This window comes from Somniosus microcephalus, chromosome 19 (assembly GCF_052327205.1).
Source record: "Somniosus microcephalus isolate GS21.2 chromosome 19, FLI_Smic_1.0, whole genome shotgun sequence".
NCBI classification, from domain to species: domain Eukaryota; kingdom Metazoa; phylum Chordata; class Chondrichthyes; order Squaliformes; family Somniosidae; genus Somniosus; species Somniosus microcephalus.
Window position 1 is genome coordinate 65402507 of NC_141005.1, and position 144179 is coordinate 65546685.

General features: G+C 45.8%; 4 protein-coding genes and 2 pseudogenes across 4 annotated transcripts in view; 4 read left to right on the forward strand and 2 right to left on the reverse strand.

Annotated features, from left to right (window-relative positions):
• LOC147104548 (immunoglobulin lambda-1 light chain-like) overlaps positions 1-2964 on the reverse strand; it is a 4171-nt gene extending 1207 nt beyond the window's left edge. The window contains exons 1-2 of the mRNA XM_085961946.1: positions 2848-2964; positions 2349-2699 (exon numbers count right to left, since the gene is read on the reverse strand). Coding sequence (XP_085818072.1) covers positions 2349-2699; positions 2848-2896 — 400 coding nt within the window. The 5' untranslated portion in view covers positions 2897-2964. The remainder of the gene's footprint in view (positions 1-2348; positions 2700-2847) is intronic.
• Positions 2965-27824: 24860 nt separating this feature from the next.
• LOC147104549 (immunoglobulin lambda-1 light chain-like) lies at positions 27825-79723 on the forward strand (annotated as a pseudogene).
• Positions 31145-46132, forward strand: LOC147104550 (uncharacterized; annotated as a pseudogene).
• Positions 58909-63400, reverse strand: LOC147104551 (immunoglobulin lambda-1 light chain-like). The gene is made up of 3 exons (XM_085961947.1): positions 63287-63400; positions 62788-63138; positions 58909-59461 (listed from the first exon to the last, which is right to left on the reverse strand). The coding sequence occupies exons 1-3, from the start codon at positions 63333-63335 to the stop codon at positions 59139-59141; spliced, it is 723 nt and encodes a 240-aa protein (XP_085818073.1). The 5' UTR covers positions 63336-63400; the 3' UTR covers positions 58909-59138.
• An 18756-nt stretch (positions 79724-98479) lies between the features above and the next one.
• Positions 98480-102716, forward strand: LOC147104552 (immunoglobulin lambda-1 light chain-like). The gene is made up of 3 exons (XM_085961948.1): positions 98480-98590; positions 98731-99072; positions 102159-102716. The coding sequence occupies exons 1-3, from the start codon at positions 98542-98544 to the stop codon at positions 102479-102481; spliced, it is 714 nt and encodes a 237-aa protein (XP_085818074.1). The 5' UTR covers positions 98480-98541; the 3' UTR covers positions 102482-102716.
• A 22859-nt stretch (positions 102717-125575) lies between these two features.
• LOC147104553 (immunoglobulin lambda-1 light chain-like) lies at positions 125576-128578 on the forward strand. Its single transcript, XM_085962149.1, has 3 exons — positions 125576-125663; positions 125805-126143; positions 128027-128578. The coding sequence occupies exons 1-3, from the start codon at positions 125615-125617 to the stop codon at positions 128347-128349; spliced, it is 711 nt and encodes a 236-aa protein (XP_085818275.1). The 5' UTR covers positions 125576-125614; the 3' UTR covers positions 128350-128578.
• Positions 128579-144179: the final 15601 nt, after the last annotated feature.

The following is a 144179-nucleotide window of genomic DNA, read 5'->3' on the forward strand; positions in this document are numbered from 1 at the left end:
AGTGACAATCTAATATTGATGACCCCTGGTTTTGGACTACCCCTCAAGTGGACACGTTTTTCCTACGTCTCCACAATCAAAACCTTTCATAAATTTAAAGATCTCTATTAGCATGCTCAATGATTCAGAGCTCCAGTCTGTTCAGTCTTTTCAGCCGGTTATAATTTGAATGCTGGGGCTACAATTGCACCTGGCAGAGTCACGCTTGAGACGCTGTTTGATGTAATCGCTACCCAGTATTTCGGCTTTTAGCTGCCTAGTCAGACGAGGAACCATCTGCTGCAGAAAGCTCAGCTGCTTCTAATTGTTTATGTTAATTTAAAAAGAATAACGAATAGCATTATATGGCACCAGATCAGTTTTCACTTATATTACTTTGACGCGCAGTGATAGTAAACTTAAACAAAGCAAGAAGCTACAGACACAAATCCCTTTCTTTTAAGGCAATGATTGCGGCGGGGATGGGTGGATGGGCTGAGATTTTCTGCTGCACCTTGAATAATGCAACGGGATCGTGAACGTCCACTTGAACAGGAATGTGGAACGCCTCTTAATGGCGTTATCCAAAGGAAGGCATTTTCTTCAATGCCGCACTCCCTTCATTTCACTAATTCCTCTGGTGGGGGAATCCAGAACAATAAGGCAAGCTCTTAAAATTAGAGCCAAGACATTAAGGAGTGAAACCAGGAAGCACTCTTTCACACAAAAGGTGGTGGAAATCTGAAACCTCCTACCCCAAAATGGTTGAGGCTTTTGGGTGAAATGAGATCTTTAGGACTGAGATCGATAGATTTTTGTAGGCTAAGGTTATCAAGGGATCGGGAACAAAGGCTGATAAATGGAGTGGAGGTACATATCAGCCATGATCAAATGCAATGGCGGAACAGGCTCAAGGGCCTCCATAGCGTTCTCCTGTTCCTATGTTCCGATGTAACGCCTGGAAAAGGGGCTTAAATTTAAAACGTTCTGATCCAGACGTGAGAATGTTACCAACTGAGACAAATCATCCACCAGACGTGTAAATAGTTTGGAACTTTAATCTCCTACTCTGCCAAAACTGTTTTTGAAATGTAACTTTCACCAGACGTAAGTTCAATGGAACAATTTATAATACAACGCAGCGCCTTTTCCACAGCCTGTAGCTAAATATACGAATAAAAATGCCGTTTAAGTCTCTCGGATTACCTGTAGGGTTACACTTTTTTTTACTGACCGCTAAGTAAATTCAAAATAAAAATTCAAATGCTGATCCCGCGGTTATATTCATACAAAATTACTCGGATTCGAAGGTAATTAATCTGTCAGTGATTATAATATCGGCGCGGGATCAAACACTGGTGCTTATTACAATGCTTCAAATATACGAATAGAAAGATGGGAAAGGAGTTTCAGACCCTTAGTTGCTGATTATATCCACTGATGCACCCTCCCGTACTGTCATCTTCTGGGAGCCAAAACAGCGAAAAACATGGGGCCAATTCCGTGAATGCTCTATGAAATTTCTCTGAAACTGTTGAAGGGGATCAAGCAAGCTCCAGGAGATCATAGTTCCCAGGACGCATCATTTGACCTAATTATGCGAATTTCTCTTCAGTCAATAGTTCCCAGCTCCCTTAAAAATTAAGAACTATACAAGGCAGCATATGACCGGCTCCAACCATAATGTCTTTCCAAAGGCAACAAACTTCTAATCACATTTTACCTCTGATAACCTCAATATCCCTGTCTGCAGAAAAGAACATACACTTCTTAAAATCTGTAATTTATGTTAAAACTTCTAACCCAATCGCTATGATTTATAATTATCCGTTACTTACTAGTCAAATTATGACTAATATGAAATACAAAACTCAGAGTGTCGCACGAATGACACACGCTCCCAATCTCTGATTGGAAATTTTGAATGGCACCGTGTCGTGGAATTATAAAATATTTCACGTTATAGTTTTTTTTTTAGCTCCACGCGAGTCATGAAGCACAGCGCGAGGACAATGTATGCCAGTCACAAGTATCCAGAGAGTTTTTAATGCCGTCTCATGCAGATTGACCAATACCTTATGAATATTTTGCAAATCACCAAGAAATTATAATTACACTGGTGCAGGCTGAATTTCACCCACCTAAAAATAATTATTTGGAACTTCATCCAAAACATTGCAATTGTTGTGCGACAGTTTCCCGAGCAGTTAACAATCAGAATAGAAACACACCTCCCTCTAAACTCCAAGAGGGAATCGGAGAATTATAAATGTATGTTCGAAAGCATTTTCACTACAACCGGATTAAACCAACAATTGAAAACTCAAACTTTAAGAATCCCCGACCTACACAGCGAAACATGTACTTACTGCCCAGATTCAGTTCAGTTCCTTTCCCGAAAGTGAATACAGCAGGACTGCCACCCCAGGCACCACAGTAATAATCGGCGGCATCCCCGGATTGTAAATTGCTGATGGTTAAATGCATGACGTTGCTCGGCGTGTCCCTGGATCCAGTGAATCGATCAGGAATCCCCGAACCTCTGCTCGAATCATAGTCATTCCAAACAAGGGCAGGGGCACTGCCGGGTTTCTGCCAGTACCAGCTCGTGTAATAGCTGCTCATGCTGCCTCCGGACAGGGTGCAAGTGATTTTGACGGTTTTTCCCGTTGAAGTTGAGATGGACGGTGGCTGAGTCAGCACAATACCCGCGTTGGTACCTGGGGAAATAAAAAGTTATTGATAAATGACCCTCAGTAATACTGTGAAAATTAATTGCAATTCAGACCGGCGAAGCTGAAGTATTGTACCCGATCAGCGTAATACAAAGAACAGGAATATTGAAGACTTTTACAGCCCTCTACTTACATTGCAAACAGAACATCAGGGCGGCGAGAACACGAAGCCACTCACTCATTTTGCAGATGTTTTTGAACAAGATCAGAGCAAAATGTTTCCCTGCACGAACCTAATGATGCGGCACCTTCCAAACCTCTCCTTAAAAGCAATTACACTGTGGGCTATCACGTCGCATTTAATATTTATGCAAATTTCTACATGTCGCGGCCGTTTATTGGATCATTGGGATTGGTCTGATTGACTTTTGCATAAAGTGAATTTTAGCCAATACATTTTTTAAATACTCGACTCGGTCACGACATACAAAATTAGTTGAGGTGAAATCACGTTGTCTCTCTTAGCACGGGGACGCTGAATGAATTCACATGAAATGCCATTGGCTGCTATTAACAGGGACATTACACAATTAAACATCTGTTTAAATGAAGGCCAATTGAATTTTATGCAAACCTGAAAGGTAGATAAAGCAAAACTGCACAGTGCAGTTTGACGCAATGCGTCTTTCAAGAATTGATCATTGTTCAATCGATCGAGATGTCAAGCTGCAGCGATTCAACCATTGCAATAAGGCAACTGGAGGTTGCGAGCAGAACATGTGGCATATCGCATATCTCCTTATTCTTCCATGAACACAAACCTTATTGATTTCGAATTTCTTCCATTTTTAACATTCATCGCCACGAAGAACTCATTTTTAAATCCAACAACGTCAATAAATAATACTTGATGATGATATTCTGCAAACTAATTAATTAATTCCATGTTTTAAAAGGGAGTGCTTTTTTTAGAGAGAGAATGGCATCAATATTATTGCTCATTATAGAGACTTTGGAATCGCCCAGAGGGTAGATTGTACTACCCGCGCTCCCAACAGGCGATGGTCTGGGAGCGCTAACCGGTATATACTATAGAGGCGCATTGAGAATTAACTTGCTTCACTGCACAGAAGAGCGTGAACTATGTGAGCCAACAGGTTTCGTTTACAATGGGCATAAAGAATGATATTGAAGTAAGTCGTTGCTATTTAGAGCAGTTAACCAGAGATGGGCATTTAATTGCGCCCTTTACGCTGCTGCTCTTTCTGCGATGTAGGAAACAGAACGGGAAGATCTCCAACAGGGAGCGACTCTTTTATTATCCAAACATTAAGTTATTTTATCAGTGAACTCCACAAACAGTTCACGACAACATTTCTCAATCATGTTGCAAGTGTTGAATGTTTTATTTCCTCACCCTTTCGCTGTACAGGAAAGAGGTTCCGCTGTTTTGATACCCAGGACAGATGGGTTAAGTTGATATCCCGTCATCCACACGCTGACATGCCCCCCCCCTACGCACATACCCCACACACTCTCCCCCACACCCCCACACACATTTCCCACCCCTACACACGCACTCCACCTCACAGATTGCCCCTACCCACACACACACGCACACATATTCAGTGTCTTGGCGCTACATTCTATTATTATATCTTGTACAAATTAGTATTGAGAGGAAGGAGGTTCTAGCGGTTTTAGCGGGCTTAATAAAATGGCGGCGCGCATGGACGCAGCGGCTTTGTCTCTCCCGAGACTGAGCGTTTTTACCCTCTTTCTGAGTCTCTTCTGGACTCTGCTAATACGGGAATTAAGTGCGGACCTACTGTACAGCCGGCAGACGCTCCTCGATATCGGGGCCTATTGCGTGCGGCTCACACTCGGCGCCGTCGATCTGCCTCCCGACATTGCCCGATCCCCGGGACCAGCGTGGCATCCTTCGCCAGCCGGAAGTCGGCGCAGACCGCGCAGAGAGCGCAAACAGAAACGGGGCAAGAGGGCCGGAATCCAAAATAGGCTGAAGAGGGCCCCACACAAACCCTCCCTCCCAAGTATTTTCCTGGCCAACTTTAGGTCACTGGAAAATAAAATGGATGAGATCAAACTTGATCTCTCCTCACAGAAAAGGAGAAAGGAATGCTGTGCCATGATCTTCACAGAGACCTGGTTCAACAACGGCATCCCTGACACCACCATTCAGCTAGAAGGACGCACGGTCTTCCGCGCTGACAGAACTGCAGACTCCAGTAAGAGCAAGGGAGGTGGTTTGTGCATTTACACTAACAATGCCTGGTGCACTAACACGGACATAATCGATAGATCCTGTTCGGCTAATTTGGAATTCCTCATGGTAAGGTGCAGACCCTTAGACCTGCCTCGGGAATTCACGGCTGTTATCATCACTGCGGTCTACATCCCACCACACACTAATGCCAAACTAGCACTGAAGGACCTCTACAGGGCCATCAGCGAACAACAAACTGCACACCCAGACAGAGCTTTTATCATCACGGGGGACTTCAATCACATAAACCTAAAATCTGTACTCCCGAAATTCCACCAGAATGTTTCCTGCCCCACAAGAGGGGAGAACACACTGGATCAAGTCTACACAAGCATTGTAGATGCTTATAAGGCCATTCCCTGCCCCCACCTTGGGAAGTCTGACCACCTCTCCCTGTTTCTAGCCCCGGCATACAAACCGCTCATCAAAAGAGTGAAAACATCAGTAAGATCAGTGAAAGTATGGCCAGAGGGGGCAGTCTCGGAGCTTCAGGGTTGCTTCAAACGCACTGATTGGAGCATGTTTGCCCATAATGACATCGAGGAATATGCATCCACAGTGCTATTCTACATCAACAGTTGCGTCGAGGTCGTCACGACCCATAAAATGATCAGGACATACCCCAACCAGAAACCCTGGAAGAACGGGGAGGTCCGCTGACTGTTGAAAGCACACGATGTAGCATTTAAATCTGGCGACGCGGCAGCTTACAGTGCAGCTAGGACCAACCTAAAAAAGGGTATCAGGACTGCCAAAAGGAAACAGACACTGCGGATTGAGGATCATTTCCACAACAACTCGGACCCCTGGCGCATGTGGCAAGGCACCCAGTCCATCACCGACTACAAGAGTAAAAACACCAGCCCCCCGGTTAGCGATGCCTCCCTTCCGGAGGAGCTTAACAACTTCTACGCTCGCTTTGACAGGGACAACAGGGAGCCGGCTACCAAAGCCTTGCCACCCCCGGAAGACCAGGTGCTCACTCTGTTGACCTCCGATGTAAGGCGTGTTCTACGCGGAGTGAACACACGTAAGGCTGCTGGACCTGATAGCATCCCTGGACGGGTACTCAAAGAATGTGCTGATCAGCTGGCTGATGTCTTCACCGCCATCTTCAATCTGTCATTGGCCCAGGCAGTAGTCCCTATGTGCTTCAAGACCGCTACCATTATTCCTGTGCCAAAGCAAACGGCTGTGACGTGTCTGAATGACTATCGACCTGTCGCACTCACACCCATCATAATGAAGTGTTTCAAGAGACTGGTCCTGGCTCACATCAAAGCCAGTGTTCCCGCCTCTCTTGACCAACACCAGTTTGCCTATCGTGCAAACAGATCAACGGAGGATGCAATCACAACTGCTCTACATTCTGCATTGAATCACTTAGACGGTAAAGAGACCTACATCAGATTGCTGTTCATAGACTACAGCTCAGCATTCAACACTATCATCCCTAACAAGCTGGCCACCAAACTCCACACTCTTGGCCTGAACACTTCCCTTTGCAACTGGACCCTGGACTTCCTAACTAACAGACCCCAGTCTGTCAAATTAGGTAACCACACCTCCCCCCCGCCTGACCCTGAACACGGGGACCCCACAAGGTTGTGTGCTGAGCCCCCTCCTCTACTCCCTCTTCACCCACGACTGTGTGGCTGTTCATGGTTCCAACACCATCATCAAGTTTGCGGATGATACCACGGTGGTAGGCCAGATCACCAACAACGATGAGTTAGCCTACAGGGAGGAGGTCCAGCATCTCGTGAAGTGGTGCACTGATAACAACCTGGCCCTTAACATCAGGAAAACCAAGGAAATCATTGTGGACTTCAGGAAGTCTAAAGGCGGAAGTCACACCCCCATCCACATCCATGGGGCTGTGGTGGAAAGGGTGGACAGCTTTAAGTTCCTCGGAGTCCACATCACGGAAGACCTCTCCTGGTCCCTCAATACCTCCTCTTTGGTGAAGAAGGCCCAGCAGCACCTATATTTCCTAAGGAGGCTGAAGGGATGTAACCTGTCACCCCTGATCCTCTCTAACTTTTACCGCTGCACAATAGAGAGCATCCTGACAAACTGTATCACAGTGTGGTATGGCAGCTGTAGCTCCTATGACTGGAAAGCCCTGCAGCGGGTAGTCAAAACTGCCCAACGCATTACCAGCACCCGGCTACCGACCATAGAGAGCATCTACCAGAAACGCTGTTTACGGAGGTCACTGACCAACATCAAAGACCCTACCCACCCCAGCCACAGTTTGTTCACCCCCCTGCCATCTGGGAGATGCTACAGATGCATTCGCACCTGAACAACCAGATTTAGGAACAGCTTCTTTCCCAGGGCTGTCATCCTACTGAACTCTACAAATAAACTCTAAAGCCTGCACATCTGTCAATGCACTTTATTATGTTTATGTTTATGTATTACAAGCCAAATGAATGTTGAATGTTAAATGTCTTAATCAAAATGTACACTCTCGGGAGCCGCAAGCCTACATTTCGTTGTACTGCACTTGTGCACTAACAATGACAATAAAGTTGATTATGATTATGATTATGATAAAAGTGGATAAACCTCCAGGCCCAGATGAGATGTATCCCAGGCTGCTGTGTGAGGCAAGGGAGGAGATTTCAGGGGCTCTGACATAAATTTTCAGAACCTCTCTGGCCACAGGGGAGGTGCCAGAGTACTGGAGGGCAGCTAACGTAGTACCATTATTCAAGAACGGTAGTAGGGATGAACCAGGGAATTACAGGCCAGTGAGCTTAACTTCAGTGGTAGGGAAATTATTGGAAATAATTCTGAGGGACAGGATTAGTCTCCACTTGGAGAGGCAAGGATTAATCAAGGATAGTCAGCATGGCTTTGTCAGGGGGAGATCAAGTCTAACCAATTTGATTGAATTTTGTGAGGGGCTGACTAGGTGTGTGGATGAGGGTAGTGCAGCTGATGTAGTCTACATGGACTTCAGTAAGGCTTTTGACAAAGTCCCGCATGGAAGACTGGTCAAGAAGGTAAGAACTCATGGAATCCAGGGAAATTTGGCACATTGGATCCAAAATTGGCTTAGTGGCAGGAGGCAGAGGGTGATGGTCGAAGGTTGTTTTTGTGACTGGAAGCCTGTGTCCAGTGGTGTGCCGCAGGGATCGGTGCTGGGTCCTTTACTGTTTGTAGTGTACATTAATGATTTAGATATGAATATAGGAGGTATGATCAGTAAGTTTGGAGATGACACGAAAATTGGTGGAGTAGTAAATAGCGAGGAGGGAAGCCTGAGGCTACAAGACGATATGGACGGGTTGGTCACATGGTCAGAATAGTGGCAAATGGAATTTAACCCGGGAAAGTGTGAGGTTATGCATTTTGGGAGGGCTAACAAGGCAAGAGAATACACAATGAATGGCAGGACCCTAGGAAGGACAGAGGGGCCTTGGTGTGCATATACATAGAACCCTGAAGGCAGCAGCACAGGTAGATAAGGTGGTTAAAAGGCATATGGGACACTTGCCTTCATTAGCTGAGGCATATAATATAAGAGCAGGGAGTTTATGATGGAGCTGTACAAAACGCTAATTAGGCCACAGCTGGGATACTGTGTGCAATTCTGGTCGTCACACTATAGGAAGGATGTGGTTGCATTGGAGAGGGTGCAGAGGAGATTCACCAGGATGTTACCTGGGCTGGAGCATTTCAGCTATGAAGAGAGACTGGATAGGCTGGGGTTCTTAGAGCAGAGAAGGCTGATGGGGGACCTGAATGAGGTGTACAAAATTATGAGGGGCGTAGATAAGGTAGATAGAAAGGAACATTTCCCTTAGTAGAAGGGTCAATAACCAGGGGGCATAGATTCAAGGTATGGGACAGGAGATTTAAAGGGGATTTGAGGGAAAACCTTTTCACCCAGTGGGTGGTTGGAATTTGGAACTCACTGCCTGAAAGGGTGGTAGAGGCAGGAAACCTCACAACATTCAAGAAGCATTTAGATGAGCACTTGAAACGCCATAGCATACAAGGCTACAGACCAAGTGCTGGAAAATGGGATTAGAATAGACAGGGCTTGAAGGCCGGTGCAGACACGATGGGCCGAAAGGCCTCTTTCTATGCTGTATAACTCTCTGACTCTAACTCATTAAAATACTTTTTGAACGAATACATTTTAACAGTAGCCCGAACGTGTAGATACTCTAAATTATTGATAAGAGTCGTGGAGCTGTCATGTTATACAGTGTAATTATGATAACTTTCATCCTCTAATAAGGCATGGAATACAGTGTACTGGCACCTGCGGCCATCCAATAGGACCTAGTCCAGTACAGAGGCCAAGAGAATCATTGCTGAGTATGTTCAAGGATGTTGCAAGTGAAGTTCATTATTCCCTAAAGAGGCCACAAGGGAACTTTGCAACACCCTGAAGCCAAACGTAGAAACTGATCCTCTGCCATGCGTTCTCATACTCCTGGGTCCTTTCAAGCAGCAACAAGAGATATATGAAAAATCGCCCAACTTGCAGCTCACAACAGCAACATGCAAGATACAAATGATTTGTTTATCTGGTGCAATTAATTTATCAATCCCCCACAGGGAAACGAGGCAGTTGTATGAAAAGCCTCGTGGGGTGAGAAATTCAGTAGGTTATTCCCTCCCATTAATGCCTGGCAGAGATGCTAACAGCGTGCTAATCCATTAGTGCTGGGGCACGGCGAATGCAGCGCAGCACACTAAATTCAGTCCCCCTTTAGCGCCTGGGCATTTAGCCCCAGACAGATCGAGACATCAGTGAGTGTGCAACGCTCTGTTAGCGCCCCCTGCCTTAGCGCCTCGCCCCAACGACGACAGGAAGTGTAGGCTGGATGCAGGTGGAAGGAACCTCCAGGGGAGATATTTAAAGGGATCAGTCGCAGCTTTCAGGTTGGTGCTGTTTCATTGCTTCCTTGTCAGTTTGAGATTGCGAAACAGCTGTATTCAGTAATTTAAAGTATTGTTACTTTCACGAATGTTCTGGCTGCTAAAAATTAGTGATATTTATTATGAAAACATATTAAAGTGATATACTTGGTATCATTATGGGGGCTGTACTGGTAGTCGACCTCGCCCTCCAGGATCTATGGTGGAGGGAGCTGAGGCAGCGGCCAAGATTTGAACATATGTCCAGAGAGAGGAGGAGGGCCATCAGGGCCCTCAACAGGAGTCCTTACCCTCCGAGGGTTTTCCAATTTAGAGAGGAGCAGTGTATCAAAAGGCTCCACTTCAGCAAGGAGCTGGTAACAGAACTCTGCCACCTCCTGCAACATGACCTCGAGCCTTAGATCAGGGCGACAACGGCTCTCTCAGTCACAGTCAAGATTACTGTCGCCCTCAATTTCTTCAACAGCGGTCCCTTCCGGTCTGCAACAGGAAATATAGCTAACATCTCGCAGTTCGCCATTCTTTGCTGCATCCGGCAGGTCACAGAGGCTCGCTACAGTAGGAGAAGGAATTACATTTCCTTCCCCATCACCAGAGAGAAGCAGGTCGAGTGTTCATGTGGTTTTGCCAGGATAGTGGGCTTCCCCATGGTGCAGGGCACCATTGACTGCACCTCTTGGCTTTGCGAGCACTACATAACAGTCCTGAAGTCTTCCATAACCGCAAAGGCTATCTCTCACTTAATGCGCAGTTGGTGTGTGACCAGAGACTGCTAAACCTCAATGTGAATGCTCACTATCCTGGCAGCAGCCATGATGCCTTCATCCTGCACCAGACCGGTGTGCCAGCACTATTCCAGCCATCATATGAAGTTCGTGGCTGGCTGGTCGGAAACAAGAGCTATCCGCTCTCCAACTGGCTCATTACTCCCCTCTACAACCCCAACAGTTCTGCTCAGAACTCATAATCAGAGCCATACGGCCAACAGGAACACCATTGAGCAGACCATTGGGGTGCTCAAGCAATGGTACCGCTGTCTTGACCGCTCATGAGGAGCCCTCCAGTACTTGGCTGAGTGGGTGTCCCATTTCGTGGTGGTCTGCTGCATGCTGCACAACTTGGCCATCATGACAGCCGAGCCCTTGCCACCAAGGATTGCGGGACCAACACAGGAGGAGGAAGAGGGCAAGGGCGAGGACGAGGACGAAGACGAGGAGGAGGGTGAGGAGGAGGAGGAGGAACAGGAGTGAGGGAGGAGGCAGCAACACAATCGGCCTCCTGGAAGGGTGGACCGTGACCACCTCATCAGACTGTGGTTCCAATGAATTGAACCCCACATCCCCGTTGCTCAACACATCCCTATCATTCCATCCCTGTCGCAGGCCATATAACAGCGCAAAGCCAAAATGAGACACTTCAGTAAGGAATCCAAACTGAATTAATAAATGTATCAATAATCATTGAATACATATTTAAAACAAAAATATTAACTATCCACCCCTGTGCAATTCCTTAATGCCTCTCATTACTGGGCCTTTGCCTACTCTATTGCTCCTACGAAGTGTTGGCTCAGTGGCTGCAGCGCGGATGGTGGAAGGCTGCTGAGTGCCCGTGTGGGAAACTCCAGATGCCCTTTCGGGATGCCCTCGACCAGCTCTATGCCTGCCAGGCCCGGCTGCAGACTACACCACTCAGTATGGGCGGCAGCATAAGAACATAAGAACATATGAAATAGGAGCAGGAGTCGGCCTTTTGGCGCTTTGCAACTGCTCCACCATTCAATAAGATCATGGCTGATCTTCAACCTCACCTCCACTTTCATGCACTATCCCCATATACTTTGATTCCCGTAATATTCAAAAATCTACCGATCTCTGCCTTGAATATAATCAACGACTGAGCCTGCAGAGCACTCTGTGGTAAAAAATTCCAAAGATTCACCACCCTCTATATGAAGAAATTTCTCCTCATCTCAGTCCTAATTGGCCGATCCCTGCTCTGAGACTGTGTGCCCTGGTTCCAGACTCCCCAGCCAGGGGAAATATCTTCCCTGCATCTACCCTGTCAAGCCCTGTAAGAATTTTGTATGTTTCAATGAGATCACCTCTCATTTTTCTAAACTCTAGATAATATAGGCGTGGTCTACTCAATCTCTCCTCATAGGACAATCCCCCACATCCCAGGAACCAGGTTGGTGAACCTTTGTTGCACTCACGCTATGGCAAGTATATCCTTCCTTAGTTAAGGAGAACAAAACTGTACACAGTACTCCAGGTGTGGTCTCACCACGGCCCTATATGATTGTCGTAAGAAGTCTTTGCTCTTACACTCAAATCCCCTTGTAATAACGGCCACCATACCATTTGCTTTCCTAATTGCTTGCTGTACCTGCATGTTAACATTTAGTGATTCGTGTACAAGGACACCCATGTCCCTCTGAACACCAACATTTCCGAATCTCTCACTATTTAGAAAATACTCTGCTTTTCTATTTTCGTACCAAAGTAGATAACTTCACGTTTCTCCACCTTATATTCCATTTGCCATGTTCTTGCCCACTCGCTTAGCCCATTGAAGCCTCCTTGCATCCTCCTCACAACTTACATTGTGTGGAGATGCCGGAGTTGGACTGGGGTGGACAAATGTAAGAAGTCACACAACACCAGGTTATAGTCCAACAGCTTTATTTGAAATCACAAGCTTTCGGAGCGCTGCTCCTTCTTCAGGTGAAGTGGAGAAATGCATAAAGACACAGCTTATATAGTCAGAGAATCATGTCAGATGTTTACAGGTAACCTTTCCAACTGCCATTTATCACACCTCGGCAGAGAGATAATCACAGCAGTCAAAGGTGTGAATGGTGTCCAAACAGGTCAGCCAGGGAAACATTACATCAAAGAACAATGAGATGGGGTCACAAGGGGTCAAATATTGCAGATGCTGGGGTCTGTATGAAAAACAAAAAAACAGACAAAAAACATGAAAGCTGTTGGACTATAACCTGGTGTTGTGTGACTTCTTACAACTTACATTCCCACCGAGCTTTGTATCATCAGCAAACTTGTATCATTTGGTCCCCTCATCCAAATCATTGACGTAGATTGTGAATAGCTGAGGCCCAAGCACTGATCATTGCAGTACACCACTAGCTACAGCCTGTCAACCCGAAAATGACCCGTTTCCTCCCACTCTCTGTTTTCTGCCTGTTAACCAATCCTCAATGCATGCTGTTATTTGTTTAATTTCTCTGCTACAGGAGAGCCATCTGAGATTGGATGCCACCGAGTATAGACTGCATTACAGCACTAAGACGTTGTGTAGCTTCTGCCTGTGCTGCAATGGAAGCTGCCAGGTCGCCCATCACATGCAGCATGAGGTCCGGGTCGCCACGGTCTCTCTGGGATTATAGCATCCTTTGCAGACTGGAAATGATTGGCTCCTTGGTGTGCGCAGAGCCTTGTGCAATATTGGAGGTGGACTCCTCCACGCTCCTTACCAATGCTAGGACGCTATAGGGCACCCTTGCCATTGCACTTATCATCACCTTCTGCATGCCCATCACCCTTCTTCTAAAGGCCTCCCCATCGATGTCCTCATCTGAGTCCTGTGCAGCTGAACTCGTGCATGAACTCACGCTCTGGGGAGCTGGCTCCAGAGCTATCTGTTCCCCCTGGCCTTGCCTTAGCCCGCTCTTCCCCGGTCCATTACCAACTGCAGACACCATTACTATACTACCCTCTTGCCCACTCGCTTAGCCTGTCTCTGTCCCCTTGAGGCCTCCTTGCATCCTCCTCAGAACTTACATTCCCACCCAGCTTTGTATCATTAGCAAATTAGGATATATTACATTTGGTCCCCTCATCCAAATCAATGGTGTAAATTGTGAATAACCGAGGCCCAAGAACTGATCATTGCGGTTCCCCACTAGCTACAGCCTGCCAACCCGGAAATTACCCATTTCTTCCCACTCTCTGTCTTCTGTCCGTTAACTAATCCTCAGTGCATGCTATTATATTATCCCCTACCACATGAGCCCTAATTTTGTTTAATAACCTCTCGTCTGGCACCTTATCGAATGCTTTCTGAAAATCTAAATACACCACATCCACTGGTTCCCCCTTATCTATTCTGCTAGGTACAACGTCAAAAATCTCTAACAGATTTGTCGAACATGATTTCCCTTTCATCAATCCCTGTTGACTCTCCCCAATCCTATTATTATTTTCTAAGTGCCCTGTTACCACATCCTTTATAATACATTCTAGCATTTCCCTACTACTGATGTCAGGCTAACTGGTCTGTAGTTCCCTGTTTTCTCTCTCCCTCCTTTCTTAAATAGTGGTGTTGCATTTGCTACCTTCCAATCCGTGGTAACCATTCTAGAATCTATGGAATTTTGGAAAATGACAAACAATGCATCCACTATCTCTATGGCCACCTTTTTCAACACCCTAAGATGTAAGCCATCATGTCGAGGGGATTATTGGCTTTCAGTCCCATCAATTTCTCTAGTACTATTTTTCTTATTAATACTTGTTTCTTTCAGTTCCTCATTCTCGTTAGAGCCTTGGTTCTCCACTATTTCCAGGAAGTTTTCTGTGTCTTCTTCTGTGAAGACAAACACAAAGTATTTGTTTAGTTTTTTGGCCGTTTCCTTATTCCCCATTAAATTTCTGCTGTCTCGGCCTGTAAGAGACCCACATTTACTTTCGCCAAACATTTCCTTTTTACATACTTACAGAAGCTCTTACAGACTCTTTTTATGCCTCTCACTACTTTACTCTTAGTCTGGGCTAGCTCGACGACAGGCAGCGACAAGAGCAATGGCAGAGTGGCAGTGGTGGGAGCAGGAATGCTGTCATTCTGAAAGAGGACAGCAGGTTTCTGCTCCACTGATACTCTGCCAATCCGCCCGGGGCAGTATCGCAGCATCCCTAGCAATCTGTTGTAGCAAAGATTTCTGGCCTGCTGAGATTCTGTGAAAGCCGCGGTCGACTGTAGTAGACCCAGCCATGATGGCAGCAGTCAGAGCTTGCGTGGCATCAAGCTGAGACTGCAGGAGAGCAGTTTCAGATTGGATGCCTCCAAGCATAGATATCATTACAGCATGAAGACGTTGTGTAGCTTCTTCATGTGCTGCAACCAAAGCTGCCAGATCGCCCATCACATGCGGCATGAGGTCTGGATCGCCATGGTCTCTCTGGGAGTATAACATCCTTTCCAGACTGGAAATGATGGGCTCCATGGTATGCGCAGAGCCTTGTGCAATGTTGGAGGCAGACTCCTCTACACTCCTTACCATTGCCGAGAGGCTCTCGGGCACCCTTGCCATTGCACCTATCATCTCATTGTGCATGCCCATCACCCTTCTTTTAAAGGCCTCCCCATCGATGTCCTCACCTGAGCCCTGTGCAGCAGAACTCGTGCACAAACTCGCCCTCTGGGGAGCTGGCTCCCGAGCTATGCTTTAAGAACATAAGAACATAAGAAATAGGAGCAGGAGTAGGCCAATCGGCCCCTCAAGCCTGCTCCGCCATTCAATAAGATCATGGCTGATCTGATCCTAACCGCCAATCCACTATCACAGAACCATCTCCTGAATCTAACAGAATTAGACACACGAAATAAGAGCAGGATCAGGCTACATGGCCCCTGGGCCCGCTCCGCTACCCACAGGGCCATGACCGATCCGAACCTAGACTCATGTCCAAATTCCTGCCCGCTCCCCGTAACCCTTAATTCCCTTTACTTCTAGGAAACTGTCTATTTCTGTTTTAAATTTATGTAATGATGTAGCTTCTACAGCTTTTTGGGGCAGCATATTCCATGGACCTACCACCCTCTGAGTGAAGTAGTTCCTCCTCATCTCAGTTTTGAAAGAGCAGCCCCTTATTCTAAGACTATGCCCCCTAGTTCTAGTTTCACCCATCATCGGGAACATCTTCCCCACATTCACCCGATCCAACCCCTTCACAATCTTATATGTTTCAATAAGATTGCCTCTCATTCTTCTGAACTCCAATGAGTAGAGTCCCAATCTACTCAACCTCTCCTCATATGCCCATCCCCTCATCCCCGGGATTAACCGAGTGAACCTTCTTTGTACTGACTCGAGAGCAAGTATGTCCTTTCTTAAGTATGGACACCAAAACTGTACGCAGTATTCCAGGTGCGGTCTCACCAATACCTTGTACAACTGAAGCAATACCTCCCTATTTTTATGTTCTATCCCCCTAGCAATGAAAGCCAACATTCCATTGGCCTTCTTAATCACTTGCTGCACCTGCATACTAACCTTTTGAGTTTCGTGCACCAGGACCCCCAGATCCCTTTGTACTTCAGTACTTTCCAGTTTCTTGCCATTAAGATAATAACTTGCTCTACGATTTTTCCTGCCAAAGTGCATAACCTCACACTTTCCAGTATTGTATTCCATCTGCCCACTTACTTAGCCTGTCGATGTCCCCTTGCAGGTTTTTTATGTCCTCCTCACTCACTACTTTCCCTCCCATCTTAGTATCATCTGCAAACTTTGATATGTTACACTCGGTCCCCTCCTCCAAATCGTTAATATAGATTGTAAAGAGTTGGGGACCCAGCACTGACCCCTGCCGAACACTACTAGTTACTGATTGCCAGTCTGAGAATGAACCATTTATCCCAACTCTCTGCCTTCTGTTAGATAGCCAATCCTCTATCCATGCCAGAATATTAAGGGGAAAGTTTTGGCGTGGATAGGGAACTGGCTGTCAGATAGAAAACAGAGAGTTGGAATAAACGGCTCATTTTCTGAATGGCAGGCAGTAACAAGTGGGGTACCACAGGGATCTGTCCTGGGCCCCCAGCTGTTCACAATTTACATTAATGACCTGGATCAGGGAGTCGGATGCAGCATTTCCAAATTTGCAGACGACACTAAACTAGGAGGGGGGGTGGGCTCAGAGGAAGAGACCAGGAAGCTCCAGAGCGATTTGGACAGACTGGGCGATTGGGCGGATAAATGGCAGATGCACTATAATGTGGACAAGTGCGAAGTTATCCACCTTGGGTGCAGGAACGGGAGGGCAAATTATTATTTAAATGGCAGTAGATTGGGAGAGGGGGAAGTACAGAGAGACCTGGGTGTTCTTGTACACCAGTCACTGAAGGCGAGCATGCAGGTGCAACAGGCGGTCAAGAAGGCAAACGGTATGCTGGCCTTCATAGCAAAAGGGTTAGAATACAGGAACAGGGATACCTTGCTGCAGCTGTACAGGGCACTGGTGAGACCACACCTCGAGTACTGTGTACAGTTTTGGTCGCCTCATCTGAGGAAGGATGTTCTTGCCATGGAGGGGGTGCAGCGGCGATTCACCAGGCTGATACCAGGAATGGCGGGAATGACCTATGAGGAGAGACTATGTAGTTTAGGGATGTACACACTGGAGTTTAGAAGATTGAGAGGGGACCTCATAGAAGTGTATAAAATTCTGACAGGTCTAGACAGACTGGATGCAGAAGGAATGTTTCCCTTGGCGGGTGAGAACAGAACTAGAGGACATAATTTAAGGATAAGGGCTAAACCATTTAGGACAGAGATGAGGGGGAATTTCTTCACTCAGAGAGTGGTGAACCTGTGGAACTCATTGCCACAGAGGGCAGTGTACGCCAGCTCATTAAATATATTTAAGAGGGAATTAGATATATTTCTACGGGCAAAAGGGGTTAAGGGTTACGGAGAGAAGGCGGGGACGGGATACTGAATTAAAGGATCAGCCATGATCTCATCGAATGGCGGAGCAGGCACGAAGGGCCGAATGGCCTACTCCTGCTCCTATCTTCTATGTATCTATGTATTACCCCCAATCCCGTGATTTTTTATCTAAAGCAATAATCTTTTGTGTGGCACCTTGTCAAATGCCTTTTGGAAGTCTAAATACACTACGTCCACTGGTTGCCCTTTATCCACCCTATATGTTACTTCCTCAAAGAACTCCAGCAAATTTGTCAAACATGACTTCCCCTTCATAAAACCATGCTGACTTTGTCCTATTAAATTATGATTATCCAAATGTCCTGTTACTGTCTCCTTAATAATGGACTCCAAACTTTTACCTACCACAGATGTTAGGCTAACCGGTCTATAGTTTCCAGCCTTCTGTCTACTGCCCTTTTTAAATAAGTGTGTTACATTAGCAGTTTTCCAGTCTGCCGGGACCTTTGCCGAGTCCAGGGAGTTTTTTAAAATTATTACCAATGCATCCACAATCCCTACTGCCACTTCCCTCAAGACCCTAGGATGTAACCCATCAGGTCCAGGTGATTTATCCACCTTGAGTCCCATTACTTTACCGAGTACCACTTCCTTAGTGATTTTGATCGTGTTTAGCTCCTCCCCCCCTTTAGCCCCCTGTTTCTCCAGTGTTGGGATATTCTTAGTGTCTTCTACTGTAAAGACTGATGCAACATATTCATTCAGTGTTTTTGCCATCTCCATATTTCCCACCATTAATTTCCCGGTCTCATCCTCTAAGGGACCAACATTTACTTTAGCCACCCTTTTTCTTTTTATATAACTATAAAAACTCTTACTATCTGTTTTTATATTTTTTGCTAATTTACTTTCATAATCTATCTTCCCTTTCTTAATCAATCTTTTTGTTATTTTTTGCTGTCTTTTAAAGTTTTCCCAATCCTCTATCCTCCCACTAGATTTGGCTACCTTATATGCCCTTGTTTTTAGTCGAATACTATCCTTAATTTCTTTACTTAGCCACGGCTGGCTGTCTTTTCTTTTACACCCTTTTCTTCTCAGTGGAATATATATTTTTTGGAAGTTGTATAATAACTCCTTAAATGTACACCACTGATCATGTATCGTCTTACCCTTTAATCTATTTTCCCAATCCACTCTACTCAATTCCGCTCTCATACCTTCATAGTCTCCTTTATTCAAGCTTAGCACGCTTGTTTGAGATCCAACCTTCTCACCCTCTAATTGAATATGGAATTCAACCATGTTATGGTCACTCATTCCAAGGGGATCCTTTACTAGGACATTTTTAATTAATCCTGTCTCGTTACACAGGACCAGATCTAAGGTTGCTTGCCCCCTGGTCGGTTCAGTTACATACTGCTCAAGAAACCCATCCCTAATACATTCGATGAAGTCATCCTCAAGGCAGCCCTGCCCAATTTGATTTGTCCAATTAATATGACTTGCTGTAGCCTACTCTTCCCCGGTGCATCTCCCACTGCAGACCCCACTACTATACTACCTCTAAAGAATGCGTAGTACCAGTATCTGAGCTGGTGCCTGGGGTGAGACATGCAGTGACACGGTGTGTTCTTCATCCTCCTCGTCTATCACCTTGATCTGAGCGGTACCTTCAGCGACAGGCTGCTCAGCTGTTGGTCACTATCTGAAAGCATAAAGGCACAAGATTCCAGTTAAGGTGAGGGGAGGGTGGCAGGAAGGAAGAAAGGCATGCGTGCAGCATGATTAACTGGGAAGTGGAAAAGGCTTGTGTGGTGAGAGTAGAAGTGGGATGTGAGAAGGAGTAAGGATGAATATACCATTGTTGTCCCCAAGGGGGTCAACGAAACTGGCCGCCACGGCACCCACCACCTGACACCCAAATGATGCAAAGCACTTGCTCCTCCAGGTCAGACAGTGGTTTTGTATCAGTTTGTCCCCTCCTGTGCGCTTCTGCTCCATCCTGTTCCGAGTGACCTTGGCCTGCAAGAGAAAAGAAAGGGTGTGAATGAGTGTGGAGCAATGTGTTTGGAAGATTTGCCTGCCATTGTTGAATGGCAGTCATTGTATGCAAGGTGTGAGATATGGGTGTGAGTGTTGGTAGGTCCAGATTGTTGGTGGGTATGGTGCTTTGGGCAGTGTGTGCAGACTGAGGTTGAGATGGTGGTATGTAGGATTTGTTGAAGCATTTACTCACCCTGACCACCCGGGTGAGGTCGGTAAATTTCTTCTTGCACTGTGTTAGGTTCCTGGGGATCAGGGTGCTGCCCGAGACCTGCTGGCCCACCTCCCTCCACATGCTGTGGAAGACTTGTGGCGAGGGCCTCCTGCCACTTGTCGGGCACAGCACCACCCTCCATCTCTCAACCAAGGGCTCCAATGCCTGGTCAATGAATTGCCGAGCTCTCCCTCTTGGGCCGTGGAACTGCCATAATGCAAGCATGTTCAGCGGTCGGTTCGTTCTCCTTCACTTTCAGAGTCAGCAATGGTGAGAATGAGGTTCTGCAGCATTATTGAACATCCCTTTTAGAATTGAAAAGAGCCTGTGTCGTTCTTGACTAACGATTAGACTGCACCTGAAATTGCTTAGTGCTTTGAGAGTAGCGCCACTGAGCTGGGTCATTAGCCGTTGAACTGATGCTTCAGTGTTCCTTTGTGTGCTATCACTTAATTTAGCGTGCAGCCTGGCACTAAATCGTCAATTTTTAAAAGTTAGAGCCCAATCCTGGCTATTATGAATTTCTCTCGCGAACTCTTCCTAACTGTCTGGATTCTGCAGTGTGCAGAACATTATTGATGCCAAGCATATGCTGATGCACGTCCCTCACCCCATTACCTACAACCTGAGGAAAGGAAATGGTGAACATAGGTACAGCATGTAGCACGTTCTTACCCAAAACCGGTGTCGAAAGCACAATCTCTACTGTTTTTCACAGCTTTATATGAGGACCCACGAATAATATAGACGCATTTAAAGGGAAGCTAGATAAGCATATGCGGGAGTAGGGAATAGAGGGTTATGCTGATAAAGTTAGATGAGGAAGGGTGGGAGGAGGCTCGCGGGGAGCAAAATCACCGACATGGACTGAATGGTGCGAATGGCCTGTTTCTGTGCTGTATATTCTATGTAATTTCTCAACAGATATATTCATGGCAATTGCTAATTTCTGGATATTAAAAATGAGGACGCAGTCGTTATCTATTAGCAGATGTTTATTATGTGCTAGCGTGCTAATAACGTAATTCCACATAATTGCTTTAGGCATTTTGAGATCTCAGTCTGTTTAGGGCAGCTGTAGTGTTATATTATTATACTAAGAATGCAGTTGTTAAATTCCATTTCCTGCTACCTCGCGCAATTGCACCGGTTGTACTTTTCAGAACACAGTCGAACGCTTTCTTCAATCTTCGATTCCAATCACCTGGGATGCAAGTGTGTAAACTGTAATGTTGGGCATTGTCCTGTTGTATCGATATTCTATTTAACCAACGAGAGGCTGAGGTATTGTAATGCAAAAAAGTAGGTTAGATGCTATCCTCCATGACGATTTAGGCTTTGTACATTGATGTGAAATGTCCCGGATTTTGAGGTGGGTATGACGGCGTACTCTTAGAGTACACTGTCATACTGCCTTTGAAATCCACCGCAAGTTCGCGATTTCCACACGCGCTGGCATGCGTTGAGAGGCCATCCGTTCTGCCAGAAAAAACCTAATTGCAGGTGCAGGGTTGCGCTATTTGCTCACCAATTGCCTAGCTATTGCGTACGGAAATTTTACAGCTGGCGCAGGGCGCACAGCGTAAAGAATACCCGAAATGAAAATAAAATGCTTTCCTTTTAAATAAATGACACCCAGCAACAATGCGAAGCAACCCTAGTGTATGTTAAAGCTGCAGATTTTTTCTTAGATAACGTTTCATTTTCATAACTTTCTGCACTGTACACAGTATTTGTTTAGAATTTAAAGGCTGTAGTAATGAAGTAATGTAGTAATTTAAATGAATGAAAGGCAATCTGTTTTCTGATTGGAGGACCAAGCCCACGTGACTCGCAGCGTCCGAGCGGAAGTTTCCGCAGGAGGGCCGCCTGTGGTGGATGTGTGTTCTTTTCGCAGGTCGGCAGCGTACTCCGGAGGTACGCCGCCGACCGCAATTTTCGGCCCAATGGTTAATTTATGGAAGTACACAAAGCGTGGAAATGTAATAAACAATGCGGAGGCTAGTAGGGGACTTCAGGAGGAAATTGACGGACTGGTGAAATGGGCTCGCACATGACAGATTAAATTTAATGCAGATAAGTGTGAAGTGATGTATGTTGGAAATAAAATGACGAGAGAATGCATAAACTAAATGGTACAATTTCAAAGGGGGTGCAGGAACAATGAGACCTGGGGCTTCACGTACACAAATCTTTGAAGGTGGCAGGGCAAGTTGTCAAAGCTCTTAAAAAAGCATATAAACAAAGACATAGAATACAATAGCAAGGAAATTATATTTACACCTCAGCTGGAGTATTATATCCAATTCTGGACACCACACTTTAGAAAGGATATCAAGGCCTTGGAAAGAATGCAAAGGAAATTTACGACGGCCTTGCACTATCATCCCTTTTGTCGTTTAATTACCTCGGCCTTCCACCCTATCACCGACGTTCCTTTTAGTTCTTTCCTCCCCTCCTCCTTGCCCTGCTGCTGTACTTGCTTAAAACATGTAACATCTCTAACTTTTACCAGTTCTGATGATAGGTCCTCGAACTGAAATGTTAACCCTGTTTCTCTATCCACAAATGCTGCTGAGTATTTCCAACATTTTCTACTTTAGTTTCAGATTTTCAGCATCAACAGTGTTTGGCTTTTGTTTTGGTTATACCACACTTGGAGTACTGTGTACATTTCTGGTCTCCATATTCTAAAAATGATATAGAGGCATTGGTGAAGGCGCAAAAAATATTCACAGGGATGATGCCAGAACCGAGAGGAAATACTTATCAGGAGAGGCTGAACAGGCTAAGATTCTTTTTTCTAGAAAAGATAAGGCTAAGGGGTGACCTGAGATAATGAAAGAGTTTGAGAGGGTAGACATAAAGAATTTTTTTCCACTTGTGGGGGAGTCCAAAACTAGAGGTCGGAAATATAAGATAGGCACTAATAAATCCAATAGGGAATTCAGGACAAACGCCATTACTCAAAGAGTGGTAAGAATATGGAACACGCTACCATGAAGACAAATTGACACAAATAGAATAGATGATGAGATGAGTTTGAGCGGAAGAAAGGAATAGAAGGATATGGTGATAAGGCTAAATGACGGATGGTGGGAGGAGCCTCATATGGAGCATAAATGGCAGCATAGTTCAGTTGGGCCGAATGGCCTGTTTCTTCGCGGTACATTCAATGCAAATCATTTTTACTGTAATCCCACGCTGAACTTTATGATGGTGCAAATTGTATTTCGGTGGTTATTGTAAAATACAGTCGTTGTTCGTGATTCAATTCCGCTCATTGCTCAATCCGTAATACCTCTGATGAGCTTCTGGAGCTCCAATCGTGAAACAAGGCAGTGCTGCTGGCGCAGAACGGTGTCCTAATCATTGTTACTTCAATTGGCAAGTATAAAGTGATTCAAAACGGAGAATATTATATTATAGGGGTTGAGTTTCGGCCTCGGGCGCAATCGGCAATCTGCACTGGAAATTGCGTTGGATTTTCCGAAGTGAAGTTACGTTTCACGTTTCCGCTGAAACTCATTTGCATAATCACAATCGTAAACTCTTCTAAGAACCATTGCAATCGAAAAGCATTTGAGAACATAATTGTTTATTTATCCTCCATTTCCCCTTGCATTAAACACATTCCATGATATATTTAAGAGGGGTAAACTGGTGCAGTTTTATTAAAACAGCTCAAAATGGGTTTGTCAAAAAATAAGCATTTTTCTTAAGAGTGTCGTCTCCACCACCCGTGAATAACCTGATTTGAAATATCTGAAAATGACATTTGTAAAAAAAATACAGAACTATTTATCAATTTAATTGATATACAGTAGTCAGTTTCTTTGTAATTGGAGCAATTTGTAATATTTAAAAACTTTTAAAAGGTGCCTATTATGGGGCTTGCGCCTAAAAATGCTTAATTTTAAGAGCCTCGTCGAACGGCCGCCATCAGGTGGAGTTAGCGGTAACTCGCCATGCTGCTTATACAATGCTTCCGACTGGTGTAAACGACCAATACACGAGATTCCTGGATCATTGGATCTGTGATGCAGTATTTCTTTGAATGTTGTGTTTTATGTGACTCCGGTTTAACCACACACGAGTAAAGATATTGTGAGTTCCACTCAGGTTGCAAGAGTCACAAATTGCTCACACTTGAATTGCTACCTACAGTCCGCTCAACAGTCACGGCACCTGGGTGAAAATCATTCACAAAATATCAAATTCGCCATGATTCTGGCTGCGATTTCATCCGATGAAGTCGGACAAACGAACACCGATTAACCATCTGGATCTGGAAAGAGAATTATGAAAAACAAATAGAATTGAAGAAGGCGCATGTCAAGATTGTGATAGAATACTCTCCACTTTACTGGATGAGCGCAGCTCCAACAACACTCATGAAGCTCGACACCAACCAGGAAAAAGCTGCCCGCTTGATTGGCACCCCATCCACCACCTTAAGCATTCACTCCCTCTACCACCGGCGTACTGTGGCTGCAGTGTGTACCATCTTCAAGATGCACTGAAGCAACTCTCCAAGGTTTCTTCGGCAGCACCTCTCAAACCTACGACCTCTACAACCTAGAAGGACAAGGGCAGCAGACGCATGGGAACACCATCTCCTCCAAGTTCCCTTCCAATTTACACACCATCTTGACTTGGAAATATATCGCTGTTCCTTCATAGGTGCTGGGTCCAAATCCTGGAACTCCCTTCCGAGCTGCACTAAGGGAGTACCTTCATCATGCGGACTGCAGCGGTTCAAGAAAGTGGCTCACCATCACCTTCTCAAGGGCAACTGGGATGGGCAATAAATGCTGGCCTTGCCAGCGACGCCCATATCCCATGAATGATTAAAAAACACATTGCTGTGGGTCTGGTGTCACATATAGGCCAGACCGGGTAAGGACGGCAGATTTCCTTCCCTAAAGGATGTTAGTGAACCAGTTAAGCAGTTAAGCTTCATGGTCACCATTACTGATACTAGCTTTTTATTCCAGCTATTTTTAATTAACTGAATTCAAAATCCCAAGTTGCATAATATTAAATTGCGTTGCCTTCAATAGAACTGAATATCAAATGAAGCGTATAATAGGTGGCCTATGCCATTAATTCTAATCCACTGTTATTTGATTTTTGTGTGCCATATACTACTATGCCAGTAGCTGACAATGTTGCACCACATATACCTCATACTCACTAGACTGTGAAAAATATTTCAAATCAGTACAAACAAAGCAATTTTGCCGTTGTAATAGTCACACCGTGACCAGAATAATAACAACTTTAACAAAGCAACTTGTCTTGAAACAAGCCATAATTCTTTACATAAACAGTTTGATGCTTCCTCAATTGCCTTTAACTGACACCTGCGTCTGATTAGCTTAGTCTAAAGAATCCTAACAAACGAATCTAAACTATGTGTTGGCTCCATCTCAGAGGATCAATTTATAACAGACAGATATTAGTACTGACTTCTGAAGAATTTTTCATAATTTCATGACGGATGTTTTAAGCCTGCTGCCGAATCACGCCCAATGTAACCCTGCGGTTTCTACATATCATCCTTTCCTGTAGCCCTCTATGCTAACCATTCCAGATTACCCATTAACATACTAATCAGTCTAAATTATGAGACTGCTTGTCCGACATCCAGTTCTGGATGAGCAAAACTTTTCTCCAATTAAATATTGGGAAGACCGAAGCCATTGTTTTCGGTCTGTTCCCTAGCCACTGACTCCATTCCTTGCCCTAACATCTGTCTGAGGCTGAACCACACTTTTTGCAACATTGTTGTCTTATTTGACCCTGAAATGAACTTCCGACCACATATCCGCAGCTTAAAAAAGACCGCCTACTTCCACCCCCATAACATCGCCCAGCTCTGCCCTTGCCTCAGCTCATCTGCTGCTGAAACCGTCATCCATGCCTTTGTTACCTCTAGACGTGACTATTCCAATGCAGTCCTGGCTGGCCTCCCACTTTTGCTATGTAAACTTGAGGTAATCCAAAACTCGGCTGGCCGTGTCCTAACTCACACCAAGTCCCGTTCGCCCATCACCCCTGTGCTCGCTGACCTACATTGACTCCCTGTTAAGCAGCGCCTCAATTTCAAAATTCTCATCCTTGGTTTCAAATCCCTCCATGGCCTCGCCAGTTCCTATCTCTGTAACCTCCTCCAGTCCCACAACCCCCTGAGATATCTGCGCTCCTCTAATTCTGCCTTCTTGAGCATCCCTGATTATAATCGTTCAACCTTTGGTGGCCCTTCCTTCTGTTGCCTAGGCCTTAAGCTCTGGAATTCCCTGCCAGTCTACCTCTCTTTCCTCCTTTAAGACGCTCCTTAAAACCTACCTCTTTGACCAAGCTTTTGATCACCTGCCCTAATTTCTCCTTATGTGGCTCGGTGTCAATTCTTTTATCTTAAAATACTCCTCTGCAGCGCCTTGGGACGTTTTACTACAAGAACAACTTGTATTTATATAGCGCATTAACGTAGTAAAACGTCCCAAGGCGTTGCACAGTATTTTAAGACAAAATGTGTGCTTAATACAGGAGATATAGAAAACTATTTGCTAGAGTATTTTTACAGAATAATCTCATAAATTATTGTCAATTGACTTGTGAAATTTCAATTATTCCACCCTCTTCAGTGGTGCGTGTACAGAATAGACGAAAATCGGGATGATTTAGGCCTATGTATACAAAGAGTAGCAGACGTATACTTATGAGGCGTTATCTGAATTCGTCACCGTCAGTGCTCTCTCACTGGGATGATTAAATGTTTACATCTTGCTGTCTTCTGCACACTTCAACTCGACAATGAAAATGTTACTTCATTCAAAGCTTCAAAAAAAGACTTGCATTTATATAGCGCCTTTCGCGACCTCATGACGTCCCAAAGCGCTTTAAAGCTAATGAAGTACTTTTGAAGTGTAGTCACTTTTGTATTGTAGGAAATGCGGCAGCAAATTTGCACCCAGCCAGCTCCCACAAACAGCAATATGATAGTGAACGGATAATCTCTTTTTGTGATGTTGTCTTAGAGCTAAATATTGGCCAGGACACGGGAGATAACTTCCCTGCTCTTCTTCAAAATAGTTTACGTCCACATGAGAGGACAGATGAGGCTCGGTTTAACGCGTCGTCCAAAAGATCACACCTCCGTCAGTGCAGCACTCCCTCAGTACTGCACTGAAGTGACAGCCTAGACTTTTGTGCTCAAGTCTCCAGTGAAATCTGCTGTGTAATATTAGCTAATGACATTTAAAGTATTTGTAAGCAATATATTTCGGATTGCTATTTTTAAATGATTAACTGTCCCATTAAAATAGGAAGCTCTGGAATTTCGTACTAAGGTTCATACAATACACACGCCCGGACACACAACGCAATTTTATGTATCTATCAGAAGTCGAAACAAACAACTGTTCCATTTGATTCATTCACTCTTACTCCTTCCATACATCAACATTCTGAACCTCACTTTCTCATGAGAGCTCAAATAGATCTCTTAGATCCATTAATAAAAATCCGTTCAAAAAGGGCCGTTAATTCTTCCATGTTTTTCCCACAATGCTTAACTCTCTTTACAATCTATCAGTCTGTCTGTCTATCTATCTTTCTATCTCTATTTCTAAGATATTGAACCCATCACTGCCCTCAGCCTTTCCTCTCTATTACAATCTTTAGGCTTCTAAACCCCAAGCCTATCGTAACTTTATCGCTGCCCCTCCTTTCACCGCACCCTTTAGTTTGCAGTATTCTATCACTCTCGTGTTCTATTCTTTGGCTTTGACTCTTTATTTCTGATTTTTTTTCTCCAAATGGCTATAATTGTGCAAATGTCAGTCAGCACGGGACCTATGATCCAGTAGCCTGATGTCACGTGGTCGGCGATTTACATGAAAAATTAATACTCGTGACGTTGCGACGTTTGAACCTTCTTAAGGAGAGGTTTAGTAAGGGACCCGAAACAAATTCGTGTCAGAAAACATTTTGCTTCCGACCGTCACCAAAACCTTCATTATGACTGAATGGGTTCGGGTTGTCGCCGCGTTGGTGCTCTTTCTCCACCGAAAGTACAGGACTTAACCATTAGTATCACTGTTGTTTTACATTGTCCTGATTTTTTTCGTTGTGATTGTGTTGAACGGAGCTGAATATTCAGAATTCCACAGATTTGCGACTCATCAATCACTTGTTATTTCAACAGGTACAATCGCGGATCTTGGCCTGACTGAGCCCGCGTACGTCTCAACCTCCCGAGGAGAACCGTCAAGATCAGCTGTACCCTGTCTGGAGGCAACATCGACAGTTACTACACGAGCTGGTACTGGCAGAAACCCGACAGTGCCCCTGTGTTTGTTTAGTATGAGAGCACCACCAGAGGTTCGGGCATTCCAGATCGATTTACCGGGTCTGTGGACTCATCGAGTACCAAGATGCATTTAACCATCGCCAACTTGCAGTCCGAGGACGCCGCCGATTATTACTGTGGTGTGGAGAGAAGCGGAATATTCACCTTCGGGAGAGGGACCAACCTGAATCTGAGCAGTAAGTAAATTATTCGCAGTTTGCAACTTGGGACTTGCCCACTAACAGTTTTCGACTTTATTTTAGTTTTTTGGTCGTAGTTCCTTGGAACAAAAATATACGCGTGTCAGTCTCTTAAGGTGATTACAGCAAACACTTTTAAATTCATTTTCCAAAGCGCCCATCAAACCGTCCCCTAACATTTGCAACATGATGGACGAATAACAAAAAATCTTTTAACTCATTTGCTTGGCAGATTGAGTTAGTTAAAGTCAAGATCTTGTCCTTAGAATATATTTATACAGAGCTTGTGAATCAGCGGCCAGTGATATTTAAGTGATAGCAGGCACAAAGGGCGCCCGATTTGGGGGGAGGGGGGCTGTGTCAAGACATTGCAGAGGGTACAAAAGCCACTTATAAAGATGTTACCACTACTGTGAGAGGAGTTTTAGCTACGAGAGGAGACGGGAGGAGGTCCCTTTACCAAAAGCTTGCGACCTGATCTGCCGGAAGTGTTCAGAATTTTGATCCATTTTGTTACAGCGAATTAAAAAAAACTATTTTCACTGATCAGTCGGTAACCAAAGTACATAAATTTAACGTCATTGCCAGAAGGACGAAGGGAGAGGTCAGGATATTTTTCTTTCCACAAGGGACGGTTAGGACATGCAATATCCTACCTGCAAGAGTGGAGCGAGCAGAATCCATGGTAGCGTTCAAAAAGGGAAGTAGATAAACATTTGAAAAGGGACATAATATATCCGGGAAATGTCTTATATCGAATGTTCTTTCAAAGAGGTGGGGCGGACGCGATCGGCCTTCATCTGAGCTGGACAATTATATGATGCGTCGCGACTCTCGTAGTCTTTCAGACTGGTTTACTCGCGGCACTATAACCACCCCGGAATTAATTGTTGGCTAAAAATACAAATTCAAAAGTTTCACACGATACCGTTTTAATCCCCATCAAAGCACTTTCGTGATTTAATAACCATTCTCGGACTGAGACTGCCGGAGGATAGTGCGGCGACTTGCTATAATTCCCTTCCACTGGTCTCCAAACTCATAGAACCCCGTTCAGTACAAGATCCTCAGTCCTACATTTCACATTAATCCCCGATGACTATAGCAATCATACTGTTGCGCTCAGTTCAGCTATGAATAGTCATTAACTTTGATCGATTTTCTGCATAGAGTAACAAATATCAATGATTGGCAGGATGTTTACTTTTTAACAAGTCACGGGCACACTATCTTCCTATCTGATCAGTGTTGTTTGAAAGTTTCGGAATAGGTTTCAGATTGTTGTACCTGTTCATGTACTCACTCCATTGCGCTTTGCTGCTGGTTCTGTCATTCGTGTCAGCGAGAGTATTAATATTGCGGAAAATGCGGATACTCGTTCGCTATTTTAACTTGGTATTTCAGCTACATCACGATGGAATCTGCTAACATGAGGTATAAAACAGCACAAATCTTCCATTACATTATAAATTTATATCTGGAAAAACGACATTCCAGACCAGTGTTAAAATAATTCACTCTCAAACGCTTGCTGGTTAGATAATCATCTGATCTGACAGTAAAACCTGCTCAATAATTTCACCGGACTCCAGCTATTTCAGTACCAGAAAATGCGGCGATACTCCGGGTGTTGCAGGGCGATTCTACCAACTGAGATAATAGGGTTTGGTGGCTTTTGTCAGAACGACTCCCAGTTCAGCCTTCAAATTGAAGCGTAAAGAAAGCAAGGCGAAGTTGTCGGTTCCAGGGGGATCGTCTCAGAACGGCAATAGATTGATAAATCGACCCGTGCAAACCTGGTAGATGCGCCGCTGTAGCGGACACAGCACCTCAATATCCTAACCATTTGTAGCAGTCGCGCCTCTGATACCTAATTCTACGATTGAATTTTTTTTCCATTCTTTTCTTCGGTGCTTTTCATTAAATAAACCATTTTACCGAAAGGTTGTCATTGGCACCTGATGCTTGTAACACATGCCATTTAAAGAGGCAAAAGATTGTGACAGACTGGCTTCAACATTCTTACTGTGGGTTATATTTCATTGTCAGGGCAATTTTCTATTTTTATTAAGAAAAGAAAGGACGAACTTGCATTGATATAGCACCTTTCATGACCTCACGCTATCCCATCCTACTTTACAGCTAATGAAGTACTCTTGAAGTGTCGTCACTGCTGTAATGCATGAAACACTGCAGCCAATTTGCACACAGCAAGCTCCCACAAGCAGCAACGTGATAATGACGGGACAATCTATTTTAGTGAGGTTGGATGATGGATAAATATTGTCCGGGACTGTTTTGACATTTTTCTTTTCATATTGAGGTTATTGTTGGGTGTTATTATATAATACAGTTACAATTGTTCTTAATAACAGAGATTCTTTGTTGGAAACTGTTTGTCTTTAATGGAAAGGTATATTTTGTGAAATTCTGACCCGGGATCTGTCTCCAAACAGCGTAGTTCGAATGTGATGGAATTACTGGGACAGTCTTTGGAAGGTTTACACAATGTAGTCATCATCTGACAGGGGCGGCAACTTTGTAGAAAGGAGCAGCCGAGTAGAGCTGGTGGCAGTGATTGTCCAGAAGCCCAAATATTAATTCAATACAATATTTACCACTTCCGTCAATATTAGTGAAAAACTGGAGACAGAAGCAAAGACCCGAGATTAGCAGTAAATTGATTAGAATCGAATGTTTGAGCAAAATATTACTGTAGTCAGCAATGGTTGCTATATTTACCCCAAATTCGGGTCTTTTGCTTTCTACTTTCTCTTCTCTGGGACGCAATGTCTGTGACAGGTTGAGTCCGATCGGTACATATTTCAACGTAATATTGGGTCACAGTTTCATTTTTATGTTTTATTTTACTGACCCCCCATTCTGTCGCAAATGTGGACATATTCCAAATGACGTAGTAAACTTTAATGGAGAGAGGACATGACAGAAAATTGAAACAAATATGATGTTTTTAAGGGTTATATTCAATTAGCTTGGATTGTATTTCCTTAAAATAATTTTTATCAGTCCCTTTTCATGTAGCTAAAATATGAAACTATTCTCAGGTTGTATAATTTCTAGAACTGCGGGCCTCTGTCATTGTGGAATTGACATTACTGAGGCTCCGTTGTGGTAAATTCCTCATATATTTGTAAAGTGACGCCGACTTTTAAAATAAATGAAGAAAGTAATACATTGAATCAGACTTTTTAATGTCAATGAATAATGGATCTTCTTTCTTTTCTTTTTACTTCGCAGGTCTGCGGGCTCCCTCGGTGTCCGTCCTTCCGCCGTCATCGGTTCAAATCACACCAAAGGACACGGCGACCCTGGTGTGTTTGGTGAGCGGCTTTAACCCGAGCGCTGTGGAGGTTGAGTGGACTGTCGATGGCAGTGTCAGAGGGAATGGTGTTGAGGCCAGTCGGATCCAGCTGGAGACGAACAACACGTTCAGTGTGAGCAGTTATCTGACTCTACCAGCCTCAGAGTGGAACTCACACGAGCTTTTCTCCTGTGTGGTTAAACAAGAGACTCAGGCAAACACACTTCACACAAGTATCGCCAGATCCAGCTGCATCTGATTCAAGAATCTTATGTATTGATTTGTTATGCCATTAGTAAAGTTTCTTTCAAAATAAATCCCTTATTTGCACATTACATGTTTGATTTTAAGTGATACATTTCCTGTCACAACAACAGTTTGTCCGCTGGAACCCGCTGTCTGTATCTTACAGTGTGTTCACACTGACCTGATTAAAGCTTCAGTGTAATCTTATGAATACCGCAGTGAAATAAAATTACTCTTCTATTATCTCCGGTGCTGTTATTTTTTTCTCTCCGATAACTCGGTGTCAATTCACAGAAACTTTCTAAATGTGCGTAAACAGTGAGATTTCATGCTTTGTGGCATTCTGCTGATTGTATGTAAATTCAGTGATATCAGTCGGAATAATGAGATTACAGACGCGGTGGTTGACTGTAATTTGACATTTCGTGAAATAAATCTTACAACACATTTTTAAAATGTACCTGTCTGAATTTTGTCAGTGTGCGGAAGGAGCTGAACCACGTGTCCGTGTGTATATGACAAGAACTACAAATAAGTTCTTCTAAATTATCTGATTACTCAAACTCAGGGACAACTCTGTGACCCTCCCTTTTGGATACCGCGGTACAGTTCTGGCAATGCATGATTTCCCCCCCAAAACTATCCCATTCCTTTAAGCATTGGTCAATAATCGTTATTTTGAAGCAGGTGCTTGTAGCCTGTAGCTCAAACCGTGTATCTACCGATTCACCTATGTATTTGACTGAGAGTAGCCCAGATAACAGTCGGACTTTTTAAATTCTCCTTCACACTAATCACAAACTCGGTATCAATTTAGTGCATAGTCATCTTTGGTCAGACTGATTTGGGATTAGATACATACATCGCTTAGTGTAGCAACATAAGTATTTAAGGTCATAAAAACGGCATACAAAGTGCTAGGGTTCATTTCTAGAAGAATAGACTAGAAAAGCAGAAAGGTAATATTAAGTTTATATCGAGCCTAGCTTTGACCACACTTGGAACACTGTGCGCATTAATATAATTTATTTGGAGATATGGGTTGGCATTTATTTGTGAGGTAGGAGAGTAAGGTTAAAGAGATTTTTCTCTGATTGGTGGCCTATGGCAAATGGCGTTTTCCTGGGAGCTGTAAATGGGTCTTAGCTGTTCATCATGTAAATTAATGACTTGCATGTAGCAATATAGAGCTCTGCATCCAAGTTTGCAGAAAACGCTAAGCTAGGAGGCACAGTAAGTTTTGCGGCGAGGAGAAGGAAATTACGTGGATAGATAAAGTGAATTGACAAAACTATGAGAGATGAAGTTCAATGTCGGAAAGTGTTACGGCATCTATTTTGGATCTGAGAAAGACAATCAGGATTTTTTTTAATGCTGAGAGACTAGGAGCTGTCGAGGAGCCGACGGATTTAGATATCCTTGTGCACAAATCATAAAAGCTAATGCACAGGTACAAAAAATAACCAAAATGGCTAATGGAATGTTGACTGTTTTGCCAAGGTGATTGGAATTCAAAACTGAGGAAGAAATGCATCAGTTATGCAAAGCTTTAGGCAGAACCATACTGGATTACTGTGCACCGAACCTCAGGAAAGATATATTGCCCTTGGAAGGGGTACCGTGCAGATTCACTAGAATGATACCAGGCGTTAATGTGTTAACTTTATGAGTACAGGTTGCATAAGCTTGGCTTGTATTCTCTTGACTTGAGAAGGTTGAAGGCTAATCTATTGAAAATGATTAAGGGATTCGATAGGATAGATACAGAAGGAATACAAAACAAGAGGGCATAATCTTAAGCTAGGCCATTTAGGAATGAAGTCAGGAAGTCACACGAAGTGGATTGGAAAAATGGAACTCACTCCCCGAAAAGGCTGTGGATTCTGGGTCAATTGAAACTTTCAAGACTGGGCTGGATAGGCTATTGTTAGGTAAGGGTATCAATGGATATCAAACGAAGTAGGGTAAATGGAGTTGAGGAACAGATCAGCCTTGATCTAATTGAATACTGGAACAGACAGGAGCGGCTAAATGGCATACTCATGTTGCCATCTTTCTATTGAGAGGAATTTCTTTAAATAGAGAGTGGTCGTAATGTGGCATTCGCTTCCACGTGGAGTGATTGAAGAACATCTCACTAATACATTTAATGGGGGATTTGTTGCATACATGAGGAAGAAGTGAATATGGAGATATGGAGGCAGGGTGGGAAGAGGTAAGTAGAGTGTGAGTACCCTCGTGTGGAGTATGAACACGACACAGACATGTTGGGCTGAATGGCTTGTTTCTGCACCGTAGATTCTTCTATGTTGTGATAAGTTACTTAAATAAACGAATTAGCTGAAAACATGAAGCTTGAGAGTTTGTCTCAAACATAATTCCTGGTATTCCCTCCCACCTAAGATAAATGGATAATTCCCATTTTAGATTTCATTATCATTGATTTAGCTGCATTCCCCACCTGCAGTCGGACAGCGGACAATTTGGTTTCGAATCGATGCCGTTGGAGTCACATTGAAGGAGTTATACCTCCTCTGACCAGCAGTGTCGCTGTGGAGCAAATTTAGCTGAACTACACATTACTGAGACAAGGAGCATGGTTGCACGTTTAAAAAGGAAGTCAACCAGAGTACATGAGTTTTCTGTTCAATCCGGGGGACATTTTTTCATTTCAATATTGGGCAGATAAAGACGCACTCTGTTTCACAGAGCTGGATGGTTCACTGATGCGAGTGCTCTCAGCCCAGGGGGTAGCTAACGTATGTAATACAAAAACGTAACAAACTACAGGCGGAACATCTAAGAGTGTAATGTCCGTAGCTACAAGAACAGGGTAGAGGCTAGGTTTTCTGTGACGAGTGGCAAACATCATGACACCAAAAAGCCTGTCGACCTTTTATGAAGTCAAGTGAACAGTGTGATAGAATCTTCACCACTCGTCTGAATGGCTGAAGCCCCAACAACACTCAAGTACATCAACACCAATAAAAAGAGAACAGTTCGCTTGATCTGGGCTCCTGCTATGGAACACAATATCTGCATCATCATTGGTGCACTGTAGCAGAAATATGTAGGCGCTGCAGAATGAACTGCAGTATATTACCACAGCTAATACAACAGCAAAATACTGCGGATGCTGGAAATCTGAAATTAAAACAGAAAATGCTAGAAATACTAAGCAGGTCAGGTAGCATCTGTGGAGAGAGAAACAGAGTTAACGTTTCAGGTCGATGACGCTTCGTCAGAACTGGAAAAAGTTGGAGAAGGAACAGGTTTTTAAGCAAGTGTAGGGGCAGGGAAGGGGGAAGGGGAGGAAGGAACAAAAGGGAAGTTCTGTGATAGGGTGGAAGGCAGGGGAGATTAACAGACAAAAGAGATGATGGTGGAAGGCAAAAGGAGATGGTAATGGGACAAGTTAAGAAACAAAAGATGACTCCAGATGAAGTGCAATTGGCAATGGCAGAATGATCAGCAGCTGCCATGTGAGAGAGAGAGAGAAAAAATGAAAAAAAGTTGGGGGCAGAGGTCATGGTCCAAAATTGTTGAACTCGATGTTGAGTCCAGAAGGCTGTAAAGTGCATAATAGAAAGATAAGGCCGAGGACGGAGAGGACAAAGTGGGAGTGGAGCGGATAAAAAAAGTGACAGGCGACCGGAAGCTCAGGGTCACCCTTATGGACTGAACGGAGGTGTTCCACAAAGCGATCACCCAATCTGCATTTGGTCTCCTCAATGTAGAGGAGACCGCATCGTAAGCAACGAATACAGTATATTAAATTGCAAAAGGTAGAAGTAAATCGCTGTTTCACCCGGAAGGAGTGTTTGGGGCCTTGGACAGTGGGAAGGGAGGAGGTAAAAGGGCAGGTGTTGCGTCCCCGGTGCTTGCACATGAAGGTGCCAGGCAAAGGCAAAGGGGTGATGGGGTGTTAGAGGAGTGGAGCAGGTTGTTGTAGTGTGAGCAGTCCCTTTGGAGTCTTGAAAGGGGAGGTGAGGGGAAGATGTGTTTGGTGGTGGGATCATGGTGGAGGTGCTGGAAATGGTGGAGGATAATCCGTTGAATGTGGAGGCTGGTGGGGTGAAAGATGAGGACAAGGGGAATCTTATTGTGGTTCCAGGAGGGAGGGAAAGGGGTGAGAACAGAAGTGCGGGAAATAGAATGGAAAAAGGAAGACATGTCGGAAGCACTAGTATGGAAGGTGGTATCATCAGAGTATAAGTGGCGGAGATGGAGAAATTGGGAGAATGGAATAAAGTCCTTACAGGAAGCGGGGTGGGAGGAAGTGTAGTGCAGGTAGCTGTGGGAGTCAGTAGGCTTATAGTGAATGCTTGTCAATAGTCTATCCCCAGAGATGGAGACAGAGAAGTCGAGGAAGGGAAGGGAATCTTCCAATGAGAAAGAACATTTCCAAGGTTTGGACCCACTATTCGAGGTTAACTAAAAAAGTTAAAGATAATATCAAACTTAAAGAAAAAGCCTATAATTGCACAAAAATGGGTGGCAGAATATAAAAAACAGCAAAGAATGACTAAAATATTAATAAGGAGAGAAAAATAATAGTGCGAGAGAAAGCTAGCTAGAAATATAAAAACAGATACTAAGAGTTTCTATCAATATTTAGAAAAGAAAAGATTTAACAAAGTGAGCGTTGGTCCGATAAAAAGTGTGCCTGGGGAATTAATAATGGAAAATAAGGAAATGGCAGTTGAATTAAACAGGTATTTTGCATCGGTCTTCACTATAGAGGATACAAGTAATATCCCAGAACTAGCTGTAAATCAGGAAATGGAAGGGAGGGAGGAACTCAAGAATATTACAATCACCAGGGAAGTGGGACTGAACAAATTGTTGGAGCTACGGGCTGAGAAGTCCCCGGGTCCTAATGGATATCATTCTAGGATCTTAAAAGAAGTGGCTAGTGAGATACTTGATGAGTTGTGTTTAATTTTCCAAAATTCCCTAGATTCGCGGAAGGTTCCACTAGATTTGAAAATAGCAAATGTTAATCCTTTATTCAAAAAGGGAGGGAGACAGAAAGCAGGAAACTACAGGCCAGTTAGCTTAACATCTGTCATCGGGACGATGTTAGAAGCTATTGGCCCAGAAATTCGGGTCGGGGGCTTCCCGCGGGTGCAAGCCCCCGACCTGCACTTACATTGTGTGCCGGCAGTTGAGCTGTAGGGCCCCCTGGAATTCCGATCCGGGACCCGGCCCAGCTGCCGGCACGTGCTTGCATGTCCCAGGGGCGTAGTTAGTTCGATGCGTCCCCTGGGATCACGTGGGCCATGGGCAGCCAATCGGAGGAGGGAAAAGCCCATTCCTAAGCCTTGACAGGAAGACCTGTCAAGACTTATAAATACTACAGCCCCAAAATAGCAGTAAAACTTCAAATAATTTTTTTTTAAATCACACTTTTTAAATAAACTATAAATTACATTAAATAACTATTTTGAACAATAATTTAAATTTTTGAAAAAAATAATTTTATATTCTAACGGGGCTAAAAATAAACTTACCTTGCGTTAAAGTATTTAAAAATAATAAAACTGGAAAAAATGTTTTTATTTTAATAATTGACCACTTACCTTTAAGGCCTGCTTTTTAAATTTTTAAATTCTAAAGACTAACCCTCCCGGAGAAACCTGTAAAAAAAAAGGAAGATCAAAGCACACGCGCAGACTCCCGTGCGCACGCATTCAAACTCTGAACCCCTGCTTTCAGAGGAACGGAAGTGCCAGTTTCCCGTGCATGCGCAGTGCATGCAGAAAACTGGCACATCCATCGGGCCCATGCGTGAGTACCCCATGCGTACTCACCCGTGGAGACCTGAATTTCTGGGCCATTATTAAAGATGTTATAGCGGAGAACTTAGAAAAGTTCAAGGTAATCAGGCAGAGTCAACATAGTTTTGTTAAAGGGAAATCAAGTTTAGTCAATTTATTGGAGTTCTTTGAGGAAGTAACATGTGCTGTGGCTAAAGGTGAACCAGTGGATGTACTGTCCTTAGATTTCCAGAAGGCAATCGATAAGGTGCCACATCAAAGAGTATTGCGGAAAATAAAAGCTGATGGTGTGGGTGATAACATATTGGCATGGATAGAATATTGGCTAGTTCACGGGAAACAGAGAGTAGGCATAAATGGGTCATTTTCTGATTGACCAGATGTAACGAGTGGTGTGCCACAGGGATCAGTGCTGGGGCCTCAACTTTTTACAATGTATATAAATGACTTCGATGAAGGGACCGAAGGAATGTTTGCTAAATTTGCTGATGACACAAAGATAGGTAGGAAAGTAAATTGTGGAAGAGGACATTAGGAGGCTACAAAGGGATATAGATAGGTTAAGTGAGTGGGCAAAGATCTGGCATATGGAGCATAATGTGGGAAAATGTGAAATTGTCCATTTTGGCAGGAAAAGTAAAAAAGAGACATATTATCTAAATGGTGAGAGATTGCAGAGCTCTGCGGTGCAGAGGGGCCTGGGTGTACTAGTGCACGAATCGCAAAAGGGTAATCCACAGGTACAGCAAGTAATTAGGAAAGCTAATAGAATGTTATTGTTTATTGCGAGGGGATTTGAATACAGAAGTAGGGAAGTTATGCTTCAGTTATACAGTGCATTGGTGAGACCACATCTGGAGTGCTGTATACACTATTGGTCTCCTTATTTAAGGAAGGATGTAAATGCGTTGGAAGCAGTTCAGATAAGGTTTAATAGACTAATACCTGGAATGGGCGGGTTGCCTTATGAGGAAAGGTTGGACAGGCTAGGCTTGTATCCACTGGAGTTTAGAAGAATAAGTGGTGACTTGATTGAAACATATATGATCCTGAGGGGTCTTGATAGGGTGGATGTGGAGAGGATGTTTCCTCTTTTGGGAGAATCTAGAACTAGGGGTTACTGTTTAAAAATAAGGGGTCGCCCATTTAGGATAGAGATGAGGAGAAATTTTTTCTCACAGAGGGTCGTGAGTCTTTGGAACTCTCTTCCTCAGAGAGCGGTAGAAGCAGCGTCTTTGAATATTTGTAGGGCAGAGGTAGATAGATTCTTGATAAACAAAGGGGTGAAAGGTTATCAGGGGTAGGTGGGAATGTGGAGTAATCAGATCAGCCATGATCTTATTGAATGGCGGGATATGCTCGCGGGGCCGAGTGGCCTACTCCTGCTCCTAATTCGTATGTTCATATGCATGTAAGCTAATTTGATAGCACTTTTCCTCCCTGCCACCTGTACTCCAAGAGGAACAAAGCAACAATGTTATGCAAACGTCATCAGCTCCATATGCCCCTCGAAACCATACACCATCCTAACTTCGAATATATCGCAGCTCTTTCGCTGTTGTTGGGTCAATTGACTGAGGTGCCCCACCCAATATCATCATTATAAGGACTGCAGAGTTTCAAGGAGAAGGCCCTCCACCAATTTCTCTGGCCATGTTCTGATGAACAACACTTTTGATCTTATCATTGTTGCCCATATCCCAGGAACAAATGACAATGCAAATCAAACAGTACAAGTAACATTTTCGATTCTTGGATACTCTGTTTTTTAAAAATTCAATTTTATGGGATGTGGACGTCGCTGGCAAGGTCAGCATTTATTGCCCATCCCTAATTGCCCTTGAGAAGGTGGTGGTGAGCCACCTTCTTGAACCGCTGCAGTCCGTGTGGTGAAGGTAACCCCACAGTGCTGTTAGATAGGGAGTTTCAGGATTTTGACCCAGCAAAGATGAAGGATCGGCGATATTATTCTAAGTCAGGATTATGTGTGACTTGGAGGGGAACTTGGAGGTGGTGGTGTTCCCATGCGCCTGCTGCCCTTGTCCTTCTAGGTTGAAGAGGTCGCGGGTTTGGGAGGTGCTGCCGAAGAAGCTTTGCTGAGTTGCTGCAGTGCATCTTGTAGAAGGTACACACTGCAGCCACGGTATGCCGGTGGTGGAGCGAGTGAATATTTAAGGTTCTAGAGGGGACGCCAATCAAGCGGGCTGCGTTGTCCTGGATGGTGTCGAGCTTCTTGAGAGTTTTTGGAGCTGCACTCATCCAGGCAAGGGGAGAGTATTCCATCACACTCCTTACTTGTGCCTTGTAGATGGTAGAAAGGCTTTGGGGAGTCAGGAGGTGAGACACTCGCCGCAGAATACGTAGCCTCTGACGTGCTCTTGTTGTCATAGTATTTATGGTAATATTACTGGTCCCTGATTTTAGCATAAATAAATTAGATTTGCTTCATGTTCTTTGATGCAATATGTCTGTGTTCTATAGAGTAAAAAACGCAAAATCGTTGAATCGTAGAATCATAGAATCATGCAGCACTGAAGGAGGCTATTCGTCCCATCGTGTCTGTTCTTTGAAAGGACCATCCAGTTAGTTCCATTACTCTGCTCCTTCCCCATCACCCAGCACATTTTTCCTTTTCAAGTATTTATCAACTTTTGAATGTTACTATTGAAGCTGCTTCACCACCCTTTCAGGCAATGCATTTCAGATCGTAAGTACTACTTGTGTAAAGAAAAATCTCCTCACATCCCTCTGGCTCTTTTGCCAATTATCTTAAATTTGTTTCCTCTTTTACTGACACCCCTGCCAGTAGAAACTTTTTCTCTGTATTTATTCTATCAAAACACTTCATAGTTTTGAACACATTTATTAAATCTCCGCCTAACCTTCTCTGCTCTAAGAGGTACTACCTTACCTTCTCTCATCTCTCCACATCATTGAAGTCCCTCACCTCTCGTATCGTTCTGGTAAATTTCCTCTGCACTTTTTCCAAGGCCTTGAAATTCGCCCTAAAGTGTGGTGTCTAGAACTGGACACAATACTTCAGCTGAGGCCTAACCAGTCATTTATTACCACAGGACTGATACTAACCCTATGTGTTAATGTGAAGATATCGCGCTTTCGCGCACAGGTGAAAATGTTAAATATTTCCCATGTAATGTCGAATAAAATATGTGTCAGTAAGCACTCAGTCCTGCCATTCATTTTGCAAGCCTCCCAAAAGAGACCTGGGTCCATTCAATTCCGATTCGTGATGACCCATTGTACATAACTGATGAGAACCGTGAGTCGGACCCTTCTGGTTCACAGCGAATGGGCGATAGGGTTAAATCATGAGTTCTTGCCCAACATTTGAGGAATATTATCAAACCCTATTTGTGATAGTCACTGTTTCCGTTATTTACGGTTTAGCCCCCATTGGCAATCTCGCTCGTTGTTTCCTGCGAACACAGAATGAACACTGGTGTAACGTGCAGAAAGTAGACTCTCTTCCTTAACTAATCATCATGAATTGGATCTTCTGTCAGTTTCATTTTCTGTGTAAACCAAGACCAGGGAACATTCTCAGTCTCACGAACTTGATGATGACATCCCCTATAGACATACCCCTGTAAGCAATTATCAGGAAGGATGAGATTTATTAGCGCAGGATGGAGCAAAGAAGACTCAGGCAACATTTACGACGGATCCGACTTCCCAGATATTGCTCCATATGAGGACCTTTCTGAGGAGTTATACATACGAAGAGTGTACTTTGCCAAAGAGGCAATAGGGCAGCTCTGTTAGTACTGCAGGTAGACCGACAGCCACACTCATCTACTCACACTGATCTCCCGGGGGCTATGCAGGTAATCACCGCTGTCAACTTTTATATCACCGGCTAATTCTAGGAACGCAGAAGGAATCTCTGCAATATCAGCCTGGCTGTAGTACTGGACGTGCATTCATTATGTTGTTTATGCCCTTTACAGGAGAGTAGGAAAATTAATTACCTTTGGAATCACATCAAGGCAGAAGTAAGTTAGGGCCACATCATTTTCCGGGGTTTTGGTTTCCACAAAGGATGCAATCGATGACAAGCATGTTGCTTTACAAACCCCCACAGCAAACCTTTTCAAAGGTAGCCCCGCTGTTCAAGGAGGGAGAGAGAAATTAGGGAAAGATAGGTCAGTTAACCTGACGTCAGTTGTAGCGAAAATGCCAGAATTTATCATTAAGGACGTTGTAGCAGGGCACTTGGAAACTCATAATGTGATTTGGCAGAGTCAGTACTGTTTATGAGAGGGAAATCGTGTTTGACAAATCTATTAGAGTTTTTTGAGGGTGTAACTAGCAGAGTAGATAAGAGGGATCCATTGGATGTAGTATATTTAAATATTCAGAAGGCATTAGATAAGGTGCAACACAAGAGGTTGTTACACAAGTTTAAGGCTCATGGGATTGGGGGTAATATAGTAGCATGAATTGAGGATTGGTTAACAGACAAAAAACATAGACTAGGAATAAACTGGTCATTTCCGGAATGGCAGGGTATAACTAGTGGAGTGCCGTAAGGATCCATGCTTGGGCCTCATCTATTTACAATCAATATCAATGACAGATGAGGGGACGTATCCACGTTTGCTGCCGATACAAAGCTAGGTTGGAAAGTAAAGCTTTGAGGAGGATACAAAGAGGCTATAAAGGGGTATAGACAAGTTAAGTGAGTGTGCAAGAACATGGCAGACGGAACATAAGGAGGAGAAGTGTGAAGTTCTCCACTTTGGTAGGAAAATAGAAAAGCAGAATATTGTTAAATGGTGAGAGACTGGGAAATATTAGTATTCAGAGGGACCTGGGTGTCCTTGTATACAACTCACATGCAGGTACAGCAAGCAATTGGGGAAGCAAATGGTATGTTACCCTTTATTACAAAGGGATTGCACTATAAGAGTAAATAAGTCTTAATAGAATTATATAGGGCATTGATGAAACCACACCTAGAGTACTGTTTACAGTTTTCGTCTTCTTACGTAAGGGAGAATATACGTGCCCCAGAGGGAGTGCAGCGAACGTTCACTAGACTGATTCCTGGAGTGATGGGGTTGTCCTATGAGAAGAGATTGAGTAGACTTGGCCTATATTCCCTAGAGTTTAGATAAATGCGAACTGATCTCATTGCAACATAAAAAAATCATGAAGGGCTTGACAGGGTAAATGCTGGAAGGATATTTTCCCTGGCTGAGGAGTCTAGAACTAGGGGTCACAGTTTCAGAATAAGGGGTAGGCCATTTAGGACTGAGAAGAGAATTGTTTCATTCAAATTGTGAATATTTGGAATTATCTACCACAGAGAGCTGTGGATGCTCAAACGTTGAGTAAATTCAAGGCATAGATCGATACATTTTTGGATACTGAGGGGAAAAAGGGATATGGGGATATTGCGAGAAGGTGGAGTTGAGTTAAATGATCAGCCATGATCTTATTAAACGGTGGAGCAGCCCATATGGCATACTCCTGCTCCTATTTCTTATATTCTTATGTACAGACAGAGAAAGTGGAGGGGAGGAATGAACAAACGGAAAGGTCTGTGATAGTGTGGAAGACAGGAGTGATTAAATAACAAATGGGATGATGGTGCTAGCAAAATGAAGTGGTAATGGGCCAAGTAACGAAACAAAACACGGTCAAGGGGAGGTGTAAATTGCAAGAGCAGATTCATTACCAGCACCTGCTGCCTGAAAAGAATGGGAGCAGTGTTTATGATCTGACATTGTTCAACTCAGTGTTCTGTTTTTAAGTTGTGGGAGAGGAGGGCATCTCTAATTGTAAAAGATAGTTGAGGGTAGCTAAAACTAAAGATATCCATACATTTCTGCAGTCTCCCACAACTTGCTTGGTTACCATCAGGAGTTAGAGCGAACTCTGCGAGAGTTTTTCCTAAATTGGGATAACTTTTTGCCTAGTTCTTTCTTTTTTCCTCTCCCAGTAGATTGCCTGACTGTGTTCGGGGTGGGGGTTGATGGGATGTACCATTGTCCGATCGCATGTGTTAGGTGGATCAGCTATGCCTTTCTTGTCCTTATACAACCACTTTTACAGTTTTTTTTATGATTTCACAAACAGAAAGAAACAAAAAGAGACATTAAGAATCTAATTGTGACTAGATTAATTGTTACCCGGGTGTCTCTGTAGTGTACTTAGCGTGAAGAAGTATAACAACAAAAACAAATTGGCCTCGAAATTGGATAAAGCCCCAAAACAGGCAGAGACAAGGGCCATCGCTATTTACCTGTGCCCGTTGAAAGTGATCCTGGCAGCAAACTGTATTCATGCTGTCTCCTCATTATAATGTTTGCAGTGCTGATCTGAGCGCTAAACGTATTGCTGCTTGGCTTAGCGCTGAACAGGTAGTCAAATATTGGGTGCAGTGTAATGGCCAATAATGTTTGTCCTAGGCTCTCTGCACCAGTTAAAGGGGAATTGCAGCAGCACCTCATTAGCAGCCAGGCTGAAGACATGGCTCAGCAACCTAGAGAGCGCGAGCACAAAGGTTTTTGAATGCTGCACTCGAGACCTTGGTCATGGCAGTTCAAAAGAAGGCTGACTGTACTGTTCCTGCAGAGTGGCAGGAAGCCATCGAATGCTACTTGTAGAAGGCTCTGGGAGGAGATAGCTAACTCCGTCACGACCACCAGTGTGGTTCCAAGGATCATGATCATATGCCAAAAGAAGTTCAATGACTTCACACGGCAGGTCAAGGTGAGTGAAGGCTGCAGCAACTGCCATAACCTACCATCTGCACCACAAGCCTCACACACTGTTCAATGCACCACAACCCCATTACTCACCGACAAACAATCTCTACCTACCACCACTCATAGTCATGGCTTTTCTTCACCATCACAACCGTACCACTGCTGTAACACTCACACCCACATGCCACACCTTGCACACGCTGATAGCTATTCAACTATGGCAGGCACATCACTCAAACACATTGCACTACATTCACTGACATATTTCCTTTTCTCTTGCAGGCCAAGGTGGCACACAACGGGAAAGAGCAGCGGAAGATGGGAGGCTGCCAAGCTGCAATTCAGACGCTCAGTCACCTGGAGGAAGACATACTCGACTTCATTCGAGGGGCAGTGGCTGAGGCCATGGCAATGGGAGATATTGAGGCACTTACTGAAAATGATGGTATGGTCATTCCTAGTCCTTCTTCTTACATCCTACTTCCCTGTCATTCCACAATCTCTTCTCTCTTTCAAGCTGCTGATGGTTTATGCGTGGATATCTTGCTTCCACCCCGCCCACCACACCTCAAACTGATCATTTTGCATTTCAGGTTTCAGATACCTAAAAATGCCAGCAGGCCAGCCTGTCACACATGTTGTGGAGGAGAGTGAAGGAAAAGGAGAAGACACACTGGCACTGCATCTGACACTCACAGACACCAGTTCAGAAAACGGCACTGCGTGGAATGTAGAGGGTGGTATAGAGGCAGGATCTGCACATGCTGAGGCACTGGTCATGACTGGGCTGCAGCAAGGCCAGGGGCAAACGGTAGCTCGGGGGTCAGCTCCCCGGAGGGCAAGTTCACACATGAGAGCTGCACAGGGCTCAGATGATGACCTCAATGGGGCGGCCTTCAGAAGAAGGGTGATGGCCATGCACACCGAAATACTAGGTGCAATGGCAAGCCTACCAGAAAGCCTCTTGTCAATGTCAAGGAGCATGGAGGAGTCCGGCTCCAACATTGCATGTGGCTTTGAGCAGAGCTAGGCATCCCTGATTTCCAGGATGGAAATGATGGACAACTCCAGGAGAGACCTTCCCGACCCAGCCAGGATGCTGCACGTGAAGGGCTATGTCATGGCTTCCATAGCAGCACAGGCGTAAGCAACCCAGCATCTCAGTGCTACAGTGCAAGCACAGACTGCTCTCCTGCAGGCCCAGCTTGCTGCCACACTAACTCACACTACTCTAATGCAGTCTCAGCTTGCTGCTACGCAAGCTCAGAATGCTGTCATCATCGCTGGGTTTACAAGTGTCGAAAGGGGCTTGCAGGGTGTCGCAACAGTACAGCAATCTGTCCGCCAACAGATTGATAGGAATGCTGAGGAGCCACCCAGGGGGAGTGGCAGTGGATTTATGAAGCAAGAACCTCCTGTCCTCTCTCAGGATGAAAGCATTCCTACTCCCACCACTGCCACTCCGCCATTGCCCTTGTCACAGACGACAACCAGCAAGCCCGGACTGCTGCTGCTGCTGCTGATGCTGAGATGGTGCAATCTACAAACAGGCCTTCTAGGTCCACTGCTGATCGAGGTCGGCCGGCAAGGCCATCTGCAATCTCCCCCATTGAGAGTCAGCAGCCTTCCACCAGCCATTCTGCAGCCACTGGGGTAGTACTGCCTAGGGGCACGAGAGTAGGAAAAGGCACATGAACGACGGGGTGATCAGTTCATATTATAATGTTGATTGGATTGTAATAAATTTAATAATTTTGTTTGGAATACTTGTTTTGTTGATGGCTCTCATTTCAGCTTTGTGCCCAGGAGGACACTGTGATGCTCCATGACAGAGGGATGTTATGATGGGGATGTGGTGAGCAAGGCTGATCTGGGGTTTCATTCACTGGAATCAGACTCTGATGAGGCCTTCACGGACAGCCCGTCTACAACGAGGATCTGCTGCTTGTCTCACCCATTCCTCCTCATGCACTTCATCATCGTCCTCCTCTTCCTCTTCCTCTTCCTGATGTGGTCCCTCAAACCCTGGTGGCACAGGCTGCACTCTCATGATGGCCAAGTTGTGACGCATGCAGCAGACCACCTACTAGAGGGCTCCTCCTGAGCGGACAAGGCAGCAAAACCATTGCTTGAGCACCCCGATGTTCTGCTTTATAATGTTCCTGGTGGCAGCATGACTGTCATTACATGAGTCCTGGTCAGGAGAGGTGGGGTTGCGGAGGGGAGGCATTAGCCAGTGGCAGAACGGATAGTCCCAATCACCGAGCAGCTAGCCTAAGGTTTTACGTGATGGATGAAAGATTGCTGGCACACCAGATTGGCTCAGTATTAAGACATATTGACTGCTTCTAGGATAATGTGTATTCACCATCATGATGCTCTGGGCATGGTCGCACAACAACTGCACATTATGGGAGTGGTCGCCTTTGCGGTTATGGAACATCTCAGGATTGTTATGCGGTACTCACAAATCCACATATGTGCAGTCGATGGCAGCGTGCACCATGGGGAAGCCCACTATATGGGCAAAGCCACATGCCTGCTGCTTCTGCTTTTCTTTATTCAGAGAGAAAACAAAACAATCCCTTTTGCTGTTGTAGAGAGCCTCTGTGACCTCCCGGATTCAGTGATGTACAGTGAAATGGGAAATGTTAGCTATGTTTCCTGCTGCAGACTGGAAGGATCCGCTGGTGAAAAAATTGAGGCCACGGTAATCTTGAGAGCCATTGGGAGAGCCCTGTTCACCGCATGCTAAGGTTGCAGGTCTGGTTGCAGGAGGTGGCAGAGTTCTGTGACCACTTCCTTAGTGAAGCTGAACCTCCTAATAAACTGCTCCGTGTTTAAGTGGAGGTAAGATAAGTGCTCTCGGAAGACCCTAGGTGGGTAAAGTCTCCTGTTGAGAGCCCCACTGGCCCTCCTCTCACTCCATCGGTGCACACCTTCCCCTCTTCTTCGCTGCCTCCGCTCCCGCCTGAAGATACTCGAGCACGAGGGGGATTGAAAGTAGAACCTCCATGATTGTGAGCAAGTGGTGTGAGTAGAAGCCTTTAAATGAGAGTGAATGCGGTCTCCACTTGCACTAACACTCCCTGTCACCTCTGGCACTTGAAACAAGCTGAGAAAGCTACAAGAGTTGCAGAAAGTTAGACAGAGCCAGTCAAACTGAAAAACCATGTCAGCTGCATGTTGTTGCTGATGATCCCTTCAAATAACATTGCTGCAGCCTCCTTCCTGCTGCTGAACGCTAGGCAAGCTGGATGTGATTTAAACAGACCATTAAGTGGAGCAGCAATGGTGAAAACGGCAGATCGGGCATCAAGTGAGCGTGGCACACTCACTGACATCACGACCAGCCTAAACTAAATAACTGCAGCATGCGCAGGTATTGGCAGCGCAGCCGACCTGCTAAAATGGCCCTTACGGCCAGCACGAAACCCTCGAATTTTATTTATATCGTGCCTTTAACGTAGCATAACGTCCTAAGGTGCTTCACAGCAGCGTTATCAAACAAAATCTGACACCAAGCCATGTAAGGAAATATTTAGACAGGTGACGAAAAACTTGGTCAAAGAGACAGGTTTTAAGGAGAATCTAAAAGAAAGAGAGTGGTAAAGAGGCGAAGAGATTCAGGGAGGCAAATCCAGAGCTGTGGGCCTGGGCAGATGAAGGCACGCAGCCAAAGGTGGAACGATTAAAATCGGGGTAGCTCAAGTGGCCAGATTTGCAAGTGCAGAGATCTCAGTTAATTGTAGTGCTGGAGGAGGTTAGAAAGATATGGAGGGTTGAGGCCATAGAGGAATTTGAAAACAAGGGTGAGAATATTAAAATCGAGGACGAATAGCCAATGTAGGTGAGCGAGCACAGTGGTGATGGGTGAACGGGAATTATGCAAGTTAGGATACAGGCACGAGAAATGCATATTAATGGTTTAATGTTTGCTCTGCTCGCCAATTTTAATGATACATGGCACAATATTGTTCACACCTCCCAGAATGTTCCTTCATGACATAATTAACGTATTAACATTGTGTGATAGTGTAATTAGACTCTAATACAAATACCACTTTCTGGAAGCTTAACATGCAAGAAACGGGCAGCAGTTAGTTTTACCCCAGAGGGCCCAGACCCAGCTCTAAATGTACATGGTGCGTCATGAATTATGTATACTTTTTTAGACGGAAGGTTTATTCTTCCTCAATTCATCTCTAAACCATGGCAATAGGATAGAATTCATCACATTGGTTCTCCCTCCATCAAGAGGTTTTGGCTACGTCACTGTCAAGTTGTCCCAATAAATCGACTCCAGGACTCATGTGTGATACTAAAATCTATCTGTATTATACTTGATTGCTCTTTTGAAATAAATAATGGGCATGTCACAGACTTGCAATGTAATATTCCCACTTACAAAATATGGATTAATTGAATTGATTATATAGAGAAAGAGAATTCAGTGGATGTAGCGTGTATGGATTTCCAGAAGGCGTGTTAGAAAATGTAGGCGTTTGGTATAAGAGGAAATGTAGCAGCATGGATAGGAAGTTATTTCAGGACAGGAAACAAAGAGTGAGGGTAAGTGCATGTTGCTTCGAATGGAGACAGGTTAGGGGTGATTGTCACTCAGGGGGTCACTGCTACTTTTATTTTTGTTCTCAGTATCTATAGAATAACATCAACAACAACAAGAGTTTACATTTATATAGCACCTTTATTGTAGGAAAACGACCCAATGAGCTTCACAGGAGTGTGACCAGACAACAATTGGCACCGAGCCAAAGAAGGAGACATTAGGACAAATAGCCAAACACTGAGTCAAGGAGGTAGTTTGTAAACAGTGTGTTAAAGGAGGAGAGAGAGGTGAAGTTGCAAAGTCATTTGGGGAGATAATTCAGAGCTTAGGGCCTAGGCATCTGAAGGCACGGCCTCCAAATGTGGGGTGAAGGAAGTGGGATATGCACAAGAGTCCAGAGTTGGAGGAGTGAAACATTATTAGAGGGTTGTATGGCTTGAGGAGGTTACAGAGATAGGGAAGAGCGAGACGACAGAGGGATTTGAACATGAGGATGAGATTTTTAATGTCCAGGCATTAAAAGAGTCTAACTTAATAAAGAGATTTTATTTTAGCACCGCTTCTACACTGCAGCTGTGGAGGTCGAGGCCCAGGAGCAGGGGCGGGAGGAGCAGTGATGCCGGGACTCAGAGGACGAGGCCCAGGAGCGAGGTCGAGGCCAGGAGCGAGGACGAGTCGCAGGAGCGAGGATGAGGCCGAGGTGCAAGATCGAGGCCAAGGAGCCAGGTCAAGGCTCAGGAAGAGGGATGGGAGCTGCAGCGAGGTCGGGACTCAGGAGCGAGGACGGGACCCAGGAGCAAGGACGAGGCTCAGGAACAAGGTCGGGACCCAGGATCGAGTACAAGGCTCCAGGGCAAGGACGGGGCACAGGTGTGAGGACAAGCTCAGCCGCGACTTCGAGGCCCAGGAGTGGCACAACGTGGACCAGCAGCGGGGTCGGGGCCCAGGGCATGTGCAGCACAGGCCAAAAGCGAGGTCGGGAGGATCATACTGCATCCTATGAAGTCCAGGCAGAGTGGACCTGCGGGAAGCAGGGAGGAGGACAGTAGGAGTATGTTTGTGTGTGTGTGCCAGGCCGATGTAGCAGAGCCTGGTCTCCAATCATCTTGGATCCCCTTGCCATTGGACCAAGAACTTGCTCTGTCAAGCCCATGTGGTAGCTGGTGTGCAACGGCCACCCCACGATAAAAAGAATTCATGCACAGGCATCTCCCACCCTTTTAAAAATGAAGTTTGGGACCTGGAACGTCAGGACCCTCATGGACAACCCCAACAGTGATCGACTGGAATGCCATACTGCTATTGTTGCCCGGGAGCTCAGGCATTTGAACATAGACATCGTCGCCCTAATCAAGATCCGGCGGGCAGGGGAAGGCCAGCTCAAGGAGTAAGGCGGTGCTTACACCTTCTTCTGGAAAGGCAAACCTGAAGAAGAAATCCACGTCCATGGAGTAGGCTTCTCCATAAAAAATGAGCTATTTGGGCATCTCAGAGACACCTCTTGCGGAATAAAGGAAGGCCTCATGACTCTTCGGCTCACCCTAGCCTGGAACCAGTGCGCTACGGTCATCATTGCACATGCCCCAACACTGAAAGCCACAGATAAGACCAAAGAGGAACTCTACTCCAGCCTCGAACAATCCCTGTCCTGAGTCCCAATGTTGACAAGCTGATCCTACTTGGCGAATTTAACGCTGGAGTTGGAAAGGACACTGACCTCTGGGGAGGTGTGATCGGCAGAAAGGGGGCAGGGCATGTCAACTCCTATGGTACACTCCTCCTGACGAAATGCTTGGTACATCGCCTTGTCATAACCAACACCTTGTTCTGTGAGAGAGACAAGTACAAGGCTTCATAGCAACGCCCTCACTCCAAGCACTGGCATCTGCTGGACTACGTCATTGTCTGAGCGAGGGACCAGAGGAACATCCACATCGCCCGTGCCATGACAGGAGCTGAAGACTGCTGGACAGACCTCTGTCTAATCTGCTCTGTCATCTCCATCAATGTAGCCCCAAAACAGCAGTGGCAACAGAAACAATGCCACAGGAAAATCAACGCTGGAGCACTCAAAGACACTGCTCAGAAAGCCCTATTCAGCCTGTGCCTCACAACCAACCTGACGACTCCCAGTGCTTCAAGACACAGAGTGCCCACAGCACCTGGTCTGCACTCAAGGCCTCCATAATCTGCACCTGTGAAGAGACGCTCGGTCACTCGACCAGGAAACACCAAAACTGGTTCGACGAGAATGACCAGGAGATGCAGGAGCTAATAAGCCACACGTGCAAGGCATTCCTGATCTGGAAACAGCAACACAACTCGACAGCAAGAAAGCATCTCTGCAGATGCCTGAAGGCCGAGGTCCAAGAAAAACTTGCAACCTAAAGAAAAGAATTGTGAGTGGGGAAAGCGCAGGAAATCCAGCAGCTAGCCGACAAACATGACGTGTGTGGATTCTTTAGTGCAGTGTGATATGCCTATCAATTAGTCCAATAAAAGGCGACGAGTTAAGAACGTAACTGAAGGTTTTTATTGGCTAAATAACAGAGCCCACCCTCGTGGGTGATCCGATCCAACAGGGAGGAATACTAGCCAGTCAGCTACCTTTATACCTGGGCAGGTAATGGGCGGAGTCGGAGGTGGTCAGCCCAGGTATAACAGTGCGACAAGAGGCGACCTCGTGTAGTGATGTGACAGTGAGAACAGTGAGAACAATATACAGTGATAACTATAACAGTGGTTTACCACATTCACCCCTTGTTTAGATTAGAGTCCGGCGGGGTGAAGTGTATTACCAGCTCTGGTATGTCAGTCTGTCCGGAGGCTTCGTTAGCCTCTCCGATCATCGCAGCGGCGGTGTTACATTATCCGGTGTTAAAGCTGGTGTCTGCGTAGTCGGCAAAGGCTCGTGGGGTTCCGGCATGCCGTCTACCTCGGCTGGACTCGGGGGGTTGGGAGGGGGGGGGTGAGGGTGCGAGCTCTCGTAAGGAGACAGTGTCCTCCCGTCCGTCTGGGTAAGCCACATAGGCGTACTGGGGGTTGGCGTGCAGGAGGTTCACCTTCTCGACCAGGGGGTCCGTTTTATGGGCCCTCACGTGCTTTCGCAGCAAGACGGGTCCCGGAGAGGTCAGCCAGGTTGGTAGGGTGGTTCCCGTAGTCGACTTCCTGGGGAAGACAAACATTCGGGCATGGGGGGTGGTGTTAATGGCAGTGCAAAGTAGTGACCGGATGGAGTGCAGCGCAATCGGGAGGACCTCTTGCCAGCGGGAGGTTGGGAGGCCCTTAGACTTTAAGGCTAAGAGGGTGGCCTTCCATACCGTCGCGTTCTCTCTTTCCACCTGGCCGTTCCCTCGGGGGTTGTAGCTGGTGGTCCTGCTTGCTGCAATACCCCTCTCCAATAGGAACTGACGGAGTTCCTCGCTCATGAAGGAGGCGCCCCGGTCACTATGTATATAGTTCGGGAACCCGAACAAGGCGAAGAGTTTGTTCAGGCATTTAATGACCGTGTTACTGGTCATGTCTGGGCAGGGGAAGGCAAAGGGGAAACGGGAGTACTCATCAACGATGTTGAGGAAGTACACATTACGGTCGGATGACGGTAGGGGCCCCTTGAAGTCGATGCTCAGACGCTCGAAGGGGCGGGTGGCCTTGATCAGGCTTGCTCTGTCCGGCTTATAGAAGTGCGGTTTGCACTCAGCACAGATCTGGCAGTTCCTGGTCATGGTCCTGACCTCCTCGATGGAGTATGGCAGGTTGCGGGCCTTAATGAAATGGTAGAGTCTGGTGACTCCGGGGTGGCAGAGGTCATTGTGGAGGGTCTGAAGTCTATCACTTTGCGCGCTGGCGCATGTAATGCGTGAAAGAGCATCAGGGGGGTCGTTCAGTTTACCGGGCCGGTACAAGATCTCATAATCATAGGTGGAAAGCTCGATTCTCCACCTCAAGATTTTGTCGTTCTTGATCTTGCCCCTCAGCTTGTTATTAAACATGAAGGCAACCGAGCGTTGGTCGGTGAGGAGGGTAAATCGTTTGCCTGCCAAGTAGTGCCTCCAGCGCCGTACTGCCTCCACAATTGCCTGGGCTTCCTTCTCGACCGACGAGTGTCGGGTCTCGGGGCCCTGTAGGGTCCTTGAGAAGAAGGCTACCGGCCTACCCTCCTGGTTAAGGGTAGCGGCTAGGGCGAAGTCGGATGCATCGCTCTCCACTTGGAAGGGGATTGACTCATCCACTGCGTGCATTGTGGCCTTGGCTATGTCTCCCTTAATGAGGGAGAAGGCCGCGCACGCCTCTTCCGTGAGGGGGAAGGATGTGGTTTTCAGGAGGGGTCTGGCTTTGTCCGCATAATTGGGTACCCATTGGGCATAGTAGGCGAAAAGCCCCAGGGTTCTCCTAAGTGCTTTTGGACAGTGGGGGAGGGGTAGCTCCATGAGGGGGCGCATTCTTTCGGGGTCGGGGCCGATGACTCCGTTCTCTACTACACAGCCAAGGATGGCAAGGCGCGCTGTGTTAAACACGCATTTCTCCTTATTGTAGGTGAGGTTCAGCCGTTGGGCCGTACGGAGGAATTTCTCCAGATTCACGTCATGGTCCTGCCGGTTGCGGCCGCAGATGGTGACGTTATCGAGATAGGGGAAAGTGGCCTGTAGTCCGTTCTGGTCAACCATCCGGTCCATCTCCCGTTGGAAAACCGAGACCCCGTTGGTGACACCAAAGGGGACCCTAAGGAATTGGTAGAGGCGGCCATTCGCCTCGAAGGCGGTGTACTGGCTGTCCTCCGGGCTGATGGGGAGTTGGTGGTAGGCCGACTTGAGGTCGATGGTCGAGAATACGCGGTATTGTGCAATCTCATTGACCATGTCCGATATGCGGGGGAGGTGGTATGCGTCCAGCTGGGTGTATCTGTTTATGGTCTGGCTGTAGTCGATAACCAGGCGATTTTTGTCGCCGGTCTTGACTACCACCACCTGGGCACGCCAGGGGCTGCTGCTCCCCTCAATAATGCCCTCTTTCAGGAGTCGCTGCACCTCAGAGCTAATGAAGGCTCTGTCCCCAGCGCTGTACCGCCTGCTCTTAGTAGTGACAGGTTTGCAGTCGGGGGTGAGGTTAGCGAACAGGGAAGGTGGCGGTACCTTGAGGGTGGATAGGCTGCAGGTGTTACGCGGTGGGCGGTTTAACTTTCGCTGGTTGTCGACTGTGAGTGGGGGGAGGGGTCCACCGTATGCTAGGGTTACACTTTGGAGGTGGGATTGGAAGTCCAGCCCTAGTATGACGGCAGCGCACAGCTGGGGGAGTACGAGGAGTTTAAAATTTTTATACTCTGTCCCTTTAACCGACAATGTCACGACACAGTAGCCGCTGATGTCTGTGGTGTGCGACCTCGATGCCATCGAGATGCGGCTGCGCGTTGGCAGGACGGGGAGGGAGTAGTGGCTCACCGTGTCTGGGTGGATGAAGCTCTCCGTGCTTCCGCTGTCGAACAGGCAGGTCGTGGCGTGGCCGTTGACTTTGATGTCCATCATTGAGCTGGCCAGGTGGTGCGGGCGGGCTTGATCCAGGGTCACGGAAGCTAGGGTGTAGATGAGCACGTCGTTGTCATGACAAGATGGCGGCGAAGATGGCGGCCCCCGTAGTTCACATGAGGCTCTGTTTAAATCGTTTGCCCCGCACAAAGATGGCCGCCCCTGCTGTTCCCATGAGGCTCTGCAGGCTTCGGCTGCCCCGCACAAAGATGGCCGCCCCTGGTTTTCCCATGAGGCTCTGCAGGCTTCGGCTGCCCCGCACAAAGATGGCCGCCCCTGGTTTTCCCATGAGGCTCTGCAGGCTTCGGCTGCCCCGCACAAAGATGGCCGCCCCCAGGGTTCGCATGAGGCACTGCTGGCTTCTGAGGATTTGCTTCTGCAGGCCTTGGAGAAGTGGCCTTTCTTGAGGCAGGTTTTGCAGGTCGAGTTTTTGGCTGGGCAGCGCGACCTCGGATGCTTCTCCTGGCCGCAAAAGAAGCAGCCAGCGGCCCGATCGGGGTTGCCTGATGTCGGGGCCGGTACCGGGGCTAGCGGGCCCGGTCGGATCCGTGATGCAGACGCTGAGGTAGGTCCCGGGGGCAGCGCTGTGAAGGGTGGAGGGGTGGGGGTCGGGCCCGAGTCCCAGGGTCGCGAATAGTACCTGGCAAACGCTTCCTGGTCTTGCTGGGTGGCCTCTAGGGTGAGGGCGAGGGCTTCGGCCTTGTCCAGGTCTATGTCCTTAGCTTCAAGCAGTCTTTGCCGTGTGTAGTCGGAACGTAGGCCTCTCACCAAGGCGTCGCGGACATTGTCTTCCATGTTCGCAGTAGCCGTCACCGCTTTAAAGTCACAGTTCCTGCCGAGTTGTCTCAGCGCTCGTGAAAATTCAGCTATCGATTCTCCTGGCTGTTGCTGGCGAGATCTTAAGAGATGCCTAGTGTACATGTAGTTTACCGGGCTCCGGTACTGCTGTTTCAGTAGGTTGATGGCGTCGTCGTACGTAGTCATGCCCTGGATGAGTGTATATACTCTCGGGCTCGCTTGGGCTTTCAGGACTCTTAGTTTGGATCTCTGAGGGACGACGGCTTCCTCCAGGTACGATTCGAAGCAGTCCAGCCAGTGTTTGAAGTCGTTGGCTGAGTTTGGTGCCTGTGGGTTTAGATCCAGGTATGGTGGTTTCAAGGCTTGCAGCCAAGCCGGCTGGTGTGGCCCGTTGTCTGGAGGCTGCTGTTGCTGTGCTGCTGGGTGAGCTCCTTGCTGTTGCTGTTCATTATCAGACATCTTTAAAATTTAGCCAATAAAATTGATATGCCTATCAATTAGTCCAATAAAAGGCGACGAGTTAAGAACGTAACTGAAGGTTTTTATTGGCTAAATAACAGAGCCCACCCTCGTGGGTGATCCGATCCAACAGGGAGGAATACTAGCCAGTCAGCTACCTTTATACCTGGGCAGGTAATGGGCGGAGTCGGAGGTGGTCAGCCCAGGTATAACAGTGCGACAAGAGGCGACCTCGTGTAGTGATGTGACAGTGAGAACAGTGAGAACAATATACAGTGATAACTATAACAGTGGTTTACCACACAGTGAAGACCACCTATGGTCCAAGCACCCAAGGTCCTACCCCACTGTGGGTCAAGAATGGAGAGGTACTCATCAAGGACCGCGAGGCAGTCAGTGCCCGCTGGAAGGAGCATTTCGAAGATCTCCAAGACTATGTCTTCCATGCGAGTGTCCTCAACTCCCTCCCGCAGCATGCTACATTCTACACTCATTGCCTTCACTTCCTTAACTCTTATAGATATTTATTACAGAGAAAAAGTATTATTCTTTCTTGCTCTCAACCTCATTCCAGACAGTGCATCTACCCACACTGTAGTGCTAATCTCTGTAGCTCTTTGTGCTCGGAGACTAATTTAATTCCATTAACCTCTTCTAAAACTGCTGTGACCTAACTTAATATGATGCTGGCTATTCTACTCATTATAACTACTCTTACAGGTAGCAGTAGTTATGGGTTCTGTTTTAAAATATAGTTCATGTTCATTCCAAGTGTTTTCATTGACTATCCATTCAATGTATCAATTGAGAAAAATAGCTCTGGCAGGATTAAATAGTTGTACCAACCTTAATGGTAACTAAGGTAATGTCTACAAAGGGTTAACAGTTTAGAGAGCGACTGTGAAAAGTGGACGGAGCCACCACGTGCATGGTTCTACAGACTGCAGTTTCACAGAGGAATTTAAATGAAACTGTACACTGAAACAAGAAAAGTTCCTGTTATAGCCCGTGTCAGCGGTAGAAAAGGGACATCCTCTTCTTTTTTTATTCTTGTTCTCTTATATCAACTTTCAATCTCTTATATTGACTACTTATTCCTTTTATAATGATTTAAATCCTCATTTAGGTGGAGAGAGGCTTCTTCTCAGGCTTGCATTGTTGCTCCTGTTGTGTCACCTTGTTTACTCGCTCAGGGGACATGGTTCATGTACCCCCACAATGTTATCAATATAATCGCCCATTGGTCAGAGACTTTAACCAAGCCTGGCACGGTGGAAATCTGGGTATCAGCCTTGTGGGCTTTTAATTTATTTCTCCTGTCTCCCAATTCTTTTGTTACACTCGATGTGAATAGCTGAGGCATCTTTACCTAACTGCATCACAGCCTAGGTCTAATGTTTAATGGCTCACTTTAACCCCTGGTACTCCTTATCCTCCTCCTGCACAATGTATTTTAATTTATTACAATGTTTTGAACACTATTCTAGTTGCGTTATTAGTTCTTGACAGCTTACACACAGTCCTTGCTGCTCACCCTTTATTCTTTTAAACTAGTTCTCAGTTTCTTATTCTAAACTTCAACTGCCTTAGTAACGGCAATCAAAACTTGCACCACCACTGCTTTGGTGTTATTTTTATAATTCTATCGGGCACTAAAGAGCTATATCTCTAGTACCTGAACTAACTCGCTCAGGGGTCGGTGTTCTCCATCAAGTCCGCTAGTGTCAGTGGGCCACCAGCGCGGCTGGCACTGTATTTGTGTACATATTCTCGTAAATTCTCCATTACTTCTACATTTTATTATTAACGCCATGTTCAATTGCTATTCCTGGATTCCCTCAGCTAGCTCAGTGTTGATCAGTCCCGGATCGGTGGTCAAATGCGCAATGCTTAGAGTCTTGCTACAAGTTGACAAAACTGTTGTATAAAAAGTAATTAACAGATTCTAAGACGCATGAGTAAGTGATGCATTGACTGCTGTTTATTGATATTTGAGAATGCACTAAGATTACAGATACGTAATATACGTCTATTAACTCAGAAGTAGAATGTCTATTTGGGACACACAGGCGATACTGTTCATGGCAGTTTGCAGCGCTAAGACTGAACGTTGTTGCTGATCATTAATATTTATACAGGTTAGCAAACAGGCATATCTGAACTGAGTTGTAATAGTTCTGCCCTTGGAACTCCATCTCAGCTGTTGTCTTTGTATCCCTTGTTCCAGTTCTTTTTAGCTCAAGATCTCTTACACCTGTTTTTTTACATGGCTTCGATTAGCTCAGTCATGTATTTTCCCATTATCCCTAATATAGTTTGTCTTAAAGTAGCATTACTAATTCTCAAGGCATTCAGCCATAATGCATTCTGACCATGTCAAGTTATCCTAATTTAGCCGTTTGTTATCTATCTACACCTTCTAACACTCCACAGCGATACCTTTGATTCACTAAGCATTTTGCATAAAAACGGGCATTTGTACTGTTCGTGTTCTTATGCGTCTGGTGAATGCAATTAAAATGGATTCAAAATAAACTCAAACATGTGGATGTTTCGGATCATGCTTTAACTACTTGTAGCATTGATTCAGAGATGGCGCTGAAATACTTGATAGGAGAAAATCGCAGGGCTATGGGGAACGAGCAGGGAAGTGGGACTATTGGACAAGGTCTTTCAAAGAGCCAGCACAAGCCCGATGGGCCGAATGACCTCCTTCCGTGCGGCATAATTCTATGATTCTATGCTTTCTCTTTTCAATTCAGATTCTATTCTCATTCTGCTGGAACTCTGATTAAGATTTATCTTTTCCAACGGGTATGATACGTTATTTGATATTTATGTAGTTTCTCACTGAGATCATTCAGAAAAAGGGAGAATCTTAAACGCAATCACAGACGCAATGTTTTTCAATCAATATACAAACCAAATTTAGCATTTTATACGTTGTTATATTTCGACCCCATCACCATCCATTCTGTAAAATCGTTATTTCGATCGAGAGTTTGGCGGCTTAATGTAAATTTGAGAAAGTTTACAAAAGGTGGAACCTCGAGATTTGAACGTTTTAAAAATGGTCATAAATTCGGAGAGAACGAAAGCAAGAAAAGAATAACATCATCTGAGACAGTGGGACAATAATTTTATTACACTGCAATGAGACAGTAAAGGTATGATGACTGCAGTCTCAGCACACTCTTGGGTACAACTAATAGAATCAAGCAAACAAACACTGCATATTTATTGTTATAACTTGAAATACAGCAATTACACTAAAAAATTAACCTTTAATTTCGAACTTTGTTCAAAGAACGTTTACTGATGGTATATTAGACGAATACGTAAGATTCGTGAATCAGACACAGCTGGATCTGGCGATACTTGTTTGCAGCGGGTTTGCCTGAGTCTCGTGTTTAACCACACAGGTGTAAAGCTCGTGTGAGTTCCACTCTGAGGCTGGCAGAGTCAGATAACTGCTCACACTGAACGTGTTGTCCGTCTCCTGCTGGATCCGACTGGTCTCAACATCATTCCCTTTGACACTGCCATCGACAGTCCACTCAATCTCCACAGCGCCCGGTTTAAAGCCGCTCACCAAACACACCAGGGTCGCCGTGTTCTTTGCTGCGATTTGATCTGATGAAGGCGGAAGGACGGTAACCGACGGAGCCCGCGGATCTACAAAGAAAAGTAGAAACAACTTGTGAAGATCCACTCTGAATTGGATGTAAAAAGTCGAAATTCAACGTTTTACTTTTTCAACGTTTTAAATTTGGTACCACTTTACAAGCTTAAGAATGTTACAATGGGAGATTAATAACGTTGTTTAACTAATCACATAGGGTCCGTTGATCGAGAAAACGATATAATGAATTTAAGAAGAACCGAGAGCTCCGTGCAACCAGAAAAAAAAATAAAACTGAAAGAGTATTCACTCTTATTTGGATTAAACCTGAAGATCACAGATTTTCTTTCTTTAAACTATAGCCCAACGTTATTGAGAATATTACGATGCAAGAATAATAACGATCATCGGCGCCAAACATTCTTGGATTATTACATGGAATTACATAGAATATCCAGCATAGAAACAGGCATTTCGGTCCAACTGGTCTGTGCCGGTGTTTCTGCTCCACTCGTGTCTCCTTCCACCCAACTTCCTCTAACCCTCTTTCCATATCCTTCTATCCTTCTATCCCCTTTTCCCTCATATACTTGTCGAGCTTCCCCTTAAAGGCATTTCAGCATTTCGCCTCAACTGCTCCATGTGGGAGCAAGTTTCACATTCTAACCACTCTCTGGGCAATTAGGTTTCCCCGGAATTCTTTCTTTGATTTATTAGCGACAATCTAATATTGATCTTCTTATCGTGTCTACACACTGTTCTTTTTGGGGAACAGTATGAAATAGTAGAAGATTTCTGGCCGCGTTAAACGCTCCTTCCGTGACCGTAACCATCTTCATACCAGCCATTAGGGTGGTTAGTCCTATGGCAGGAGAGTTTTACGGGCTCCCACAACCCATACGAGGGGGGGGGCACCCACACCCACACCCACGGACGCAAGTATCCCGCTGGATGTCAACCCAGAATTTAGAGCCGAAGCTCCGACTCTATTTGCCGGGACTGTCTGGAGCGGGGTTCGAAACCCCTTACCTTCTGGCCCAGCGGCGGGGATGCTTACCGCTACGCCAAAGGCCCACTCCTATCTAATATTGATGACCCCTGGTTTTGGACTACCCCTCAAGTTGAAACGTTTTTCCTACGTCTCCACTATCAAAACCTTTCATAAATTTAAAGATCTCTATTAACATGCTCAATGATTCAGAGCTCCAGTCTGTTCACTCTTTTCAGTCGGTTATAATTTGAATGCTGGGGTTACAATTGCACCTGGCAGAGTCACGCTTGAGACGCTGTTTGATGTAATCGCTACCCAGTATTTCGGCTTTTAGCTGCCATGTCAGACGAGGAACCATCTGCTGCAGGAAGCTCAGCTGCTTCTAATTGTTTATGTTAATGTAAAAAGAGCAACGAGTAGCATTATATGGCACCACATCAGTTTTCACTTATAGCAAGAAGCTACAGACACAAATCCCTTTCTTTTAAGGCAATGATTGCGGCGGGGCTGGGGGTATGGGCTGTGATTTTCTGCTGCACCTTGAATAATGCAACGGGATCGTGAACGTCCACTTGAACAGAAATGTGGAACGCCTCTTAATGGCGTTATCCAAAGGAAGGCATTTCCTTCAATGCCGCACTCCCTTCATTTCACTATTCCCTCTGGTGGGGGAATCCAGAACAAGAAGGCAAGGGCTTAAAATTAGAGCCAAGACTTTAAGGAGTGAAACCAGGAAGCACTCTTTCACACAAAGGGTGGTGGAAATCTGAAACTTCCTGCCCCATAATGGTTGAGGCTGTTGGGTGAAATGAGATCTTCAGGACTGAGATCGATAGATTTTTGTAGGCTAAGGTTATCAAGGGATAGGGAACAAAGGCTGATAAATGGAGTGGAGGTACATATCAGCCATTATCAAATGCAATGTTGGAACAGGCTCAAGGGGCTCCCTAGTGTTCTCCTGTTCCTATGTTCCGATGTAACGCCTGGGAAAGGGGCTTAAATCTAAAACGTTCTGATCCAGACGTGAGAATGTTACCAACTGAGACAAATCATCCACCAGACGTGTAAATAGAATGGAAGTATAATCTCCTACTCTGCTAAATACTGCTTTGAAATTTAACGTTCACCAGACGTAAGTTCAATGGAACAATTTATAATACAACGCAGCGCCTTTTCTACAGCCTGCAGCTAAATATCCGAATAAAAATGCCGTTTGAGTCTCTCGGTTTACCTGTAGGATTACACTTATTTACTGACAGCTAAATAAATTGAAAATAAAAATTCAAATGATGATCCCGCGGTTCTATTCATACAAAATTAATCGGATTCGAAGGTAATGAGTCTGTCAGTGATTATAATATCGGCGCGGGATCAAACACTGGTGTTTATTACAATGCTTCAAATATACGAATAGAAAGATGGGAAAGGAGTTTCAGACCCTTAGTTGCTGATGATATCCACTGATACACCCTCCCGTACTGTCATCTTCTGGGAGCCAAAACAGCGAAAAACATGTGGCCAATTCCGTGAATGTTCTATGAAATTTCTCTGAAACTGTTGAAGGGGATCAAGCAAGCTCCAGGAGATCATAGTTCCCAGGACGCATCATTTGACCTAATTCAGCTAATCTCTTTTCAGTCACTATTTCCTAGTTCCCTTAAAAGTTAAGAACTATACAAGACAGCATATGACCGTCTCCAACCATAATGTGTTTCCAAAGGCAACAAATCTCTAATCGCATTTTATCTCTGATAACCTCAATATCTCTGTTTGCAGGAAAGAGCATAAACTTCTTAAAATCTGTAATTTATATTAAAACTTCTTACCCAATCGCTATGATTTATAATTATCCGTTACTTACTAGTGAAATTAAGACTAACATGAAATACAAAACTCAGTATCGCACGAATGACACACGCTCCCAATCTCTGATTGGGAATTTATACTGGCACCGTGTCGGGGAATTATCAAATATTTCACGTTATAGTTTTTTTTTAGCTCCACGCGAGTCATGAAGCACAGCGCGAGGACAATGTATGCCAGTCACAAGTGTCCAGATAGTTTTTAATGCCGTCTCAAGCATATTGACAACGACTTTATGAATATTTTGCAAATCACCAAGAAATTACATTTACACTGGTGCAGGCTGAATTCCACCCACCTAAAAATAATTATTTGGAACTTCATCCATAACATTGCAATTGTTGTGCGACAGTACCATGAGCATTTAACAAACAGAATAGAAACACACCTCCCTCTAAACTCCAAGAGGGAATCGGAGAATTATAAATGTATGTTCGAAAGCATTTTCACTACATCCGGATTAAACCAACAATTGAAAACTCAAACTTTAAGAATCCCCGACGTAAACAGCGAAACATTACTTACTGCCCAGATTCAGTTCAGTTCCTTTCCCGAAAGTGAATACAGCAGTACTGCTATCCAAGGCACCACAGTAATAATCGGCGGCGTCCCCGGATTGTAAATTGCTGATGGTTAAATGCATGACGTTGCTCGACGCGTCCCTGGATCCAGTGAATCGATCAGGAATCCCCGAACCTCTGCTCGAATCATAGTCCCTCCAAACATAGACAGGGGCACTGCCGGGTTTCTGCCAGTACCAGCTCGTGTAGTAGCTGCCCATGCTGCCTCCGGACAACGTGCAAGTGATTTTGACGGTTTGTCCCAGTGAAGTTGAGATGGACGGTGGCTGAGTCAGCACAATACCCGCGTTGGTACCTGGAGAAATAAAAAGTTATTGATAAATGACCCTCAGTAAAACCGTGGAAAATAATTGCAATTCAGACCGGTGAAGCTGAAGTATTTTACCCGATCAGCGTAATACAAAGAACAGGAATATTGAAGACTTTTACAGCACTCTACTTACATTGCAAACAGAACATCAGGGCGGCGAGAACACGAAGCCACTCACTCATTTTGCAGATGTTTTTGAACAAGATCAGAGCAAAATGTTTCCCTGCCCGAACTTAATGATGCGGCACCTTCTAAACCTCTCCTTAAAAGCAATTACACAGGGGACTATCACGTCGCATTTAATATTTATGCAAATTTCTACATGTCGCGGCCGTTTATTGGATCATTGGAATTGGTCTGGTTGACGTTTGCATAAAGTGAATTTTAGCCAATATATTTTTTAAATACTCGACTCGGTCACGACATAGAAAATTAGTTGAGGTGAAATCACGTTGTCTCTCTTAGCATGGGGCCGCTGAATGAATTCACATGAAATTCTATTGGCTGCTATTAACAGGGACATTACACAATTAAAAATCTGTTTAAATGAAGTCCAATTGAATTTCATGCAAACCTGAAAGGTAGATAAAGCAAAACTGTACAGTGCAGTTTGACGCAATGCGTCTTTGAAGAATTGATCATTATTCAATCGATCGAGATGTCAAGCTGCAGTGATTCAACCATTGCAATAAGGCAACTGGAGGTTGCGAGCAGAACATGTGGCATATTGCATATCTCCTTATTTTTCCATGAACAAAAACCTTATTGATTTCGATTTTCTTCCATTTTTAACATTCAGCACCACGAAGAACTCATTTTTAAATCCAACAACGTCAATAAATAATACGTGATGATGAAATTCTGCAAACTAATTAATTAATTCCATGTTTTAAAAGGGAGTGCTTTTTTTAGAGAGAGAATGGCATCAATATTATTGCTCATTATAGAGACTTTGGAATCGCCCAGAGGGTAGATTGTACTACCCGCGCTCCCAACAGGCGATGGTCTGGGAGCACTAACTGGTACATACTGTAGAGGCGCATTGAGAATTAACTTGCTTCATTGCGCAGAAGAGCGTGAACTATGTGAGCCAACAGATTTCGTTTACATTGGACATAAAGAATGATATTGAAGTAAGTTGTTGCTATTTAGAGCAGTTAACCAGAGATGGGCATTAAATTGCGCCCTTTACGCTGCTGCTCTTTCTGCGATGTAGGAAACAGAACGGGAAGATCTCCAACAGGAAGCGACTCTTTTATTATCCAAACATTAAGTTATTTTATCAGTGAACTCCACAACCAGTTCACGACAACATTTCTTAATTATGTTGCAAGTGTTGAATGTTTTATTTCCTCACCCTTTCGCTGTACAGGCAAGAGGTTCCGCTGTTTTGATACCCTGGACAGATGGGTTACGTTGACATCCCGGCATCCACACGCTGACATGCCCACCCCCCAACACACACACACACACGCTCTCCCCCCATACTCCCACAAACATTCCCTACCCCACATAAGATGGGTTAAGTTGACATCCCGTCATCCACACGCTCACATGCTCCCCCCTACGCACATACCACACACACTCTCCCCCACACCCCCACACACATTTCCCACCCTTACACACGCACTCCACCTCACACATTGGCCCTACCCACACCCACACACACACGCACACATATTCAGTGTCTTGGCGCTACACTCTATTATTTTATCTTGTACAAATTAGTATTGAGAGGGAGGAGGTTCTAGCGGTTTTAGCGGGTTTAAAAGTGGATAAATCCCCCGGCCCAGACGAGATGTATCCCAGGCTGATGTGTGAGGCAAGGGAGGAGATTGCAGGGGATCTGACATAAATCTTCAGAACCTCTCTGGCCACAGGGGAGGTGCCAGAATACTGGAGGGCAGCTAACGTAGTACCATTATTCAAGAACGGTAGTAGGGATAAACCAGGGAATTACAGGCCAGTGCGCTTAACTTCAGTGGTAGGGAAATGATTGGAAGTAATTCTGAGGGACAGAATTAGTCTCCACTTGGAGAGGCAAGCATTAATCAAGGGTAGTCAGCATGGCTTTGTCAGGGGGAGATCAAGTCTAACCAATTTGATTGAATTTTGTGAGGGGGTGACTAGGTATGTGGATGAGGGTAGTGCAGTTGATGTAGTCTACATGGACTTCAGTAAGGTTTTTGACAAAGTCCCGCATGGGAGACTGGTCAAGAACATAAGAACTCATGGAATCCAGGGAAATTTGGCACATTGGACCCAAAATTGGCTTAGTGGCAGGCGGCAGAGGGTGATAGTCGAAGGTTGTTTTTGTGACTGGAAGCCTGTGTCCAGTGGTGTACCGCAGGGATCGGTGCTGGGTCCTTTGCTGTTTGTAGTGTACATTAATGATTTAGATATGAATGTACGAGGTATGATCAGTAAGTTCGTAGATGACATGAAAATTGGTGGAGTGGTAACTAGCGAGGAGGGAAGCCTGCGGCTACAGGACGATATAGACGGGTTGGTCACATGGGCAGAATAGTGGCAAATGGATTTTAACCCGGAAAAGTGTGAGGTGATGCATTTTGGGAGGACTAACAAGGCAAGAGAATACACAATTAATGGCAGGACCCTAGGAAGGACAGGGGGACCTTGGAGTGCATGTACATAGAACCCTGAAGGCAGCAGCACAGGTAGATAAGGTGGTTAAAAGGCATATGGGATATGTGCCTTCATTAGCTGAGGCATATAATATAAGAGCAGGGAGTTTATGATGGAGCTGTACAAAACGCTAGTTAGGCCACAGCTGGGATACTGTGTGCAGTTCTGGTCATCACACTGTAGGAGAGGGTGCAGAGGAGATTCATCAGGATGTTACCTGTGTTGTGTATGTGCCTTTAAGAGAAGAATTGATTCTATACTGCAGTACCGGCAGTGACCACCCCTGTATATAAAGCCATAGCAGGCTTCTGTATTTCAGTCTTAAGTTACCCTCTGTTCAAGTAAATGACTGTTTTATTGTTCTCCTGCAGTCCGTGTATTATTTATACTCGGGCATTACACTGGCGACGGGCAGGTTCGAACTCACCTGCAGTACTGCATCACCTCACAGGGATCTTTTCCCTGAAGAGAAGCTTCTTGTAGGTCGAAGTTAGAACGGCGGGCGTCGACTGCAGGCAACCACCCAGCGATCCATCGGAGATTTGCAGGGGAGGCTGTGGAGAGCTGGGCCTGGCTCCCCAGTCGAAGTGTTCCAGCAAGTCGTGCTGGTAGCAGGTAGTGCGCTGACCCTTCCGGACTGCGGCGGGCTCGGGCTCGATCGAGCGGCTCTGCAAAGGGGCCATGCAGCGTTGTCGGGATCAAGAGAGAGAGAGAGGGTGGAGCGCACAGGGCACAGTCGGTGCTCAAGAACAGGGCAGCGTGGAGAGGATAGAACGCGGGGAAGGAAAAGTGATACGCGCCGAAGCCGCGGGTCGCCGCCATTACCCTGTAGAACGCTAGGAGCAGCGTGGCAGCAAGGGGAAGAAGGAAAAGCGCGGGAGGCGCCATTTTATTACATTGGGGAAGAAGGAAAAGCGCGGGAGGCGCCATTTTATTCCATTGGGGAAGAAGAAAAAGTGCAGAAGGCGCCATTTTAAATCACTCAAGATGCCGAAGAGTGGCAGTATCACTGCTTTCAACAACGAGGTAGAAGACTGGACCACATATGTGGAAAGAATTGAAGTGTACTGCAAGGCAAATGAGGTGGCCGATGGAAAGAAGGCGTCGGTATTATTAAATTTGATGGGCGCGAGAACGTACGGCCTATTGCCCGGTCTTCTCCAGCTTTTCCAGTTAAAGACGTCTTCTCCCCCTGCCAGAAGACCACCACCACCAAAGACTTTTTCCATCGGAGAGTGCAACCCTGCCAACACCCACCCACCATCCTGAGTGGCAACACTGCCCTTTGCGGCCTCCCTCCTTCCCACCCCCCACCTCTCTCTCTCTATTTGTCTCTCTCTGCCTGTCTTTCTAAGGCACCTTAGTTTCATCTATTTTATTAATTGCCAATTGAGCAGAGGGGAGAGGGCCCCTCTCCCAATTTAAATCAATAAGGAGAGAGGTGTGTCCTCATTTTAATCAGCTCCCTCTGCTCAATAGAGGACAAAAAAATATATATATACACCGAGGCCATTAACACCTTCAGGCCTGTGACTTGGGGTGAGTGTAGCCCTTAAAAAAAGCACCCCAGAATGGCGACTGCGTCTTCGCCGGTGGCAGGGCCAGCCGGGACCTATGCGAGAGTGGTAGCCACAGCCACAGCTGCTCCCGCTGTTCCTGCTGCCCCGTCACCTTTTCGATTAATAACAAAAAAGCTTGGGGTGAAGAGCTACACTCACCCCACTATGACCATCGAGGCCTGCATCAAGGCCATGGCTGGGGTTGTCAGCCCCTCAGCCATCGTCGCGGCCTCGAAAATGTATGGGAAGGCTGTGTTCTTCCTGGGGTCGGAGCGGGCGGTGTCCCTGGCTGTCGCCAAGGGGCTCACCGTGGGCGGGACCTTCCTGCCGGTGGATCCTCTCGAGGCCACCGCGCAGAGGATCATTATTTCCAACGTCCCGCCCTATGTTCCTGGTGAGCTCCTCCTTCCCCATTTGCGACAACTTGGGGAGGTGAGGTCGGGGATCACACCCATCCCGCTCGGCTTCCGGGAGGCCAGCCTTCGCCACGTCTTCTCCTTCCGGCGCCAGCTGTTTATCCAGCTGGCGCGGGAGGAGGACACTGATGGGGCGTTCGTCGTCCTCCACGAGGGGACCGCCTACCGCGCCTTTTGGACGTCGGACGGTGTGAGGTGCCATGCCTGCAAGGAGGTGGGGCACATCAGGAGGAACTGCCCTGCCTCCAAGGCCGCCGGATCATCTCGTGCGGCCGAGGCTGGTGCCGCCGCCGCCGCCCTTCCCCCCGGGGCTGCCCGCGCGTCAAGTACGTCTGATGCGCGGTTGACATCGGGGGCCGATGCCACCAAGGCCTCCGGCGGGGGGGAGTGAGCGTGTCCGGCCGGAAAGAAGGCGCGGGGAAAAAAAGAAGCACCTTAGGGCGGGTCCCCCCGTGGATGGTGAGCCCTTGCCCCTTGAGCCCCTTACACCCGCGCTCCTCGCGGAGTTGATCAGGGCAGATGTGAGCGGGAGGGGCCTCGTGCCCGAGCCTGTGGCCGCAACCGCCGCAGCGGTAATGCCAATACCTGCGGCCGGGCTCGGGCCCGAGGAGGCCTTTGCAGACATGGAGGTCTCCCTCGCTCCCTCCGTGCTAAAAAGAAGGCGCGACCCCCTGGATGAGGAGGAGGACCGGGAGGAGGAAGGTCCCTCCGAGCAGGGGGAGTCGTCGCCCGCCGCGGGTACTGCGCCCCCCCCCCAGCGCTGTCATCATCACCAGCGATCGGCAGGGGTCACCTGTCCCTCGGGAGGCTGAGGCAGATGTGTCTGTCCAGCACGTGCCTCCCGGGGATGGGGATGAGACCCTGCCCATGGGGGGGGTTGCCGAACAACCCGCGGCAGTAATTGAAATTGACCTTCTATCGGTGCCGTTACCCCTCGCCGGGTCGGGCAGCCTGGGGGCTGGGTCGGGCGAGCTCGAGGATAATGAGCTCGCCCAATGCGACCCAGACGTCTCCCAGGGGATGCTCGTCCTGCTGGAGCTTTTAATTCAAAACCCCCCGTCCGCTGGGTCGGAGGTTGGTGGCGGGGAGGAGGATGGCCCCCTGGCTGCGTCTCTGGTGCCGGACGTACTGGAGGAGCTGGAAATTGTTCTCTCCCCGGTTTCTCTGGTCGTTCCGGCATCTGAGGCGGGCGGGAGCTCTGAACCGCCGCCGTCTTCTGGCCCGGCACCCCTAGAGGAGCCCAGGGAGAAATCCTCTGCCGTCGATCCTGGGGGTGGGATCCGGGCGGAGGCGGGGCTGGCTGGCGCGGCCGAGTCGTTCGCTTCGCACCGCTGGTGACGACCTCCTGGAGGAGGATGGGGACTCGGTGATGGGCACGGAGGACGATTCGGACTCCAGCGCCGACGTGGCGATGGATGACCTCGTGCCCCTTGCCGAGTCTCCCCTCATTTCCGTAAGGGAACTCCGGGATTTTATGGCCGCGTGCCTGGGTCAGCGCAATAAGGTCCGGCTGGCCCTCGACAGGTGGTCGGAGCTGGCGCTGCTCATCGATTCCGTCCGCGCCGCCGTTAAGATCATGGGCGCGGACGAGGGTGTGAACCCGCTCGAGCTGCGTCGGCTCACAACGTTTCTCACTGGGCTGCTGAGGAAGTGGCAGCTGACCAGCGGCTGCGCTTCCTCCCCCCGTTAGGTGTAGGTAGAGGTTGCACTATGCTTCTGACATGAAGATAACCATAGCCAGCCTCAACATCAACGGCAGCAGGGAGGCGCGCCGCAGATTCAATAACTTCTCGGTCCTTCGGGACGGGAAGTATGCGGTGTGCTTCCTGCAAGAAACCCACACCGTTCCGGGAGACGAAGCCACGTGGCTCCTGGAGTGGCAAGGAGGGGTCAGCATGAGTCACCTCTCTAACAATTCCAGCGGGGTGGCTATCTTGCTGGCCCCGCATTTTCAGCCGGAGATCTTGGGGGTCAAGGAGCATGTGCCGGGCCGCTTGCTCCAGGTCACTGTTCGCCTGGGGGGCGTGCCGCTCCATCTAGTGAACGTGTACGCCCCTCAGACCAGTGCGCAGCAAGTGCGCTTCTTTGAAGAAGTGTCCGCTCTCTTGGGCTCCATCGACGTGGGCAAGTGCGTCATCCTCGGGGGGGATTTTAACTGCACCCTCGAGGTGAGGGACCGTTCGGGTCCCCCGCGAAGCCCGGCGGCGATGGAGAAGTTGAGGGACCTGGTTGGGTCCTTCGACTTGGTGGACGTCTGGCGAAATCTCCACACCGACTCCAGCGCCTTCACTAGCGTGAGGTCTGGGGGAGGAAGGTCCAGAATCGACCGCCTCTATATTTCCCGGGCGTACGTCTCCTGCGTTCCGGCAGCTTCCATGCGGCCGGTGCCGTGCACGGACCACCACCTGGTGTGGGCGGAGCTCGCTCCGCTGCACGCGCGGGGGGGTCCGTGTACTGGCATTTTAACAACCTGCTGCTGGAGGACGCACGGTTCCGGGATTTGTTTCGTCGATTCTGGGCCGACTGGAGAAGGAAGCAGGGGGGCTTCCCCTCCTTGAGGCTATGGTGGGATGTGGGCAAGGCTCACATCCGTCTCTTCTGTCAGGAGTACGCGAAGGGGTCGACCAAGAGGCGGGAGGCCCGGGTCGGGCGGTTGGAGAAGGAGGTGCTCGACCTGGAGTCCCGTCTCGGTCAGGTCGTCGAGGACCCGGCCCTGCGGAAGGTGTACGAAGAGAAGAAGGGCGCGCTGAAGGACCTGCAGCTCATCGGGTCCCGAGGCGCGTACGTGAGGTCGCGGGTCCAGCTCCTGCGGGACCTGGACCGCGGCTCCCCCTTCTTCTACTCGCTGGAAAAAAGACGGGGGGTCCGTAAGCAGCTCTTGGGGCTGCTGGCCGACGACGGATCTCTGGTCTCGGATCCGGAGGGAATCAGCGCGGAGACCCGCGCCTATTACGGGGCTCTGTTCTCTCCAGATCCGTCCAGCAAGGATGCGCGCAGAGTTTTGTGGGAGGACCTGACGAAGGTTGGCCCGGAGGGCGCCAAAAAATTGGACGCTCCGCTAAGTCTAGCGGAGCTGACCGGCGCCCTCCGCCAGCTCTCTAGGGGAAAGTCCCCGGGGCTGGACGGGCTGACCGTGGAGTTCCACAGGGTGTTCTGGGACGTCTTGGGGGGCGACTACGCGCGGGTCCTGGGGGAAAGTTTGGCGACCGGGGAGATGCCCCTCTCTTGGCGCAGGGCGGTCATTGTCCTGCTGCCTAAGAAGGGCGATCTCCGCCTCCTTAAGAACTGGTGCCCGGTCTCCCTCCTCAGCACGGACTATAAAATCTTTGCCAGGGCCATGTCTGCTCGCCTTGGCACCGTGCTGGCCCACATGATCCACCCCGACCAGGCCTACACGGTCCCGGGCCGGACCATCCATGATAACATCCATCTGGTCCGGGATCTGGTCCACCACTCCCAGAGGGCTGGTCTGTCGGTCGCCTTCCTTTCCCTGGATCAGGAGAAGGCGTTCGACAGGGTGGATCACGAGTATCTCTTCGGGACTCTGTGCGCATTCGGGTTCGGGACGCATTTCGTCGCCCGGATCCAACTTCTGTACGCCGCCGCGGAGTGTCTGATTAAAGTTAACGGGTCCTTGACGGCGCCCCTTCGCTTCGGGAGGGGGGTGCGTCAGGGATGCCCCATGTCCGGTCAGTTATATGCCATTTGCGTGGAGCCTTTCCTGCGCCTCTTGCGGAAGAGGTTGACGGGACTGGCTCTGCAAGGGCCGGGCATGGAGGTGGTCCTCTCGGCTTACACCGATGACGTGCTCCTCATGGTCACGGATCCCGCTGACTTGCGGAGGATGCGGGAATGCCAGCAGATTTACTCAGACGCATCCTCCGCCAAGATCAACTGGGAGAAATGTTCCGGACTCCTGGTGGGTCAGTGGTGGGTGGACTCCCTGCCGGAGGAGTTCAGGCCTTTCGCCTGGAGCACCACGCACCTCCTCTATTTGGGAGTCTACCTTAGCCCTGCCGAGGACGCTTGGCCGGCGAACTGGCAAGAGCTGGAGGCCAAAGTCACCGCTCGCCTAGGACGCTGGACAGGACTGCTCTGAGTGTTGTCCTACAGGGGTCGAGCGCTGGTCATAAACCAGCTGGTGGCCGCCATGTTGTGGTACCGGTTGGTCACTTTGATCCCTCCCCCTGCGTTTGTCGCCAAGATTCAGAAGAAGCTCATCGACTTCTTCTGGGACAAAAGGAAGCACTGGTTCTCTGCCGCGGTTCTGTGTCTCCCGCTTAGGGAGGGCGGTCAGGCGCTGGTGTGCCTTCGCACCCAGGCTGTGACTTTCCGTCTTCAGATGCTGCAGAGATACCTGTACGTCGAGAATCCTCCGAGATGGTGTGCGCTGGCGACGTTTTTCTTCCGCCAGCTGCATGGCCTCAATTACGACACGCAGCTCCTGTTTGCGAAAGTGGGCAGCAGGCATGCCGGCCTGCGGGAGCTGCCTGTCTTCTACCAGGAACTACTATGGGTTTGGAACTACGTCGCTTCCAGGCGGAGCTCTCCCCCGTCAGGAGCGGCGGCTCTCCTTCGGGAGCCGCTGCTCAGGAATCCGCACCTCCACGAACACGGGTTCGGGCGGCTGGCAGAGGGTAGGGCTGTGGCTGGCAAGGTGACCAGAGTCGGGGACCTGCTCGATGGTGGAGGAGCGGGCTGGATGGCACTGGAGGAGCTGGCGCGGTGCCTGTCCTGGGCCAACGTCCGGCTCGTGGTCGAAACCATCGAATCGGTAAAAGCGGCACTGGGCCCCGACTCCACTAGGTGTATCGAGGCGGCTCAAGCACGTGGGGCGATCCCGTCCGAGCTTACCCCCGTTCGGACGGAATTCCTCATCGGCGCCCGGCCCCGAAACTCCCCTCGGGAACCGGCGCCTCACAACTTGAGCCGTCTCGAGGAAATACCCTCCGTGCCTTTTCATTCCGCGCGGAGGGGTTTCCTGTACGGGCTGCTCCTGCACACTCTCCACTTTGCCATCTTCGTCTACCGTCCGGACACGCCTTGGCGTGGCGTTTTGCTGACCGGCGGTAGCGGAGGTCCCCAATGGAGGGCTCTCTATGCGGGAGTCCTCCCTTGTTCCATCGGGGACTTGGCCTGGAGGGTGTTGCACGGAGCGGTCCCGTGCAATAAGGTTTTAAGTAGGTTCACTGACTCCCAGGCCGCCTGCATTTTTTGCGGCCTGGAGGAGTCCGTGTTTCACGTTTATATGGATTGTGAGAGGTTGCAGCCCCTCTTTCACTACTTGAAGGGGCTGCTCCTCGATTTTTGGTTGCACTTCAGTCCCACGCTCTTGATCTACGGTCACCCGGTGCGGAGGGGAGCGGACAGGTTGGAGGACCTCCTTGTGGGCCTGCTCCTGGGCCTGGCTAAAAGAGCCATCAATTGGTCCAGGCAGCGGGCGGTCGAGGGGGTCGTCCAGCCGGATTGCCTGCATCTCTTCCGCGGCCATGTTCGCGCCCGGGTGGCCCTGGAGATGGAGCACGTGGTGTCCGCCGGAGCGCTTGAGTATTTCCGCGACCGATGGGCGCCGCAGGGACTGGAGTGCATCATCAACACAGAAAACCAAATTTTAATTTGATTTGTTAAGCTTTAGTTGAACTTTTGTTTATTTACAGTTGAATTGGGTTGTTTTTTGGGTCCAAATAAAAGAGTACCCTCTGTTCAAGTAAATACCTCTTTTATTGTTCTCCTGCAGTCCGTGTATTATTTATACTCGGACATTACAACCTGGGCTGGAGCATTTCAGCTATCAAGAGAGATTGGACAGGCTGGGGATCTTTTCCTTAGAGCAGAGAAGGCTGAGGGTGGACCTGAATGAGGTGTACAAAATTATGAGGGGCATAGATAAGGTAGATAGAAAGGAACATTTCCCTTAGTAGAGGGGTCAATAACCAGGGGGCATAGTTTCAAGGTAAGGGACAGCAGGTTTAGAGGGGATTTGAGGGAAAACCTTTTCACCCAGCGGGTGGTTGGAATCTGGAACTCACTGCCTGAAAGGGTGGTAGAGGCAGGAAACCTCACAACATTCAAGAAGCATTTAGATGAGCATTTGAAACGCCATAGCATACTAGGCTACGGACCAAGTGCTGGAAAATGGGATTAGAATAGACAGGGCTTGAAGGCCGGCACGGACACGATGGGCCGAAAGGCCTCTTTCTGTGCTATATAACTCTCTGACTCTAACTCATTAAAATACTTTTTGAACAAGTACATTTTAACAGTAGCCCGAACGTGTAGATACTCTAAAATATTGATAAGAGTCGTGGAGCTGTCATGTTATACAGTGTAATTATGATAACTTCCATCCACTAATAAGGCATGAAATACAGTATACTGGCACCTGCAGCCAGCTAATAGGACCTAGTCCAGTACAAAGGCCAAGACAGTCATTGCTGAGTATGTTACAAGGATGTTGCAAGTGAAGTTCATTATTCCTTAAAGAGGCCACAAGGGAACTTTGCAACACCCTGAAGCCAAACTTAGAAACTGATCCAAGACAGTGACGGTTAAATCAAAGGTGCCCTCTGCCATGCGTTATTATACTCCTGGGTCGTTTCAAGCAGCAACAAGAGATATATGAAAAATCGCCCAACTTGCAGCTCACAATAGCAACATGCAAGATACATAAGGCTTGTTTATCTGGTGCAATTAATTTATCAGTCCCCCACAGGGAATCCAGGCAGTTGTATGAAAAGTGTCGTGTGGGGGGAAATTCAGTAGTTTAGTGCCTCCCGTTAATGCCTGGCAGAGATGCTAACAGTGTGCTAATCCATTAGTGCTGAGGCATGGCGATTGCAGTGCAGCACACTAAATTCAGTCCCCCTTTAGCACCGCTATTTACTGTTAGCACCTGGGCATTTAGCCCCAGACAGATCGAGACGTCAGTGAGTGTGCAACGCTCTGTTAGCGCCCCCTGCCTTAGCGCCTCGCCCCAACGACCACAGGAAGTGTAGGCTGGATGCAGATGGAAGGAAGCTACAGGGGAGAGATTTAAAGGGATCAGTCGCAGCTTTCAGTTTGGTGCTGTTTCATTGCTTCCTTGTCAGTTTGAGATTGTGCAACAGCTGTATTCAGTAATTTAAAGGTTTGTTACTTTCACGAATATTCTGGCTGCTAAAAATTAGTGACATTTATTCTGAAAACATATTAAAGTGATATATTTGGTATCATTATGGGGGCTGTACTGGCAATCGACCTCGCCCTCCAGGATCTATGGTGGAGGGAGCTGAGGCAGCCTCCATGATTTTAACATATGTCCAGAGAGAGGAGGAGGGCCATCAGGGCTCTCAACAGGAGTCCTTACCCCCTGAGGGTCTTCCAATTTAGTGAGAAGTGTATTAAAAGGCTCCACTTCAGCAAGGAGCTGGTAACAGAACTCTGCCACCTCCTGCAACATGACCTCGAGCCTTAGATCAGGGCGACCACGGCTCTCTCAGTCACAGTCAAGGTTACTGTCGCCCTCAATTTCTTCAACAGGGGTTCCTTCCGGTCTGCAACAGGAGATATAGCTAACATCTCGCAGATCGCCATCCATCGCTGCATCCGTCAGGTCACAGAGGCTCTCTACAGTAGGAGAATGGATTACATTTCCTTCCCCAGCACCAGAGAGAAGCAGGACGAGTGTTCATGTGGTTTTGTCAGGATAGTGGGCTTCCCCATCGTGCAGGGCACCATTGACTGCACCTCTTGGCTTTGCGAGCACTACATAACAGTCCTGAAGTCATCCATAACCGCAAAGGCTATCACTCACTTAATGCACAGTTGGTGTGTGACCACAGACTGCTAATCCTCAATGTGAATGCTCACTATCCTGGCAGCAGCCACGATGCCTTCATCCTGCACCGGACCGGTGTGCTAGCACTATTCCAGTCACCATATGAAGCTCGTGGCTGGCTGGTCGGAAACAAGGGCTATCCGCTCTCCACCTGGCTCATTACTCCCCTCTGCAACCCCAACAGTTCTGCTCAGCACTCATATAATGAGAGCCATACCGCCAACAGGAACATCATTGAGAAGACCATTGGGGTGCTCAAGCAATGGTACCACTGCCTTGACCGCTCCTGAGGGGCCCTCCACTACTTGGCTGAGTGGGTGTCACATTTTGTGGTGGTCTGCTGCATGCTCCACAACTTGGCCATCATGGCAGCCGAGCCCTTGCCACCAAGGATTGCGGGACCAACACAGGAGGAGGAATAGGGCAAGGATGGGAACGAGGATGAAGACGAGGAGGAGGATGACGAGGAGGAGGAGGAACAGGAGCGAGCAAGGAGGCAGCCACACAATCGGCCTCCTGGAAGGGTGAACTGTGACCACCTCATCAGACTGTGGTTCCAATGAATTGAACCCCACATCCCCGTTGCTCACCACATCCCTATCATTCCATCCCTGTCGCAGGCCATATAACAGCGCAAAGCCGAAATGAGACACTCCACTAAAGAATCCAAACTGAATTAATACATTTATCAATAATCATTGAATACATACTTAAAACAAAAATATTAACTATTCACCCCTGTGCAATTCCTTAATGCCTCTCATTACTGGGCCTTTGCCTACTCTATTGCTCCTACGAAGTGTTGGCTCAGTGGCTGCAGCACGGATGGTGGAAGGCTGCTGAGTGCCCGTGTGGGAAACTCCAGATGCCCTTTCGGGATGCCCTCGACCAGCTCTGGGCCTGCAAGGCCCGGCTGCAGACTACACCACTCAGTATGGGCGGCAGCATAAGAACATAAGAACATATGAAATAGGAGCAGGAGTTGGCCATTTGGCCCTTTGAGCCTGCTCCACCATTCAATAAGATCATGGCTGATCCTCAACCACACCTCCACTTTCATGCAGTGTCCCCATATCCTTTGATTCCCTTAATTTTCAAAAATCTAACGATCTCTGCCTTGAATATAATCAACGACTGAGCCTGAAGAGCACACTGTGGTAAAAAATTCCAAAGATTCACCACCCTCTGTGTGAAGAAATTTCTCCTCATCGCAGTCCTAATTGGCCGATCCCTGCTCTGAGACTGCGTCCCCTGGTTCTAGACTCCCCAGCCAGGGAAAATATCCTCCCTGCATCTACCCTGTCAATCCCTGTAAGAATTTTGTATGTTTCAATGAGACCACCTCTCATTTTTCTAAAGTCTAGAGAATACAGGCCTAGACTACTCAATCTCTCCTCATAGGACAATCCCCCCATCCCAGGAACCAGTTTGGTGAACCTTCGTTGCACTCCCGCTATGGCAGGTATATCCTTCCTTAGTTAAGGAGAACAAAACTGTACACAATACTCCAGGTGTGGTCTCACCATGGCCCTATATGATTGTAGTAAGACGTCTTTGCTCTTACACTCAAATCCCCTTGTAATAACGGCCACCATACCATTTGCTTTCCTAATTGCTTGCTGTACCTGCATGTTAACATTTAGTGATTCGTGTACAAGGATACCCATGTCCCTCTGAACACCAACATTTCCGAATCTCTCACCATTTAAAAAATACTCTGCTTTTCTATTTTCGTACCAAAGTAGATAACTTCACGTTTCTCCACCTTATATCCCATTTGCCATGTTCTTGCCCACTCGCTTAGCCCATTGAAGTCTCCTTGCATCCTCCTCACAACTTACATTCCCACCGAGCTTTGTATCATCAGCAAACTTGTATCATTTGGTCCCCTTATCCAAATCATTGAAGTAGATTGTGAATAGCTGAGGCCCAAGCACTGATCATTGCAGTACACCACTAGTTACAGCCTGTCAACCCGAAAATGACCCGTTTCCTCCCACTCTCTGTTTTCTGTCCGTTAACCGATCCTCAATGCATGCTGTTATTTGTTTAATTTCTCTGCTACAGGAGAGCCATCTGAGATTGGATGTCACCGAGTATAGACTGCATTACAGCACTAAGACGTTGTGTAGCTTCTGCCTGTGCTGCAATGGAAGCTGCCAGATCGCCCATCACATGCGGCATGAAGTCCGGGTCACCACGGTCTCTCTGGGATTATACCATCCTTTGCAGACTGGAAATGATGGGCTCCTTGGTGTGCGCAGAGCCTTGTGCAATATTGGAGGTGGACGCCTCCACGCTCCTTACCATTGCTAGGACGCTATAGGGCACCCTTGTCATTGCACCTGTAGGCTCCAGGGCGACCCTCTCAGGACGGCAATAGTGTGTGAAACCGACCCGGGTAAACCTGGTATTGGTGAGACGCGCTGATATAGTTGGCACCTCACTTCAATGTCAGAACCAATTGTAACGGCCCAGCCTCTAACTCTAGTATTGAAAAAGTAATAATGTTTCAGCCCTTTCTTCGGTGCTTTACATTACATAAACAATTTTACCGAGGGTTTGTCATTGGTAACTTTTGCTTGTAGCCTTTGGTCGTTGCGAAAGTTCATCTAAAGAGAGAGGAGATTGTCATAATCCGGCTTCAACATTGTTACACTGGGTTATATTTCATTATTACTATCATGCGAATATTTCTGTTTAATAATAAGAAAGAATAAACTTGCATTGATATAGCGCCTACGACGACCTCAGGATATCTCAACGCGCTTCACAGCCAATTGAATACATTTGAAGTACAGTCACCCTTGTAATGTAAGAAACGCGGCAGTCCATTTGCGCACAGCAAGGTCCCACAAACATCAATGTGATCATGGTCAGTTAAGCTGTTTTAGCGATGTTGCTTGAGGATCAGATATTGCCAGTATATTTTTGGCTTCATGACTTGCATAGGTTATTGTTGGGATATTATCATACAATATAGATACAATTGTTTGCAATAACCGACGTTTTTAGTTGGAAATTCCTTCTCATTAAAGAAAACGTAACATTTGTGACACTCTGACCCCAGAGATGTCTCCAAAGAGCGTATTTCGAATGTGATAGAACAGCCTTCTGAAGTTTTACACAATATAGTCACCGTCGGACGGGGCGGGAAATCTTGTTGAAACGCGGAGCCGAGCAGAGCGGCCGCGGCAGTGATTGGACAGAAATCCAAATATTAGCCCAATATTTACCACTTCCGTCAATAGAAGAGTAAAACTGGAGACAGAAGAAACAATCGAGATTAACAGTAAATTGATTAGAATCCAGTGTTTCGAGTTACATATTACAGAACCTTTGCTTTCAGCAATGGTTCCAATACTTATCCCAAATTCGGATTCATTGCTTTTTCCGATTATTTTAAATCCTCAGCTCCTGGGACACTGTCTGTGACAGATTGCGTCAGGCCAGTACATTTCAATATAATACTGTGTCCAGTATTATTTTTGTGTTATTATTATTTTCTGACCACATTATTTCCTTCAGATTAAATTTCCTTTTAAAGATTTGTATCTGTTCCTTTCCATACAAGAAAAGTAGGAACATGCTCTCAGGTTCTATATTTTCTAGAACTGTGGACACCAGTCGTTGTACAATTGCCACTATTGAGGTTCCGCTGTATTAAATTCTTCTGGCTTTGTAGTGACTTCGACTTTTAAAAGATTTGAAGAAAGTAAAACATTGATTGCGACTTTTATGTCTATTAAGAAGGATCGTCCTTCATTTGTTTCTCCTTTTCAGGTCCAAGGGCTCCCTCAGTGTCTCTCCTTCCGCTTGCATCGGATCAAATCGCAGCCAAGAACACGGCGACCCTGGTATGTTTGGTGAACGGCTTTAACCCGGGCGCTGTGGAGATTGAGTGGACTGTCGATGGCAGTGTCAGAGGGAATGGTGTTGAGACCAGTCGGATCCAGCAGGAGACGGACAACACGTTCAGTGTGAGCAGTTATCTGACTCTGTCAGCCTCAGAGTGGAACTCACACGAGCTTTACTCCTGTGTGGTTAAACACGAGACTCAGGCAAACCCGCTTCAAACAAGTATCGCCAGATCCAGCTGTATCTGATTCAAGAATCTTATGTATTGATCTATTATACCATTGGTCAAGTTACTTTAAAAATAATTTCCGTAAACAGCTATTACATGTTTGAGTTTCAGTGGAACATTTCCTATCACAAGAGATGTGCAGTTTCTCCGCTACATTCCGTTGTCAGTATTTTACACTGTGTTCACCCTGGGCTGATCAAAGTTTCAGTGTAACGTTACAAATACTGCAGTGCAACAAAATGACTCTTCCATTATCTCACGTGCTGTTATTCTTTGCTGTCCGTTACCCCTGAAACAGTTCACAGCAACTTTCTAAATGTAACTAAATAGTGAGGTTTTATTTTTTGTGGCATTCTGCACATTTTATGTAACGTCAGTGGAAATCAGTCAGAATAGTGACATTACGTACACATTTTATAACAGTTCCTGAAAATAATCTTACAACATAATTTTAAAATAGACCTGGCTGAACTGTGTCCGTTTTTATGACAAGGATTCAAAGTAGGTGGTGTAAGTTCTTCTAAATCATGTGGTTACACAAACTCAGGGAAAACTTCTGACCGCCTCCCTTTTGTATATCCCGGAACTACATCTGTGCAGTTTCTGCAATTGCATGATTTTTTTTTTAAATATCCGAGGACTTTAATCTTTGGTCAATATGCTTATATTAAAACAGGTGTTATTAGTAGCAGGTCAAAGCGTCATAACTACAGATTCTGTCAGGCCTTGACTGAAACCAGCTCAGATAAGAGTTGCGTTTTTTAAATTGAGCATCACACTAACCACACACTCGATACGGTATTCCCCTTTAGCACAGAATGATATAGGACTGATAATAAGTAAATCGCTAAAAGTAGCAACACAAGTTGTTAAGGCCATAAAGATTGCAAAAGTCGCGGGTTCGTTTCTAGGTAAATAGAACACAAAAGCAGCTGGTTCGTATTAGAGTTATATAGAACTGTGTTCAGTTCTGGTCTCCATTCTATGTAAATGATATTGAAGGACTGGTGAAAGTGCAGAAAATACTTACACGGTTATCACTAGACATGGGAGAATGCAACTATCAGTAAAACTGAACATGTTGGTCTCTTTTCTCTAGAAAAGAGAAGACTAATGATATTTGATGCGGGCCTTTAAATTTATGATAGAGTGTGATAGTGGGGACGTGGATAAGCAGTTTCCACTGTGGGTGAGTCCAGACCATGGAGGCATAAATATAAGATAACAACCTACAGAACAAGTAACTAATTTATTTGAAGGTATGGGTTGGTGATTGGTTGGGAGGTAGGAGACAGAGAGAGTAAGGATAAAGGGTTTGTTCTCTGATTGGCTGGATGTGATAAGTCGTGTTCCCTAGAGATCAGTTCTGGGACCTCAGCTTCTCACTATATATATGAATGATTTAGATGAAGACATAGAGGCCTAGAAATTCACTTGGGCGCGGGCAGCTCGCTCGCGCCCAAAAGTTAGCGCTGGGCGGGGAGGCATTAGCGCACGCCGTATATTCATCTTCTGCGCCCCAATTCGGAAGCGGGCGCTATACCAGGGTGTGCCCGCCTCCGTTTGGGGCGCTGCAACTCAATATCGGCGCGCTAGTTGCCGCAGCGCCACCCGATGCGGTGCGGCAGGCTGCGGTACTGCAGGCCTCCTCCTTCTCTTAAGGGGGAGGTGCCTGCAACGGCAGGAGCCCCGATCGCGAGTGCCGGCAAAAGAGCCCGGCACAACGGAGAAGTGCCGGACTGCACGGAAACCAGCCGGCAATGCCGCAGTGGGGGGGGGAGGTGGAGGAGGCCGGGGAAGGAGGTGTGGGCAGGCGGCCGCCGAAAAAGCGGCCGGCCGCACCTTCAGCTTTAAAGCGCCCCACTATGGCAGCAGGACGGCCCCGTTTTCTGTTCGCTGTTTGCGCCCGCTTCGGAGGAGGTGGGCGCAAGTAAATATGGGGATCGGCGCGGTTTCGGGGCGTTACGGGCCACCGCGCACACCGATGACATCATCGGTCCCGGCGCAGCGCTAACGGCTACCGCCGCCAATACCGCTGCACTCAATTTCCGCGCTACCACCCCGCCGGCGCAAAAGACCTCTTTAGGCGCTAAGTGGGCGCAAGGCCCACTGAATTTCTAGGCCAGAGAGTTGTATGTACATGTCTGCAGATGATAGTAAGTTAGGAGGCAATATAGGTTATGTGGATCAGCGATGGAAGTTACATAGATAGACTAAGTGAAGGGTCAAAAATATGGCAGCTGTAGCTAAATGTGGGGAAGCATGAAGTCATCCACTGGGCCTGAGAATGACAAATCAGAATATTTGCTTAATGCTGAGAGACTAGCAGCTGTGGATGAGCAAACAGATTTAGATGTCCATTTACACAAATCACTAAAATTTAGTGTACAGCTGCAAAAGATGCTCAAAGAGGCGAATGGAATGTTGAACTTCATCGCAAGGGTGGTAATTAAAAAGTGAAGGAGTAATGCTTCCGTTGTACACAGCCTTGGTCAGACCCCCATCTGGAGTACTGCATTCAGTTCTGGGCACCGAACTTAGGAAAGATATATTGGTCTTGGAAGAGCTGCAGTACAGATTCATCAAAATGATACCAGGGCTTAAAGGATTCAATTATGAGGTCAGATTCCATGAACATGCTTTGTATTTCCTTGAGTTTTACATATTTGACAAATAAAGCGGAGAAAATAACGTGTCATAACAAGGGGTTACACGTAATCGTGAGATTTAATAAAGTGAGAAAGATTGGGTCCCTAAAATTATGAGTGTAAACCAGCAATACTGACCCTCGCCCTATCTGTATTGAAAGTGATTAAAACTGTTTATGTGTGAGTGACTAGTGTTTACTTCATTCTAAAGCTGTGGAATGTGGCATTGGTGGCTCTGAATTTAGCTTCGTGTTAACACCGGGTGTTCCTCAGTCAACTTGTTGGCAGGCGTGTTAGGAATTGATTTAATCACGATTTGTGCGACATTGTCAATGTGTTGTTGAAGATTCTCTCATTTAGTATAGCTGGTGATTTCGTTAACCTTCTAAAAGAACTTCCCCCAAGCTTCTACGTTCACGAGACAAGCAAGGGGAAATCTCAAAAACTTTTAGGGTATCGCATTACACAGTGACCAGAGGAATTCCTACACAGGGGAATTCAAACAGAATGCCTCCAGTAGCTGTAATCATACGTCTGGAGGCGTGCAGTCTCAACAACACTCAAGTATTTCACCACCAATCAAAAGTCAACAGGTCACTTGATCTGAGCTCCTGCCATTGAACCTGATATTTAGCCCATCAATGTAGCAGCAATATGTACGACCTGCAGAATGCACTGCAGCAAATTACCACGGTTGATTTGATAGCACTGGTCCTCGTTGCAACCATAACCCCTAGAAGAATCAAAGCAACAATGTTGTGCGAACACCATCACCTCCAGGTTCCCCTCCAAGCCATACATTATCCCAACTTGGATATATATCATTGCTATTTCGCGGTCGCTAGTTCAATCACCTGGGGTTACCTACCCAATACCGGGTCGGGAACACCATCACCAGAAGGATTGCAGGGCTTCAAGGAGAACGCCCTTCACCAACTTCTCAGGGCATCTACTGATGGGCAATAACTGAGGCCACACCATTGTTGCACATACCCCGAGATCAAATAACAATAAAAATTAGACTGAGCAAGGAACATTTTCGATTATTGTATGCCCTGTTTTAATGTTACGGATCCCTGATTCTAGCATGAATGAAATGGATCCACTTCATGTTATTTGATACAATGGGTCCGTGTTCTATAGAATCATTGAATTGAAGCATCATAGAATCATACAATACAGGAGGAGTCCATTCGGCCCATCGTACCTGTGCTGGCTCTTTGATAGGGCAATCCAATTAGTCCCACTCCCCATCTCCTTTCCCATAAACCTGCACATTTTTACATTTCAAGTATTTATCCAATTCCCTTTTGAAAGTTACTATTGAATTTGCTTCCATCTCCCTTTCAGGCAGTGAATTCCAGTTCATAACAACTCGTTGTATAAAAAACTCATCCCACACTCCCTCTACTTCTTTTCCCAATTATCTTAAATTCATGTCTTCTGTTTCTGACACTCCTGCCAGTGGAAACTGTTTCTCTTTAGTTATTCCATTAAAACCCTTCGTAGTTTTGTGTACCTCTCTCAAATCGCCCGTAACCTTCTCTCCTCTAAGTAGAACAATCCCAGCTTCTCTTATCCCTCCACACAATTGAAGAACCTCATCCCTGGTATCATTTTGATAAATCTCCTCTGCACCCGCTCCAAGACCTTGACATCATCCCTAAAGAGTTGTGCCCAGAATTAGACACAATACTTCAGCTGAGGTCTAACTAGTGATGTATTACCACAAGACTGATACTAACCTGTGTGCTTGTGCGAAGATGTTGCAATTCTGCGCACAGAGGAAAATGTTAAACATTTCCCCAGTAATTCCTAATAAAATATGTGCCAGTAAGAACGAATTCCTGCCATTCATTTTCCAAACCTCCCAAAATAGACCTGGTTCAATTCAGTTCCAATTCGTGAAAACCCATTGAACAGAATTGTGTTGAGGATCCAGAATCGGGTCCTTCTGGTTCACAGTGAACGGGTGAAAGGGTTACATCATGAGTACTTGCGAAAATTTGAGGGATATCATCAAGCCCTGTTTGTGAGGTTCACTGATTCCGCTATTTACGGTTCAGGTTTCCATTGGAAATCTCCCTCGTTGTTTCCTGCGAATACAGAATGACAACTGGTGTAAAATGCAGAAGGTAAACTCTCCTCTTTAGCTAATCATCATCAATTGGAACTTCTATCACTGCCATTCTGTGAGAACTAAGACCAGGGAATCCTCTCAGTCTCACGACCCTGAGGATGATGTTTCCTATGGACTTACCGCTGCATGCAATTATCATGGAGGAGGAGAATCAGCGCAGGATGGAGCAAAGAAGACTCAGGCAGGACTTAAGAAGCATTCGGCCTACCAGATATTACTCCTTATGAGGAGCTTTCTGAGGAGTTGTGTATTAGCACAGTGTAGTTTACCAAAGAAGCAACAGGGCAACTCTGTAGATGGGCCTACACGCTCATCTACTCACACTGATCTCTCAACAGCTATACAGGTAATCGCTGTCCGCAACTTTTATATTTTCTAGGGATCTCGGCACTATCAGCTGACAGTAGTATGGCCCGGTTATTGATTATGTTGTTGACGTCCTTTAAAGGACAGCAGGCAAATTCATTACCTTTGGAATCACAGCAACGCAGAAACAAGTAAGGGCCATCTACTTGGCCGGGGAAGTCTGCAATCGATGGCAAGCATGTTGCCTTGCAAACTACCACAGAAAAACACTTCAGCTACATCAACACGAGGCGCTTCATCTCCCAGAATGTACAGATTGTGTGCAACAACATGAAGAGAATCTTTCATGTCAACACCCAAGGTGGTGGAAGTTGTCATAATACCTTCTACTGCCTAATTTGTTGTCGCGCCACTGCCCCTGCCTCCCCCCCCCAACCCCACCCCACGACAGAGCAGATGTGGCGGAGATGGAGAAACGGGGAGAATGTCTTTGCGAAACACCTCCGTTCAGTCCGTAAGAATGACTCCGACCTTCCGGTCGCCTGACAGTTTAATTCTCCGCTCCACTCCCTCTCTGATCTCTCGGACCTCGGCCTCGTACACTGTTCCAAAGAATTTCATCGTAAGCTCGAGGAACAGCACCTCATCTTTCGATTAGGCACTTTACAGCCTTCTGGACTGAGTTCAACAATTTCAGGCTATAACCTCGTCCCCTATATTTTATTTATTGTTTCCAATTTTTCTATCTCACATGGTAGCTGTTGATGATTCTGCCATCGCCATTTACACCTCATCTAGAGCCATCTTTTGTTTCTTAACTTGTCCCATTACCTCTCCTTTTGCCTTGCACCATCATCCCTTTGTCTTTTAATCTCCCCTGTCTTCCAGCCTATCACAGACCTTCCCTTTGTTCTTTCCTCACCTCCCCCCTGTCCCTGCCACGGCACTTGCTTAAAAATCTCTCTTCTCTAACCTTTTCCAGGTCCGATGAATGGATTTCGACCCAAAACGTTAAATCTGTTTCTCTCTCCTCGATGCTGCCTGACCTGCTGAGTGTTTCCAGCATTTTCTGTTGTTATATCGGTTTTCACACCCTGCTGAAATTGGCTACCGATTCACTCGCCTGATTTACTCCCTCACAAAAGACCAATTTCATCGCCCATGTTTCCACCAAACCACCGCACAACTTAAGGTGGAGTGGGATTAGCCCACAGGCAATTCCCAATATACCTCTCTGGTGGTCTTGATATCCCGTCAGGACTATTACTCTAGCTCCTGTTTCCTATCCTTTATTTGATAAACAGATCCGAGAAACTATCAGGCAATGGTTTACCTGACAGATGCCTGTTAATTAATGAAAACACACTGAATAGAACATGCAACTGATACGTTTATATACTCAAAGGTAGGATCTCCATTGGGCAGGTATTAGCATACACCTCACCAGATAGATTGTAAACTTAAATGCCCACTCGCATTAAAGCTCACTGATACTTATACATTTGACAGACAATTTCAAAGCAACTGCAGGTGACTTGCTTCGAACCAATCAGCTCGAAGGTTACTATCACAACATCCCTGTGTCCCTGTGTGCCATATGCTACTGCACCAGTAGGTGGCAATGTTGCACCACCTATAGGTCGTACACACAGCAATGTGAAAGACATTTCGGGGGCACGGGGGGAATTCATGGCCGCCACGAGAGTTGCCGTTGTCACTGGCAACTAAGGCTAACGCCGCTGAAAATGGACGAAGCGCTACCACGTAAAATTAGTGCTGTGGATTAAGATTTGTAGCCCAGCACTAACTTATTGTGTAACATCACATGTGAGGACACCACCCACCAGGTACATGGTACATACTCATGTGACTCGGCCAACGTTGTCTACCTCATACGTTGCAGGAAAGGATGCCCCAGAGCATGGTACATTGGCGAGACGATGCAGACACTGCGTCAACGGACGAACGGACACAGCGCAACAATCACCAGGCAGGAGTGTTCCCTCCCAGTCGGGGAACACTTCAGCAGTCAAGGATATTCAGCCTCCGATCTTCGGGTAAGCATTCTCCAAGGTGGCCTTCGAGATACACGACAACGCAAAATCGTCGAGCAGAAACTGATAGCCAAGTTCTGCACCCATGAGGATGGCCTGAACCGGGATCTTGGGTTCATGTCACGCTACATGTAACCCCACCTGACGTAGGGTCATCCAGACTCGAGTCGTTGTTGGCTTGTTCTCTCTACACAGATGCGGCCGGACCTGCTGTGATTTCCAGCAAAAAAAATGTTTTTTGTCTGTTTTTTTGTTCTTCACACAGACCCCAGCATTTGCAACATTTGACCCCTTGTGACCCCACCTCATTGTTCTTTGATGTAATGTTTTCCTGACTGACCTGTTTGGACACCATTCACACCTTTGATTGCTATGATTATCTCTCTGCCGAGGTGTGATAAATGGCAGTTAGAAAGATTACCTGTAAACATCTGACATTATTCTCTGACTATATAAGCTGTGTCTTTATGCATCTTTCCACTTCAACTGATGAAGGAGCAGCGCTCCTAAAGCTTGTGACTTCAAATAAAGCTGTTGGACTATAACCTGGTGTTGTGTGACTTCTTACATGTGTAACATAGAAACATAGAAACAAAGAAGATAGGAGCAGCAGTAGGCCATTCGGCCCCTCGAGCCTGTTCTGCCATTTAATGAGATCATGGCTGATCATCCAAATTCAGTACCCTGTTCCTGCTTTCTCCCCATATACCTTGATCCCTTTAGCCTTAAGAAATATATCTAACTCCTTCTTGAATATATTTCATGAATTGGCCTCAACCGCCTTGTGTGGTAGAGAATTCCACAGGTTCACCACTCTCTGGGTGAAGACATTCCTCCTCATCTCAGTCCTAAATGGCTTACCCCTTATCCTTAGACTGTGACCCCTAGTTCCGGACTCCCCCACCATCGGGAACATCCTTCCTGCATCTAGTCTATCTAGTCCTGTTAGAATTTTATAAGTTTCAATCGGATCCCCTCTCATTCTTCTAACCTCTAGCGAATACATGCCCAAATGACCCAATCCCTCTTCACACATCATTCCTGCCATCCCAGGTATCAGCCTGGTGAATCTTCGCTGCACTCCCTCCATGGCAAGAACATACTTCCTCAGATAAGGCGACCAAAACTGCACACAATACTCAAGGTTTGGTCTCACCAAGGCCCCGTACAACTGCAACAAGGCATCCTTGCTCCTGTACTCGAATCCTCTCGCTATGAAGCCCAACATACCATTTGCCTTCTTAACCGCCTGCTGCACCTATATGCTTACCTCCAGCGAGTGGTGCACAAGGACACCCAGGTCTCATTGCACTTCCCCTTTTCCCACTCTATTCCCGTTCAGATAATAATCTGCCTTCCTGTTTTTGCCACCAAAGTGGAGAGTCTGGCATTTATCCACATTATACTGCATCTGCCATGCATCTGCCCAATCACCCAACCTGTCCAAATCACACTGGAGTTTCTCTGCATCCTCCTCACAGCACACACACCCACCCAGCTTTGTGTCGTCTGCCATCTTGGAGATATTACATCTAATTCCCTTGTCTAGATCATTAATAAATAATGTGAATAACTGGGGTCCTGGCACTGACCCCTGCGGTACCCCACTAGTCACTGCCTGCCATTCAGAAAAAGACCCATTTATTCCAACTCTTTACTTCCTGTCTGCCAACCAGTTCTCTATCGAAGTCAGTACCTTACCCCCAATCCAATGTGCTTTAGCTTTGCAAGCTAATCTCTTATGAGGGACCTTATCAAAAGCCTTCTGAAAGTCCAAATACACCACATCCACTGGTTCTCCCTTATCCATTTTACTAGTTACATCCTCAAAAAATTCCACTAGATTAGTCAAGCATGATTTACCTTTTCTAAATCCATGTTGCCTTTGTCCGATCCTGTCACTGTTTTCCAAGTGCTCTGCTATTACAGCTTTTACAATGGACTCTAGCATTTTCCCCACTACAGATGACAGGCTTACCGTTTTATAATTCCACATTTTCTCTCTACCACCTTTTTCAAATAGTGGGGTTACATTAGCTACCCTCCAATCCATGTGACTTCATCGTCGACGTCTGCCCTTGTTGACAGTAGGCTCCCGAGGTATGGATAGTGGCCCACATTGTTCAAGGTCTTGTCGTGGCAGTATTGTGTGGCGGGGGCAGGTTGGAGAGGGCCTTTGTCTTACGGATGTTTAGTGTAAGGCCCATGCTCTCATACACTTCGGTGAAGGTGTTGACGATGGTTTGAAGTTCGACCTCCAAGTGAGCGCAGACACAAGCTCTGTCTCCATACTGTAATTCGATGACAGAGGATGGGCCGATCTTGGATCTGGACTGGAGGCGATGGACGTTGAACAGTTTCCCCTTTATTCTGTAAATTAGCTCCACTTCAGTGGAGAGCTTACTGAGGGTGAGATGGAGCGTTGCAGCAAGGAAGATCGAGAAGAAGTCCAACACCGCCTTCAGTGTGCCAGTGCAGCCTTCAGTCGCCTGAGGAAGAGAGTGTTTGAAGACCAGGAGCTCAAACCCGGCACTAAGCTCATGGTCTATAGAGCAGCAGTGATACCCGCCCTGCTGCATGCCTCAGAGACATGGAACATGTACAGCAGGCACCTTAAAGCACTGGAGAGGTACCCCCAACGCTGCCTCCACAAGATCCTGCAAATACATTGGCAGGATAGGCGCACCAACGTCAGTGTTCTTGCTCAGGCCAACATTCCCAGTATCGAAGCTTTGACCATGCTCAATCAGCTCCGATGGACGACTCACAATTTCCGCATGCCCGATACGAGACTCTCAAAACAAGTGCACTACTCGGAGCTCCGGCATGGCAAGAGAGCCCCAGGTGGGCAGAGGAAACACTTCAAGGGCACCCTCAAAGCCTCCTTGAAAAAGTGTCACATCCCCATCAACACCTGGGAATCCCTGGCCCAAGACCGCACAAAGTGGAGGAGAAGCATCTGGGAAGGCACTGAACACCTCGAGTCGCTTCACCGGGAGCAAGTGGAAGCCAAACACAGGCAGCACAAGGAGCACACATCAACCGAAGCACCCCACCCACCAGCCCCTTCAACCACCACCTGCCCCACCTGTGACAGAGACTGTAGATCCAGCATTGCACTCATCAGTCACCTGCAAACTCATTTTTAATGTGGAAGCAAGTCACCCTCGGTTCCGAGGGATTGCCTGAGAAGAAGAATAGTCCATAGGAATTGTTCCAGAGTCTATAGAATTTTGGAAGAAGTAACGGCCTCCTATGGCGTGCTGAAGTGGCATTCCAGCTTCTAACAACCTCTGACAGCGAGGCTATGCAGTTTGCTAGGAATTGTGGTTAACTAAAAGGGCACTGTCTTCTTGTCTAAAATTAAAATGTAGTGAAAAATGCAGTTTACAGCCCTTACTGCCTTTCAAAAAATCATTAAAAATAAGTCCCAAATGGGAGTCTTCAGCACTTAAAGTTGAATTCCCTTCTGAACCTCAAAAAATAGGTAAGTATCTCTGCACTAACACAAATGGCTCAGCAATCCAGGGAAGGGGCACCCAGCTTTGTGCAGGGGGTCAATAGTGCAAGAGACGTCCTCTTTTTTACCTCGCTATTAAAGAAAGGAGGAAGAGAAAGAAACGGGAATCATAGGTCAGCCTGACATCAGTAGCAGGTAAAATGCTGGAATCTATTATTAGGGATGCAGTAACAGGGCACTTAAAAAATCGTAATATGATGTGGCAGAGTTAACATGGTTTTATGAAAGGGAAATCGTGTTTGACAAATCTGTTAGAGTTTCTTGAAGATGTAACTAGTAGGGTGGATTAGGATGGATAAGGAGGAATCGGTGGATGTAGTGTATTTGGATTTTCAAAAAGAATTCGATAAGGTGCCACACAGGAGGTTATTACACGAAATTAGGACTCATGGGATTGGGGGTAATATATTAGCATGGATTGGTTAATGAACAGAAAACAGAGTAGGAATAAAGGGGATTTTTCAGGTTGGCAGACTGCAACTATCGGAGTACGGCAAGTATCAGTGCTTGGGCCTCAGCTATTTATATGATCTATATTAATGCCTTAGATGAAGGGACTGAGTGTACCATATCCAAGTTTGCTGATGATACAAAGTTAGGTGAGAAAGTAGGCTGTGAGGAGGACTCAAAGAGGTTGCACAGAGATATGAGCAGGTTGACTGAGTGGGCAAAAACATGGCAAATGGAATACAATGTGGGGAAGTGTGAAGTTATCCACTTTGGTAGGAAAAACAAAAAAAGCAGAATATATTTTGAATGGTGAGAGACTGGTAAATGTTTGCATTCAGAGGGACCTGGATGTCCTTGTATATGAATCACAGAAGGTTAACATGCAGGTGCAGCAAGCAATAAGGAAAGAAAATGGTATGTTGGCCTTTATTACAAGAGGATTTGAGTATAAGAGTAAAGACGTCTTACTGCAATTATATATGGCCCTGGTAAGGCTACACCTGGAGTACTGTGTAGGATTCTGGTCTCCTTACCTAAGGAAAGACATAGTTGCCTTAGAGGGAGTGCAACGAAGGTTCACTTGACTCGTTGCTTGGATGAGGAGATTGCCTTATGATGAGAGATTGAGTAGACTAAGCTTATATTCCCCAGAGTTTAGAAGAATTGGAGGTGATCTAATTGAAACATGTAAAATTCTTAAGGAACTTGACAGGGTTAATGCTGAGAAAATGTTTCCCCTGGCTGTGGAATCTAGAACATGGGGGCACAGTCTCAGAATAATGGGTCGGCCATTTAGGACGCAGATGAAGAGAAATGTCTTCAATCAGAGTGTTGTGAATCTTTGGAATTCTCTACCCCAGAGAGCTGTGGATGCTCAGTCGTTAATTATATTCAAGACAGAGGTCTATATTTTCTTGGGAACTAATGGGAATTAAGAGTTATGGGGATAGAGCAGGAAGTTGGAGTTGAGGTGGAAGATCAGCCATGCGCTTATTTAATGGCAGAGTAGACTCGAAGGGCCAAACGACCTACTCCAGCTCCTATTTCTTATGTTCTTATGTTCTCTACCGACAGAGGCCAGGAGGCTGTCCAGAAAGAACGACGTGGGACCAGAGCACCGATGCTATCACTGCCAGCAGTTTCGCCCACACAACCTGGCTCCATGGTCCAAAGTATCTTCATGACCTAAGAGCAGTGGTCAAATTCAACTTCAAAAGCCATCTCCTGCCAACTCCACCAAGAGTCTCACATGATTCTCAATGCACAACTCTTCTGCCCCCAATCCCCCAATCACTCACCAACCAACAATCTGTACCAAACATGAGGCACACCTCACATTCCTAGCTTCATCTCACGCCCTTGGAGGAGATGGTGCTGGCCATTCTTGGCACGGGCCTGGCTGAGCACTTGGCTAGTGGCAGGGCAGAAAGAATACAAGATCCTTATATCCTCATACGTTATCCTCCTTCTGACATGCACCTCTTGTTTTCCCACCATAGCCTCACCACAACTCTATTTTTGTGCCTTCCTCATTTCATACACCCAAGAAATGCGGCCTACCCAGCCAGTGGTTCGCCAAGAAGAGGGAGAGGTGAGTGAAACAGAAGAAGTTGAAGAAACACCATAGCTCGATTAGACACTCTCAACCACCAGCTCCTCAAGAGCGACCAACAAGGCCATTTGCAGTGTCCCCCAGTGAAAGTCAGCAGCCTTCTCCCAGCCATGCTGCAGCCAGTGGGGTAGCACTGCGTGACATCAGTAAGATAGGAAAGGGCACACACAAGACAGTCACAAAGAGAATGCATAAATGTGATGAGTTGATTTCTTGACGTCATATTGGATGGATAGATGTATAAATTTAGATTGATAAGTTTGCTTTGCGGTGGCTTTTATATCAGCATCATAGCCAAAAGGCCACTTTGAAGGTCAGTAACAGAGGGAAGGTGAGGTGTGGGACTATTGTTGAAAGGGGAGTAGGGGTTGTGCAAACGGATGAATCCATCCCGGACATCATGGCCAGAAAGTGGCTGTCTGGGTTGCATCCTTCCTTCTGCTTCCTCGTCTTCTGCTTTCTCCTCTTCTGTTTACTCCTCTTCAGCGTCTTCCCCTTTTGTTTCTTCATCTTCTGCATCATCATTTTCTCTCTACAAGCACAGGCTGTAAATCTGAAATGACGGCATAAAATTCTGAAAAACGCTCAGCAGGTCAGGCAGCATCTTGACCTGAGACGTGAACTATGTTTGTCTCTCCGCGGATGTTGACTGACCTGCTCAGTATTTGCAGCTTTATCTGTCTTCTCAGAGGCCTTCCTTTGCCATTGAAGTGCAGCAGCACTCCCTGCACGCTTAAAAATGTTTTAACATCTATTCCAGCAAGCCACTACTGCAGTGAAATCAAAAAATCCCAATCCAAAAGCTTAAATGCAAACTTACCTGCTAAATGTGTGTGTCCGTTTAAGAGATGCTGACAGCGCCTCTGTGAGTCCGCTTGCACATTGGCTTTACCTGACGAACTCAGGTCCTAGCACAGAACTCAGCACAAAGGTCCAAGTTCGCCGTAGTGACGTTAAGTCAGCGTTGCATGTTGACTGACGTCACCACTCCCCCATTCTACTTTGCAGGGCGACGCCTCTTACCGGCAGCGCTGCCGGGCCTAGGAAAATGTTGGATGCCACGGGACCTGCCACCAGCTGGTGAAAGAGCGGCGGCTACCCTCTTTTCCCGATATTTTGACGGTAACGGGTGGCGTAATGTCCTCGAATTTTTAGCCTTTCATTTCTTATAAGTAAAAATAAGAACATTCTCCAGTTAACTATATCACAGTCTTATCAAAATAATAACAACTTAAACAACACTTTTGTCTCCAAATTACCCATTATGATTTACATAAACCCCTTTGAGGCTTCCCAAATTGTCTTCAACTAACACTTCATGTTGCGTAGGTTTGGCCAGCAAAATCCTAACAACATAATCTAAACCATGTGTTTACACATCATACAGAATGAATCCATAATAGAACGATTTTAGTACCAAAATCTATATTAAGCTATTTTTCATTATTTCACATCAGAGCGTCTAAGCCTTCTGCCACATCACGCCCAATATAACCCTTGGTCGTCTACATTTGCCCATTTACTGTAGCGCTCTATATAAACCACAACATAAAACCCTTTAAACATACCAACCTGTCCACCTATTGTATTAAACACTGCCTTGTACTTTGCAGACCATGAGCGGGTGCAACAATTTTCCTATGCCCGCCTTTTCATGGGGTATGTGGAACATTCGTTGTTCCAGGCCTACTCAGATCCCCTCACTCACCTCTTTTTCCGGTACATCGATGACTGTATTGGTGCCGTTTCCTGCTCATGCCCTGAAATAGATAAGTTCATTCAATTTACTTCCAATTTCCACCCTTCCCTCATCTCCACATGGTCCATCTCTGACTCTTCTCTTCCCTTCCTTGACTTCTCCGTCTCCATTTCTGGTGATCGCCTTTCGACAAACATCCACTACAAGCCCACTGACTCCCACAGCTACCTGGACTACACTTCCTCCCACCCGACTTCCTGTAAGGTCTCTATTCCATTCTCCTAGTTTCTCCATCTCCGCCACGTCTGTTCTGACGATGCCACCTTCCATACCAGTGCTCCTGACATGTCTTCCTTTTTCCTCAACCAAGGATTCCCCTCTACTGTGGTTGACATGACCCTTGACCGTGTCCGTTCCATTTCCTGCACTTCTGCTCTCGCCCCTTCCCCTCCCTCCCAGAACCACGATAGGGTTCCCCTTGTCCTCACCTTTCACCCCGCCAGCCTCCACATTCAACGGATCATCCTCCGCCATTTCCACCACCTCCAACGTGATTCCATCACCAAATGCATCTTCCCCTCACCTCCACTCACAGCATTCCGAAGGGACTACTCCCTCCGCAACAGCCTGGTCCACTCTTCAATCACCCCTATCAGCCCTTCCCCTTCACTTGGCACCTTCCTGTACAAGCACAGGTGATGCAGCACATGCCCTTTTACCTCCTCCCTTCCCACTGTCCAGGGCCTCAAACACCCCTTCCAGGTGAAATAGCGATTTACTTGTACGTCTTGAAATTTAGTGTACTGTATTCGCGGCTCATGATGCGGTCTCCTCTACATTGGGGAGACCAAACGCAGCTTGGGCGACCGCTTTGTGGAACACCTCCATTCAGTCCGTAAGGGTGACCCTGAGCTTCCGGTCGCCTGTCACTTTAATTCACCGCTCCACTCCCAATCTGATCTCTCTGGCCTCGGCCTATTATATTGTTCCAATGAAGCTCAATATAAGCTCGAGGAACAGCACCTCATCTTTCGATTAAACACTTTACAGCCTTCTGGACTCAACATTGAGTTCAACAATTTCAACCCTGCCCCCATTTTTCATGCTGTATGATTTTGTCATTCCCATTTGCAACATTTTATCTTTCCTGCCTCTTACATAAGCACAGTATGTTCCTGCAATTCCTGTGTAACTAGGAGGGGAACTTGCAGCTGACAGTGTTCCCATGCATCTACTGCCCTTGTCCTTATAGGTGGTAGAGGTCGTGGGTTTCGGAGGTGCTGTCGAAAAAGCCTTGGTGAGTTGCTGCAGTGCATCTTGTAGATGGTACACACTGCAGCCACGTTGCGGCGGGGGTGGAGGGAGTGAATGTTTAAGGTGGTGGATGGGGCGCTAATCAAAGGGCTGCTTTGTCCTGGATGGCGTCGAGCTTCTTGAGTGTTGTTGGAGCTGCAATCATCCAGGCAAGTGGAGGGCATTCCATAACTCTCCTGAATTGTGCCTTGTAGCTGGTGGAAAGGGTTTGAGGAGTCAGGAGGTGAGACACTCGGCATAGAATACCATGCCTCTGACCCACTCTTGTTGCCACAATATTTATGTGTCTGGTCCAGTTAAGTTTCTGGTCAATGGTAACCCCCACGATGTTGTTGGTGGGGGATTCTACGATGGTAAGACGTTGAATGTCATGGGGTGGTGGTTAGATTCTCGCTTGTTGCAGATAGTTATTGTCTGGCACTTGTGTGGCGCATATTATACTTGCCATTTATCAGCCCAAGCCTGATTGTTGTTCAGGTCTTGCTGCATGCATACATGGACTGCTTCATTATCTGAGGAGTTGTAAATGAAACTGAACACTGTGCAATCATCAGCGAACATCTCCACTTCTGAACTTATGTTGGAGGGAAGGTCTTTGTTGAAGCAGCTGATGGTTGGGCCTAGAAAACTGCCCTGAGGAACTCCTGCAGTGATGTACTGGGGCCGAGATGATTAATCTGCCTCAACCACAACCATCTTCCTTTGTTAAAGGCAAATCGTGTTTACCTAGCTTGATTGAGTTCCTTAAAGCAGTAACGGAGAGGGTTGATGAGGGTAGTGTGGTTGATATTGTTTAGCTGGACTTTCAAAAGTCGTTTGACATAGCACCACATAATAGACCTGTTAGCGAAATTGATGCCTATTGGATTAAAGGGGCAGTGGCTGCATGGATATATAATTGGCTCAGGGACAGAAAGCAGGGAGTAGTGGTGAGCAGTTGTTTTCAGACCGGGTAGAAGTGCACAGCGGTGTCCTTACAGGGGTCATAGTTGGGACCACTGTTCTTTTTGATATTTATTAATGGCTTTGGATTGGGTATACAGGGCATAATTTCAAAGTTTGCAGGTGATACGAAACTTGTAAATGTAGTAAACAGTGAGGAGGATAGCAACAGACGCCATGAGGGCATACACAGACTGCTGAAATGGACAGACACCTGGCAGTTGTAACTTAACACAGTGATGTGAGAACTGATTTCGGTAGCAAGAACGACGAGAGGCAATATAAAATAAATTATACATATTAAAAGGGTGCAGGGACATAGAGACCTGGAGTGTACGTATAAATGTCTTCGAAGCTGGCAGGACAAAACGAGAAAACTGTTGAAAATGTATACGGGATCCTGATAGACAGCACGGATTTGTTAAAGGCATATCCTGTGTGACTAACTCGACTGAGTTCTTTGGTGAATTAATGGAGAGGGTTGATAAAGGTAGTGCCTGAATAAATAGAGGTACAGAGTACAAAACAAGGAAGTTATGCTAAACATATATAAAACATTGGTTAGGCCTGAGCAGGAGTATTGTGTCCAATTCTGAGCAGTATTCACTAAGGTCGATGTCAAGGCCTTAGAGGGTGCAGATGGGGTTTACCAGAATGCCACCAAGGATGAAAGACTTCAGTTACAAGGGAAGATTAGTGAATCTGAGGCTGTTTTCCTCAGAGAGAAGGGTACGGTGAGATTGGAAAGGTGTGTCCTTGAAGGAGTTTGATCGAGTAAATAAGGAGAAATTGTTTCCAGTGGCAGAAGGGTCGGTAATCAGAGGACACAGATTTAAGGTAATTTGGCAAAAGAACCAGAGGTGACATGAGGGGGGGGAAATATGCAGCGAGTTGTTATGATCTGTAATGCACTATCTGAAAGGGTAGTGGAAGAAGATTCAATAATAACATTCAAATGGGATTTAGATAAACACTTGATGGTGGGAAATATGTAGCGAGTTGATATGATCTGTAATGCACTATCTGAAAGGTTGTTGGAAGACGATTCAATAATAACTTTCAAAAGGGAATTTGATAAACACTTGAAGGTGGGAAATATGTATGGCAATGGGGAAAGAGCAGGTCAGTGGGTCTAATTGAATAGCTCCATATCAGAGGAGTCATAGGCACGATGGGCTGAATGCCCTCCTTCTGCGCTGTATCATTCTAAGATTCTATGTACTTATGGGACGCTAAATGCACCCACGATCGTCAGTCTTCTCAGCGCAGTGATTGATTCGTTACGTCTTGCTCTTTTCTGTGACCTTCGGCTAGACAATGAAAATTTTATTTCATTCAGTTCTTCAAAGACACCTGGAGTGAAGTCGGGCGGTAAGTTATTAGGTACCAACATTCAAAGTATTTCTTTGAAATTTCTTTTAAAATAGGAAATGATGGAATTTTTTACAACGTTTCCTACAATAACATGGCACAGCGGGATTTCAGCTTGCAATTTTCCATGTCAATCACAAGTGTAATAAACAACTGTTACATTTCTCTCATTCAACCTTCGTCCATCCCAAGACTTGAATGCTGCTCCCGGAGAAGTTTTGATACCTCACTCACATTCCAGGGCAGGATAGAAGAAAAAGGTTCCTCTGTGTTTCTCCATCCTTGACTCACCTTCAATATATAATCTATCTATCTATCTATCTATCCCTGGTGCCATTACGCACAGTGCTCAAACTCATAAACCAATCGTTTTTTACAAATCAAATCTCACTCATACTCTGATTATCCAATTCGTTTTTCCCATGGACTCCATCGCTATTAAACCGTTTACCGCCCTCAGCTTTCCCTCTCTATTATAATGTTCAGGTTTCTAAAACCTACGTCTGGGCTCATCTGGTCGCCCCTCCTTGTCTCGCCGCACCTTTTATTTTGCTGTATTCAACCATTCTCCTGTTGTCTTCTACCTCTTTGACCCTTTGTCTCTCTTTTTCTAAAATGCCCGGCATGCAAGTATCAAGGCAGGACGGGATCCTATAGCCCGATTTGACGTGGATGGGGATTTGCATGCATAATTAATATTCAATGACGTTGCGATGTTTGAAACTTCTTAAGGAGAGTGTGAGAAAGAGCCAGAACCACATTCGTGTCAGAAGCTATTTTCCTTGTGACCTTCACCAGAACCTTCACCATGATTGAATCGGTTCATGTTCTCGCCACACTGATGTTCTGTCTCCACAGTAAGTACAGGCGTTAACCTTCAGTACCGCGACAGTTTACATTGCCCTGATTTTTTTGCTTGAATTGAGCGGACCTGAAATACAAGCAATATTCACCATTGCACAGAGTGCAACTGATCAATAACTTGTTATTTCACCAGGTACAAACGCGGATCCTGTCCTGACTCAGCCCGCGTCCATCTCAACCTCCCCGGGGGAAACTGTCACGATCACCTGTACCCTGTCCGGAGGCAGCATCGGCAGCTACTACACGAGCTGGTACTGGCAGAAACCCCGCAGTGCCCCTGTGTTTGTTTGGTACGAGAGCTCTGGTACTGCTTCGGGAATTCCAGATCGATTTACCGGGTCCGTTGACTCATCGAGTAACAAGATGCATTTAACCATCGCCAACGTGCAGTCCGAGGACGCCGCCGATTATTACTGTGCTGTGGCGAAAAGCGGAACAGTTACCTTCGGGAGAGGGACCAAGCTGAATCTGAGCAGTAAGTAAATTATTCGCAGTTTGCAACTTGGGATTTGTCAACTACAAGTTTTCGATTTGTGTTTGATTTTATTTAGTCGAAATTCAAAGCATCTAAAAATATCAGTGTCCGAGTCACTCGTGGCCAAATATATTTTTCTTATTCGGTTGCCAATGCGCTCATCATTTGCAGCATTACTGACGAAATACCAAAAAATAATTTTAAATCATTGGCTTGGTAGATTGAATTGGTGTAAATCAAGATTATTGCTCGTAAAGTATATTCATACAGTGCTTGTGAATCAGCGTCCAGTGTTATTTAAGAGATAGCCAGGAACAAAGGACGCTCGATTTTATGGAGAGTGTTCAGGCCTTGGACAGGGTGCAGGGAGCAATTTATTAAGTTGATATCAGTACTGCGAGGTATTAGTTACGGGAGACACGAAGGACGCTGGTTTCACTATAAGCTAACGCTGTGATCTGACGGACATGTTCAAAATTATGAACCATTCTGTTAGGGGAAAATGGGTAAAAACTATTTTCACTCATCGTTCAGTCGGTAGCCTGAGGACATAAATTGAACGTCATTGCTAGAAGAACCAAGGAACAGGTTAGGAAATTTTCTTTAGCCAAGGGACTGGTAGGACTGCAGTGTCCTTCTGTAAGAGTCGGGCGAGCAGAACCATAGTGGCGCTTAAATGGGAAGTGGATAAACATTTGAAAAAGGAAGAACAAATATATGGGAAATGGACTAAGTGGACATGTCTTTCAAAGGGCGAGATCGGCCTTATTCTGTGCTCCATAATTCTATAATTCTATCAATCCCACATAGTCTTTCTGATTGGCTTACACGCGGCCCTTATAGCTCAAAATACCAAAAACACAAATTCAAAATGTGCGCACAGTACCGGTTTTATTCCACTCAAAGCACTGCCGCGATTTATCACCATTCTTGGATTGAGACTGCGGAATGATAGTGTGGCGACTTGCTGTAACTCACTCCCACTCTTCCCCAAACTCAGTGAAAACCGTTCAGTACAAGATCCTCCGTCCTATATTTCGCATTAATCCCCCATGACTACACTAATCAGACTGTTGCCCTAAATTCAGCGAGTGATAAACATCAACACTGATCGATTTTCTCCATAACACAGTAACAAACACCAATGATTTACAAGTCACGGGCTTATTATCTTCCTGTCCGATCAATTGTGTGCGAATGTCTGGGAATAGCTTTTCAGATTTTCGCACCTGCGTTTCTCCTCACTCAATTGCGCTTTGCTGCTGGTGCTGTGGTCAGGATCAGTGAGAGGAGTAAACTTACAGAAAATGCGGATACTCTATCGCTATTTTAACTTGGCTATTCGGCTACATCAGGATGAAATGGGCTAACGTGATATATGAAATAGAAAAATGCTCCATATTATTAGCAGTTGTTCCTTTACGAATACATCTCTGGTATTAATACCAAGGTAAAGAGAGTTCATTGTAAAACTCTTGCGTTTAGACAATAATATAAACGTATATGAAATCCCGCTCAGTAATCACACGGGACTCCAGATATTTCAGTATCAGAATGTTCAGCTAAACTCCGGGTGCTTCAGGGAGATCAAACCAACTGTGACAATAGGAGTTGACGGAATTTTCAGGCTACTCGCATTTCAGCGTCCAAATGATAATGTAAAGAAAGAAAGGCGAAGTTGTAGGCTCCAGTGCGCACCTCTCAGAACAGCAATAGATTGTGAAACCGACCCGGGTAAACCTGGTATTGGTGAGACGCGCCGATATAGCTGGCACCTCACCTCAATACCAGAACCAATTGTAGCGGCCCAGTCTCAAATTCTAGTATTGAAAAGAAATAAGGATTTAGCCATATCTTCGGTGCTTTGCGTTACAAAAACCATTTTACCGAGGGTTTGTCATTGGCAGTTGATGCTTGTAGCCAATGGTCATTGCGAACGGTCATTTAAAGAGAGAGGAGATTGTGATAATCCGGCTTCAACATTCTTACACTGGATTATATTTTATTGTTGCTATCATGGGAATAATTCTATTTAATTATACGAAAGAATGAACTTGCATTGAAACCTTGGGGCATCGCAAGTTACTTCACAGCCAATTAAGTACTTTTGAAGTAGTCACCCTTGTAATGTCAGAAACGCGGCAGCCTATTTGCGCACAGCAAGGTCCCACAAACAGCAATGTTTTAGCGATGTTAGTTGAGGGATAAATATTGCGCAGAACATTTTTGTCTTCATTATTTGCATATTGAGGTTATTGCTGGGATATAATTATACAATGTAGATACAATTGTTTACAATACCAGACGTTGTTTGTTGGACACTCTTTCTCTTTAATGAAAACGTACCATTTGTGACACTCTGACCCCAGAGATGTCTCCAAGGAGCGTAATTCGAATCTGATAGAACAGTCTTCTGAAGGTTTACACAATATAATCACCGTCGGACGGGGCGGGAAACCTTGTGGAAACGCGGAGCCGAGCAGAGCGGCCGCGGCAGTGATTGTACAGAAATCCAAATATTAGTCCAATATTTACCACTTCCGTCAATAGAAGAGTAAAACTGGAGACAGAAGAAACAATCGAGGTTAACAGTAAATTGATTAGAATCCAGTGTTTTGAGTTACATATTACAGCATCTTTGCTGTCAGCAATGGTTCCAATAATAATCCCTAATTCGGATTCAATGCTTTTTATATTTCTTTTAAATTCTCAGCTCCTGGGACACTGTCTGTGACAGATTGCGTCAGACCAGTACATTTCAATATAATACTGTGTCCAGTATTATTTTCATGTTTCTGTTATTTTCTGACCCAATTATTTCCTTTAGATTAAATTTCCTTTTAAGAATTGTCATGTGCTCCTTTCCATGTAGGAAACGTAGTAACATCTTCTCAGGTTCTATACTTTCGAAAACTTTGGACCCCAGTCGTTGTACAATTGACACTAATGAGGTTCCGTTGTATTAATTTCCTCTTAGCTTTGTAGAGAGAGGCGGAATTTTAAAAGAATTGAAGAAAGTAAAACATTGATTGCGACTTTTATGTCAATTAAGAATGGATCTTCTTTCATTTGTTTCTTCTTTTCAGATCCGCGGGCTCCCTCGGTGACCGTCCTTCCGCCTTCATCGGATCAAATCGCAGCAAAGAACAAGGCGACCCTGGTGTGTTTGGTGAACGGCTTTAACCCGGGCGTTGTGGAGATTGAGTGGACTGTAGATGGCAGTGTCAGAGGGAATGGTGTTGAGACCAGTCGGATCCAGCAGGAAACGGACAACACGTTCAGTGTGAGCAGTTATCTGACTCTGCCAGGCTCAGATTGGAACTCACACGAGCTTTACACCTGTGTGGTTAAACACGAGACTCAGGCAAACCCGCTTCAAACAAGCATCGCCAGATCCAGCTGTATCTGATTCAAGAATCTTATGTATTGATCTATTATACGATTAGTAAAGTTTCTTTAAAATAACTTTCCGTAATCAGCTATTACATGTTTGAATTTAGGTGGAACATTTCAAAGCACAACAGATGTGCAGTTTGTCCGCTGCATTCCGCTGTCTGTATTTTACAATGTGCTCACCCTGAGCTGATCAAATTATCAGTGTAACTTTACAAATACCGCAGTGTAATAAAATGACTCTTCCATTATCTCAGGTGCTGTTATTCTTTCCTGTTCGCTACCCCTGAAGCAATTCATAGCAACGTTCTAAATGTGACAAAATAGTGAGGTTTTATTCTTTGTGACATTCTGCACATTTTATGTAGAGTCAGTGAAATCAGTGAGATTAGGTGCACGGTGTATAATTTTAATTCAAAATTTCGTGAAAATAATCTTACAACATAGTTTTAAAAATAGACCTGGCTGAATCGTGCCCGTGTGGGGAAGGAGCTGAACCATATGTCTGTTTTTATGACCAGACTTCAAAGCACGTTGTGTAAGTTCTTCTAAATTATCTGGTTGCACAAATTCAGCGAAAACCTCTGACCGCCTCCACTTTGGATACCCCGGAACTACAGCGGTGCAGTCTCTGCAATTCCTGATTTTTTTTACTAAACTATCCAAGGACTTTAACCTTTGGTCAAGAATGTTTGTATTAAAACAGGTGCTATTAGCAGCAAGTCAAAGCGTCATAACTACAAAATCTGTCAGGCCCTTGACTGAAACCAGCTCAGATAAGAGTCGCACTTTATAAATTGAGCTTCACACTAATCACACACTCGGTACAGTATCCCTTTAGTAAATAGTCTTCGTTGTTCAGCCGGATTTAGGACTATAAATACTAAAATCGCTAAAAGGAGAAACACAAGTTGCTCAGGCCATAAAGGTTCCAAACAAAGTGCTGGCTCATTTCTAGGGAAATAGAATACAAAAGCAGGGGGTTAGTGCTAGATTTATATAGAACTGTGTTCAGTTCTGGTCTCCATTCTACAAAAATGGTAATGAAAGACTGGAGACAGTGCAGAAAATATGTACAAGTTTGTTACAAAAATGGGAGGATGCCACAATCAGGAAAAATGTAAAGGTTCAACTCTTTTCCCTGGAAATGAGAAGACTGATGAGATTTGATAGAGGGCTTTAAAATATGAGTGGGTGCGATAGTGGGGACATGGAGAAACTGTTTCCACTGTGGGTGAGCCTTGAACAGGAAGGCATAAACATAAGATCAAATGAATAATTAATTTGAAGGAATGGGTTGGTAATTCGTTCGGAGGCTGGGAACGGAGAGTAGGGATAAAGGTTAGTTCTCGGATTGGCTGGATGTGTCAAGTGGTTTTCCCTCGGGATCAGTACATAGACCAAGACACTGAATTGAGTGTTTATCTGAAAATTGTAATCAAAGTAATGAGGCATGCTAGCCATGCACAATACCACGAAGGTGTAGGACCCAGCCATAAAAATTATACCGAGGTTTCATTCCTTAAAGTATAATTGCACTAACGTTTCATTTCTGTATTTCAAAATATCTTATCGAACCAGAAGATTAAACCTACATCAAAACAGCTTTAAGGAAAGGATTTAACTGCAAAGACTGGGATATTTTCCCACTAGTTAAAAGCTTGCGTCTTACAGGATAGCTTCAATCCTAACACCTTTTATACAATAATTTAAACATAGTTAAGTCATTCGTTGCGATTTCTGATATATTGATTATCGGACTGTCTATTAATTTACCTCATACCTCCTCCCTGCCTGACCTGCTGAGTGTTTCCTGCATTTTCTGTTGTTACAGCCGTTTTTACACAATGCTGAAATTGGCTACCGATTCACTGGCCTGTTTTACTCCCTTCCAAAAGACCAATTTCATCGCCCATGTTTCCACCAAACTACCGCACAACTTAAATTGGAGTGGGATTAGCCCACAGGTAATTCCCAATATACCTCTCTGGTGGTCTTGATATCACGTCAGGATTATTACTCTAGCTCCTGTTTCCTATCCTTTATTTGATAAACAGGTCCGAGAAACTATCAGGCAATGGTTTACCTGACAGATGCCTGTTAATTAATGAAAACACACTGAATAGTACATGCAAGTGATACGTTTATATACTCAGAGGTAGAATATCCATTGGGTAGGTATTAGCATACACCTCACCAGATAGATTGTAAACTTAAATGCCCACTCGCATTAAAGCTCACTGATACTTATACATTTGACATACAATTTCAAAGCAACTGCAGGAGAATTGCTTCGAACCAATCAGCTCTAAGGCTGCTGTCACAACATCCCTGTGTGTCATATGCTACTGCACCAGTAGGTGACAATGTTGCACCACCTTTAAGTCGCACACACAGCAATGTGAAAGACATTTCGGGGTCGCGGGGGGAATTCATGGACGCCACGAGAGTTGCCGTTGTTGCTGGAAACTAAGGCTAACGCCGCTGAAAATGGACGAAGCGCTACCAGGTAAAATTACTGCTGGGGGCTTAAGATTTTTAGCCCAGCACTAACTTACCGTGTAACATAGAAACATAGAAGATAGGAGCAGAAGTAGGCCATTCGGCCCCTCGAGCCTGTTCCGCCATTTAATGAGATCATGGCTGATCATCCAAATTCAGTACCCTGTCCCTGCTTTCTCCCCATATCCCTTGATCCCTTTAGCCTTAAGAAATATATCCAACTCCTTCTTGAATATAATTAATGAATTGGCTTCAAACGCCTTCTGTGGTAGAGAATTCCACAGGTTCACCACTCTCTAGGTGAAGAAATTCCTCCTCATCTCAGTCCTAAATGGTTTACCCTTATCCTTAGACTGTGACCCCTGGTTCTGGACTCCCCGACCATCGGGAATATCCTTCCTGCATCTAGTCTGTCTAGTCCTGTTAGAATTTTATAAGTTTCAAACAGATCACCTCTCATTCTTCTAAACTCTAGGGAATACATGCCCAATCGACCCAATCTCTCCTCATACGTCATTCCTGCCATCCCAGGTATCAGTCTGGTGAATCTTCGCTGCATTCCCTCCATGGCAAGAACTTACGTCCTCAGATAAGGCGACCAAAACTGCACACAATACTCAAGGAGTGGTCTCACCAAGGCCCCGTACAACTGCAGCAAGACATCCTTGCTCCTGTACTCGAATCCTCTCGCTATGAAGCCCAACAAACCATTTGCCTTCTTAACTGCCTGCTGCACCTGCATGCTTACCTTCAGCGGCTGGTGCACAAGGACACCTAGCTCTCGTTGCACTTCCCCTTTTCCCAATCTATTGCCCTTCAGATAATAACCTGCCTTCCTGTATTTGCCACCAAAGTGGAGAACCTCGCATTTATCCACATTATGCTGCATCTGCCATGCATCTGCCCAATCACCCAACCTGTCCAAATCATACTGGAGCTTCTCTGCATCCTCCTCACAGCACACACGCCCACTCAACTTTGTGTTGTCTGCAAATTTGGAGATATTACATCTAGTTCCCTTGTCTAGATCATTAATAAAAAATGTGAATAACTGGGGTCCTAGGACCAATCCCTGCAGTACCCAACTGGTCAATGCCTGCCACTTGGAAAAAGAGCCATTTATTCCAACTCTTTGCTTCCTGTCTGTCAACCAGTTCTCTATCTTACCCCCAATCCCCCGACCATTGGGAACATCTACCAGAAACGCTGTTTACGGAGGTCACTGGCCATCATCAAACACCCTACCCACCCCAGCCACAGTTTGTTCACCCCCCCTGCCATCTGGGAGACGCTACAGCTGCATTCGCACCCAAACGACCAGATTTAGGAACAGCTTCTTTCCCAGGGCTGTCATCCTATTGAACTCTGCAAATAAACTCTAAAGCCTGCACATCTGCCAATGCACTTTATTATGTTTATGCTTACGTTACAAGCCAAATGTATGTTAAATGTCTTAATCAAAATGTACACTCTCGGGAGCCGCAAGCATACATTTCGTTGTACTGCACTTGTGCGCTAACAATGACAATAAAGTTGATTATTATTATTATTATTATTTAGCTTTGCAAGCTAATCTCTTATGCGGGACCTTATTGAAAGCCTTCTGAAAGTCCAAATACACCACATCCACTTGTTGTATCCGTGTGTAATAGAGACACTGAAGGCAGGAGTTGGTTTCATAGGTGTTTACTGAACAAAGTCTGGAGGTGAACTAACTGATACAACACAATATACAGGCTTATATAGCCCGAGTGGCCATTACCGGCATTACAGTACACAGGGGGCTCTTAAAGGCACATACACTACAATTCCTCCCCTTTTAGCCAACCAGTACATAATATTTTAAGTAATCATTAATTACATGTTACAAGAACAATAATCTACACATAGCTGCAGTTAATCAATTATAAGTCAGTCTCTCTGGAGGCTTCCTGACACGGTCCGGATAATGCCTCGGTGGTGTAGTAGTTTTTGGTGGTGTAGTAGGTTCTTTTGGCAAGGTCGATTCAGCTTGAATGCCAGTGTCGGGTTCATCTGGTTCCAGTATCACTGGATCGGAGGTAGATACTATGGGTATCTCTGCTTCATCATTAGGTGTATAGAGTTGTGGTGTAGGTTGTCCCTTTTCGGATGACTCTATGATCTGCTCAGCATGGCGCCTTATTATGCTTTCTCCAATGTCCACAGTATACATCAGCGGTCCTAGTCGTGTGCAAATAGTTCCAGGCTGCGATTTCTCGGTACGGTAGTCCCGGGCCAAAACTTGTTGACCTATCTGGAAGGTTCTACTTGGCCTTTCATTCATGCCTTGAAATTGCCGGTTCTCCACGTCCCTTCTGATGTTTGGCTTGATCAAATCCAGCGGGCATCTTAGGCTTCTATTGAAGAACATCATGGCGGGAGTTTGGTTTGTAACCATATGTGTTGCATTCCTGTATGTAAACAAGAAGTTATCTACCTTATGCTGAAGTTTTATGTCTTCATTACCCATGGCCTTTATGGCCTTCTTGAAGGTCTGGACAAATCTTTCAGCCAATCCATTGGTGGCGGGATGGTATGGGGTGGACGTGTAGTGCTTAACACCATTGTTTTTTAAGAACTTCCTGAATTCTTCGGACACAAATTGCTGTCCATTATCAGAACAGATCTGCTCAGGCAGCCCATTCCTGGCAAATATGGTCCTTAATACTGTGATGGTTTTTTCCGTGGTGGTGGAGGACATCTTTATTACGTCCAGCCACTTCGAGTGTGCATCAACCGCGATTATGAACATTGAGTCCTTAAATGGACCAGCAAAGTCGATGTGTACCCTTTGCCATGGAGATGAGGGCCACTCCAATGGATATAGAGGGGCTTGTGGTGGAGCGTTTTGGACCTTCTGGCATCCTAGGCAGCTCTTGGTCATTTCTTCGATGTCTCCAACGATACCTGGCCACCATACAAACGCCCTGGCTAGTTTCTTCATTTTCACTCCACCCAGATGCCCCTCGTGAAGCTCCTTTAGCACTTTATCCTGGAGTTTGGGTGGAATCACCACTCTGGATCCACACATCAAGTTTCCTCGGCCACTGACAGCTGTTCTCTTCTTTGCGAGAATGCTGGCAACAGTGGTTCACCATGTGCTGGCCATCCCTTCACTGTTAAATCGTAGACTCGTGAGAGAGTCGGGTCATTTCTCGTTTCCCTTTCAATGGCAGAATTAGTTACTGGTAGACATTCGACTATGGTAGAGTGGAACATCTCCACTGGGTCTACTGTAGGTGTCTCTTCTACCATTGGCAACGGTAGGCGTGATAAACCGTCAGCATTCCCATGCTGTTTTGATCCTTTGTATTCTATGTCATATTGGTGTGCCCCTAGAAAAAGGGACCACCTCTGTAGCCTTTGCACTGTCATAATGGGAACACCCTTTTCAGGGTTGAATATGGAGATGAGGGGTTGATGGTCAGTCAACAAGGTAAATTTTTGTCCGTGTAGGTAATGGTTGAATTTCTTCACTCCCCATACCAGGCTGAGTGCTTCCCTGTCGATTTGGGCATAGTTACGCTCAGCTGAGTTCAATGAGCGTGACGCAAAAGCTATCGGCCGTTCTGAGCCATCAGGGAATCTATGCGATAATACCACTCCTACACCATAAGGGGATGCATCGCATGCCAGTCTGATTGGCAGTGATGGGTTGTAATGAGCCAAAACTTCCTTGGACATGATTAAGTCTTTGCATTTATGGAAGGCACGTTTACAGTCTTCGCTCCATTTCCAAATTACTCCTGTTTGTAGCAGTTCATTAAGAGGGTGCAGAAGAGTTGATAAGTTCGGTAAAAATTTATGATAGTAATTTATCAATCCCAGGAACGACCTTAATTGTGAAACATTTTCAGGTGCTGGGGCTTTTATGACCGCTTCAGTTTTTTCAGGTGACTTATGCAACCCTTCCTTATTAATTATGTGGCCACAATATGATATTTGTGTCTGGAAAAATTCGCAATTGGGGCGATTTGCTCGTAGACCCCGTTCGCTCAGCCTAGTGAGCACCTGCTCCAAATTGGCAAGGTGCTCGTTGTCGTTTTCTCCTGTTACAAGGATGTCGTCCAGGTAGCATTGAGTCCCCGGAATCCCTTGGAGGACTTGCTCCATAGCTCTTTGCCAGATAGCTGGAGCGGATGCTACTCCAAAAACCAGTCGATTGTACTGGTACAGGCCTTTGTGTGTATTTATCGTGAGATACTTTCTAGAGGCCTCTTCAACCTCCATCTGCAGATGTGCCTGTGCCAAGTCAATTTTGGTGAAACGTTTCCCTCCGGATAGTGAGGTGAAAATATCTCCTATCCTCGGAAGAGGATACTGTACCATGTGAAGGACCGGGTTTACAGTCACCTTGAAGTCTCCACAGGTGCGAATTTTTCTCTGTTCTTCAGATTTATCATTATTCAACATTTTCTTCATGACCGGGACGATGGGTGTCGCCCACTCGCTCCAATCTATCTTGGATAATACGCCTGCCTTTTCCAAATTCTCCAGCTCTGCCTCGACTGCTGGACAAATTGCGTATGGCACTGGCCTTGCCTTAAAAAACTTGGGAATTGCCGCATCTTCCACTTTTATTGAGGTGGTGATGCCTTTCAAGGTTCCTAGTTTCTCTTGAAACACTTCCTTGGCGTTGGCCAAGATGTCTTTTAATCATTCAGGTATGACGTCATCATCATTTTTTTTTTACTGGTCACCATCAGTGCCTGAATGGAGTGCCAGTCTAAACGTATCTTCCTGATCCATTCATGTCCCAACAGCGGTGGAGCACCATCTTGTAGAACGTATAAATACAACTTCTGTATTTCCTTGCCGTTGTATACAACAGGCACCCTTATTCTTCCTTTGGGGTATACTTTCTGCCCCGTATATGTTTTCAAGATAATGGATGTGTCTTTTAAAGGTATGTGCAGAAATAGCCGCTCGTAATCCCGTCGATTTATGATGGTCAGAGCTGATCCTGTATCTAGCTCCATTTTAACTGGGGACCCTGCTATCGTGAGGGTAACCCAAATGGTCTGGTAATCTTCTTTGGCAATTACATTATGTAATTTGAAACAGCTTAGTCTCTTGTTTCCAGAGTCGCTATCGCTCTTCTGGTCTTCGGAGCTACTGTCCGTCATCATTTGTACCTTTCTGTACTTTTCTTTATTGATTTTTTTTTCCTGTCCATGGATTTTTTTTGTCCAGATCGGCATACCCGTGCAATGTGTCCAATCTTTCCGCATTGCCTGCACGCTTTGTCCCTGAACCAGCAGTCCCCCTGGTCATGGGTGGATCTGCCGCAGCGATAACATCTCTCGAAACCCTGTGTCATTTCATGGGTGCCGAAGTCCTGTGTCTTTTATTGTATCTCTGCAGCTCCTCTTGTGGCTGCTTCATATGATACAGCCATACTGAAAGCCTTGTCCAGTGTCAAATCTTTCTCAGAAAGCAGCCTTTTCTGTGTTCCTTCACTTAGGAGACCGCAGACGAATTTGTCTCGAAGAGAATCTGCCAGTCCTGCCCCGAATTGGCAGTGCTTTGATAGCTTTCTTAATTCGGTGAGGTAATCAGCGTTACTTTCATTCTTGTGCTGGTTCCTTGTGAAGAATTTGAATCGTTCCGCTATCAGCAGCGGTGTTGGGTTTAAGTGCTCCTGTAGGGTTTCAACAATTTCCTTAAAATTCTTGTCCTTTGGTTTGGCTGGAGTGATTAAGTTTCATAACAGCCCGTATGTCTTTGCGCCCATTAGACTTAGAAGTACTGATGCCTTTTTATCATTTTCTATTCCATTTACTGTGCAATATACCTCCACTCTTTCCACATATGTGGTCCAATCCTCTATATCGTTATCAAAAGCATCAATATTGCCAGCCTTATGCATCCTGGGGGAAAAATGGCGCTTCCCGTGCTTTTCTTTCTTTCCTGCAGAAAAGATATGGCGCTTCCCACGCTTTCCCGCCGCTGCTGCTGCTGACAACGCTGTATTCCAGAGTTTAAAAAAAAAAAATTATTTACAGGTGGAGACTTGTTCCCGCCGGACTCTCTGGGACTTTTCCCCCCCTCTGCTAGGTCCGAACGCCGACCTGCTTTGCAACGCTGGCTGTCTCCCGAGTACTCCCCCCCGTCTGTTTTTGCTTGCCTCCGCCTTCGCTGCTTGGCCTCGCCGCAGAGCCAGCCGATGGAGCCCCAGCCCACCCAGGAAGGATTATTGCAGTACCTGCCACCAGCTCGGCTAGCTGGTGAAACCACAGGTTTTTTTTTTCTTGCTTTTCTTCGACTTTGGACGTCTGAGGAATCGATGTCCTTGAGGTGCTGCCGAATTGCAGGTAAGTCCGTTTCCAATTCGTTGCCACTGTTGTATCCATGTGTAATAGACACTGAAGGCAGGAGTTGGTTTCACAGGTGTTTACTGAACAAAGTCTGGAGGTGAACTAACTGATACAACACAATATACAGGCTTATATAGCCCGAGTGGCCATTACTGGCATTACAGTACACAGGGGGCTCTTAAAGGCACATACACTACACCACTGGTTCGCCCTTATCTATTCTACCAGTTACATCCTCAAAAAATTCCAGTAGATTAGTCAAGCATGATTTACCTTTTGTAAATCCATGTTGACTTTGTCCGATCCCGTCATTGTTTTCCAAGTGCTCTGCTATTACATCTTTTACAATGGACTCTAGCATTTTCCCCACTACCGATGACAGGCTTACTGGTCTATATTTCCCTGTTTTCTCTCTACCACCTTTTTTAAATAGTGGAGTTACATTAGCTACCCTCCAATCCATGGGACTTTGTCATCGACGTCTGCCCTTGTTGACAGTAGGTTCCCGAGGTATGGAAAGTGGTCCACGTTGTCCAAGGCCTTGTCATGGATTTTGATAATCAGGGGGCAGTACTGTGTGGCAGGGGCAGTTTTGTAGAGGACCTTTGTCTTACGGATGTTTAGTGTAAGGCCCATGCTCTCCTATGCTTCGTTGACGGTGTTGACAATGGCTTGGAGTTCAACCGCCAAGTGAGCACAGACCCAAGCGCCATCTGCATACTGTAATTCGATGACAGAGGATGGACCAATCTTGGATCTGGACTGGAGGCGACGGAAGTTGAACAGTTTCCCGTTTGTCCTGTAAATTACCTCCACTTCAGTGGGGAGCTTACTGAGGGTGAGATGGAGCTTTGCAGCAAGAAAGTTCGAGAAGAAGTCCAACACCGCCTTCACTGTGCCAGTGCAGCTTTCGGTCGCCTGAGGAAGAGAGTGTTTGAAGACCAGGACATCAACCCCCGCACTAAGCTCATGGTCTACAGAGCAGCAGTGATACCCGCCCTGCTGTATGTCTCAGAGACGTGGAGCTTGTACAGCAGGCACCTCAAAGCACTGGAGAGGTACCACCAACACTGCCTCCACAAGATCCTGCAAATCCATTGGCAGGATAGTCGCACCAACGTCATTGTTCTTGCTCAGGCCAACATCCCCAGCATCGAAGGTTTGACCACACTCAATCAGCTCCGATGGACGGGTCACATTGTCCTCATGCCCGATACGAGACTTCCAAAACAAGCACTCTACTCGGAGCTCCGGCATGGCAAGAGAGCCCCAGGTGGGCAGAGGAAACGCTTCAAGGACACCCTCAAAGCCTCCTTGAAAAAGTGCAACATCCCCATCGACACCTGGGAATCCCTGGCCCAAGACCGCACAAAGTGGAGGAGAAGCGTCCAGGAAGGCGCCGAACACCTCGAGTCTCTTCACCGGGAGCAAGCGGAAGCCAAGCGCAGGCAGTGCAAGGAGTGCACATCAACCCAAGCACCCCACCCACCCGCCCCTTCAACCACCGTCTGCCCCACCTGTGACAGAGACTGTAGGTCCCGCATTGGGCTGATCAGTCACCTGAGAAATCATTTTAAATGTTGAAGCAAGTCATCCTCGGTTCCGAGGGACTGCCTAAGAGGAAGAAGAATCCATGGGAACTGTTCCAGAGTCTATAGAATTTTGGAAGAAGTAACGGCCTCCTGTGGAGTCCTGAAGTGGCATTCCAGCTTCTAACAACCTCTGACAGCGAAGCTATGCAGTTCGCTAGGAATTGTGGGTAATTAAAAGGGCACTGTCTTCTGGACTAAAATTAAAATGTAGTCAGAAAGACAGTTTACAGCCCTTACTGCCTGACGTAATAAAACTCACTACGCACTTGGTTTGAGCATAAAGCAAGGCTTTAATCAACTTGTTTCAGAACATGGAGGTCTAGTTGTATTCCACTAGCTCCTTGTCTTGCAAAATGCCACTGGCGAGCTGGGGCCAACGCCCAAGTATTTATACTCATTGGGCGGCGCCACCAGCTGGCCGTCCAGCGTTATTTCATAAGTAGTTTCTTGATGATGAGATTTATAACATTCTTCCTGCCTAAAAGATTTGGAAGTCCAATGACTTCCTCTTCATGGATTAGGCAGACCACGAACAGCCGCAGTCTTTTAGATTTTTGTGTATGGCCAGAAGGCACGTCTCCCCGGATCATGTCATCGTCCCTGGGCCGCTTGATCCATGCCGGTGGATCGACAGGGCCTGTGTTGCTCTGATCGACCTGAGGGAGGCTGGGGAGATCATGACTCTGGGTGCGGGTCCTCACAGGTGCAGAACTGGCTTCGTCCCATTGGTTAGCCAGAGATTGATCGGCATCCTGGCCCGGGGTGGCCATCCCACGGGGAGCGCTCAGCTCCCTGAGTGGATCCAGCAGGGCAGCCGGCAGATCCCTCGATGTCCGAGGTAGGGCCCCACCCCCGCGGGTCCCTCCATCAGTTGGGTCCACGGAACCGGCCACACTGGGAGCCAGGTCCTGGAGTGAAACGATGGACTCCCGGCCATCCGGGTACCGCACGTTGGTGTACGTGGGGTTGACATCCGTAAGTTCTACTTCGTCAACTAGAGCATTGGTTTTCGATGATCGGATGAATCTTCGGAGCAGCACGGAGCCAGGAACTGCCAACCATGATGGTAGAGATGTCCCATGGCTGGAGCGACGCTGGAAGCTGAAGAATCACTCATGAGGTATGACATTGGTAGAAGTAGAAAGGAGAGACCTCATGGAATGCAATGCATCAGGGAGCATAATTTCCCACTGCTGGTCTGGTAGATTGCGTGACCTCAGCGCAAGATGAACAGCGTTCCAAATGATAGCGTTGTGTCTCTCAACCTGTCCATTACCAATTGGATGGTACGGTGTCGTTTTATTTGTGGCAATTCCCCGTTAGGAGAGATAACTTTTGAGTTCACTTGACATGAAGGAGGGACCCCGATCAGAGTGGATGAAATTGGCCATACTGCAAAGGGAAAAGACTTGATCAAGGCATTTGATCACTGTGGAAGTAAGCATATTGGGACAGGGGAAAGCAAAGGGAATGCGTGAATATTCGTCCACCATAGTCAGTAAGTAGGTGTTCCGCGTTGAGGAAGGCAATGGCCCTTTAAAGTCAATGCTGAGTCGCTGCATAGGCTGCATAGCGTGTATGAGCGAGCCATCTGATGGACGGAAGAATTGTGGTTTTAGTTCCGCACAAATTCTACAGGAGGAGCACGTTCTTTTCACATCTTCCATAGAAAATGGGAGATTTTTAGATCACACAAATTGCAACATACGGGTAATGCCAGGATGGCATAAGTCAGTATGAAGATCCACCAGAGTCGAAGTTGATATAGAAGAGCAGAATGCCTGCGTGAGGGTATTCGGGGCCACATTCTCTTTGCCGGGTCGATAATGTATGGTGTATCCAAAGGCAGCCAATTCCAGCCTCCAGATTTGTATTTTGTTATTCTTGATCTTAGTGCATTTCCAGTTATCCAGCGTAAAGGCCACGGAGCGCTGATCAATTATAAGTGTGAAATGGCGACGAGCGAGAAAATGACTCCATTTACATACCGCTTCAATGATGGCCGTAGCCTCCTTCTCGACAGGAGGGTAGTGGAGCTCGCTACCCTGCAAAGTTCTGGACAGAAATGCAACGGGTCGACCACCTTGATTCAAGGTAGCAGAGATCGCCACATCTGATGCATTGCACTCGACCACGAAAGAAAGCTTTTCATCAATGGAATGAAGCGTGGCTTTTTCCAGTTGTCGCTTGAGGAGGTTGAAAGCTGAAATAGCCATTGCCTCCAATGGAAATAACTTTGCGTGAAGCAGGGGCTGGATCTTGTCGGAGAAGTGGGGTATCCATTTCACATAATAGGAGAACATGCCGAGTGCCTGACGAAGAGAACCGAGATTCGTAGAGGGAGGGAGCTCCTGAAGTGTACGAAGTCGCTCCGGATCCGGTTTGATGACACCATTGCCCACCCAGTAGCCAAGGATGTTGACTGATGGTACTGATTTCACAGATTTGGATTCATTTAAGGTTAATTTGCAATGACGGAGAACGTCAACAAATTTCTGGAGGCTGGCATCATGCTTCTTCTGGTCATGACCAGCAATGGTGATATTATCCAGATATGGAAAAGTGTCCGTTAAGTTCTCCTGTTTGACTAGGCTATCCATTGCCCGTTGAAAGACGGCCACCCCATTGGTGACCCCAAATAGAAGGCGACAAAACTGGTAAAGCCGACCATTGGCCTCAAAGGCTGTATACTGTTTGTCAGAGTCCTTTAACGGTACTTAAGATATGCGCTCTTTAAATCAAAAGGTGAAAATACCTTGTAGTTGGCAAGGCTATTGGCCATGCCATCAATGCGTGGTAGTGGGTAGGCATCCAGGTCAGTATACTGGTTAATAGTTTGCGAGTAATTGATGCAAAGATATTTCTTGTATTGCTTCAGAGGATTTTTAACAATGACGACTTGAGCCTGCCAGTAAGATGAACATGGCTCAATGATACCATCAGCTAGAAGGCGAGAGATTTCTGCCTCGGTAAAGGCTCAATCATCTTGGCTGAAACGTCGTGATTTAGTGACTATGGGCTTACATCGGGGGGAAAGATTGGCAAACAAGGAGGGCTCATCAACTGAAGCCACCGAAAGTGCACAAAATGGTACTTTGGAAATAGTAAGCTCCGGCTTTGACCCGCCAAACTCGAAAGTGAGTCTTTTGTGTTGTTTCTGGAAATCCTGTCCCAGGAGCACATCACTGCATAGGTTCTTGAGCACCCCAAGCCGGGTGGAGAAATAAGTGCGGCCATTGAGAATAAGGTCGACAAGACAAAAGCGGAAGAATTGGTGGTCAGTGTTGTCAGAGCCATTGCAATTTCCCTGTCCGAGGGGTAAATACGCAGTTTTAACTTACTGACAGCCCGCTCACTAATGAAGCTGTCAGAGCTGCATGAGTCGATTAGTCACTCAAAATGTGTCCATTTACCAAAACCTTCGTGGCTGCATGGGACAAACTTTGGGGGAAAACAGCTGTGATGTGAGGAGGGGCAGTTTTACCCTTGACAGCTGTAACCTTAGTAGTGGTTCTTGGGGGAGGAGCAGTTTTATAGATTGCAGCTGTAACCTTAGTAGTGGCTCTTGAGGGAGGAGCAGTTTTGTAGATAGTAGCTGCAAAACTAACAGGAGCTCTCGACCAGTATACCTTACAAAAGTGGCCTTTCTTACTAACAGCGGCTCTTGACTGGCATACCTTAGAAAAGTGACCTTTCTTGCTGCAATGATTGCAGGTCGCATTATGAGCAGGACAAAAATTCCTATAATGGAACGCACCTCCACAGAAGAAACACTTCCTTCCAGATTGCCAAGATGCTGCTAGGGCGGGGTCATCATCAGTGTCAGTTTCTAGGGTAGGGTTGTCATCAGCCGGGTTGGAGACATCATCCATGAGGACTTCTGCCCGAGGCTTATTGAAAGAGTCACTAAAAGAGATAGCAGCAGCCCGTGCACGTGGTGAAAGATAGGTGTCTGCATTCCTCTTTGCTAAGTCCAGACAACATGGCTGGTCATAGGCAGCCTGTAACGTGAGGGTTTTATTCTCCAACAGACGCTGACATATGAAGGGAGAGGCAATCCCATTAACTCCTCCTGGTACTGCTCAGCTGTAACAGCTTTAAGATTACAATCCTTGCTGAGCCTACGAAGTTTCTGAAGGAATTCGCCAAGTGATTCCCCGGGTTTTTGTTGAGTTGTGGCCAATAGATGCCGAGCAAAAATTTCATTTGGGGACTTGACATATAGCTGCTGTAGTATTTGGATAGCGGCGTCATAGTCTACACAGTCTTCGATATAATCAAACACATGAGGGGATACATAATTAGCAAGTATCTCTAATTCATCAGCAACATTTTCACCACACACTCTGAGGAAGTTGCTGAAAGTACGATACCAGTGTTTCCATACCTTAGCAGTTTTAAGTGAATTTGGGTCCAGGTCAAGCCGGGCGGGGCTGAGTAGTTTCTCCATGATGGATCGATTACTTGTCTGAGCTCCCTTCTATGGTTCGAGTCGTAGCTGGCTGTTCCCAAAATCACCCAAAGCATGGAGTCGATATCAAGTTGATTAAATTGATGTAATAAAACTCACTACGCACTTGGTTTGAGCATAAAGCAAGGCTTTAATCAACTTGTTTCAGAACATGGAAGTCTAGTTGTATTCCACTAGCTCTTGTCTTACAAAATGTCCCTGGAAAGCTGGGGCCAACGCCGGAGTATTTATACTCCTTGGACGGCGCCACCAACTGGCCGTCCAGCATTATTTCGTAAGTAGTTTCTTGATGATGAGATTTATAACACTGCCTTTCAAAAAATCATTAAAAAGTCCCAAATGTGAGTCTTCAGCACTTAAAGCTGAATTCCCTTCTGAAACTCAAAAAATGGGAAAGTGTCTCTGCACTAACACAAATGGCTCAGCAATCCAGGGAAGGGGCACTCAGCTTTGTGCAGGGGGTCAATATTGCAAGAGACGTCCTCTTTTTAACCTCACTATTTAAGGAAGGAGGAAGAGAAAAAAACGGGAATCATAGGCCAGCCTGACATCAATAGCATGTAAAATGCTAAAATATATTATTAGGGATGCGGTGACAGGGCACTTAGAAAATCGTAATAAGATTAGGCAGAGTTAACATGGTTTTATGAAAGGGAAATCGTGTTTGACAAATCTGGTAGAGTTTCTTGAAGATGTAACTAGTTGGGTGGATTAGGGTGGATAAGGTGGTATCGGGGATGTAGTGTATTTGGATTTTCAAAAAGCATTCGATAAGATGCCACGCAACAGGTTATTACACAAAATTCGGACTCATGGTATTGGGGTAATATAATAGCATGGACTGGTTAATCAACAGAGAACAGAGTAGCAATAAACGGGTCTTTTTCAGGTTGGCAGGCTGTAATTAGTGGGGCACCGCAAGTTTCAGTGCTTGGGCCTCAGCTATTTATGATCTATATTAATGATTTAGATGAAGGAACTGAGTGTAATATATCCAAGTTTTCTGATGATACAAAGTTAGGTGAGCAAGTAAGCTGTGAGGAGGACTCAAAGAGGTTGCAGAGAGATATAGGCAGGTTGACTGAGTGGGCAAGAACATGGCAAATGGAATACAATGTGGGGAAGTGTGAAGTTATCCAGTTTGGTAGGAAAAACAAAAAAAGCAGAATATGTTTGGGATGGTGAGAGACTGGGAAATGTTTGCATTCAGAGGGATCCTGGCTGTCCTTGTGCATGAATCACAGAAGGTTAACATGCAGGTACAGCAAGCAATTAGGAAAGCAAATGGTACCTTGGCCTTTATTACTGGAGGACTTGAGAATAAGAGTAAAGACGTCTTACTGCAATTATATACGGCCCTGGTGAGGCCACACCTGGAGTACTGTGTACAATTCTGTCTCCTTATCTCAGGAAAGACATATTTGCCTTAGAGGGAGTTCAACGTGTGTTCACTAGACTCGTTCCTTGGATGAGGAGATTGCCTTATGAGGAGAGATTGAGTAGACTAGGCCAATATTCCTTAGAGTTTCGAAGAATGAGAGGTGATCTAATAGAAACATGTAAAATTCTTAATGGGCTTGACAGGGTTAATGCTGAGAAAATGATTCACCTAGCTGTGGAATCTAGAACATGGGGTCGCAGTCTCAGAATAATGGGACGGCCATTTAGGACTCAGATGAAGAGAAATGCCTTCACTCAAAGTGTTGTGAATCTTTCGACTTCTCTACCCCAGAGTGCTGTGGATGCTCAGTCGTTGCGTATATTCAAGACAGAGGTCAATAATTTTGGGGGAACTAAGGGAATTAAGAATTTTGGGGATAGAGCAGGAAGGTGGAATTGAGGTAGAAGATCAGCCATGATCTTGTTTAATGGCAGAGCAGATGTGAAGGGCCAAATGGCCTAATCTAGCTCCTATTTCTTATGTTCTTATGTTCTCTAACCACAGGGGCCAGGAGGCCGTCAAGAAAGAACGATGCGGGGCCAGAGAACCGATGCTGCCACTGCCAGCAGTTTTGCCCCCACACAACCTGGCTCCAGGGTACAAAGAAACTTCATGACCTAAGAGCAGTGGTCAAGTTTACACTCAAAAGCCATTTCCTACCAACTCCACCAAGAACCTCACATGATTCTCAATGCACGATTCTTCTGCCCCCCCCCCCAATCACTCACCAACCAATAATTTGTACCAAACATGAGGCACACCTCCCATTCCTAGCTTCACCTCACGCCCTTGGAGGAGACTGTGCTGACCATTCTTGGCACGGGCATGGCTGAGCACTTGGCTAGTGGTAGGACAGAAAGGATACAAGATGCTTATATCCTCATACGTTATCCTCCTTCTGGCATGCACCTCTTGTTTTCCCACCATCGCCTCACCTTGTGCCTTCCTCATTTCATACACCCAAGAAATGCAGCCAACCCAACCAGTGGTTCGCCAAGAAGAGGGAGAGGTAAGTGAAGCAGAAGAAGTAGAAAAAACACCATAGCTCGATTAGACACTCCCAACCACCAGCTCCTCAAGATCGACCAACAAGGCCATTTGCAGTGTCTCCCATTGAAAGTCAGCAGCCATCCTCCAGCCTTGCTGCAGCCTCTGGGATAGCACTGCGTGACATCAGTATGATAGGAAAAGGCACACACAAGACAGTCACTAAGAGAATACGTAAGTGTGATGAGTTGATTTCTTGACGTCATATTGGATGGATGGATGCAGAAATTTAGATTGAAAAGTTTGCTTTGCGGTGGCTTTTATATCAGCGTCATAGCCAAGAGGCCACTTTGATGGTCAGTAACAGAGGGAAGGTAAGGTGTGGGACTATTATTGAAAGGGGAATAGGGGTTGTGGTCACTGGTACTGCAAACAGATGACTCCATCTCGGATAACATGGCCAGAAAGTGGCTGTCTGGGTTATATTCTTCCTGCTGCTTCATCGTCTTCTGCTTCCTCCTCTTCCGTTTCCTCCTCTTCAACTTCTTCCTCTTTTGTTTCTTCCTCTTCTGCGTCTTCCTCTTCTATCTACAAGCAGATGCTGTAAATCTGAAATGACTGCATAAAATTCTAAAAATGCTCAGCAGGTCAGGCAGCAGTTGAACCTGAGACGTGAACTCTGTTTGTCTCTCCGTGGATGTTGACTGACCTGCTCAGTATTTGTAGCGTTTTCTGTCTTCTCAGAGGCCTTCCTTTGCCATCCAAATCCAGCAGCACTCCCTGCACACTTCAAAATGTTTTAACATCTATTCCAGCAAGCCACTACTGCAGTGAAGTCAAAAAATCCCAATCCAAAAGCTTAAATGCAAACTTACCTGATATATGTGTGTGTCCGTTTAAGAGATGCTGACAGCGCCTCTGTGAGTCTGCTTGCACATTAGGTTTACCTGGCGAACTCAGGACCCAGCACTGAACTCAGAACAAAGGTCCAAGTTCGCCGTGGTGACGCTAAGGCAGCGTTGCATGTTGACTGACGTCACCACTCCCTCATTCTACTTTGCAGGGCGACGCCTCTTACCGGCAACGCTGCCGGGCCTAGGAAAATGTTGGATGCCATGGGACCTGCAACCAGCTGGTGGAAAAGCGGCGGCCACCCTCTTTTCACTATAATTTGACGTCAACGGGTGGCATAATGTCCTCGAATTTTTAGCCCTTCACTTCTTATAAGTAAAAATAAGAACATTCTCCAGTTACCTATGTCACAGTCTTATCAAAATAATGACAACTTAAACAACACATTTGTCTCCAAATTACCCATAATTATTTACATAAACCCTTTGTGGCTTCCCAAATAGTCTTCAACTAACATTTCCTCTTGCTTAGGCTTGGCCTGCAAAATCCTAACAACATAATCTAAACCATGTGTTTACTGCATCATACAGAATGAATCCATAATAGAAATATTTTAGTAACAACATCTATATTAAGCTACTTTTCATTATTTCACATCAGACGGTCTAAGCCTTCTGCCACATCACGCCCAATGTAACTCTTGCTTGTCTACATTTGCCCCTTTACTGTAGCGCTCTATATTAACCATAACGTAATACCCTTTAAACATACCAACCTGTCAACCTATTGTATTTAACACTGCCCTGTACTGTCCAGACCACGCGCGGCGGCATTACTTTTTTCGTTGGCTAACAGTGGGTAAATCAGCACGAGGAAATTAAATGCCAAAATGTGTGTTTCAAACAACAAATATATAAAACTATTTGCTGTTTTACAGAACATTCTGGTCAGGTATATTTAATCAACTTGGTACTTTTAATGATTCCCTCCTCTTCAATGGTGAGGTGCAGTGTCGCAGAAACTCAAAATGATTTAATAATCAAAGAGGAGCAGACTGCCGATGAGTGCCAGGAGAAGTTTTAATAACTCCTCCTTTACTGTGACATTCACCAAAGAAGAGGATGCTGCCAATCCCACAGTAATGGAGGAGATACTGGAGAAATTGGATAGGATAAAATAGATAAAGTGGAAGCACTTAAAAGGTTGGCCGCGCTCAAACTGGAAAAGTCACCCGGTCCGGATGGGATGCATCCTTGGTTGCTGAGGTAAGTAAGGGTGGAAATTGCGGAGGCTCCAGACAAACAGCTTCCAGTCCTACCTGGGAGTGGTGCCAGAGGACTGGAGGATTGCAAACATTAAACCCCTGTTCAGAGAAGGGAAGAGCGATAAACCTAGCAACTACAGGCTAGTCAGCCGAATGTCAGTGGTGGGGAAAGCTTTATAGAGAGCAATCAACAACAAAATTCATAGGCACTTGGAACAATATAGATTAATAAATATAAGCCAGCACTACTTTTTTTATTCGTTCCTGGGACGTGGGCGTCGCTCGCAAGAATGTATTGCTCATTACTAATTGGCCTTGAGAAGGTGGTGGTGAGCCACCTTCTTGAACCACTGCAGTCCTTGTGCTGAAGGTACTCCCACATTGCTGTTAGGGAGGGATTTCCAGGATTTTAATGCAGCGACTTTGAAGGAACAGTGATCTATTTCCAAGTCAGCATGGTGTGTAACTAGGAGGGGAACATGCAGTTGATGGTGTTCCAATGCATCTACTGTCCTTGTCCTTCTAGGTGGTAGAGGTCGTGGTTTGGGAGGTGCTGTCGAAAAAGCCTTGGTGATTTGCTGCAGTGCATTTTGTAGATGGTACACACTGCAGCCATGTTGCAGCGGTGGTGGAGGGAGTGAATGTTTAAGGTGGTAGCTGGGGAGCCAATCAATGGGCTGCTTTGTCCTGGGTGGCGTCGAGCTTCTTGAGTGTTGTTGGAGCTGCTTTCATCCAGGCAAGTGGAGAGCATTCCATAGCTCTCCTGAATTGTGCCTTGTAGCTGGTGGAAAGGGTTTGGGGAGTCAGGAGGTGAGACACTCGGCATAGAATATCATGCCTCTGACCCGCTCTTGTTTCCACAGTATTTATGTGTCTGGTCCAGTTAAGTTTCTGGTCAATGGTAACCCCCTGGATATTAATGGTGGGGAATTCTACGATAGTAAGGCCGTTGGATGTCAAGGGGTGGTAGATACACTCTCGCTTGTTGCAGAAAATTATTATCTGGCACTTGTGTGGCGCACATTATACTTGCCACTTATTAGCCCAAGCCTGAATGTTGTCCAGGCCTTGCTGCATGCGGAAATGGACTGCTTCATTACCTGAGGAGTTGTAAATGGAACTGAACACGGTGCAACCATCAACGAACATCTCCACTTCTGAACTTATGTTGGAGGGAAGGTCATTGATGAAGCAGCTGATGGTTGGGCCTAGGAAACTACACTGAGGAACTCCTGCAGCGATGTACTGGGGCTCAGATGATAAATCTCCGTCAACCACAACCATCTTCCTTTGTTAAAGGCAAATCGTGTTTAACTAACTTGATTGAGTTATTTAATCAGTAACAGAGAGGATTGATGAGGGTACTGTGGTTGATATTGTCTGGCGGGGCTTTCAAAAGTCGTTTGACACTGTACCACATAATAAACCTGTCAGAGAAATTGATCTCTATTCGATTAAAGGGGCAGTGGCTGCATGGATATATAATTGGTTCAGGGACAGAAAGCAGAGAGTAGTGGTGAGCAGTTGTTTTCAGACCGGGGAGAAAAGCACAGTGGTGCCCCGCAGGGGTCACAGTTGGGACCACTGCTCTTTTTGATATATATTAATGACCTTGGATTGGGTATACAAGGCATAATTTCAAAGTTTGCAGGTGATACGACACTTGGAAATGTAGTAAACAGTGAGGAGGATAGTAACAGACGCCAGGACGGAATAGATAGACTGGCAAAATGGACAGACACATGGCAGTTGTAACTTAACACAGTGATGTGAGAACTGATTTCGGTAGAAAGAACGACGAGAGGCAATATAAAAGAAATGATACATTTTAAAGGGTGCAGGACGATAGAGACCTGGGGTGTACGTATAAATGTCTTCGAAGCTGGCAGGAGAAAACGAGAAGACTGTTGAAAAGGCATACGGGATCCTGATAGCCAGCACGGATTTGTTAGAGGCATATCCTGTGTGACTAACTCGATTGAGTAAGGAAGAGGGTTACTAAAGGTAGTGCCTTAATAAATAGAGGCACAGGGCACAAAAGCAAGGAAGTTATGCTAAACATTTATAAAACACTGGTTAGGCCCGAGCTGGAGTATTGAATCCAATTCTGGGCAGTATTCATTAAGGTCGATGTCAAGGCCTTAGAGAGGGTGCAGAGGAGATTTACCAGAATGGCACCAAGGATGAAAGACTTCAGTTACAAGGGGAGACTCGTGAATCTGAGGCTGTTTTCCTCAGAGAGAATGGTACGGTGAGATTTGAAAGATGTGTCCTTGAAGGAGTTTGATAGAGTAAATAAGGAGAAATTGTTTCCAGTGGTAGAAGGGTCGGTAATCAGAGGACACAGATTTCAGGTAATTTGGCAAAAGAACCAGAGGTGACATGAGGGGAAAAACTATGCAGCGAGTTGTTATGATCTGTAATGCACTATCTGAAAGGGTGGTGGAAGAAGATTCAATAATAACTTTCAAAAGGGAATTGGATAAACACTTGAACATGGGTAATATGTATGGCTATGGAGAAAGAGCAGGGCAGTGGGTCTAATTGAGTAGCTCCGTAGCAGAGCAGTCATTGGCGCGATGAACTGAATGGCCTCCTTCTGCGCTGTATCATTCCATGAATCTATGTACTTATGGGATGCTAATTGCACCCACGGTCGTCACTCTTCTCAGCGCAGTGATTGATTCGTTACGTCTTGTTCTCTTCTGTGCCCTTCAGCTAGACAATGAAAATTTTATTGCATTCAGTTCTTCAAAGACACCTGGAGTGAAGTCGTGCGGTAAGTTATTAGGTACCAACAATCAAAGTATTTGTATGAAATGTCTTTTTGATTACTATTTTTAAAATAGGATACTGGGGAATTTTTTTACAACGGTTCCTTCAATAATATGGCACAGCGGGATTTCAGCTTGCACTTTTCCATGTCAATCACAAGTCTAATAAACAACTGTGACATTTGTCTCATTCAACTTTCGTCCATCTGAAGACTTGAATGCTGCTCCCGGGGCACTTTTGATACCTCACTCACATTCCAGGACAGGATAGAAGAAAAAGGTTCCTATGTGTTTCTCCATCTTTGACACATATTCAATATATAATCTATCTATCTATCTATCTATCTCTCTATCTATCTATCTATCTATCTATCTATCCAATTATCTATCTATCTATCTATCTATCTATCTATCTATATATATATATATATATATATTCCTGATGCCATTACGGACAATGCTCAACCTGCTAACCCAATCGTATTTTACAAATCAAATCACAACTCATACTCTGCTGATCCAATTCATTCTCCCGCGGGCTCCATCGCTATTAAACCGTTTACCGCCCTCAGCTTTCCCTCTCTATTATAATGTTCAGGTTTCTAAAACCACGTCTGGGCTCATCTGGTCGCCCCTCCTTGTCTCACCGCACCTTTTATTTTGCTGTATTCAACCATTCTCCTGTTGTCTTCTACCTCTTTGACCCTTTGTTTCTCTTTTTCTAAAATGCCCGGCATGCACATTGTGCAAGTATCAAGGCAGGGCGGGACCCTATAGCCCGATTTAACGTGGATGGGGATTTGCATGCATAATTAATATTCAATGACGTTGCGATGTTTGAAACTTCTTAAGGAGAGGGTGAGAAAAAGCCAGAACCACATTCGTGTCAGAAACTATTTTCCTTGTGACCTTCACCAGAACCTTCACCATGATTGAATCTGTTCGTGTTCTCGCCACACTGATGTTCTGTCTCCACAGTAAGTACAGGCGTTAACCTTCAGTATCGCGACGGTTTACATTGCCCTGTTTTTTTGTGCTTGAGTTGAGCGGACCTGAAATACAAGCAATATTCACAATTACACAGAGTGCAACTGATCAATAACTTGTTATTTCGCCAGGTACAAACGCCGATCCTGTCCTGACTCAGCCAGCGTCCATCTCAACCTCCCCGGGGGAAACTGTTAAGATCACCTGTACCCTGTCCGGAGACGACATCGACAGCTACTTAACGAGCTGGTACTGGCAGAAACCCCGCAGTGCCCCTGTGCTTGTTTGGGACGAGAGCTCCGGTACTGCTTCGGGGATTCCAGATCGATTTACCGGGTCTGTAGATTCATCGAGTAACAAGATGCATTTAACCATCGCCAACGTGCAGTCCGAGGACGCCGCCGATTATTACTGTGCTGTGGTGATTGGAACAGTCACCTTCGGGAGAGGGACCAAGCTGAATCTGAGCAGTAAGTAAATTATTCGCTGTTTGCAACTTGGGATTTGTCAACAACAAGTTTTCGGTTTGTGTTTGATTTTGTTTAGTCGAAATTCACGGGATCTAAACATATCAGTATCCGAGTCGCTCGTGGTGTTTACAGAGCCAATTATATTTTTCTTATTCTGTTTGTAGAGCGCTCATCAACTTGTCCCCTAACATTTGCAGCATTACTGTCGAAATACCTTAAATAGTTTTAAATCATTGGTTTGGTAGATTGAATTGGTGTAAATTAAGATTATTGCTCTTAAAATATATTAATACAGAGTGGCATAGTGGTTAGCACTGTTGCCTCACAGCGCCAGGTACCCAGGTTCGAATCCGGCCTCAGGCGACTGTCTGTGTGGAGTTTGCACATTCTCCCTGTGTCTGCGTGGGTTTCCTCCGGGTGCTCCGGTTTCCTCCCACAGTCCAAAGATGTGCGGGTTAGGTTGATTTGGCTATGATAAATTGACCCTTAGTGTTAGGGGATTAAATACGTGGGGTTACGGGGATAGGGTGGGATATGTGTCAGTGCAGGTTCGATGGGCCGAAATGGCCTCTATCTGCACTGTGGGGATTCTGTGATTCTGTGATTCTGAATCAGCGTCCAGTGATATTTAAGAGCTAGCCAGGCACAAAGGACGCCCGATTTTACGGAGAGTGTTCGGGCCTTGGAGAGGGTGCAGGGGGCAATTTATTAAGTTCATAACAGTATTGCGAGGTTTTAGTCACGAGAGACACGAAGGACGCTGGGTTCACTACAAGCTTCCGCTGTGATCTGACGGACATGATCAAAATTATGATCCATTCTGTTACGGCAAAATGGATAAAAACTATTTTCACTCATCGTTCAGTCGGTAGCCGGAGGACATAAATTGAATGCCATTACTAGAATAACCAAGGGACAGGTTAGGATATGTTCTTTAGCCAAGGGACTAGAAGGACTGCAGTGTCCTCCCTGTAAGAGTGGGGCGAGCAGAACCACAGTGGCGCTTAAATGGGAAGTGGAAAACAATTGAAAAAGGAAAAACAAATATATGGGAAATGGACAGAGTGGACATGTCTTTCAAAGGGCGCGATCGGTCTTATTCTGTGCTCCATATTTCTATAATTCTATGAATCCCACATAGTCTTTCAGGCTGGCTTACACCCGGCCCTTATAGCTCAAAAGGCTAAAAACACAAATTCAAAATTTTCGCACAATACCGGTTTTATTCCACTCAATGCACTGCCGCGATTTATCACTATTCCTGGATTGAGACTGCGGAATGATAGTGTGGTGACTTGCCGTAACTCACTCCCACTCGACCCCAAACTCAGTGAAAACCGTTCAGTACCAGATCCTCTGTCCTACATTTCGCATTACTCCCCGATGACTATTCTAATGATTAGATTGCAGTGTTTTGATTTAAATATTACAGGATCTTTGCTGTCGGCAATGGTTCCAATATTTATCCCGAATTCGGATTCATTGCTTTTCACGTTTCTTTTAAATCCTCAACTCCTGGGACACTGTCTGTGACAGATTGCGTCAGACCTGTACATTTGAAAGTAATACTGCGTCCCAGTATTATTTTTGTGTTATTATTATTTTCTGACCACATTATTTCCGTTTGATTAAATTTTCTTTAAGGGTTTGTATCTCTTCCTTTCCAATTAGGAAAAGTAGGAACATCTTCTCGGGTTCTATATTTTCTAGAACTGTGGGTCCCAGTCGTTGTACAATTGACAATATTGAGGTTCCGTTGTGTTAAATTCCTCCTGGCTTTGTAATGACTTCGACTTTTAAAAGATTTGAAGAAAGATAAACACTGATTGCGACTTTTATGTCAATTAAGAATGGATCTTCTTTCATTTGTTTCTCCTTTTCAGGTCCGTGGGCCCCCTCGGTGTCCGTCCTTCCGCCTTCATCGGATCAAATCGCAGCAAAGAACATGGCGACCCTGGTGTGTTTGGTAAAGGGCTTTAACCCGGGCGCTGTGGAGATTGAGTGGACTGTCGATGGCAGTGTCAGAGGGAATGGTGTTGAGACCAGTCGGATCCAGCAGGAGACGGACAACACGTTCAGTGTGAGCAGTTATCTGACTCTGTCAGCCTCAGAGTGGAACTCACACGAGCTTTACTCCTGTGTGGTTAAACACGAGACTCAGGCAAACCAGCTTCAAACAAGTATCGCCAGATCCAGCTGTATCTGATTCAAGAATCTTATCTATTGATCTATTATACCATTAGTTAAGTTTCTTTAAAAGTAATTTCCATAATCAGCTATTACATGTTTGAGTTTCAGTGGAACATTTCCAATCACAAGAGATGTGCAGTTTCTCCGCTACATTCCGTTGTCTGTATTTTACACTGTGTTCACCCTGAGCTGATCAAAGTTTCAGCGTAACGTTACAAATACCGCAGTGCAATAAAATTACTCTTCCATTATCTCACGTGCTGTTATTCTTTCCGGTCCATTATCCCTGAAATAGTTCACAGCAACTTTCTAAATGTGACTAAATAGTGATGTTTTATTTTTTGCGGCATTCTGCACATTTTATGTAACGTCAGTGAAATTAATCGGGATATGGACATTACGTACACATTGTATCAAATTTCGTGAAAATAATCTTACAACATAATTTTAAAATAGACTTGGTTGAATTGTGTCCGTTTTTATAACGAGGATTCAAAGCACGTGGTGTAAGTTCTTCTAAATAATCTGGTTGCACAATTTCAACAAAAACCTCTGACTTTTTGGATATCCCGGAACTACAACTGTGCAGTTTCTGTAATTGCATGATTTTTCAAAAAATCTATCCGAGGACTTTAATCTTTGGTCAATATGCTTATGTTAAAACAGGTATTATTAGTAGCAGGTCAAAGCGTCATAACTACAGGTTCTGTCAGGCCCTTGAATGAAACCACCTCAAATAAGAGTCGCGTTTTTTGAATTGAGCATTACACTAATCACACACTCGGTACGGTATCCAGTTTAGTACATAGTATTCGTTGTTCAGACTGATATAGGAATAATAATACATAAATCGCTAAAAGTAGCAACACAAGTTGTTAAGGCCATAAAGATTGCAAAAAGCGCGGGTTCGTTTCTAGTTAAATAGAATACAAAAGCAGGTGGATCGTGTTAGAGTTATATAGAACTGTGCTCAGTTCTGGTCCCCATACTACGTAAGTGATATTGAAGGACTGGAGAAAGTGCGGAAAATACTTACACGGTTATTACTAGACATGGGAGAATGCAACTAACAGTAAATCTGAACAGGTTGGGCTCTTTTCTCTGGAAAAGAGAAGACTGATGAAATTTGATACAGGCCTTTAAATTTATGATAGAGTGCGATAGTGGGGACGTGGATAACCAGTTTCCACTGTGGGTGAGTTTAGACCATGGAGAAATAAGTATAAGATAACAACCTACAGTAAAAGTAAATAATTTATTTGAAGGTATGTGTTGGTAATTGGTTGGGAGGTAGGAGACAGAGAGAGTAAGAATAAAGGGTTTGTTCTCTAATTGGCTGGATGTGCTAAGTCGTGTTCCCTAGGGATCAGTTCTGGGATATATATGAATGATTTCGATGAAGACATAGAGAGTTGTATGTACATGTCTGCAGATGACAGTAAGTTAGGAGGCGCAATAGGTTGTGTGGATCAGCGATGGAAGTTACATAGATAGACTAAGTGAAGGGACAAATCTATGGCAGCTGTAGCTCAATGTGGGGAAGCATGAAGTCATCCACTTTGGGCCTGAGAATGACAAATCAGAATATTTGCTTGATGCTGAGAGACTAGGAGCTGTGGATGAGCGAACAGATTTCGATGTCTATTTAAACAAATCACTAAAGTTTAGTGTACAGGTGCACAAGATGATCAAAGAGGCTAATGGAATGTTGAACTTCATCGCAAGGGTGGTATTTAAAAAGTGAAGGAGTAATGCTTCAGTTGTACACAGCCTTGGTCAGACCCCCATCTGGAGTATAGCATTCAGTTCTGCGCACCGAACTTAGGAAAGATATATTGGTCTTGGAAGAGGTGCTGTAGAGATTCATCAAAATGATACCAGGGCTTAAAGGGTCCAATTATGAGGTCAGATTCCATAAACATGCTTTGTATTTCCTCGAGTTTTAAAGATTTGACAAGAAAAGTGGAGAAAATAACGAGCCATAACAAGGGGTTACACGTGAGATTTAATAAAGTGAGAGAGATTGAGACCCTAAAATTATGAGTTTAAACCAACTATCTGTATTGAAAGTGATCAATACTGTTTATGTGAGAGTAACTAGCGTTTTAGTCTATTCTAAAACTCTGCAATGTCTGAGTTTAGCTTCGTGTTAACACCGGGTGTTCCTCAGTCAACTTGTTGGCAGACGTGTTAGGAATTGATTTAATCACGATTTGTGGGACATTGTAAATGCGTTGATGAAGATTCTCTCATTTAGTATTGCTGGTGAGCTCGTAAACATTCTGAAAGAAATTCCGCCAAGTTTCTACGTTCACGAGACAAGCAAGGGGAAATCTCACAAACATGTATCGCATTACACAGTAACCAGAGGAATTCCTACCACAGAGGAATTCAAACAGAATGCCTCCAGTAGCTGTAATCATACGTCTGGAGGCGTGCAGCCTCAGCAACACTCAATTTTTCACCACCAATCTAAAGAGAACAGGTCACTTGATCTGAGCTCCTGCCACTGAACCCGATATTTAGCCCATCATTCGCATACTGTAGCAGCAATGTGTACGACCTGCAGAATGCACTGCAGCAAATTACCACGGTTGATTTGATAGCACTGGTCCTCGTTGCAACCACAACCCCTAGAACAAACAGAGCAACAATGTTTTGCGAACACCATCACCTCCAGATTCCTCTCCAAGCCATACCCAACTATAATATATATCATTGCTCTTTCGCGGTCGTTGGTTCACTCACGTGGGATTACCTACCCAATACCGGGTCGGGAGCACAATCAGCACAAGGATTGCAGAGCTTCAAGGAGAACGCCCTTCACCAATTTCTCAGGGCATCTACTGATGGACAATAACTGAGGCCATACCATTGTTGCCCATACCCCGAGACCAAATGACAATAAATATTAGACTGAGCAAGGAATCTTTTCGATTCTTGTATACCCTGTGTTAATATTACGGATCCCTGGTTCCAGCATAAATGAATTAGATCCACTTCATGTTATTTGATACAATGTGTTTGTGTTCTATAGAATCATGGAATCGGAGCATCATAGAATCATACAACAGAGGAGGAGTCCATTCGGCCCATCTTACCTGTGCTGGCTCTTTGATAGGGCTATCCAATTAGTCCCACTCCCCTGTTCCTTTCCTATAACCCTGCACATGTTTCCATTTCAGGTATTTATCCAAATCCCTTTTGAAAGCTACTATTGAATTTGCTTCCCTTTCAGGCAGTGAATTCCAGTTCATAACAACTCGTTACATAAAAAAATCTCCCCACCCTCCCTCTACTTTTTCCAATTATCTTAAATTCAGGTCTTCTGTTTCTGACACTCCTGCCAGTGGAAACTGTTCCTCTTTAGTTATTCCATTAAAATCATTCGTAGTTTTGTTTACCTCTCTCAAATCTCCCTTAACCTTCTCTCCTCTAAGTAGGACAATCCCAGCTTCTCTTGTCCCTCCACACAATCGAAGAACCTCATCTCTGGTATCATTTTGATAAATCTCCTCTGCACCCTCTCCAAGACCTTGACATCATCCCTAAAGAGTTGTGCCCAGAATTAGACACAATACTGAGGTCTAACCAGTGATTTATTACCACAAGACTGATACTAACCTGCGTGTTTGTGTGAAGATGTTGCGATTCTGCACACAGAGAAAATTGTTAAATATTTCCCCAGTAATGCCTAGTAAAATATGACAGTAACAACGAATTCCTGCCAATCATTTTCCAAACCTCCCAAAATAGACCTGGTTCAATTCAATTCTAATTCGTGAAAACCCATTGAACAGAATCGTGTTGAGGATCCAGAGTCGGGTCCTTCTGGTTCACAGTGAACGTGTGATAGGTTTACATCATGAGTACTTCCGAAAATTTGAGGTATATCATCAAGGCCTGTTTGTATTGCTTACTGATTCCGCTAGTTGCTGTTCAGGTTTCCATTGGAAATCTCTCTCGTTGTTTCCTGCGAATACAGAATGAGAATTGGTGTAAAGTGCAGAAGGTAAACTCTCCTCTTTAACTAATCATCATCAGTTGGAACTGCTGTCAGTGTCATTCTGTGTGAGCTAAGACCAGGGAATCATCTCATTCTCACGATCCTGAGGATGATATTTCCTATGGACTTACCGCTGTATGCAATTATCGTGGAGGAGGAGGAGAATCAGCGCTGGATGGAGCAAAGAAGCCTCAGGCAGGATTTAAGAAGCATTCGGTCTACCAGATATTACTCCATATTAGGAACTTTCTGAGGAGTTTTGCATAAGCACAGTGTAGTTTACCAAAGAGGCAACAGGGCAACTATATAGATGGGCCTACAGCCACGTTCGTCTACTCGCACTGATCTCTCAAGAGCTATACAGTCATCACTGCCCGCAACTTATATATTTTCTAGGCACCCATTAGTGATCTCTGCACTATCAGCCGGGCAGTAGTATGGGCCGGTCATTGATTATGTTGTTGACGACCTTTACAGGACAGCAGGCAAATTCATTACCTTTGGAATCACAGCAACGCAGAAACAAGTTAGGGCCATCTACTTTGCCGGGGAAGTCTGCAATCGATGGCAAACATTTTGCCTTGCTAACTACCACAGAAAAACACTTCAGCTACATCAACACGAGGCGCTTCATCTCCCAGAATGTAAAGATTGTGTGCAACAACATGAGGAGAATCTTTCATGTCAACACCCAAGATGATGGAAGTTGTCATAACACCTTACCACTGCATAATTTGTTGTCGTGTCACCCACGCCACTCCCCGCCTCCCCCCCCCCCCTACCCCACCACATCCCCCCCCCCCCCCCCCACGAGAGCGCAGATGTGGCGGAGACGGAGAAACTGGGAGAATGTCTTGGCGAAATACCTCCATTCAGTCCTTATGGGTGAGCCCGAGCTTCCGCTCGCCTGTAACTTTAATTCTCGGCTCCACTCCCTCTCTGATCTCTCGGTCCTCGGCCTCTTACACTGTTCCAACGAAGTTTCACATAATCTCGAGGAACAGCACCTCATCTTTCGATTAGGCATTTTACAGCCTTCTGGAATTAACATCGAGTTCAACAATATCAGAATACAACCTCGTCCCCTATATTTTATTTATCTTTTTCCCTTTTTGTTCTCTCACATGGCAGCTGTTGATGATTCTGCCATCGCCATTTATACCTCATCTAGAGTCATCTATAGTTTCTTAACTTGTCCCATTACCTCTCCTTTTGCCTTGCTCCATCATCCCTTTTGTCATTTAATCTCCCCTGCCTTCCAGCCTATCACAGACCTTCCCGTTGTGCTACCTCTCCTCCTCTCTGTCCCTGCCACTGCACTTGCTTAAAAATCTATCTTCTCTAACCTTTTCCAGTTCTGTCGAAGGGTCCTCGATCCGAAACGTCTGTTTCTCTCTCCTCGATGCCGGCTGACCTGCTGAGTGTTTCCAGCATTTTCTTTTGTTATAGCCGTTTTTACACCCTGCTGAAATTGGCCACCGATTCACTGGCCTGTTTTACTCCCTCACAAAAGACCAATTTCATCCCCCGGGTTTCCACCAAACTACCGCACAAGTTACGGTGGAGTGGGAGAAGCCCAGAGCTAGTTCAAAATATACCTCTCTGAACGTCTTGATATCACGTAATGACTGTTACTCTAGCTCCTGTGTCCTATCCTTTATTTGTTAAATAGATCCTTGAAACTATCAGGCAATGGTTTATCTGACAGATGCCTGTTAATTAATGAAAACACACTGAATAGTACATGCAAGTAATACGTTTATATGCTCAAAAGTAGAATATCCATTGGGCAGGTATACACCTCACCAGATAGATTGTAAACTTAAATGCCCACTCGTTCTAAAGCTCACTGATATTTATACATTTGATAGACAATTTCAAAGCAACGGCAGGTGACTTGCTTCGAACCAATCAGCTCTAAGACTACAATCATATCGCTGTGTGTCATATGCTACTGCACCAGTAGGTGACAATGTTGCACAACCTGTACTTCGTACACACATCAAAGTGAAAGATATTTCGGGGGCGCGGGGGGAATTAATGGACGGCACGAGAGTTGGCGTTGCCACTGGCAACGAGGGCAAACGCCTCTGAAAACGGGCGAAGTGCTGTCAGGTAAAATTAGTTCTAGGGGCTTAAGGTTTTTAGTCCAGCACTAAATTACTCTGTAACGCCCTCCTGCAGAATCCTGAAGTGACATTTCAGCTTCTAACTGCCTCTGACAGCAAGGCTATGTAGTACGCATGGAATTGTGGGTAATTGAAAGGGCAATGTCTTCTGAACTAAAATTAAAATGAAGTGAAAAATGCAGTTTACAGCCCTTACTGCCTTTCAAAAAAACATTAAAAATAAGTCCCAAATAGGGGTCTTCAGCACATAAAGCTGAATTCTCTTCTGAACCTCAAAAAATGAGGAAAGTGTCTCAGCACTAACACAAATGGCTCAGCAAGCCAGGGAAGGGGCAACCAGGGTCTCGCACGCAGCACTACAGCTTTGTGCAGGGGGTCAATAGTGCAAGAGACGTACTCCTTTTAACCCCGCTATTTAAGAAAGGAGGAAGCGAAAAAGCGGGAATCATAGGCCAGTCTGACATAATAGCAGGTAAAATGCTAGAATCTATTATTAGGGATGCGGTAACAGGGCACTTAGAAAATCGTAATATGATTAGTTAGAGTTAACATGGTTTTATGAAAGGGAAATCGTGTTTGACAACTCTGTTAGAGTTTTTTGAAGATGTAACTAGTAGGGTGGATTAGGTTGGATAAGGAGGAACCAGTGGATGTAGTGTATTGAATTTTCAAAAAGCATTCGATAAGGTGCCACAGAACAGGCTATTACTCAAAATTAGGACTCATGGGATTGGGGGTAATATATTAACATGGATTGGTTAACGAACAGAGAACAGAGTAGGAATAAACGGGACTTTTTAAGGTTGGCAGGCTGTAACTAGTGGGGTACCGCAAGGATCAGTGCTTGGGCCTCAGCTGTTTACGATCTATATTAATTACTTAGATGAAGGGGCTGAGTGTAACATATCCAAGATTGCTGATAATACAAAGTTAGGTGAGAAAGTAAGCAGTGAGGAGGACGCAAAGAGGTTCCAGAGACATATAGGCAGGTTGACTGAGTGGGCAAGAACATGGCAAATGTAATACAACGTGGGGAAGTGTGAAGCTATCCACTTTGGTAGGCAAAACAAAAAACGCAGAATATATTTGGAATGGTGAGAGACTGGTAAATATTTGCATTCAGAGGGTCCTGGGTGTCCTTGTAGATGAATCACAGCATGTTAACATGCAGGTACAGCAGCCAATTAGGAAATGGTAAGTTGGCCTTTATTAGAAGAGGATTTCAGTATAAGAGTAAAGACGTCTTACTGCAAATACATATGGCACAGGTGAGGCCACACCTGGAGTACTGGGTAGGATTCTGTTCTCCTTGCCAAAGGAAAGACATAGTTGCCTTAGAGGGAGTGCAACGGAGGTTCACTAGACGTGTTCCTTGGATGAGAAAATTGCCTTATGAGGAGTGATTGAGTAGACTAGGCCTATATTCCCTGGAGTTTAGAAGAATGAGAGGTGATCTAATTGAAACATGTAAAATTTTAAGGAGCTTGACAGGGTTAATGCTGAGAAAATGTTTCTCCTGGCTGTGGAATCTAGAACATGGGGCTACAGTCTCAGACTAATGGGTCGGCCATTTAGGACTGAGATGAAGAGAAATGTCTTCACTCAAAGTGTCGTGAATCTTTGGAATTCTCTGCCCCAGTGAGCTGTGGATGCTCAGATGTTGATTATATTCAAGACAGATGTCAATATTTTTAGGGGAATTAAGAGTTATGTGGATAGAGCGGGAAGGTGGAGTTGAGGTAGTAGATCAGCCATGAACTTGTTTAATGGCAGAGCAGACTCGAAGGGCCAAATTGCCTGCTCCAGCTCATATTTCTTATGTTCTCATGTTCTTATGTTCTCTACCCACAGGGGCCAGGAGGCCGTCCAGAAAGAACGATGTGGGACCAGAGAACCGATTCTGTCATTGCCAGCAGTGTCACCCACACAATCAAGCTCTTAGGTAATGAAGATTCTTTGGACCCTGTTCACCTTCAAAAGCCATCTCCTACCAACTCCACCAAGAGTCTCACATGATTCTCAATGCACGATTCTTCTGCCATCTCTGCCCCCCCCCCCCAACCCATCATTCACCAACCAACAATTTGTACTAAACATGAGGCACACCTCATATTCCTAGCTTCACTTCACGCCCTTGGAGGAGATGGCGCTGGCCATTCATGGCACGGGCATGGCTGAGCAATTGGCTAGTGGCAACGCAGAAAGGATACAAGATGCTTATAGCCTCATAAGTTATCCTCCTTCTGGCATGAACCTCTTGCTTTCCTCATTTCATGCACCCACGAAATGCAGCCTACCCAGCCAGTGGTTCGCCAAGAAGAGGGAGAGGTAAGGGAAGCAGAAGAAGTAGAAGAAACACCATAGCTCGGTGAGGCACTCCCAACCACCAGCTCCTCAAGATCGACCAACAAGGCCATTTGCAGTGTGCCCCACAGAAAGTCAGCAGCCTTCCCCCAGCCATGCTGCAGCAAGTGTGGTGGCACTGCGTGACATCAGTAAGATAGGAAAAGGCACATACAAGACAGTCACTAAGAGAATGCATAAGTGTGATGATTTGATTTCTTGACGTCATGTTGGATGCATAGATGTAAAAATTTAGATGGAAAAGTTTGCTTTGCGGTGGCTTTTATATCAGCATGATAGACAAAATGCCACTTTGATGGTCAGTAGCAGAGGGAAGGTAAGGTGTGGGACTATTGCTGAAAGGGCAGTAGGGGTTGTGGTCACTGGTACTGCAAATGGATGACTCCATCCTGGATATCATGGCCAGAAAGTGGCTGTCTAGGTTGCATCCTTCCTTCTGCTTTCTCGTCTTCTGCTTCCTCCTCTTCTGTTTCCTCCTCTTCAGCTTCTTCCTCTTTTGTTTCTTCATCTTCTGCATCTTCCTCTTCTCTCTACAAGCAGATGCTGTAAATCTGAAATGACTGCATAAAATTCTGAAAAAGCTCAGCCGGTTCGGCAGCATCTTGAGCTGAGACGTGAACTCTGTTTGTCTCTCCGCGGATTTTGACTGGTCTGCTCAGTATTTGCAGCTTTTTCTGTCTTCCCAGAGGCCTTCCTTTGCCATCCAAGTCCAACAGCACTCCCTGCACACTTAAAAACGTTTTACCATCTATTACAGCAGGCCACTACTGCAGTGAAATCAAAAAGTCACAATCCAAAAGCTTAAATGCAAACTTACCTGAAATGTGTGTGTCCGTTTAAGAGATGTTGACACTGTTTGCACATTGGGTTTACCTGGCGAACTCAGGACCCAGCACTGAACTCAGCACAAAGGTCCAAGTTCGCCGTGGTGACGTTAAGTCAGCGTTGCATGTTGACCAACGTCACCACTCCCCCATTGTACTGTGCAGGGCGACGCCTCTTACCGGCAGCGTTGCCGGGCCTAGGAAAATGTTGAATGACACGGGACCTGCCACCAGCTGGTGAAAGAGCGGCGGCCACCCTCTTTTCACGATATTTTGACGGTAACGAGTGGCATAATGTCCTCGAATTTTTAGCCATTCATTTCTTATAAGTAAAAATAAGAACATTCTCCGGTTAACTATAACGCAGTCTTATCAAAATAATCACAACTTAAGCAACACATTTGTCTCCAAAGTACCCATAATTATGTACATAAACCCTTTGAGGCTTCCCAAATTGTTTTCAACCAACAGTTCATGTTGCTTAGGTTTGGTCTGCAAAATCCTAACAATATAATCTAAACCATGTGTTTACTGCATCATACAGAATGAATCCATAATAGAAAGATTCTAGTACCAACATCTATATTAAGGTATTCGTCATTATTTCACATCAGAGGGTCTAAGCCTTCTGCCACATCACGCCCAATATAACCCTTGGTTGTCTACATTTGCCCCTTTACTGTAGCGCTCTATATAAACCATAACATAAGACCCTTTAAACATACCAACCTGTCAACCTATTGTATTAAACACTGCCCTGCACTGTCCAGACCACAGGCGGTCGGAACACTTTTTCCTATGCCCGCCTTTTCATGGGATATGTGGAACATTATTTGTTCCAGTCCTACTCAGGTCCGCTCGCTCACCTCTTTTTCCGATACATCGATGACTGTATCGGTGCCGTTTCCTGCTCTTGCCCTGAACTAGATAAATTCATTCACTTTACTTCCAATTTCCACCCTTCCCTCACCTTCACATGGTCCATCTCCGACTCTTCTCTTCCCTTCCTTGACTTCTCCATCTCCATTTCTGGCGATTGTATTTTGACAAACAGCCACTACAAGCCCACTGACTCCCACAGCTACCTGGACTACAATTCCTTCCACCCCGCATCGTGTAAGGACTCTATTCCATTCTCCTACTTTCTCCATCTCCGCTGCATTTGTTCTGACGATGCCATCTTCCATACCAGTGCTTCCGACATGTCTTCCTTTTTCCTCAACCAAGGATTCCCCTCTACTGTGGTTGACATGACTCTTGACCGTGTCCTTTCCATTTCCCACACTTCTGCTATCACCCATTCCCCTCCCTCCCAGAACCACGATAGGGTTCCCCTTGTCCTCACCTTTCACCCCACCAGCCTCCATATTCAATGGATCATCCTCCACCATTTCCGCCACCTCCAATGTGATTCCACCACTAAATGCATCTTCCCCTCACCTCCCCTTACAGCATTCTGAAGGGATCGCTCCCTCCGCGACACCCTGGTCCACACCTCAATCACCCCTAACAGCACTTCCCCTTCACCTGGCAGCTTCCCGTGCAAGCGCAGGCAAAGCAACACATGCCCTTTTACCTCCTCCCTTTCCACTGTCCAGGGCCCCAAACACCCCTTCCAAGTGAAACAGCGATTTACTTGCACTTCTTGCAATTTAGTATATCGTATTCACTGCTCATAATGCGGTCTCCTCTACATTGGGGAGACCAAATGCAGATTGGGCGACCATTTTGCGGAACACCTCCGTTCAGTCCATAAGGGTGACCCTGAGCTTCCGGTCGCCTGTCACTATAACTCACTGCTTCACACCAAATGTGATCTCTCTGTCCTCGGTCTATTACATTGTTCCAATGAAGCTCAACGTACGCTCGAGGAACAGCACCTCATCTTTCGTTTAAGCCTTTTGGACTCAACACTGAGTTCAACAATTTCAAACTATAAACCCTGCCCCCATTTTTCATACTGTATGATTTTGCCATTCCCATTTGCAACATTTTATCTTTCCTGCCTCTTACATAAGCACAGTATATTCCATCAATTCCTGTGTAACTAGGGGGGGTAATTGCAGGTGATGGTGTTCCCATCCACCTGCTGCCCTTGTCCTTATAGGTGGTAGAGGCCGTGGGAGGTGCTGTCGAAAAAGCCTTGGTGAGTTGCTGCAGTGCATCTTGTAGATGGTACACACTGCAACCACGTTGCAGCAGTGGTGGAGGGAGTGAATGTTTAAGGTGCCATTCAACGGACTGCTTTGTCCTGGATGGCGTCGAGCTTCTTGAGTGTTGTTGGAGCTGCACTTATCCAGGCAAGTGGAGAGTGTGGTGTATGTGCCTTTAAGAGCCCCCTGTGTACTGTAATGCCGGTAATGGCCACTCGGGCTATATAAGCCTGTATAGTGTCTTGTATCTGTTAGTTCACCTCCAGACTTTGTTCAGTAAACACCTGTGAAACCAACTCCTGCATTCCGTGTCTCCATTAACACACTGATATAACAGTGGCGACGAATTGGAAATAGACTTACCTGCAATTCGGCAGCACCTCAAGGAGATCGATTCCTCAGACGAAAGTCGAAGAAAAACAAGAAAGAAAAAAAATTTTCAAAACTGTGGTTTCACCAGCTAGCCGAGCTGGTGGCAGGTACTGCAATAATCCTTCCTGGGCGGCGGGCTGGGGCTCCATCGGCTGGCTCTGCAGCGGTTCCGAGCAGCGAAGGCGGAGGCAAACGGAGACAGAGGGTGGAGCACTCGGGAGACGGCTGGCGCTGCAAAGCAGGTCGGCGTTCGGACCAAGCAGAGGGAGGGAAAATTCCCAGAGAGTCCGGCGGGAACGAGTCTCCATCTATCAAAAATACCTATGTAAATAAAAACCATGAAGAACAGCGTTGTCAGAAGCGGCAGCGGCGGGAAAGCGCGGGAGGCGCCATTTTTTTCTGCGGGGAAGAAAGGAAAGCGCGGGAGGCGCCATTTTTTTTTCAGGATGCCTAAGACTGGCAATATTACTGATTTCGATAGTGATATAGAGGAGTGGACCACATATGTGGAAAGAGTGGAGGTATATTGCACAGCAAATGAAATAGAGAATCATAAAAAGGCATCAGTACTTCTAAATCTAATGGGCGCAAGGACATACAGGCTGTTACAAAACTTAATCACTCCAGCCAAACCGAAGGACAAGAATTTTAAGGAGATTGTTGATACCCTACAGGAGCACTTAAACCCAACACCGCTGCTGATAGCGGAACGATTCAAATTCTTCAGGAGGAATCAGCACAAGAATGAAAGTAACGCTGATTACCTCACTGAATTAAGGAAGCTGTCAAAGCACTGCCAATTCGGAGCAGGACTGGCAGATTCTCTTCGAGACAAATTCGTCTGCAGTCTCCTAAGTGAAGGAACACAGAAAAGGCTACTTTCTGAGAAAGATTTGACACTGGACAAGGCTTTCAGTGTGGCTGTATCATACGAAGCAGCCGCAAGAGGAGCTGCAGAGATACAGCAAAAGCCACAGGACTTCGGCACCCATGAAATGACACAGGGTTTCGAGAGATGTTATCGCTGCAGCAGATCCACCCATGACCAGAGGGACTGCTGGTTCAAGGACAAAGCATGCAGGCAATGCAGAAAGATTGGACACATTGCACGTGTATGCTGATCTGGAAACAAAAAACTCCACGGACAGGAAAAAAATCAATAAGGAAAAGTACAGAAAGGTACAAATGATGACGGACAGTAGCTCCGAAGACCAGAAGAGCGATAGCGACTCCGGAAACAAGGGACTAAGCTGTCTCAAATTACATAATGTAATTGCCAAAGAAGATTTGGGTTACCCTCATGATAGTGGGGTCCCCAGTTAAAATGGAGCTAGATACAGGATCGGCTCTGACCGTCATAAGTCGACGGGATTACGAGCGGCTATTTCCGCATATACCTTTGAAAGACACATCCATTATCTTGAAAACATATACGGGGCAGAAAGTATACCCCAAAGGGAAAATAAGGGTGCCTCTTGTATACAACAGCAAGGAAAGACAGAAGTTGTATTTATACGTTCTGCAAGATGGTGGTCCACCGCTGTTGGGACATGAATGGATCAGGAAGATACGTTTAGACTGGCACTCCATTCAGGCACTGACGGGGACTAGTAAGAAAAAAAAATGATGATGACGTCATACCTGAATGGTTGAAAGACATCTTGGCCAACGCCAAGGAAGTGTTTCAACAGGAACTAGGAACCTTGAAAGGCATCACCGCCTCAATAAAAGTGGAAGATGGGGCAATTCCAAGTTTTTGAAGGCAAGGCCATACACAATTCGTCCAGCAGTCGAGGCAGAGCTGGAGAATTTGGAAAAGGCAGGCGTATTATCCAAGATAGATTGGAGCGAGTGGGCAACACCCATCATCCCGGTCATGAAGAAAACGTTGAATAATGATAAATCTGAAGAACATAGAAAAATTCGCATCTGTGGGGACTTCAAGGTGACTGTAAACCCGGTCCTTCACACGGTACAGTATCCTCTTCCGAGGATAAAAGATATTTTCGCCTCACTATCCGGAGGGAAACGTTTCACCAAAATTGACTTGGCACAAGCATATCTACAGATGGAGGTTGAAGAGGCCTCTAAAAGGTATCTCACGATAAATACACACAAAGGCCTGTACCAGTACAATCGACTGGTTTTCGGAGTAGCATCAGCTGCAGCTATCTGGCAAAGAGCTATGGAGCAAGTCCTCCAAGGGATTCCGGGGACTCAATGCTACCTAGACGACATCATTGTAACAGGAGAAAACGACAATGAGCACCTTGCTAATTTGGAGCAGGTGCTCACTAGGCTGAAAGAACGGGGCCTACGAGCAAATCGCTCCAAGTGCGAATTTTTCCAGAAACAAATATCATATTGTGGCCACATAATTAACGAGGAAGGGTTGCATAAGTCACCTGAAAACATTGAAGCGGTCATAAAAGCCCCAGCACCTGAAAATGTCTCACAATTAAGGTCGTTCCTGGGATTGATAAATTACTATCATAAATTTTTACCGAACTTGTCAACTCTTCTGCACCCTCTTAACGAACTGCTACAAACGGGAGTAATTTGGAAATGGAGCAAAGACTGTAAAAGTGCCTTCCATAAATGCAAAGGCTTGATCACGTCCAAGGAAGTTTTGGCTCATTACAACCCATCACTGCCAATCAGACTGGCGTGCAATGCATTCCCTTACGGCGTAGGAGTGGTATTATCGCATAGATTCCCTGATGGCTCGGAGCGGCCGATAGCTTTTGCGTCACGCTCATTGAACTCAGCTGAGCGTAACTATGCCCAGATCGACAGGGAAGCACTCAGCCTTGTATGGGGAGTGAAGAAATTCGACCATTACCTACACGGACAAAAATTTACCTTGTTGACTGACCATCAACCCCATGTCTCCATATTCAACCCTAAAAAGGGTGTTCCCATTATGACAGCGCAAAGGCTACAGAGGTGGTCCCTTTTCCTAGGGGCACACCAATATGACATAGAATACAAAAGATCAAAACAGCATGGGAATGCTGACGGTTTATCACGCCTACCGTTGCCAACGGTAGAAGAGGCACCTACAGTGGACCCAGTGGAGGTGTTCCACTCAACCATAGTGGAATGTCTACCAGTAACAAATTCTGCCATTGAAAAGGAAACGAGAAATGACCCGACTCTCTCACGAGTCTACGATTTAACGGTGAAGGGATGGCCAGCACATGGCGAACCACTGTTGCCAGCATTCTCACAAAGAAGAGAACAGCTGTCAGTGTGCCGAGGAACCTTGATGTGTGGATCCAGAGTGGTGATTCCACCCAAACTCCAGGATAAAGTGCTAAAGGAGCTTCACGAGGGGCATCTGGGTGGAGTGAAAATGAAGAACCTAGCCAGAGCGTTTGTGTGGTGGCCAGGTATCGATGGAGACATCGAAGAAATGACCAAGAGCTGCCTAGGATGCCAGAAGGTCCAAAACACCCCACCACAAGACCCTCTACATCCATGGGAGTGGCCCTCATCTCCATGGCAAAGGGTACACATCGACTTTGCTGGTCCATTTATGGACTCAATGTTTTTAATCGCGGTTGATGCACACTCCAAGTGGCCGGAGGTAATAAAGATGTCCTCCACCACCACGGATAAAACCATCACAGTATTAAGGACCATATTTGCCAGGAATGGGCTGCCTGAACAGATCTGTTCTGATAATGGACCGCAATTTGTGTCCGAAGAACTCAGGAAGTTCTTAAAAAACAATGGGGTTAAGCACTACACGTCCGCCCCATACCATCCCGCCACCAATGGATTGGCTGAAAGGTTTGTCCAGACCTTCAATAAGGCCATAAAGGCCATGGGTAATGAAGACATAAATCTACAGCATAAGGTAGATAACTTCTTGTTTGCATACAGGAATGCAACACATGTGATTACAAACCAAACTCCCACCATGATGTTCTTCAATAGAAGCCTAAGATGCCGGCTGGATTTGATCAAGCCAAACATCAGAAGGGACGTGGAGA

Coding starts and splice junctions, on each gene's coding strand:
- LOC147104551 (XM_085961947.1), bottom strand. CDS start 63,335: ATGAGTGAGTGGCTTCGTGTTCTCGCCGCCCTGATGTTCTGTTTGCAA. Junction 63,139..63,286: donor CCTGATGTTCTGTTTGCAAT/GTAAGTAGAGTG, acceptor TTATTTCTCCAG/GTACCAACGCGGGTATTGTG. Junction 59,462..62,787: donor AACTGAACTGAATCTGGGCA/GTAAGTAATGTT, acceptor TTTTCTTTGTAG/ATCCGCGGGCTCCGTCGGTT.
- LOC147104552 (XM_085961948.1), top strand. CDS start 98,542: ATGATTGAATCGGTTCATGTTCTCGCCACACTGATGTTCTGTCTCCAC. Junction 98,591..98,730: donor ACTGATGTTCTGTCTCCACA/GTAAGTACAGGC, acceptor TTATTTCACCAG/GTACAAACGCGGATCCTGTC. Junction 99,073..102,158: donor GACCAAGCTGAATCTGAGCA/GTAAGTAAATTA, acceptor TCTTCTTTTCAG/ATCCGCGGGCTCCCTCGGTG.
- LOC147104553 (XM_085962149.1), top strand. CDS start 125,615: ATGATTGAATCTGTTCGTGTTCTCGCCACACTGATGTTCTGTCTCCAC. Junction 125,664..125,804: donor ACTGATGTTCTGTCTCCACA/GTAAGTACAGGC, acceptor TTATTTCGCCAG/GTACAAACGCCGATCCTGTC. Junction 126,144..128,026: donor GACCAAGCTGAATCTGAGCA/GTAAGTAAATTA, acceptor TCTCCTTTTCAG/GTCCGTGGGCCCCCTCGGTG.